At 40.3% G+C, this 144,179-nt stretch overlaps 3 protein-coding genes and 1 pseudogene across 5 annotated transcripts; 2 read left to right on the top strand and 2 right to left on the bottom strand.

The window, feature by feature from the left end:
- Positions 1-41,768: 41,768 nt before the first annotated feature.
- On the bottom strand, positions 41,769-109,570 carry TAF1 (TATA-box binding protein associated factor 1). Of its 3 annotated transcripts, none has more exons than XM_054574297.1 (38): positions 109,386-109,570; positions 108,260-108,374; positions 108,002-108,115; positions 104,049-104,171; positions 102,713-102,891; positions 101,905-102,123; positions 101,289-101,507; positions 100,727-100,934; positions 99,262-99,438; positions 98,768-98,895; positions 98,563-98,670; positions 98,259-98,432; positions 97,617-97,790; positions 97,289-97,393; positions 95,569-95,769; positions 95,262-95,403; positions 94,736-94,866; positions 94,026-94,106; positions 90,887-91,036; positions 90,586-90,705; positions 90,112-90,287; positions 89,330-89,508; positions 88,551-88,764; positions 87,919-88,084; positions 85,947-86,158; positions 83,052-83,160; positions 82,731-82,829; positions 82,257-82,434; positions 78,374-78,441; positions 77,282-77,404; positions 76,210-76,302; positions 76,043-76,127; positions 51,731-51,798; positions 51,279-51,395; positions 48,257-48,382; positions 46,678-46,834; positions 45,685-45,862; positions 41,769-43,551 (listed from the first exon to the last, which is right to left on the bottom strand). In XM_054574297.1, the coding sequence occupies exons 1-38, from the start codon at positions 109,563-109,565 to the stop codon at positions 43,335-43,337; spliced, it is 5,613 nt and encodes a 1,870-aa protein (XP_054430272.1). In that variant the 5' UTR covers positions 109,566-109,570; the 3' UTR covers positions 41,769-43,334. The 3 variants fall into 3 exon arrangements, with proteins under 3 accessions (XP_054430272.1, XP_054430274.1, XP_054430273.1); XM_054574299.1 differs by having other exon boundaries at positions 102,713-102,954; positions 104,049-104,168; XM_054574298.1 differs by having other exon boundaries at positions 104,049-104,168.
- On the top strand, positions 62,817-63,858 carry LOC129071137 (heterogeneous nuclear ribonucleoprotein A1-like). The gene is given in 2 exon segments (XM_054574300.1): positions 62,817-63,123; positions 63,125-63,858. Coding segments are annotated over 2 exon segments (957 nt in total). The 5' UTR covers positions 62,817-62,866; the 3' UTR covers positions 63,825-63,858.
- On the top strand, positions 71,555-72,791 carry LOC129071084 (zinc-regulated GTPase metalloprotein activator 1A-like; annotated as a pseudogene).
- Positions 109,571-123,290: 13,720 nt separating the features above from the next.
- Positions 123,291-124,114, bottom strand: LOC129071138 (rho-related GTP-binding protein RhoG-like). The gene is made up of 2 exons (XM_054574301.1): positions 124,054-124,114; positions 123,291-123,881 (listed from the first exon to the last, which is right to left on the bottom strand). The coding sequence occupies exons 1-2, from the start codon at positions 124,054-124,056 to the stop codon at positions 123,291-123,293; spliced, it is 594 nt and encodes a 197-aa protein (XP_054430276.1). The 5' UTR covers positions 124,057-124,114.
- Positions 124,115-144,179: the final 20,065 nt, after the last annotated feature.

The raw sequence follows: 144,179 nt of genomic DNA, 5'->3' as shown, positions 1-144,179 counted from the left end.
TCCAAAGTCAGCGATGGGGAATCTCCCTCGGGGGTCAAACTCCTCTCATACTTTGAGTATCACCAGAAAGAGCCCAGCCCCGACCCCTCTTTTGTAAAAAATGTGATTAAACACATACACACACATAACATAAAATTCGCCACCATCCTAACTACGTTAAGTGTGCAATTCAGTGATTGTGCAACAGATCTCCAGAACTTTTCATCTTGCAAAACTGAAACTATTCATTACGCAACATCTCCCCATTTCCCCTTCCGCCAGCCCCTGGTTGCCACCATTCTACTTTCTGTTTCTATGAACGTGACTACTTTAGATACCTCCCATCAGTGGAATCATGCAGTATTTGTCCTTTTGTAGCCGAGGAAGCAAATCCCTTTTTAAAATTTTTTTTTAATTTACTTATTTTTAGAGAGAGGAAGGGAGGGAGAGAAACACCAGTCAGTTGCCTCTTGCATGTGCCTTAACCAGGGACCAGGCCCGCAACCCAGACACGTTTCCTGAAGCGAAAATACAAACTGGCGACCTTTCATTTTGCGGGACAATGTGCAACGAACCGAGCCACGCCCATCAGGGCGCCAAAGCTCCTTTCCGAGTTCACCTGATTTGGTCAGCTCACTTAGGACACTCTATTTCTTAAAAGGTCATTGATGTGGGGCCTTAATTACATGTGCACAATCTCTCACAGCAGCGCCTGGATTAGTTTTTTGACTAAGTGGGAGAAGGTGTGTCTTCATGGGGAGGGGGGCGGGCAGGTGTCTTGGGAACCATGGGAGCGTTGCCTATCACAAATGATGCAGTAACCCTAAAAAAGGAGGCAGAGCACCAGATGGGGCCTGTTGGTTTCACATGCTCAGTTCAACTTTCACATATTTTATTAGCTCTTGCAATCAAAACAGTTCTGGGATTCATCCTCTACCTCCATTCCCAGTGCCCCTCCCCTGGTACGGACCTGGGCAATCGCAACAGCCCTCTAACTGGTCTCTAGCCCCACACGTTCTAATTTTCCACACTTCACCTTAGAAAATCTAAAACGCAAATCAGAATTAAGTCAATACTCTAAAAGTCCTCAGTGCCTGTGCACCATGGGTCTGCTCCATCTGCTAATGCAGCCTCATCCCTGTACTCATGCTCGTACTGGTTTCAGTTCTCTGGAAAGATCAGGCTTTTTCACCCGTCCGAACACGGCTTTTCCCAATCTTGCCTCTCCGTCTAGAACGACCATCCCCTCCGTCCCAGTGTGCCTAGAAAATTCTTGCCTCCCATGCACTTTCGCCTCCTTAAGATCCTGGCACACAGCCCATGAGCTCCCTGTCAGCCTTCCTTCCTGGCGCTCATACTAGGGGATCTCATTGTTCATGGAGACGACACAACAAACCACCTCTCCATCCCTTGACTCTCTCTTACCTCCCCCATTCCACTTCGGCCACCCACACCCAAAATACCACACCTTGAACTTTAGTGTGGCCCAGGATTACTCACCTTGAACATCTACCCCTCCACTATTCCATTTTGAAAGCAATTTCCCCTCCTACCTGCTCCCTCAGGCCCCGCCCACTTGATTTCTTTTTATCTCATAGAAACCCCTTTGGTTCTCGGAGCCCTCGGTGCTCTCCCAGTCTGCCGGCCCCTCCTGGCCTCTTCCTTCCCTTCTCCACCTTTCCTACCCCCGCATCACCTGAACTTCTCTCTCACCAGCACCTCGATGCCCTTTTCCTCCCCACCTGCCACACCACCACACGAACCTCTCACGTTGGGTCGATCCTACAAACCACCCGTCTCCGCTCCTCCACCTGGGGGTTCGCACCTGCTAGAGAAAATCCACACAAACATACAAAGGAGCGCCACTGTAAATCCACGGTCTTCAGCCTGGGCAGAGTGTCTTCTACAACATCACATTCATGCCCATCCTCTGTCCATTCCATCTTCCTGTTCAACGTCCACCACCCGCCTGGGCCGTAAGTGCCACCGTTTCCGATTTCTTTCAGAACCCAGCACCATCGACTATCCCTTCTCTGATTTCAATCCGTGGTGCTTTTCCCTCAGCCTCACACATGCCTGGGTCTCTCCCATTAAAAAAACAAAACTCTCCCTTGATCCTGAGTCTCCATCTGGTGCCAATTTCTCCCCCTACCTTCTCCAAAGAGTATTAGTAGACATGTGCTGTCTCTACTTCCTCAAATTCATTCATGCCTCAACCTACTGAAAAAAAAATTTCCATGGGATTTTCTTTGGCAGAAGTCACCGTTGGCCTCCAAGCTGCCAAAGCCAATAGTTACTTTTCGGTCTTGGTGTTACTGACTTCTCCATGCATTTCACACCGCTGATAATCACCTCCTCCTTAAAATGTTCTTGTTCCTAGGTGCCAGCCCATTGAATGAATTTAGTTTCCTGGCTATTCTGTGCTTGTCTAGCCATTGGTGTTCGCTCATATTTTACTTTCTTCCCCCTTTCAGCATGTAAATGTTCATGTTCCCCAATGTTTTGTCAACAGCTGTGAAGGGCCTGAGATGTCACCCCACTTACCGTCATGTGCTTTATATGCATGAATACTAAAGAAACACAAAGCACTCAGATCAGAGACAAGTCTTTTTTTTTTATTAATACTCACAACCAGATCAACAATCACAATAACATTGCCACGTCAGCACCCCCATACCCAGACCCGCAGGTGATGGGATGAAAACTGATGGGAACTTTCTACGTGAGTGGCATGTTCCAGCCCATAAAAGAGGGATGGAGAATGATGGATTTTCTCCCCCTACATATGGGGGAGAGATAGCCAACCTGCTCCCTTCCGAAAGGCAAGGGGCAAGGCGAGAGAAATCCCTTTGCTCTTGGAGACAGAACGAAAAGGATCTTGCTTTTCATACTAATGTTTGTACCATTAACATGTCTTTCCAAAGGCCAGATAAGCTGTGTTTTTACCCGTTTTTATAGCCCATATGCGATATCTCCCAGGTCTGAGCTTCATCCCTTTGTGAGCATTAAGACCTACGAAGATAGCGAAGATAGCGCACTGCGGTCTTCCTGACTCTTCGCCTGGGGACACAGTCCTGGCTGTAACCATTTAGATCTCTTGGGGAGATAAGTTTTATTACCCATTTAGATCAGAGCAGTTAACCATACAAATGGCTGAAGAGAGCATCCTCATGGTAAGTGAAAAGTGAAATGCATCGAAGGGAAGTGAAAGCAAGCATTCTTCTGTCTTTACACTGCATACGTTTTTGTGTCTCAGATGGCTAGGGCTTTTAACGGGCCACTGAGAAATCCAGCCAAGTTTTATTTCCCATGCCAGGCTTCTCTCCTTTGTCTTCTCACCTCATTGTACATGTTCTCCCTGGACCACCCCACCAGCTCTTGTTGTTTTGAATGCTACGTGTATGCTAAGAATTCCAAACATTCCACTACCTGCTAGGTATCTATGTCTGAATGTTCTAGAGGCACCTCAGACTCCACGTGTTCAAAATGGATCTTTCCATCGTTGCCCCTAAACTCTTGTATTCTCTACACCTGTTGATAGCAGCACCATCTGGGTTATACTAATGGTTGTCCTCTTTATTTGAACAGCCTTTCTACATATGGAAGAAGTTCCACGTTATGAGCTCTGCCTCCCTCCTCTAAGAGTCAGAACTATATTTGCCAGCTGCCCTTATACCCAGGACACAGTCAGGGGACTTTGGCTCCTTTAATCAGAAACACCTGCTTGAAACTGAGATTCAGAACTGAGCAACAATGAAGAAACCAACTCTATGTGAAGCTTCCATTTCTTCACTATCAGGGAATTTCCAATGTTTTCAAGGTTGACTTCTTGCAGCAGCGGCGGCGGCGGCGGCGGCGGCGGCGGCGGCGGCGGCGGCGGCAGCAGTTTCCTGTTGTGCTCTGGGTGGGCGCACTTTGTATCTTCTGGTCACTGCTGCTACGGTTTGGGACATTGTTCCTGGAAGCTTAGCCTCCAACCTCGGTCTCCAGCCCTCCCAATAATTGTGGGAGCTCCTCGATATACTTTTTTTGTTCATGCCGTTTCAGCTCAGCCAACTAGACTCAGCCTCTGTTGCTATCAACTAATATCTCTGATAAATACACACCCCATCATTCAAAACAAGGACCTGCAGTGATCCTTGACTCTCCCTCACCACCAACACCCAATCGATCCTCCAGTCCTGTTATCTCCTAGGTATTTCCTGATTCTGACCCTTCTACTTTATCCCAGTTACCACCTCCCTGGTTCAGGTCCTGATAATTTTTCACCTGGACTCCTGCAACAGCCTCCTAATTAGTCTCCTTGCCTCCAGCCTTGTCCCCTTCCGATCCTAGCCTCCACACTGTTAATACAGGGAATTAGACCATATGCCTGACACTTGCTTTAAACCTCATTCCTTGCCACTTCCTATTTTGAAAATGTCTGCTTTCACAACGTGGAACCCCTGGTAATTACTCTCCATGTATGCGTGCGTGCACACGTGCACACATGCATTCTATCTCTTGGCCCAATGCCTTTGCTTGTGCTGTTCCCTCTGATGAACGTGACTCTCCTTCCCTCTCTTCACTTGGCCGCTTCCTGTACGCTTTTTTCCCAAACACCCACAGGTTGTGATGGGCGACTCTTCTCTTTATTTCCTTAGTTCCGTAATACCCTGCGCATACCTTTATCACTGCACTCACCACAAGGCACTGCAATTGCCTATCTAGATTGTGAGCCCTCCGAGGAGGCAAATGAAATTTGAGTTCATATATATATAAATATCCTCCATGCCTACCGTAGTGCATGGCATTTAGTATACACACAATAATTGTTTGATACTTGATTCACAAATTGATTGACTCAATTCAAACATAAGTGTTAGGAAAATTTCTTTAAACCTTCCCATCCTGCCGTCTTCTGGACCTCTCCGAAAGCGGTCAGTGGTTCCTTCCTCTACACACCTTGTACATTCTTCCTTTTCTCATTGAGATATAAACTCACATTAAATTAACAACTTTTAAATATACAAATCAGTGGCATATAATATATTCAAAATATTGTGTAACCATCACCTCTATCTAGTTCCAAAACATTTTCGTCATCCCAATGGGAAACCCCCACACACATTAAGCTCTCACTTCCCAATCCTCCCCTCCCCCAGCCCCTAGCAGCCAATAATCTGCTTTCTGTTCCATGGATTTATCTATTCTGGAGATTTAATAAAAAAGAAATCATACAAAATGTGACCTTGTGTGACTGTCTTTTTGACACATAGCATAATGTTTTTAAGATTCATCTATGTTATACCATGTATCAGTACTTAATTCGTTTTCATGGCTGACTAAAATTTCATTGTATGCATATGCCACACTTTATTTATTCACTCACTCATTGATGAACATTTGGATTGTTTCCACTTTTTGGCTGTTGTGAACAGTGCTGCCCTGAACATTTGTGTACAAGGTTTGGGTTCAATATTTGTTTTCAATTATTTTATTTATTTATTTATTTGTGTGTGTGTGTATAAAGTAAATCATTTTTTAAATTTTTTCAGTTACAATTTACAATATTATATTAGTTTCAGGTGTACACCCCAGTGATTAGACATTGCATAACTTACTAAGTGATCATCCCAATAAATCTAGTACCCATCTGGCACCATACACAGTTATTAGAATAGTATTGACTATATTCCCTATGCTGAACTTTACATCCCCGTGACTATTCTATAACAACTTCTTAATTTGTACTTCTTAATCCCTTCACCTTTTTTAACCAATCCCCCTAACTCCCCTCCCATCTGGCAGTAGTCAAAATGTTCTCTGTATCTATGACTGTTTCTGTTTTCCTTGTTCATTTATTTTGTTTTTTAGATTCAATTGTTGACAGATGTGTATTTCTTGCCATTTTATCCTTCATATTTTATTGTTCATATTTTCATTTAATCTTTTTCTTCTTCCTGAAGAAGACCCCTTAACAGTTTATGTAATACTTGTTTGATGGTGATAAACTCCTTTAGCTGTTTCTTGTCTGGGAAGCTCTTTATCTGTTCTTCAATAGCTTTGCTGGATAGGGTAATCTTGCTTGTATGTCCCTGGTTTTCATCAGTTTAAATATTTCTTCCCAATCCCTTCTGGACTGCAAAATTTCCACTGAGAAACCAGCTGACAGTCTTATAGGAGCTCCCTTGTAGGTAACTAAGTGCTTTTTTCTTGCTGCTTCTAAAATTTTCTCTTTCTCTTTAACCTTTTGCATTTTAATTATGATGTGTCTTGGTGTGGGCCTCTTTGGGTTCATCTTATTTGGGACTCTCCATGCTTCCTTAACTTTATGTCCATTTCCTTCACCAGGTTATGGAAATTCCCTGTCATTTTTTCAAATATGTTTTCAGTTTCTTGCTCATTCTCTTCTTCTGGCACCACCATGATGCAAATGTTGGTATGCTTGAAGTTGTCCCATAGGTTCCTTACACTATCCTCATTTGGGGGGATTTTTTTTTCTTTTTACTGCTCTGATTGGGTGTTTTTTGCTTCCTTGTTTTCCAAATTGCTAATTTGTTTCTTGGTTTCATCTACTCTACTGTTGATTCCCTATAAATTATTCATTTCAGTTACTGTATCCTTTTCTGACTAGTCCCTTTTTTATGCTCTTGAGGTCCTCGCTAGGTTCCTTGAACATCCCTATAACCAGGATTTTGAACTCTGTATCTAGTACATTGCTTGTCTCCATTTTGTTTAGTTCTCTTTCTGGAGTTTTGTTCTTTCACTTGGGCAATATTTCTTTGTCTCCTCATTTTGGCAACCTCCCTGTGTATGTTTCTATGTATTATGTAGAACTGCTATGTCTCCCAGGCCTGGCAGAGTGGCCTAATGTAGTAGGTGTTCTGTAGGGTCCAGTGGCACAACATCCCTGATTAACCAAGCTGGGTACTCAAGATGCAACCCCCCAAATTTGTGGGCTGTGTACGCCCTCTTCTTGTAGTTAAGCCTTGATTCCTGTTGGCACATCAATGGGAGGGATTTATCCCTGGGGCCACTCAGCTGCAAGGACTGGCTGCAACCACAGACTACTATGGGGGATTAGCTGTGCAGCAGCCCACACCACAGAGCAGGACTTACTTCAGCTGGGCTCTGGTGCCTGCTGAGTCTGCTCATTGAGTGTCGCTTGTGGAGATGGTTGGGTGTTGGTGCTTTGATATGGTCTGAGTTGTCCAGTACGTGTGCTGGCTCTGAGGCCTCCCAGGAGGTGCAGACCAAGGTGAGCAGCTGCCTGTGTTCTGCCTGAGGCCACATGGCATGCACTACAAAGAGATTGGCAGACAGCTGCTACTTGTCTAGGGCTTGGCGGTATCTGGAAGAGGCCAAGCTGCAAATCAAGGCTGGCTGCTGCTAGTGCTGGGCCTGAAGCCACTTGGTGAGAGGTATGGGGCACACTGAGGGCAGGTGCTGTTTAAGAGATTTTAGGAAAATCTGAAACATGAGTCAAGACAGGCCATTCCTATGGAAAAGCCACTGCATACAGTTTGGGTGGGCCCAAATTAGGTGGGGCAGAGCCTCAGGGAATCGTCGGGGTGGAGCAAATAGTGTTAAGCCAGGTTGATGGAGTCTCAGATATGGTGCTCACCTGCAGGTTCTGTGAGGGGAGGGCTCATCAAAGGAACAATGGCCTCTGGCAGCATTTCTATCTGGGAGAAAGCTGCCCCCCAGCTCTCACCCTGATGCAGGATAATTCCGTTCCTCCCTGTATGTCCCTGGTGCCTTTTGAGCTCCTGACCCAGTGTTGGAGCTCAGAACAAGTAAGTCTGAATAAGCCCAAGCGTGGGCCCTTTAAGAGGAACTGCCTGGGATTCCAGGAGCCCTCTGTCTCCCTCAGCTCCATTCCCTGCTGGTTACAGCCAAAACTTACGGGGAGTTCTCTTCCTGGCACTGGAATCCTGAGCTGAGAGGCTGACATAGGCCTGGGACCCCTTGCTCCTCAGAGAGGACCTCAGCTGAGATATCCCTCCCAATTTTTACCTGCCGCATGTGAGTGTGGGACCAGCCTGTTCCGTGTCTCTGCCCCTCCTACCAGTCTCGATGTGGTTTCTTCTTTAATTCCCTAGTTGTAGGACTTCCATTCAGCCAAACTTCAGGTGGTTCTGAATGATAGTTGTTCTGTAGTTTAGTTATAGTTTTGACATGGTTGTGGGAGGAGGATTGTAAGTTCAAACTGACCCCTCAGTTATTTTTATTTTAATTTTTATTTATTGATTTTGAAAGAGAGAGAGAAAAGATAGAGAGAAATATCGATTTGTTGTTCATATGCATCTATTGATAGTTTCTTGTATGTGCCCTGACCAGGGATCGATCCACAACCTTGGGGTATCAGGATGATGCTCCTACCAACTAAGCTACCCAGCCAGGGCCTCTGTTTTCAATTCCTTTGGATATATACCTAGGAGTGGAACCGCTAAATCATATAGTGATTCTATTTTAAAAAAATTGTAGAACCATCAAACTGTTCCATAGTGACCGCTCCATTTTACATTCCCACCAGCAATGCAGGAAGGTTCCAATTTCCCCACATCTCACCAAAACATGTCCCTTTTTAAAAAATATATATAGTCATCATATTGGGTGTAAAGTTTTATCCCATTGTGGGTTTAATTTGCATTTCCCTAATGACTAATAATGTTGAATGTCTTTTCAGGTGTTTGTTGGCTGTTTGTGTATCATCTCTGGAGAAATGTCGACTCAATTCTTTTGCTCATTTATTTTAGTAATTTCACTTTTTTTTGTACAGTTTGAGATTTACAGAATAATCAAACAGATATTACACGAAGTTCTATATACCCAACCTGTCCCCTCCACCTCCATTCACTTTCATCACCACATGCAGTTTTCCCAATTATGAACATCTTGCAATAGTGTGCTACATAGGTTACAATTAATGAATCAATATTAACTCACTGTTAGAGTGTAATAGTATACAGTTTAAATTAGGGTTCACTCTTTGTGCTGCACATTCTATGGGCCTTGACAACGACACATATCCACCTTTACAGTATCATACAGTATAGTTTCACTGCCATGAAAACCACCCTGTGCCCCACCTGTCAACCTTCCTCCTGCCTTTCCTTTGAACTTCTGGCAACTACTGCTCTTTTTATTGTCTCCATAGATAAAATTTCCTTGTAGAGCACTTTGATATTTACAGAAAAACTAAGAAGATAGTACAAAGAGTTCCCATATACCCAACACTCACTTTTCCTATTATTACATTTTACACTGTATGGTACATTTGTTATAATTAGTGAACCAATTCTGACACATCATTATTAACCAAAATCCAGACTTTAGTCAGACTTCCTTAGTTTGTAGCTGTCTTTTTTCTGTTCTAGAATCCCATCCAGGACGTAATATTACAGTTAGTTATCACGTCTCCGTAGGCACCTCTTGGTTGTGATGGCTTCTCAGACTTCCCTTGTTTTTGATGACCTTGATAGTTTTGAGGAGTTGTTTTGTAGAATGTCCCTCAACTGAGATTTATCTGCTGTTTCTCTCATGATTAGACTGGAGTTATAAGTTTTAGGGTGGAGGACCAGAGAAGTAAAATACCATTTTCATTGCATCCTAACTACCACATATATTATCAACATGACTTTTCACTGTTGATGTTGGTCTTGATCATCTGACTGAGGTAGTGTTTGTCAGAATTCTCCACTATAAATTTACTCTTTTTTTCCCCTCTTTGCAGACTGCAGTCTCTGGAAGTCACTGTGCATACCCAGCTCGGGGATGGCTGAGGGGGCATGGACTCACTCTTGTACATTCCTAAGTTGTCTCAGCCTTCTGTCCAGTAACAAATCATTCTAGACTCACCACCTGTTCTGAACCCCAGGGCTGTTCTTGGGCAGTCTGGGCCTCCTCCAGAGCTTACCTTACCACGGGCTGACCTTTTCCCTGAGGACCCATTACTAGGCTACATTGGTTCCTAAAAAACATTAAATAAGCTCCCTTCCTTCTTGCTTAAAAAAAGAAAAAGAATAAAGAAGTAGGGAGTAATGCTCTACCTCCCCAAAGGCAGACTCAGGGGGTGTCAGTGACTGAGTGGCATGGCTTTGGGGTAGGGTCTGTCCCGCCCCCATTTTCCTGTGAACCTAACTGGCATCACCCCCTCAAGAAAGACACATAAGCCTCATTCTCTGGCTCCTGGTGGCCACATCCTCTCAACTCTCAGTGGCTCCACCCTGCCGAGGTCTGGGCAGAATCTGGGACAGACTGAGTTGTATGGCTCTGGGAGGGGCACCACCCACCCAACTTTCTCCAAGCCTGACTGGCACTGCCATGTCAGGGGAGATCCACTAGCCCCACCCTCCCAGCTCCCACTGGCCTTACCCTGCTGAGATCTGCTCCCGGCAGAATCTGGAACAAACTGAGTTGTGTGGCTCTAGGACAGGAGAAATTTTTCCCTCACACACCCAGCCAGTGCAGAGTCGTCCCTTCACATGGCCAAATCTTGGTCTGTTTGGGCCTGATAAACTCCGCTAGCCTCACCCTGGCTACTCCTTGAGACCCTGCCCCACCACAAAGGTGTGCAAGCATCTAGTGGGTGGTAGCTAGACTTGATATACCTTGGGACATTTTCTGACTGGCCTCAGACCCAGTACTGCTTCCAAGTTTCAGCCTGCATAGATCCAGTGAACACCTCTTGTCCCTGCCTTGTGACTCACTGAGAACCTGTTGCATGCAACTCTAGTATTGCCAGAAGATCTTTCAGTGACTGAGCCTAACAGGCTGCTGGCAGATGGAGGCATGCAGAGGTTGACCTCCAGGTTCCTAAGGAATTTTGCTGACATTTCCCCAGGCCTGGTGCTGGTAGAAGCTGGCCTTGGTGCACAGTTTGATCATTCCTGTGCATACCCAGCCCCAGCAGGGGCAGTCACAAGCTGCAGATCACCATGTAGCTCCAAACAGGTTTCGCAGGGCCAGTCACAGACAGTGTCTGAGATTGGGCTGTACCAGAGTCCCTCCCAAGAGGCCCCAGAACCAGCATACCCAGTGGCCATTTTCAGGCCATATCAGAGCAGGATACAATTAGCTTCCCAAGTGGCACATGCAAAGGGAGATCTCAGCAGCCACCAGATCCTGCTGAGGCAAAGTGCACTTTGTGTGGTCAGCACCAGCAGAGCAGCTCATATAATGAGGTACGGATCGGTCAGTCAGCCAGCCTAAGGGTTGACCCTACACATTAATGAACCAATAGCAATCAAGACCCAATTACAACTGGAGGACGCACATAACCCATACAAAGGACATTTCTGGAGCACTCAGTACAGGTGATCAAGGAGACTGTGCCACAGGGTCCCACAGGACACCTATTACATAAGGGCACCCTTCCAAGACTGGGAGTCATAGCAGCTCTACCTGATCCATAGAAACAGACACAGGGAGGCTACCAAAATGAGGAGATAAAGAAACATGCCCCAGATGGGAGAACAGGAGAAATCTCCAGAAAAGGAGCTAAATGATATGGAGGAAAGAAATTTACTAGATATACAGTTCAAACCAAACGTTATGAGGATGCTCAGAAAACTTAGGGAAAGAATAAATGAAATCATTGAAAATTTAAAGAGAGTAAGCACAGAAAAGGACATAGAAATCATACAAAAGAACCAGTCAGAAACAAAGAATATATCTGAAATGAAAAATATACTGGAAGGAATCAGCAGTATGTTGGATGAAGCAGAGAATCAAATCAACAATTGGAAGGACAAAGTTGAAGAAAACACCAATGAGAGCAGCAAAAAGAAAAAAAAATTAAATGATGACTGTTTAAGGGACCTTTGGGACATGAGGCATAACAACATCTGCACCATAAATGTATCAAAAGGAGAAGGAAGAAAACAAGGGATCAAGAACCCATTTGAAGAAATATTTACTGGCCCTGGCCACTGTGACTCAGTTGGTAGGAGTCACTCCATAAACTGGAAAGTCGCAGATTCAACTTCCGGTCAGAGCAAATGCCTGGGTTGTGGTTTAGTCCCTGATCAGGAAGCATACAAGAGGCAACTGATTGATGTTTCTTCCTTGCATTGATGTTTCTCTCCCTCTCTCTTCCTCTCCCTCCCTTCCCCTCTCTCTAAAATCAATAAGCATATCCTCTGGTGAGGACTTAAAAAAAAGAACTTTCCTAACCTGGTGAAGGAAGACACACAAGTCCAGGAAGCACAGAGACCCAAACAAGATGAACCCAAAGAGGCCCACACCAAGACACAGCATAATTAAAATGGCAAAGGTAAAAGACAAAGAGAGAATCTTAAAAGTAGCTAGAGAAAGACAGTTACGTAAAAGGGAGCTACCATAAGACTATCAGCTGATTTTGCAACAGAAACATTTCAGGCCAGAAGGGACTGGCATTAAATATTCAAAGTGATGAAAAGCAAGGGCCTGAAACCAAGGTTATGTTACCCAGCACATCTATCATTTAAAAACTGAAGGAGAAATAAAGAATTTTCCAGACAAGAAAAAGCTGAAGGAGTTCACTACTACCAAACAACTATTACAAGAAATGTTAAAGGGTTTTCTTAAAGAAGGAGAAAGGAGGAGAAAGGAGGAGGAGGAGAAAGGAGGAGGAACATAGTTAAAAGAATAAAATAATCACCTTAAATAAAAATGGCTTAAATGCTCCAATCAAAAGACATAGGGTAGCTGAATGGATAAGAAAACAAGACACACACACAGACACACACACAGACACACACACACACACTGTCTACAAGAGATCCACCTCAAAAAGAAAGATACACACAGACCAAAAGTAAATAGATGGAAAAAGAAATAGGTCATGCAAATGGAAATAAAAAAGGCTGAGTGGCAATACTTACTATATTTGACATAATAGACTTCAAACAAAGGCTATACCAAGAAACAAAAAAGGACACTACATAATGATCAAGTAGTCAATCCAATGAGAAGATATAACTCTTGTAAACATTTATTCATCCAACATAGGAGCACCTAAATATATAAAGCAAACCTTGATGGACATAAATGGAGAGATTGACAGCAGTACAGTCATAGCAGGGGATTTGAGTACCCCATTGACATCAATGGATAGATCTTCCAGACAAAAATTAACCAGGAAACAGCAACCTTAAGTGAAACACTAGATCAGATGGATTTAATTAATATCTTCAGAGCATCTCATCCCAAAAGAAGCAAAATATACATTCTTTTCAAGTGTACATGGAACATTTCTAGGATAGACAACATGTTAGGACACAAAACAAGTCTTAATAAATTCAAGAAGACTGAAATCATATCAAGTACCTGCTCTGACCATAATGATATGAAACTAGAAATCAATCACAAGAAAAAAAGTGAAAAACACACAAAGACATGGAGGCTAAATAACATGTTATGAAACAATGAATGGGTTAACAATGAGATCAAGGAAAAAATCAAAAGATACCTTGAAAAAAAAGAAAAAAAACGATACCTTGAAACAAGTGAAAATGAGAACAGAACAACCCAAAATCTATGGGACACAGGGAAAGTAGTTCTAAAAGGGAAATTCATAGCATTATAGGCCTAAATCAAGAAACAGGAAAAATCTTAAATAAACAATCTAATTTTAAAGGAACTAGGAAAAAAAAAACAACTAACAAAGTCCAAGGTGAGTAGAAGAAAGGAAATAATAAAGATCAGAGCAGAAATAAACAAAAATAAGTTTTTTTAATTTTTAAAAGATTTTATTTATTTATTTATTTATTTATTTATTTATTTATTTATTTATTTATAGAGGGGAAGAAGGAGGGAGAAAGTGAGAGGGCATATACTGTAATTATGGATAGGAAGAATTAACATCATTAAAATGTCCATACTACCCAAAGCAATCTATAGATTCAACGTAATTCCTACCAAGATTCCAATGGTGTATTTCACAGAACTAGAACAAATACTCCAAAAATTTATATGGAATGCCAAAAATCCCCAAATAGCCACAGCAACCTTGAGAAAGAAGAACAAAGTAGGAGGAATCATGCTACCTGATATCAAACTGTACTACAAGGCCAGAGTAACCAAAGCAGCATGGTACTGGCATAGAAACAGACATATAGTTCAATGGAACAGAATAGGGAGCCCAGAAAGAAAACCCATGCCTTTATGGTCAATTAATATTTGACAAAGGAGGCAAGAACTTACAGTTGGGTACAGATAGTCTAGCCAATAAATGGTGGTGGAAAAATTGGACAGATATGTGCAAAAAAAATAAAACTAGACCACCTTCTTACTCCATACACAAGAACAAACTCAAAATGAATTAAAGACTTAAATGTTAGACTTGAAAACAAAGTCCTAGAAGAAAGCATAGGCAGTAAAATCTCAGACATTGCTTGTAGCAATACTTTTTTCTGATGTATTGCCTCAGGGAAGGGAAACAAAAGAGAAAATAAACAAATGGGACTACATGAAACTAAAAGGTTATTGCACAGCAAAGGAAACCATCATCAAAATGAAAAGACACCCCACTACATGGGAGAACATATTTGTCAATGATACATTGGGGTTAATATCCAACATTTATAAAGAACTTATAAAACTCTACACCAAAAACCGACAGTCCAATTAAAAAATGGGAAAAGGACCTGAATGGACACTTCTCCCAAGAGAATATAAAGATGGCAGATAAACATATGAAAAGATGCTCAACATCAGTAATGATCAGAGAAATGCAAATTAAAACAGCAATGAGGTAGCACCTCACGCCTATAAGAATGGCTATTACCCATAAATCAACAAACAAAAAGTGCTGGCAAGGATGTAGAGAAAGGGGAACCCTCGTGCACTACTGGTGGGAATGCAGACTGGTGCAGCCACTGTAGAAAACAGTATGAAGGGTCCTCAAAAAACTAAAAATGGAACTGCCTTATGACCCAGTGATTCCACTTCTGGATAGTAATGTGAACACAAAACACTAATTTGAAAGAATATATGCACCCCTATGTTCTTGTAGTGTCATTTACAATACCCAAGATCTGGAAACAATCCAAGGCCCCACCAACAGTGGCCATAAAAATGAATGAAATCTTCCCCTTTGCAACAGCATGGATGGACCTGGAGAACATTATGTTAAGTGAAATATTGCAGTCAGAGAAAGACAAATACCATGTGACTTCACTTATATATAGATTCTAAAGAAGAAAATAAATGACAAAGTTGAAACAGACTCATAGATACAGAGTGAACAGATGGTCGCCATAGGAAAGGGTGTTTGGGGGACAGGGTGCAAAAGGTGAAGGGGTTAAGAAGTACAAACTGGGAGTTGCAAAACAGTCACAGGGATGTCAGGTACAGCATAGGGAATACAGTCAATAATAGTGTAATAACTGAGTATGGTGCCAGGTCGGGACTGGAAATATCAGGGGGAGCACTTTGTAAAGTATATGATTGTCTAACCAGTATGCTGTACAGCTGAAACAATACAAAATAATATTGAATATCAACTGTAATTGTAAAATGAAATTTAAAGTTCTTTTTTATTTATTTTATTTTTTAAAGACTTTATTTATTTATTTTTATGGAGGGGAAGGAAGGGAGAAAGAGAGGAAGAGAAACATCGATGTGTGGTTGCATCTCACGCACCCCCGACTGGGAACCAGGCCTGCAACCCAGGCATGTGCCCTGTACTGGGAATAGAACCAGTGACCCTTTGGTTTGCAGACCAGCGCTCAATCCACTGAGCCAGACCAGCCAGGGCATAAAGTTCTTTTTTGAAAAGAGAGAAGTATTATAAGAAATAGGCTTACATGGTTGTGGGGGACTGGCTAGTCAAGTTCAAAATTCACAGGGCAGCCTATGAAGAAGGGCAGGCCAGAGCGTTCAGACACAGGCCAAAGCTACTGTTCACAGGAGAAATTTATTCTTCATTAGGGAAGCCTCAGCTCTGTTTGGAAGGCCTTTCCACTGATTGGGCCCAGCCCACCCAGATTATCTAGAATAATTTCTCTTAAAGTCAACTGGTTATGGATTTTAATTTCATTTACAAAATACCTGCATAGCAACACCAAAATTAGTTTGATTCAATAACTGGAGTGTGAGGTGTCTAAAGACTTTTATTGGAAATAAATATCCAACAATACAATAGTATAACTGGGCACTGTAGCCTAGCCACAGTGACACATCAAACGACCATCATAAAGGAGAAGGAAGAGGAGGGGAGAGGAGACGAAACAATGAGAAGGGAAAGGAAAATAAGAAGGAGGAAGAGAAGGACAATGAAGAGGAGGAGAAAGAGGTGTAGGAAAAAGGGGTGTCAGACAAAGGAGAGGGAAGATGACAGGCGATCAGAAAGGGTTTCCATGACCGAGGTTATGATGCTAAGTAGAAGAATGTCCAAAGAATAACAAGTTGAATCAGACACATGACACCACAGATAGGAGTCACTGTCTGAGGGAGACCCACTAGACAAGATGTTTTATCACGTACTCCACAGAAGAGGAAGAGGGAGGATTCTGTAAGTGAAACAAAAAGAAGTAGAAACAGTTGCCCTTGCCAGCAGTAGCAGAAGTGGATGTGGAAGTGGATGAGTTGCTGCCAAAGTGTTCAAGTGATCACCAGATACAGCCTCCTCATGGCCAGTCAAAGGCCATAGCGCCACTCTGCTGCACTCCGGAAACTAATACACTACTGAATGCAAACTGGAACTGAATGTTTTTTTTTTTAATTTTTAGAAGTCCTAGTGTCCTAGTCTTTGATCTAGAAACTCCACTTCAAGGGATGTATTGTACACTTATTTATTCTCTTTGTAGCATATACAGTATTGTATATATTGTCTGTAAATATGTTTGAATAATGACACATGTACAAAAATATTCACTGAAACAATTGTTTGCAAGAGCTCAGAATTGGAAATAACCTAGAATTCCACTGGTAGAAAACTGAATTAAATAAAGGGTGGTACAGCTGGCAGTGTAATACTATGCAGTCCCAAAACTAATGAGCAACTCTCTATGGACTAACTTGGGAAGACCTCCAGCACAAGCTGTTAAGTGAAAAAAGCAAGGTGTGAAACAGTGGGCATACAATGCAACAATTTGGGTTTTTTTCCAAGGACTATACAGATATATGGTGATAAATGAATCAAATATTTCTGGAAGAATATACAAGAAAGTGATAATTGTGGTTGTTTCCAAGGAAGGGAAGTTAATTGGGGGATAGAGAGGGAAGGAAAACATACTCTTTACCATATATCTGTATTTTGTCATGTATAATGTGCACCCGTTGTTTTTGGTGCACATTATACACGGGGTTATTTTATTCATTATTATACCCATGATATGTAATCATTATACCCATGTATAATGCCCATCTTTCTTTTTCCCTCAAAAATTTGGGCAAAAAGGTGAGCATTATACACGGTAAAGTACGGTACCTTTTTGTAGATTTTAATTTTGGTACTATACAATATGTAAACAAAAATTTAAATACTGTATTTTAAGTAATGGTGAAAGGTGATGGGTATTGTCTTCCAAAACTGTGAATCTGGAGGATGTCACAGAATCGATCAAACTTTCTGACCTCTGTCTGGTCCTGGCGCCTTAGACACAGTTGAATAACACTTGTATAGGGTTGCAAAGCACTTCCACGAAACGATGCTTGGACAAAAGCTGCAAACCTTGGGAGCATAAGGGGGCATTTGCATTTTTTCCTCCAACCAAAAGCAGGGGTTTGGGAGGAGCAGGCAGGCTATGAGCAGGGGTGAATGCATAGCTATTTCATAGTGTCAGAGAAAACAATGTGGCCGTTTGGACCATGACTTAAGATATTAGAATAAGAGGGGGTTCTTTGCTACAGAGAGAGCACATTTCCTAAGGGTTAGAGAGAGTATTTACTTAGAGACATTCTAATCTGATTATATGGATTTTAAACAGAAAACAAGCAGTTAGAAATATGTTCAAGCGAAAATAAAATTGAGTGTAATGGAGCACATTAAGAATGGCATTAGCCCTGGCCGGTTGGCTCATTTGGTTGGAGCATCATCCTATCTATACACCAAAAGGTTGCAGGTTTGATTCCCAGCCAGGACACATAACTAGGTTGCAGGTTCAATCCCAGTTGTGGCACGTACAGGAGGCAACCAACTGATGTTTCTCTCTCTCCTTCTTTCTCTCCACCCCCCTTTATTCTCTCTCTCAAATCAATAAACACATACTCAGGTGAGGATTTTAAAAAAAGAGTGGCATTAAAGAAAAAATGACAATACACTAGTCCCCACTTATCTGAGGGGGTAAGTTCCAAGACCCCCAGAGGATGCACGAAACCACAGATAGTACTGAACTCTATATATAGGGTGAGGCAAAGTAGGTTTACAGTTGTGAGTACATGAAACAAGGTTTATCCTTGTATTATTATTTATTGATTATTGTATTATCAATATTTTCCAAACAACTGTAAACCTACTTTTGCCTCAACCTGAATACTGTGTTTTTTTTCCTCTACATACATGCCTACAATAAACTTTAATTTCTAAATTAGGCACAGAGAGAGAGTAACAACAATAAGAGAACAGTTTGTAACAATATACTGTAATAAAAGTCAGACATACGTGGCCTCTCTCTCTCTCTCTGATGATTGATCTTATAACTGAGACGGCTACTAAGTGACTAATGGGCAGGGAGCACATAGAGTGTGGAGAAGCTGGACAAAGGAACGATTCCTGTCTCGGGTGGGACAGAGTGGGACAGCTCGAGATTTCATCACACTACTCAGAATGGCACACAATTTAAAATGTATGTATTGTTTATTTCTGGAATTTTCCATTTAATATTTTCAAACTGGTTGATTGCCGGTAACTGAAACCACACTAAGCAAAGCTATGGATACGGGGAGACTACTACACAGGAGGTGTTGCCACCTTCACAACGTTGGAAAAGAGGTAGGAGCTAATATTAGAACGCCAGATGCTCTTTTTCCTCTGCAAACACCCTCAACTTGTTTGCTTTTCTCAGAGACCTTTCCATGATGCTCTCCTGGAGCTCCTGTTCCATGAAAAGCACACTATCCTCCATCCTGGTTTTCTTCACTGAACATCCCCTTCCATCCCCTGCCTTAACTAAACTGAGGTTCTCTCCAGAGGCTCCTGTCTTCCTGCAGCTCCCTCCATAAGGAGATTGCTTCTTCTCTCACACTCTTCCTGCCATGGAGATGGTGGGGGTGGAGGGTTGGACAGAGGAGGGAAGCTTCTCCTTGCTCCCTATTGTCAAGTCTACCGCTGATGGGTAAACGATGTCTCTTCCTGTGAGGCTCATGGTTCCTGGGTTTATAACTGTCTACACAAACTTAAAACTGTCATCCCTTCCTCCTGATTCAGTAAGAATTTTTATTTTTTTAAAGATTTTATTTAATTATTTTTAGAGAGAGGAAGGGAGGGATAAAGAGAGGGAGAGAAACATTAATGTGTGGTTGCTTCTCATGCACCCCCACTGGGGACCTGGTCCACAACCCAGGCACGTGCCCTGACTGGGAATCGAACTGGTGACTCTTTGGTTTGCAGGCCAGGGCTCAATCCACTGAGCCACACCAGCCAGGGCTCAGTAAGAAATAGTAAATCCAGCTTTCAGTTTTCCTTTCTACCTCATGTCCTGTCATCACCTAGAATTAACCTAGATGACCATCTGACTCCTGGATTCCCAAATTCTTGACATTCTCAATTGCCATCAATAAAATATGGAACAGATTGATAGCTGTGGAGAAAAAGAGGGAGAGGGAATGGTGGAAGGAAGGGGAAGGGTCTAGTCAAAGAACATGTACAAATGACGTATGGGCATGGACAATGGAGAGGTGATTGACTGTGGGCGAGAAGAGGGGACTGTGTGGAGGGGGGCAAAAGGGGAAAAACTGGAACAACTGTAATAGAATAAACAATTAAAAAAAGAAAATATCCAAATTTCTTAGTATGACAGATAGCATCTTTCAAATATAGTCACTAGTCTACTCTATTTCTTGACATGGCTTCTAAGGTACTTTATATTCCAGCTACTGGAAATACTTTACAGTTCTCCAAAACCACTGCTAATTTATTTCTTCAGGCCCTTTACCATTCTCATCCCTCTGTAATGCCTGTTTCCACCCCCACCTAATTTGCCTTTTTGAGCAGCCATATGAATGAAGCATTTAACAATCTACCTTTCCATTTCCTATTCTACCTTTACTCCAAGAACTTTTAAACTTTTAATTTTTATTTTATTTTTGATTTTAGAGAGAGGGGATGCGAGGGAGACAGAGAGGGAGAGAAACATTGATGTGAGAGAGAAACACCGCCCCAACTGGGGACCGAACCCACAACCCAAGCATGTGCCCTGACTGAGAATCGAACCAGTAACCTTTTAGTTTGAGGGATGACGCCCAACCCACTAAGCCACAGTGTCCGGGGTTTCCTCCAGGAACTTCGTTCTCCGTTCCATTTCAGCCTTCACTCTCAGAGGCCATCCTGGGCTTCTTTACTGCCCAGAAAAATGTGTTTTCTAAAATCTTAAACTTCAGTCTCACAAAAAGCCAGAGAGGACTTTTGCTTGTGGCCGAGATTGACTAATTTATCCTCCTGCCTGAAATAACAACAAATGGACAATCTATATGAAGCAAGAGTTTTCAGTCAGCATCAGGAAGCACATGATAACAATCTCAGAAAGATGAGAAACAAACAAAATGAGTCTTATGATAGCTAGTCTGAGATAGATTTTAAGCCAAAGGGCAAAGAGGTGAAACCCAGGCAGAGCCCGGGAATCTCTCTGAGTCGAGAAGAGAGTTGGAAGTCCAGGGAAGCCAAGGTTTCTGAAGTTCACAAGACAGAGTACTGGAGAACAGAGAGCTGCATGGAGAGAAAGTCCTGGAGATCTGCAGAGGAAGCCCCTTGCATGTTCAACTGAGTGTGGGTTAGTTACTGCATGTAAAGAAACTACCTAAAGTTGGAGAAAGAACCACCTGAGCAGATTAGAGAGAAAAATACTCAGAGCTCACACAGGGACCAGATAGTTTGTGTTCCCACCAGCCCAAGTGAGAAAACTTTATCATTCGCAAGACTCTGGGTGGAATGCTGAGAGGGGTTTTTGCCTCAGTAGTGAAGCAAAATTAGCCTGAGATTAAAAGGCTGCTTTGATTCTGGATTTTAAAAGAAAGCTTAAGAGTGCCCTGGTCTGGTGGCTCACTTGGTTAGAACATCATCCCGTACCATAAGTTGTGGGTTCAATCCCCAGTCAGGGAGCGTATAGGAGGCAACCAATCAATGTCTCTCTTTCACACTCTCACATCTCTCTCTCTCTCCCCCCTCCCTCTCTCCTCCTCTCTCTCTAAGGTCAACAAACTTATCCTTTGATGAGGATTTTTTAAAAAAAGCTTAAAAAGTATCCTCAAAAAGATCAAATAGTTGCTAAGTAACTTAACTTTCCAGAACAAAGCTTAAGCACATTTATAGTGTATATAGGACAAAAATATCCAGCAACCGAAAAAGTAAAATTCACAATGTCTGGCATCCAATAAAAAATTAACAGGTATGCAAAGAAGCAGGAAAATATAACCCATGATGAGAAAAATCAATCAATATAAATAGACCCAGAAATGGCACAGGTGATAAAGTTAGACGAGGAAAATAAAACTGTTATTACAAAACTGTATTTCATGTGTTTAAGGTGGTAGATAAGAAACTGACTATATTAAGTAGATATATGGAAAATATAAAAAAGGACAAATCAAACTTTTAGAGATGAAACAATTATGTCTAAGATGAAAAATACACTAAATGAGATTAACAGCAGATCAGATACTGCAGAAGAAAAACATTACTGAGCTTGAAGGCATAATAATACAAAATAAGTTAAATACAGAGAAAAAAAAAGGACTGTAAATGATGAACAGAGCAGAGCATCAGAGCTGCGGGGCAATGCCAAGTGGCCTTCCATACATGTTATCAAAGTCCCTAAAGGAAGGAGGACAGAAACAAGTATTTTATGAAATAATGGATGAAATTTTTCCAAAAATGATGAAAACTATCCCAATGAACTCTATTTCAATCACTAGAAACATCAGGAAATCTACACCATGAAGAAGAGCAAAGTTAAACCCAAAGCTAGCAGAAGGAAATAAAGATTAGAGAGAATAGAAAAACAATAAAGAGATTCCATGAAACCAATAGTTGCTTTTTGAAAAGATCAACAAAACCTTTAGTTAGACTAAGAAAAAAAGAGAAGACTCAAATTACTAAGTCTTTAGCTAGACTAAGAAAAAAAGAGAGAGAAGACTCAAATTACTAATATCAAAAAGAAGGGACTTTGCTACAGACTTTAAAGAAGTAAAAAGGATTATAAGATACTACTATGAAAAACTGCATGCCAACAAATTGGACAACTTAGATAAAACAAATTTGTAGAAACACACACTACCAAACTTGAGTCAAGAAAATTTTAAAAATCTAAAAAGGAGACTGAATCAGTAATCAAAACTTCCCACCAAAGAAAAGCCCAGGGCCATATGGCTTCACTGGTGAGTTCTACCAAATATTTAAAGAATTAACATAAACCCTTCTTAAACTGTTGGGAAAAAATTGAAGACTAGGGAATACTTTCTAACTCATTCCACAAAGCCAGCACTCCTCAGATACCAAAGCCAGACAAAGATACTACAAGAAAACTACAGATCAATATTCCTTATTAATATAAATTCAGAAACTGCAACAAAATAATAGAAAACCAAATTCAGCAGCATATTAAAAGGATTAAACACCATGTCCAAGTGAGATTTATCCAAGGAATGCAAGGGTGGTTTAACACATGAAAATCAATTAATGTAAAACACCACATTAAGAGAATGAAGAAAAAAACTTCCAGCCAAGATGGAGGTGTAGGTAGATACACTTTGCCTCTTCGCACAACCAGAAGGACAACAACAAGCTTAAAAAAAAAGAACAACTATCTGCCAGAAAAACCAAACTGTATGGAAGTCCAACAATCAAGGAGTTAAAGATGAAACACTCATCCAGCCTGGTAGGAGGGACGGAGACAGGCAGCCGGGGTGGACAGGATGCATGGCAAGGTGGCGGCTGGAGGACCAGGCGGTTCCACATTTGTGTGCAGATAAACCAGGAGGAACAACTGGGGAGCGAGATAGACCCTGCAACCCAGGGTTCCAGTGGGGGAAATAAAGCCTCAAAACCTCTGGCTATAAAAACATGTGGGGGTTGCAGCAGCAGGAGAAACTCCCAGCCTCAGAGGAGAGTTCGTTGGAGAGACCTGCTGGGTCCTAGAACATACACAAACCCACCCACCGACCCATGCATCAGCACTGGAAGGGCCCAATTTGCTTGTGGGTAGTGGGGGAAGTGACTGAAAGTGGGCAGAGAGCTCAGCAAGCAGCACTGTTCCCTCTCTGACCCCTCCCCCACATACAGCATCATCACTACGCAGCTGCATGAGTTGCCCAGCCCTGGTGAATACCTAAGGCTCCACCCCTTACAATGTAACAGGTGTGCTAAGACAAAAAAAAAATATGGCCCAAATATAAGAACAGATCAAAGCTCCAAAAATAGAACTAAGCAATGAACAGATAGCTAACCTATCAGATACACAGTTCAAAACACTGGTGATCTGGATGCTCACTGAATTGGTTGAGTATGGTTGCAAAATGGAGGGAAAAGCGAAGGCTATGCAAAGTGAAATAAAGAAAAATACACAGGGAACCAACAGTAAAGGGAAGGAAACAAGGACTCAAATCAACAATTTGGAACAGAAGGAAGAGATAAACATTCAACCAGAACAGAAGGAAGAAACAAGAATTCAAAAAAAAAAAAATGAGGAGATGCTTAGGAACCTCTGGGACAGCTTTAAACGTTCCAACATCCAAATCATAGGGGTGCCAGAAGGAGAAGAGTAAGAGCAAGAAACTGGAAACTTACTTGAAAAAAACAATGAAGGAGAACTTCCCCAATCTGGCCAAGGAAATTGACTTCCAGGAGATTCAGGAAGCTCAGAGAGTCCCAAAGAAGCTGGACCTCAGGAAGCACACACCAAGGCACATCATAATTACATCACCCAAGATTAAAGATAAGGAGAGAATCTTAAAAGCAGCAAGAGAAAAGGAGACAGGTACCTACAAAGGAGTTCCCATAAGACTGTCAGCTGATTTCTTCAAAGAAAACTTGCAGGCAAGAAGGGCCTCACAAGAAGTATTCAACATAATGAAAGGCAAGGACCTACATCCAAGATTACTCTCTCCAGCAAAGCTGTCATTTAGAATGGAAGGGCAGATAAAGTGCTCCCCAGATAAGGTAAAGCTAAAGGAGTTCATCATCACCAAGCCCTTATTATATGAAATAATAAAGGGACTTATCTAAGAAAAAGAAGACTAAAAACTAAGAACAGTAAAATGACAACAAACTCACAACTATCAACAACTGAAACTTAAAAAACAAACAAAGCAAACAAACAGGAACAGAATCACAGAAATGGAGATCACATGGAGGGTTATAAGCAGGGAGGGGTGGGGGGACAATGGGGGAAAAGGTACAGGGAATAAGAATCATAAATTGTAGGTACAAAACAGACAGGGAAGGTATAGGAAATGGAGAAGCTAAAGAACTTGTATGTACAACCCATGGACATGAACTAAGGCGGCGTGAGGGAAGGAATGCTGATGGGAGGGGGTTGCAGGGTGGAGAGGAATAAAGGGGAGAAAAAAATGGGAAAACTGTAATAGCATAATCAATAAAATATATATTTAAAAAAGGGACAATGAAAAAAAGACACATCATCATGATCTCAGTTGATGCAGAAAGAGAATTTGGCAGAATCTAATACCTTTTCATGATAAAAACATTCAATAAACTAGGATTAGAAGAGAACTTCCTCAACATGATAAAGGCAGTATTTGAAACACCCACCACTAACATCATATTTAATGGTGACAGAGTAAAAGCTTTTTCCCTAAGATCCAGAACAAGGCAAGGATGTCCACTCTCACCACTTCTATTTAACATACTACTGGAAATTCTAGCCAGAGCAATGAGGTGAAGAAGAAGAAAGGAGAAGGAGGGGGAGGGGAAGGGGACGGGGGAGGGGGAGGAGTAGTACAAGGCATTCAAAGTAGAAAGGAAGAAACAAAACTATCTCTATTTAAAGATGACATGATTCTGTATAGAGAAAAAAACCCTTAAGAATCCACAACAAAACTTAGGACATTATGCTAAGTGAAACGAGCCAGTCACAAATGGACAAATACTGCAAAAATCCCACTCATATGAGGTAATTAGAGTAGGCAAATTCATAAAGACAGAAGGTAGAATTGTTGTTACTAGGATCTGGGGTCAGAGGAAAACGAAATTATTGCTTAATGGGTACAGAGTTTCTGTTTCAAATGATAAAGGGTATTGGAAACAGATAGTGGTGATGGTTGCACAACATTGTGAAACTAATTAATGCTAGTGAATTGTACACTAAAAATGGCAAACTATGTATGTGTGTGTATATATAATATTTACCCCAATTTTTAGAAGTCCACACAACACAGCACATCATAATTACAAAACTTACAACCAGTGATCAAATCTTAAAGGCGCCAGAGGAAAAAAAAGATGTTATGTACACAGGAATGAAGACAAGAATGACAAGAGATTTCTTGTCAGAAAAAAAAATGCAAACCAAAAGTTAGTGAAGAAACATCTCTGAAGTACTGAAGGAAAAAAAAGAAGAAGAAGAAAACCCTTCCAACCTAGATTCCATACTAGGTAGCTATAAAAGCGTAGCCAAGCCATCTGGGGATAAAACTGCTCTGTATTTTGACTGTGGTGGTGGTTGTACCGATCTACACATATCATAAAACTGCATAGAACTAAACACACACACACACACAAATGAGTATATGTGAAGTAGCAAAATCTGAATAAGGCCTGTGAATTGCATCCATGTCAATTTTCTGGTTGTATAGTGTTGTTTAGTCATTAGGCATTGGAAGACCCAGGTGAAGGATATTTAGATTTCTGTATTTTTTTATAACTGTCTGTGAATCTACAGTTATCTCAAAATAAAAAGTTAAAGTAAAACTACACATTTATTATCTCATTGTTTCTATGGGTCAGGAGACTGGGCACTGTTTACTTAAGCTCTACAGCTCAGTCTCACAAGGCCGCAGGGTATCAGCCAAGACTGCAGTCAGTTCAAGGTCCAATTAGAGCAGAATCTGCTTTCACACTCACTCTGTGGTTGACAGCAAGATTCAGTTCCCTGTGGGCTGTTGGACTGAGGGTCTCAGGTACTTGCCATTTTGGGCTCTCCACAGGGAAGCACGTGACAGCAGTTTGGTTCCTCTGAGTGAGCAAGCAAGAGAGTGCTAGCAAGATGGAAGTCATGGTCTTTTGTAATTTAGTCTTGGAAGCAACATCCCATCACCTTTTTTTTTTTAAAAAAGATTTTATTTATTTTCAGAGACAGGGGAAGGGAGAAAGAGAGGGATAGAAACATCAATGCACACGAGAAACATCAGCTGGTTGCCTCTCTCACACCCCTAGCCAGGGGCCTGGCCCACAACCCAGGCATGTGTCCTGACCTGGAATCAAACTGGCAACCTTTTGGTTCACAAGCTGGCGCTCAAGCCACTGAGCCACACCAGCCAGAGCAACACCCCCTCACCCTTGCTATATCATATTCATTAGGTCACTAGGTCCAGCCCACTCTAAAGAGGAGGGAATTATACAAAGGCAAGAATATCAGGAGGTGGGGATCACTGGAGGCCCTCTGCCTACCACAGTAGCCAAAGAAAATACTTTAAAGAATGAATAATAAGGTAATTTGACCCACCAGATAGAATTAAATGCATAGTAATTAAAACAGTTTTATAGTGGTCCAGAAATAGACGAAAAAATTAAACACAATTCAGGAAAGTTCAGGAAATGTAAGCATTGTTAAGAGCAAAAAACTGGAAAAAAAATTGGAAAATTAAGTGGCCATCAATAGGATGTTAAAAAATGAGGCAAATGGGAAATGTGAATAAACACTGCTGGATCATATCAATGTCAGTATCCTGGTTGTGATATTATACTACAGTTTTGCAAAATGTTGCCACTGGTAGAAACTGGACAAAGTGTACAAGGGATCTCTATTATTTCTTACAATTATCTCAGTAAAAGTTTCAATTAAAAAACAATGAGGTATGTGTTCATAGAGACATTTACAATATATTAAGTGTAAAAAGAAAGCTGTAGAATATGTATAGTATAAACTCCTTTCTGATAAAATATGCATAATCTATTACAAAAACTTTATAATAAAATGTATTAAAACTCAGTAAAACAAACACTTATTTCATAAAGTAGAAGAAAATGTCTTATTATATCCCTCTACCATACCCACCAAATCTACTTTGCTTTTGGAGTTCCTTCTCTTGGTTAATGGCATAATCACCTCCTATAAACATCGGAGTCCTTCTCTACCTTCTTCTCCTTCCCACTATTCATTTGGTTACCAATATTCCTGAAGATCTAGTAAATATGTTCCCTTTGTCATTTATCCTCATTCATTGTTTCTCTTCTGAATTACTACAATTTTCAAATTGGTTTCCCTGACTTATTTGCTAAGATAACTCAGATGTGTGCAGGGAAGAAATATGCCCAACCCCATTCTATGAAAACCCTTATTGGAATTTTTATGGAAATATATTGGAATCCACAGATCAACTTAGAACATCTTTACAAGTTCCCAGTATTGAATCTTTCTTTTCATGAATCTGGAATGTGTCTTCATTTATTTTGATCTTCAATATCTTCCAGTAAAATATCATTATTTTCTGCATAAAGGCCTTAAAAATATATTCTCTAAATTTATTCCTAGACTTCCAGTCAAGATGGAGGTGTATGTAGATACACTTTGCCTCCTCATGCAACCACAAGAATCACAACTAACTTCAAAACCAAACAAAAAAAAAACACCCAGAACTGCCAGAAAGTCAAACTGTATGGAAGTCCTACAACCAAGGATTTAAAGAAGCCATATCCATCCAGATGGGTAGGAGGGGAAGAGACAGGGAGTCTGGGCAGAGAGGATGCAGTGTGATGCAGAGAGGCAGCGGCAGTGGTGGTGGAGCAAGGGTGGTCCCACATTCACGTGTGATGGGTAAAAATCAGGAGGGATACCTTGGGAGTGAGTGATCCCAGCCCCAGGCCAGAATGCACAGCCCCGGGTTCCAGCACTGGGAAGAGAAAGCTTCATAACTTCTGGCTATGAAAATCGGTGCAGGTTGCAGCAGCAGAAGAAACTGCCTGTTTCTCATTTAAAGGTCCATTTAAAGGACCTGCTTGGACTTACAACATACACAAACCCACCTGCTCCAGGAATCACTACCAGGGCAACAGCTTTCAGAAAGGCACCAGTCACATACATAAATGGGTAAAGTGACTAGAAACAGGGCAAGTGCTGGACTAACCTCCAGAAGCCAGGCAGAGGCACTGTCCCCTCTCAAACCCCTCCCTCACACACAAAGCCACAAAGTGGTGAAGTGGGTTGCCCCACCCTGGCAAACACCTAAGGTTCTGCCCCATACAACTTAACAGATGTGCTAAGACTGGGAGTCAAAGCAGCTCTACCTAATATGTAGAAACAAACACAGGGAGGCTGCCAAAATGAGGAGACGAAGAAATATGGCCCAAATGAAAGAACAGAACAAAACCCCCCAAAAAGAACTAAATGAAATGGAAGTAGCCAACCTATCAGATGCAGAGTTCAAAACACTGGTGCTAAGGATGCTCAGGGAACTCACTTAGTACAGCAAAAACATAAGGGAAGAAAAAAAGGCTACACTAAGTAAAATAAAGAAAAACCCACAGGGAACCAACAGTGAAGGGAAGGAAGCTGGGGTTCAAATCAACAATTAGGAACATAAGGAAGAAGTAAACAAGTAACCAGAACAGAATGAGAAACAAGAAATAAAAAAAAAACCAAGGAGAATATAGGATGACTCTGGAACATCTCAACAGTGTCTACCTTCCCCATTGAATAGTATAGTGAAGTCGTCATTGTTCACACATGCGCATTCCAGTCCACTCTCCTTGGCTGCCAGGTTACATTGAAGTTGTGCAAACCATTCTCATTATATTAACAATGGCTGGATTTTTTCCAAACAGATGTCGTATGTATGTGTGTGTACAATATATGCGTATATATGCACACACACATATACTGGGATATTACTCAGCCTTGAAAAAGAATAAAATCTTGCCATTTTCAACACTATGGATAGACCTAGAGGGTATTATGCTGAGTGGAATAAGTCAGAAAAGACAAATACTGTATCATTTCACTTATGTGTGGAATCTAAAAAACTAAACAAATGAACAAACAAAACAGACTCATAATACAGATCAACTGATAGTTGCCAGAGGGTTGGGCAGTGGGGGTATGGGCAAAAAGGTGATGGGGATTAAGAGGTCCAAATTTACAACAGGGATGTAAAGTACAGCATAGGGAATACAGTCAATAATATCATAATAACTTTGTATGGTGACAGACGGATAGTAGGCTTTTTGTGGTGATCACTTTGTAAGGTGTATAAATGTGAAATCGCACTACGTTATACACCTAAAACTAATATAATATTGTACGCCAACTATACTTTAATGAAAAAGAGCTTACTCTCCAGAATGAAAATTAGGTATGAGGCCAATGTTTTACGTACTCTCTTTAAAAAATGCCATAAGATACTCAAGGTCTTTTATACTTAACTTCAGAGAGAAGTACCCCATGCTATAAAAATTTACAATCTGTATTTGAAACAAAGTGACTGGGAACTGGGATTGGGATATTACTCAAGTCTTGTCCACAAGCTTGTTCATTTCCTTGTATGAAAAGATAGAGAAAACCCATTATACAGAAGCTGTGTTCCTTCTGGACAGGGATTGCTGTGGTCTGACTATGCTTGGTGAAAATAAAGCCTCTTATCATTAAAAAAAAATTCTATCCATGTTTGTCACTGCTATGTCCCAGTGCCTGGCACGTGGTAGGCACACTGTAAATATTTATTGACTGGATGAGTGAATCCTATATGCCTCCTTATTTCTTGCCTCCTATAACAATCAGTCACCAAGCACGGGTGAGTCTACCTACTACATATCTCCCAAATCTATCTCATTTTCTTCAACTGAAGTAGCATCACTTTACTTAAAAGTCCTCAACACTTCTCACCTCAACTAATGCAAAAGCCTGGTAGCAAGGTAATAGTGATTTTCTCTGGTGATGGGACTACAAGCTTATATCTCCTTTTTGCTTATCTATAATTTTCTACATTAAGCAGTAACACTTGCACAATCATTTTTATCATTTCAATAGTTTATTTTTATTGTATTTTTCCCCAGGACCATTTATCTTCTTCCACCCTCTCCACCTCCACCCACCCCCTTCTGCCCCGCAATCACCACACTGTTGTCCAGCAAATAGAGACAGACTCAGAGAGAGCTGGCTGACAGCTCTGGGGCGGGGGCGGGGGTAGGAGGGGTGAAGGGACTGAGCCCAAAAATAAAAGAACTCATGGCAATAATAAATTTTTAAAAGTTTAAAAAACCCATATACTTTGCACACCACAACTGCTATCAGGTGAAATTACGCAATTGTGAGAAAAAAGACTGGGAAGTCATATGCAAAAATAGAAACAGTTACTGGGTTACAGTAGTGGGATTATAGCTGACTTTTTTCTTTTACCCAAACTTATTTTCAATATTTTTTTAAAGATTTTATTTATTTCTTTTCAGATAGATGGGAAGGGAGGAAGAAAGAGAGGGAGAGAAATATCAATGTGTGGTTGCCTCTCTGGGGACTTGGCCTGCAACCAAGTCAGGCATGTGCCCTGACTTGGAATCATACTGGTGACCTTTTGGTTCACAGGCTGGCACTCTATCCACTGAGCCACACCAGTCAGGGATATTTTCAAATATTTTTATGATGAAAGTATATGTTTGTTATAGAAGATTCTCTGCAGAAAATTTTTAAAAATAAAATGAAAACCACTCTTCATCCCACTGTGCAGACATAAACCACTGATATAACTTTCCTGTATTTCCTCCTAGGCTTTTTCTATATTCATTTAAAAAAAAATGTGGTCATCCTCAATTTTGTATACAGCCTGTCTCACTTAACATTTTATCATGACCATTTTCCTATGTCCATCTTGTGGCTGTACCTTAATTCAATTCCTTATTTTTGAACACTCATTGTTTCCAATTTTTAGTATTAAAATATAATACTTTGATGGGCATATTTTACATAAACCTTCAGGTTCATCTCTGATTAGTATATTTTTTTTTAAATGGAGTTACTTAAGATCAAAATTCTTAAGGCTCTTGATGCACAGTGTCAAATAGCTTGCAAGCAAAGTCCTACTAAGTTACACTCCCACACACAGTGTGGCAGTGCCTGGGTTATCACATCCTCACAAGCACATTTTTTAAAAGCAGTACTGTTAACACACAGGGGTTTTAGAAACAGCCCTGTGTCCCAGTCTTGCCTCTACCATTTATAAATATGTGACTTTAGGAAAGTCACTTAATTATTCTGATCCTCAGTTTTCTCATCTTTAAAAATGGACATACTACCACCTTACCCAAGGGTTTATTGTGAGGATTAAAGAAGATGAGGTATTAAGTTGAACCATATGAAATTGCCAATATTCACTCTCATTTTGACATACAAAAATGTTTTCCATATGGTTCAACCTAATACATAGATCATGGTATCTGTCATATTACATCGTTATTAAATAGTAGTTACTGAAATTATGATGAAAGCAGAATTACAGAAATTAATGGCATCCTTACTGAAATCCCCAAAACTTGGAAGCAGAATGAATCTCCTGAAGAAAAATTCAGGCATTTTTAGAAAAGCAGTAGAGGCTTCAATTATATAAAGGTAGAGGAGTTATTTATATTTTATGTTTTTATGCATGAGATATGTACACACTGAGCCTTCACTGGTGTGGCTCAGTGGACTGAGCGCTGGCCTGTGAACTGAAAGGTCACTGGTTCACTGCCCAGTCAGGGCATGTGCCTGGGTTGCAGGCCAGGTCCCCAGTTGGGGGCCTAGGAGAGGCAATCCATTGATATTTCTCTCCCTCCCTCTCTCTAAAAATAAATAAAAATCTTTTTAAAAAATTTTTTTATAAAAGAGATTCACACTGAAGTATTTAATGACAAAATATGATGTTTAGGATTTGTTTTAAAATACTACAGCTCCCCTGCAAGAAGGGGGACAGGACAGATGAAAGAAGACTGGCAACTGCTGATCATTGTTAAAGCTAGATGAGCGGTTTATTATATTCTTCTACTTTTAAGCATGTTTGAAATTTCCCATAGTAAAAAGCTAAAAGCTAAAAGTAAAAATCCAAGTTACTGTCCTGGTTCTGATTTCTTCCTCCTGAGCAACATTCTGACTACAATGACTTCTCATGTAGGTTTGTCAACTAGCAGAGAATGTGCTAATGAGCAGACAGTGCACTTGCTTATCTGTTAAATTTCTAATTGTTGATTAATAAATTAGTTAATGTTCATTTCAGTTCAAGGTTTGGACGCAGCTGACTGCTGAGACTGAGACCATGGGCTGAGATAAGGCTACCTATGGTCAATGAATTGGGTGGTCAACTGGTCTTTCCAGAGTGGACGTACTTGCTTCCAACGGTTTTGCATTCACTGGTTTAGCAGCATGCCTTGCTTTTCAACTTGAACTATAACACTGGGAGATTGTGATTTACGAACTGATGAGCTGTGCAATAAGAACAAGGGACAGTCTGCCCTGGCTGGTGTGGTCAGTGGACTGAGTGCCAGCCTGCGAAGCAAAAGGTCACCAGTCCGATTCCTGGTCAGGGCACATGCCTGGGTTGGGGGCTGGGTCCCCGGTTGGGGCATGCGAGAGGCAACAGATCCATGTCTCTCTCACACATTGCTGTTTCTCCCCCTCTCTTTCTCCCTCCCTTCCCCTATCTCTAAAAGTAAGTAAAACCTTTAATTAAAAAAAAAAAGAGGAAGGTCCACCTCCCTTTTCTTACTCATTATTATTTGTAATAATAAAACAACAGTTAACACATACTGAGTGCTTACTGTGTAGCAGACATTATTCTAAGCACTTCACAATATATGACTTCATTTCATTTTTAGGATGTTCCTACTATTCTATGTTTACAGATATGGAAACTAAGGCCCTGGAGACTTGCTTAAAGAGTCAGAATGAGCATAGGAGTTTGACTTCAAAGACATATTTCTTAGGCACTATGACATATTACCTTAATTTAAAAACAATGTCAGAAGTCTAATTATTTTGTAAATCACACATGTAAGCATCTCTTGACTGTCTCCAGGCTCCGAAGCAGCGTATTACAGACGGGGGAAGTAAACATGTCCCTGGCAGGATGCACAAAGGAAGTATATGTAGGAGAACAGAGGAGTTAATGGAAATTCAGTTATTATTTTGTAATGAGTCCTGCGGGGCAGGGGCAGGGGACAGAGCAGCAGAGCCTCTTTGAGCTATACATTGAGAAATTATCTTCTAAGTCTTAGGCCCTATCTGTGGTGAGACTTGACACCTAGGGAAAGCTCCAGGCAGTCCTCTTCACACAGTTCTGACATCAAAAGCAGTTTAAGTGCTTAAAATTTTACTAATTAGAAGTCTGCATGGAAAAACAGAATTTATGTTATAAAATGAGGAGCCCTTGAAACCAGAAGTCAAGGGACTAAACTGGGATATAAAATGGGTATTAATTGATATAATTAATATAACTTTTTAAAAGCTTTTATTTATTTATTTATTTTTAGAGAGAGGGAAAGGGAGAGAGATAGAGAGGGAGAGAAACGCTGATATGAGAAACACTGATCAGTTGCCTCTCTTACGCACCCTGACCAGGGCCCGAACTTGCAACCCAGGCACATGCCCTGACCCAGAATCGAACAGGCAGCCTTTTGCTTTGCAGAAAGACATCCAACCAACTGAGCCACACCACTCAGGGAACTATGTAATAGCTTCTAAATAATTATTTTAAAAGTCATCATGCTAGGATGGAATTAAGAGAACTTCTGGTTTTATTGTAAGAAATTACTTTGCTTTACCTTTTTAAGAATTTATATTATATTTTCTGGTAAACAAATTCTGCCCAGTCTGATACTTAGTGCTTGGTTAGAAGAAGCCATACTTACCTGGTGATCTGAGAGTTAAATTTGAGAACTTATAATTTTAAAGTAAAAAAAAATGAAATCATACGAAGAAAAAAATAAAATGAGAAGCAAATCTTTTAAAACCCAAAATTGGTACTCTAAACTTGAATTTTGGAAACATATCAAGACACTTGGAAGACAAGACAAAACATTTAAATTTTTTATTTACTTATTTTAGAGGGAAAGAAAGAAAAAAACACCAATTTGTTGTTCCATTTATTTATACATTCACTGGTTGATTCTTGTATCTTGTACTGGGGATCTAACCTGCAACCTTGGTGTATCAGGACAATGCTCTAACCAACTGAGCTACCGCCCAGGGCCAAAAAGCTAAAATACTTAGATTACAAAAGTCAGAGCTAAACAAATTCTTATGCCTTTTTCCGATCTGCAACACAGTTTGTATTATAGTACTTGGAGCTGTAAATCATGCATGGAGCTGTCTATGTATTTGGCTTCAAGTATTTGTTCAACTTTTATTGGTGTCATAAAATTTGTTTTAAATAAAGGAACATCAAGTAAACTGAAAGGTTCTGTTTTCTGGCCCTGCCAGAATGGGAGGTGAAGTCAATATGTGGCTCTGAAGCTTCCCCCCAGCTTTCCACATTTTCGCTTGTACCAGTACCCTCCTCACCCCCGGCAATGGCTTTCAGCCACTCTGAGTGGCAGTGGGAGCAAATCTGAACGTGGGGAAGATTAAAGGAGGCAATGGCAGTTTGAAATGTCTCTCAGGTACTTCTGACAAACTCTCCTCTCTTGAGGATTTCTACCTGGTTGAGAATGCAAGAAGACTAACTGGTGTATGGAATGTAATATTAAGGTTTCACTTTCAGGAGTTAGAATAACTTATATTGGTCTAAACTATGAGCTATTGTTTATTCAGAATAGCTACCATTTACTGGGTGTGTACTGTGTATCTGGCACCGTGCTAAGTACTTCACATGCTAAATCGCCTTTAATTCTCACTACAACCCTGTCAAGTAGCTGAGGAACCAGACCCTTGGTTAACTGTTCCAGGTCACATAGCTGTGAGTTGTGGAAGCCACGGTATGACATGCACTCCTGTATTTGAAACCATCACACTATACTTTTCTAAGACACTTGGATCTGAAATGTAGGCGTTTTTGAAATGTCTTTTCCTCCACAAAGAGATTCTACTGGAATATGGAGTTACCGCTGTCATTTAGAAGGTGGGAGGAAGTGGAATGACTCATAAATTTACCTCAAGAAAATGAACGTGTAATGCCCTAACTTTTCTAATGTAAATTGACAATCCTGCCTGCACTTGCTTATGATTTTTTTCTTAAGATTTAGGAGTATTTAAATTATTGTTTATTGTTTGAGACTTATAGACACCTTTGGAGAGAAAATTACATTCAATCTCACTCAGACTATACCTCTTTTTAAACTTGTTTCTTAATCAAAAGTCCAAGAAACCCTCAATATCATATACAAAACCTTGCATGTATTTATATTTTTCTTGGAGGGAGATTTCACAGCTTTCACATTTTCAAAACTGTCCATACCCCATAAACAGGTTAAGAGCCATTATTTTAACCACTGTTTGGTAGATTGAAAGCTGTTTGAAGAGCAAAACAAAGGTAAAAGGTTGAAAATTCCTTACTGATAAGGAATCAATTGGTTTTTAATTTAAGTATTGAGACATAAGAACTTTTTGCAATATTAGAAAGCTTCTAAATCAGGGATCAGGCAAGAGGGGGGCAGGCCTACCTACCACTTGAGAGGCTTTAAAAAAAATCCTCCTCCCAGATTCTGATGAGCTTCTTGGCCACGTCTACAAGGTACCCCCCTGCCTTGAGACTCTAGAACCTTTGTTTGGGAGAAAGAAACAAAAAAAAACAAAGTCTGGTTTAAACTCTTGCCTTCATGGTCATAGTATGTGCACTATGCTGACATTATTTTAAAGACAGGCAGGATGTCAAAATTTAGAATAAAGACATTTAGGAAGTGAATTATCTAAAATAAACAGCCTCTAATACACTTCCTACTGATATACTTTCTTCTGGTATATTTACAGTTGGTAAAAGTGAAGCAAAATATATTGGGTACCCTAACAATCTTCATTTCTCATTAATGAATTCATTTTCTTTCTAAATATTTAACCATCTCTCTAGTTTGGAGCATTTATTTGCTCCCAGTTTTCCAACATAGCTTTTTCCTCCCCTTAAAATATTTCTCATTTCATAAAAAGAAAAGAACAAGGAAGGAGTGAATAGTTTTGTGATCACTGATAGGCCATACCCTCCACCTACTAAAATGTAAATTAACTTTGCTTACTCTATTATTTGACTACTCTTTACATATACAGAGTGAGGCAAAGGTAGGTTTACAGTTGTTAGTATGCAAAAGTATACTTTTGCATTATTTATTAATTACTGTATTATTTTCCATATGAACTGTAAACCTACGTTTGCCCCACCCTGTACTATAGGTAGCTGAGTCAAATTTTTGGTTGATCGAAAGTCTTACTTGGACCATATAATTGAGAAAGAAACACAGATAGAAGAACACATTTTTACTTTATCGTAAATCAGAATGGATATTTTAATAAATTGAAGAGCTGTAATATGGAGTTGATTGAAAATACTGGATTCCAAGTCCCCCAAATATGGAAAATCCAAACCTACATAAGCAAAATTTAAGAGAAATTATTTTGGAAGTCATATCTATTTAAACCAATTTGCAGAATTTATAATTTGTATGTAATTTAAACTGTCACAGTTTATGCATATTTATAAATAAGTGAGATACATAATATTAAAGGTAATATTTTTAAAATCATTCACTAGTAAGTTATTATGAACCAAAAAGCCAAGGATAAATTTGCATTATATACCTGATGATAAAATACTGTAATTCTGCATTTCTTCTAGATAACTTATGGTTACCAAAGGATTATTACTATTGTTGCTATCATTACTTTAATGACTATCTGCACCAGAATTACAGGTGTGCATATTAAAAAATGCACATTCCAAGCCCAGGAATTAAATTTTTAGTAGGCAACCCCTACTCCCATTTTGATGTACACTATTTCATGAATAGCTGAGGATAACATTAATTTGGAAATATTGATCAGCTTCCCAAACTTCTCAGATAAGCATCACTTGGGCCATCTGTAAAATAGACCACCAGTCTTCTTCCCTAGAACTGGGGCCTAGGAAGCAGTATTTTTTAACAAGTACACCAGCTGTTTGTCCTCAAAGTCAGAGAAAACAAGTTAGATTATTATATTTAGGCAAATATTGTACTGTAATACCTAGGACCCTGGAAATGCAAAAGAAGCTTAAACTACCAATAGGAAAAAATTGACTTTTTTTACACTCATGTGGAAAAAAGCCAACATTTTGGAAACACAAACCTGAGTTTACCCTCTTAAGCTCCACCCTACTCCCAGTGAAAAGTTTCCCACTACTTTTAGGATAAAGACAAAACTCCTTATTAGGGTCTACAGTGCCCAGAGGCAGGGTTTGCCCACTTCCTACTTCTCACACATCTTTCTGGTCTTAATTGAAAGGTGGTCTCTAGTCCAAGGCTAATCCCTCTATCCTTTGGCTCCTAAACCAGTTTTCTCACCTGTAAAATGGGAATAATAATACCTTTCTCAGATGGCTCAGGATTAAATGAAGGCAGAGGCTGGCACAGTGAATTATAGCTATTATTTAATCACATCAAGTGGTTTCTACTCTCTCACATTCAATTCTTCAACCTATTCGCCATCTGATTTCTGCACCCATCGTTCCAAAGAAACTGTTTTTTTCAGGTTCAGCAACTGCCAAGTCTAAATGACAAATTTCAGTACTTATCTGACTGACCTTTCTGCAAGTACTGGCCCTTGCTGACCACCCTTTCCTTTAGAATTCCCTTCGCCTAAACGCAGGCTAACCTGGTTTCCTCACACTTCTCTGGCTGGTCTTTTAAAAGTATCTTTTGTGGTTCTTTCATGGCTTACCTTTTCAAATTTCTAAAAAATGTTATAATTTTATCAAAGTTATACATGTATATTTCTATGTCAGTGACAGCCACTCAACAAGGTCTTCCTGGACCATTACATTAGCATCCTCACCCTGTACCCTTTCACATCACTGTTTTTTCTTCACAGTCCTTGTCAATCGTATTTACTGTCTACCTCTCCCATTAAAATTCTAAGCTCTTTGCAGGGAGGGGTTATGTTTTCTTCACTGCTGTATTCAGAGCACCTAAAATAATGCCTGGTACCCTCTAGACTCAATCAATATTTATTGACTAATTGACTGAAATATCTCCCACATTTAATGCATCACTTGTACAGTCTACCTCCTAAATTCTCTCAAATCTCTGCCTACAGTTCTTGCCTTGCAACTGACTCACAATGTTGCCTAAATGACTGCCACACCATCTCCAGTCCTATTTTCCCATACTTCACATTCCAAACTGCTGCTCAAGTCACCCAAGTCCCTCAACAGATCCCTATAACCTTTAGGATTAAGTTCACATTTTTTTTGCCAAGCCAGGCTCTCTGTGATCTGGACCCTGGCTAATTCCAGTTTCAGTTCTCACCAGCACCTTCCATGAGCACCATCCCTAACTATTTAGTCACGTTCTTTTCTCTGCCTGGAAAGATGCTTATTCCCTACCTGCAATGCCTTTTTATCCTGGCTAACTCATATTAGTCATCTCTGGGAAGGTCTGTCTCCTATAGTTCCAGGCTTGGCGCTACTTGCCCTTGTCTGCACCTTTACAGGATACTGCACCTATCATTTCACTTATCACACTCCTGTGCGGACTTGCTCATCTCCAATACTGTATTCAAGCACCCAGCACAGTGCTTGGTACAGAGTAGTCTAGAAATGGTTATTGAAAGGATATTCACCCTTCTGTCTCTTTTATCCAGGTCTTCACCCCAAACTGCTTTACTTTTTCCTGCTTCTACATGCTGCCAACTGTGCTAAGTACCTTCGGAGAAAAATCACACAATAAAGTAGACTGGTACCATTTGAAATTAATGCTCTCTAACTTCATTGGTGCATTCAATACCCAGCAATCCTTTTATGGATCCTTAGAGCTCCAGCTCCCATTTCCCTCAATGACCATGAAAAAAAAACCCCACTTAAACATTAACAGAAGGGTTTACAGTGAAAAGAACAAGCCTTCCCCCTACTCTACCTCACAGGCGTTAGCAGTGTGAACCGCATCTTGCAAATCTTTTCTGTGAATATGCAAACATGGATTTATATCTTCTTTGTCCCCCTAACAAATGAAATTAAATGCTGCCTACATTCTATCACTTATTTTTTTCAAAAATATCTTTGAGGGTACCATGCTAAGTGACATCAGTCAGAAAGAAAAAGAGACCTACTGTATGATTTCGCTTATATGAGGAATCTAAAAGAAAAATGAACAAAACAAACTCATATATCCAGAGAACAGATCAGTGGTTACCAGAGGGGCAGGGGGTTAGGGGGTGTAGTTGAAAGGGCTGAAGGGTGGGTCAATTGCATGAAGATGGATAGAACTACTTTTGGGGGTGATCACATAGTGTATATGGATGTTGAATTAGGTTGCACACTTCAAACTGTAATAAAAAGAGTATCTTTCCATATTAGCATATATAGATCTTCCTCATTGTTTTTAAAGTTACTTTTTTTTTACTGAATGGATGTACTATAATTCAACATCTTCACTGATGGACATTTAGCTGGTTTTCAAGCTCCCAACCCACTTTTACTTTTCTCACAAGAACTGAATCTATGAAGTATGAACTCCTTCGACCTTCTCTCCCTTATCTACACACTGACCTGTAACTACCTCTATTCCTTTCTCTATCTCAGGGGAACGATCTCCTCTCCTACAAGAGGGAATGCTAACTATGGCAACTCACACTCCCTCTGTTTTCACAGAGGTCTTGCCCACAATTGTCCTCTCTTGTTTTTTCCTAAACTCTCCTTTGTTGCTTTCTACCCTAAGCCTATGTAAGCAAATATATCTTCCATCTTAAGACTCCATTTTTTATTCCTCACAGCCTAGCTCCTTGAAAGAGTAGTCTATGATCTCTACTGTCACTTCCTCATCTTCCATCTGCTCCTCACCCTGCTGCTGGCTGATTCCAAGTTCACCACTCTGACCCTGCTTTTGCCAGCTAATGTCACCAGGGACCTCCTCCTTGCCAAAACCCAAAGGCTGTCTCTCATGATTCATTTTACTTCACCTTTCTGTGATGTGTGTGTGTGTGTGTGTGTGTGTGTGTGTGTATTTTTTTTTTTTTTTGCCTTAAGACCCCTTCCTTGGTATGAAAAAATTGTTGCTCTTCAGTTTTTCCTTCCATTTCTCACCTTCCCCCGGCAAATAATGACCTTCACTGGGATTCTGTCCTCCATGCTCTTCTGAGCCTACACATGTGTTCTGGGTGATCTCACCTACTCCCAAGATTGCACAAATCCGAAGCTTTATACCTATCATGCTTGAAACGTACATGCCTCTGACTGAGCTTAGCTGTTTTTCCTACCTTCCACCCTAGACCTGTGCAGAGAATGCCACCTCCATTTACCCCATAACCCAAGTCAGAAATGTAGCTTCCATTTACTTTCCATTACCCAGTCACCAAGATGCACTTCTCTTTCCCCTACTGCCAAGGCCTCTGCCAGTTTGTCTCCCTTATTTCTCCTCTGACATCCCTCCTCCCCAGGCCATCCATTTTTACACTGCAGCCAGAGTGATCTCTCTAAAACTAGCATTTAATCCTGAGCCTTGTTATCCCTATACTACATATGTTCTCTCTATTGCGCCTATCCAAAACTACTTGTTCCATGAACAGATCATGTACCTTCATACCCCTAAGCATTGTTCCCTCTGCCCAGAAGGCCTCCCTCCCCTCTTCTCCTCTATGACTGTCTGGCAAACTCCTTCTTACTTTTCATGCTCTCTCTCAAGGGTCTCCTCTTGAAACCTTTGCATTCTTACTCAGAAAGCAGAGTTGGTAACTCCTTCCTCTCACCACAGAACCTTGTAAATATATATTGCAATGATCACTTTCTATTAAACTTAAGTTATTCACATATCTATCTCTCATTCTAGACCTAAGTTCTCCGCAATTGGAAACTGTATCATACTTCTGTATCAGCATCTAGCAGGCTGCTTGCTAAAAATAGGTGGCTTGATAAATGTTGAATGAATGCATGAATGCCCTATACCCACTCACTTTCCCAAACCAAAATCCTAAAAGCCATCTTCCATTTCTCATCCTCTTCCACACACAAATGCCCATCGGTCATCAAGCCCTATTGAGTCTACCTCCTAAAGACCTCTCAGATTCATCCCGTTCTTCCCATCTTAATACCACAGCCCTAGTTTGGGATCCATTACCCCCTACAGTGGAACATCAGTTCTCAAACTTAATTGGCTTCAGAAGGCTGTTCGAGAACCCTACTGCTCGAGATGGGAGATGTTCGAGAACTGAGGTTTGACTGTACTTGAACTAGATTTGTTCCCCTCCAAACCACTCTCCACACTGCTGCTTGATTTTTTTAAAAACATTTTTATTACAAAAATAATACATACTTGTAAAAAATTCAAACAATACAGAAATAAAGCACAATATCCCACCCAGTATACATAAAACCATATAGCCCCCCACCTCCAATCCCATTCCTCAGAGGTTATCACTGTGAATAGTTTGGCATATATCCTTTTAGGCCCTTTCCTTTGCATACATAAGTACATACAATATAAACAAGTAAGTACACACACATGATTTTGTCTTTTATAAAAATGGCATCATACTCATCACATGATTCAATTTCTTTCTTGATTCGATATACAGAAAATTTCTAAAACACAAACCTGACATATCACTCCCCTAGAGCTCCTCATTTCCTAAAATATAAAATTCACACTCATTAGCATCGAAGTCAAAGCTCCTGATACACTTCCTGCCCATCTTTCAGCCTCATCTCTAGCCATTCCAGCATTCAAGGACTGGAACTAAACCACCTTAAATCCTTTCTGGAACAAGGCAGGTACAAACAAACAAACAAACAAACTAGGAACACACTCTGCCATTTCTAGACTTCAGCCTTTTCACTTCATGTTCCATCCTGCCTGGACTTTCCCATCTGGCAAGCTCCTACTAATTCAACAATCAGCTTAAGAATTACCTCCACGAAGACTTCCCTGACTTTTTCAGACATGATCACTCCTCTATTTTCCCCTATAACTAGCTCTTTAATTGCACTTACCTCACAGAACTGTAATGCTTTAATATGTTTTGAATTTTACTCCCCCTCCCCCAACTTGATGGTGAGCTCTTTGGATAAAAGGAGTGTGTCTTATTTAGCTTTGCATCCCAAGGATCTGATAGAGTGCTTATGATGAAGCAGATGTTCAACAACAAATCTGTTGAGGATTTTGTAATTCTAGGAACGTATACTGAGTACCTACTATGCACAGAACCATATCCTAAGCATGAAAAGAAACAGAAGACACAGCCTTTGCCCTAAGGAACTTACCATTTTCCTACCATTTCCCCTGGGGGTGGGGGGGACAGAACACATTTACATGGCAACATATCAGTTCTGACATATAGGCTGTTTCAAAGATTTATAATCATTTGCCTCAAGCCCATTTAGGAACAAGCATTGCAAAATCAAATAAATAATAAAATAATGGGCAGTTTGTCCAATACGTCTATGTGCTCAGTGTGGCACAGAGTCCAGCAGAAAGAACCCAATTCCCTGTCCCAGCAGGGGGGCTGTCACCTGCTCCAGCCTGCTAGAAAACTGAGATGATACCATGCTTGGAAAATTTCTAATACACCAAGAGGACATAAAGTTATTAGTCCGTTCATAATTTCTCCACCTTCCCCAGGGAAAAATGATACCAAGAGCAGTAAGTGAAGTTAAACGTGGGCACTGGAGAAGGAGAAGATTGCACTATTTTTATCAGTGGTAGGGGGGAAGGGATTGCTTGAGTTTAATTCAAAGGGTGACGTTGCCCCAGGAAGATCAGGACAGGCGATTCATTCATTATCATTTACTTACTATTTTTTAAAGGCTAAGGTGTTAGTTAATCTGGTGATTTCAGGATCAGACACTGTACAAATATTAATATAAACAAATTGAATCACCTAGGCTGGAGAACAGGGAAGGCTGACCAAGGAGGCCCAAAGGAAGCCTCATTCATCAGAGTCCAAGTCACTGTCCCCAGCAATGGAGTGGAAATCCTCACTGTCCTCCTCGTCCTCTGACAGGTGGACCTGGCTTAGTACACTCGGCCCAGAGCGCTGCTCTTCCTCCTCTTCTTCCTCCTCTGATACCTCATACCCACCGATGCTGCTGAAGCTTGTGTCTTGGGTGTTCGACTTGGGATCAGGCTCCTCATAGCTCCCATAACTGAGAAGAGAAACATGTCATCTCTCAAGCTCGGGCACCATCCTCTAGCTGACCAGTCCCATTCTTGACGCCACCAAGGGATCAGCCCATCTCACCTCCCCTGGACACTAAAATGACTGATTCTAGACTGTTCTACAGGTCCCTGAGAGATAAATGATCCTGTTCAAAAACATCAACTTGCCAACTGGATATACACAAGAATCTGAAAGAAAGAAACTTCCCTGTATCTGAACAACACACTGCCAGCTTATGTGACCATAAACACTCTGATAACCTCATAGTTTCATCTACCACTTACGGCTTCACTCATCTACATACCCAATTAGTCAACAGTCCTAGAGAGTCTACCTCTTCAATATACCTTGTCTTTATCCCTTCTTTTCCATCCCTACTCTTCACGCCTTGACTTAGTGCTTTGCTATCTCTGGCCTGCACCATTGAAATCAGTCTTCATGCCTCTAGTCTTGCTCTCCAATGAATTCTTCACACTTCTGCCAGAGTGTGCTTTATTTTTTGTTTGTTTGTTTATTCTTATTTTTACTTAAAAAACACACAAATAATGCATGTTCGCTGGTTTAAAAAATTAGAATATACAACCAGAAAAAAAAAATCACCAATAACTCTACTACCCAGAGATAATCTTTTAGTATATGACCTTCCATTATTTTTTCTATGCACTTCACTTAGATGCTTAAACATTTTTTATTTACAAAATTAGAATACTCTACATAACTCTTTAGGAACCTGCTTTTTTCACTAATGATTATAATGAACATCTTTATAAACATACACCTATAGCGTCATTTTAATAGCTGCACAGTATTCCACTGTATGGCTGTAACATAATTTATTTAACAGTCTCACTAAGACATTTAAGCTGTCTCCAATTTTCCCACTATTAGAAACAATGCTGTGATAAACATCTTGTACAAACATCCTGATAAAAGTATTACTATTCCCACAGAATTTCCTAGACATGAAATTTGGGAGCCAAAGGAGATGCACATTTTCAAAATCTTTTATTTCTGATTTAGCTTGGTTACCTTCCCTAACCAGCTCCCCTACCCCACTCCTAACCCAAGTCTGAGGAAAATCCTGTGGTTGCCTATTACAGCACTTTTCATGTTACACTGTGACCAATCATCTGTTGACTTGTTTTAGGTTTCCCATTAGAATGAACTTCTTGGAGGAAGGGACCACATCATAGTCTCTTTTGTACTTGTGATACATATCTGCTGAATAAATAGACTGTAACTGCTTCCTGGCTACCTCTGGCTGGATGTATATGTACCTTAAATCCAACATGTCCAAACACAAATTCATTTTTTCATCCTTTCCCACTCCATCTAATGCCTGTTCTTCCTCTTTCCTATCTCAGTGACATTCCCTTTCATTATATACCAGATCTCCTTACCTCCTAAATCCAATCAATCTACCTGATAAATAGGTCTTGAATATGTCCCTTCCTCCCCCTCTCTAACAGATCCTGGCCGAAATCCTTATTGTTGTCCTAGAGTTAGTTAACACACAAATTTGAGGTTAACTTCCTTTTTCTTAGATAATGATTCCAGTTACCCCAAAACTGAATGCCTTAGCATGACATTTAAGGTCTTCTGCAAATATAAAACGTTGCTACTTTTGGAGCCACAACTCCCAACAATCTCCCTTCCCTTTGGAACATACTTTGTTACATTTCTGTGCCTTTGAACATATTGTTTCATCTCTAAGGATCTCCTGGCCTGCTGCCACTTATCTACTTAGTAGACTCCTATTCATCTTGAAAGGCCCAGTTCAAATGTTCCCTTGTCTGTGAAACTTCTCGATTACTGCCAAGCAGGGTGAGACACTCTCTCCTCAGTGATGACTTGGCACTTTGTACTTAACTTATGCTATGGCACTTATCACATTGTATTTATAATGATTTTGTTTGTATCAGTCTCTTCCACTAGACTGTGAACTCCTCAGGGGCAGGATGTCTTGCTCCTCTGTGTGTCCCCAAGGGCCTAGCACAGTGACTGGCCCTTGTAGGCACTCAGGAAATGTTTGATGGATGAAAGTAATCTGACGCTGGGCCCCTTGACATCATAGCTCGGCACTGATGCCACAGCCCTGTAGCATGTTGCTGTCGATTACCTGATGTTGCTATCCTCCAAACCATGAGAAGCCTCCCCACCGTCTCCCTCATAGGACATCATGCTTTCTTCATTTTCCATGCCCATCCTTGTGTTCTCCTGAAGCATGCGGGGCTGTTTGGGTCTTATCCCACCAGGTTCCACATCAGAGTCACTTCCACTTTCACTCAGCTGGATCGCTGTGAAGAGACAGATTCTGAGATAAGCTTGACAGAAATCAGCACATTTGGCTTGGTCTACAAAACTAGTCATGCTACACACCTGTACAGGCACCTTGCCTGGACTCCTCACCTCAGAGGAGTACCTAGGGTAAAAACTGGCAAGATCTGTAGTTTAGAAACTAAATCCAAATAACCATTTCCCTTTTCCACCTCAGTCCAATCCATCTGTTTTCTTCTATCATCTCCTCCTATACTTTTCTACTGCCATTGCCATTGCCCCACAAAACATCTCAAAGCAGGATCTTTTTCTCTTCATTTTCCTTCCCTATTGCCACAGGTAACACTTCTTTTCTGCTTTTATGAAGTACTCAAATCAAAGGCGCTACTTAGGCACTGCCTTTTCCACTGTCATCTTTTGTATCCCTTGTGTTGGTATTTCTTCACTTCCTCTCAAGCTAATGAATTTGATCAGTTCTATGAGTAAGCCCTCAGTACTCTCAGGTCTGCTGGTAGATCTTCATTTAAGGAGCATACATAGCCCTGGCCGGTGTGGCTCAGTTGGTTGGAGCATCGTCCTATAAACTGAAAGGTAGATTCCCAGTCAGGGCACATGCCTGGGTTGTGGGGTTGGTCCGCAGTTGGGGCGCATGTGAGAGATAACCTGTCAATGTTTCTCACATCAATGTCTGTCTGTCTTTCTCTTCTTTCTGAGGTCAATGAGCATGTCCTCAGGTGAGGGGGGAAAAAAAGAATACGTGGCCAAGAGCTTCCTATCCAGTCCTGAGGGTGCTATGGTGAGCCACACAGGAACAGAAGCAAAGAGCAATACTTACCAGAGAAAGGGTTATCTCCTTCTTCATCACTCCCAGCATCTTCCTCATCATCTTCTCCCTCAGACATAAGTAAATCTTCATAGAGGACACTGGCTTGAGGCTGTTGTACAGTTCCTTCCTCTTCATCTGCAAGATCACCATCTGCATCTTCACCTTCCTGGATAAGACCAGTTAGGGGTCAAGGTCCCATAAATCACCCAAGTAAGAGACCAGAAGCCACCACCAGCCTCCCTTGCTGTCTCACAAGAAGTCAAGTAATTTTAGTGGATAGACTTATTTAGCTGGTTCCAAGGATTAAAGTCAGATTGGGACTCATTATAGAGACTCTCTGATATCACCTTGGGATTTGGCCTGCCCTGTACTGATTGGGCTCCTAGCATATAAAAGTGTGATGTAACCATAAGCTTTCTGCAAGCATACTCACTGGGGCTGGAGTCTTAGGTTTCCCATCTTCTCCTCCTCCTCATCATAACCTTTAATATCTATATCAGAGCCTTCCTCGCCCAGCCTACCTCGGGCCTGGCTCATCTGAGTAAGGAACACAAATAGCACATCATTGAGGGATGTGCCTACAGGAGGAGTTAACAAGGGCTCTCACCCAGGACAGATGTTACTCCCTGATATTCCAGCCAACCCCACAGCTAGTGGGGGTTGTTTACACAGCTCAAGCCATGTGTATTTTTCCCCATTCATTCTTTGGAAATCACTGATAGGGTTAAAAAAATCCAAAGAACAGGAAGGTCCTTGGTCTACTCCTACTACATTATCACAAGGAGACTCTTCCTTTCTAATCCAAGCTTTTCTTAGCTTGGGTTAGACTCTTTGGGACAGAAAAACCCTTTTGGGTTTTGCTCTTTCCAGTGGAACCCTGACTAAGATCAGCTGATAGGATTTCTGACTTCAGAATTATCTTCTGATACTGCTAGAAAAGGCCAATTTAAAATTTTTAATCTAGTTTTATAAATAACTTGAATTTAGATTATAGCATACATACAGTAGAGTAGCAGGACAATTATTCTGAACTCTGCCTCTGAATACAGTTGGTCTTTTAAGTCACTTGTCAAGTTGCTCTGATGCCTCATATACTTTCACATTTGTGCCTTTCCCAAAGTTCTGCTGTGCCTGACTTTGCCCATGGGGACAGAGAGCAGACAGCAATTTTGGCAGACAGACTTCTTTAACTGGTTATAAGTCATACTGGGACTTGCTAGAGAGACCCTCTGATGTTGCCCTGGGATTTGGCCTGCCCTGTATTGGTGGGGCTCCTATATCATAAAGGTGTAATGTAACCATAAGCTTCCTGTAAGCATATGCACTGGGGCTGAAGTCTTATGTTTCCCTTCTTCTTTCTCCTCCTCATCATACCCTTCAATACCTACACATCAGAGTCTTCCTCGCCCAGCCTACCATGGCCCTGGCACATCATGTGACATGTTAACCATCTCACCTAGAAATTATATTCTTAAGCTGCATTCCCAGGGCCAAGGATCTCAGTTATCCTTGACACATATCATATACCACCCCGCTCCCTGCTCCAAACCATACTACCAATCTCACAAAGAGAAAAAGAATACCCTACCTGTGTCTCCTGCTTGTCTGAACTGGTAGTGGGAATATCCAGGACAGACATGTTGCTCTCATCTTGAAATACAGAGGCATCTCGCGACATACTGAGGGATGTGTTGGTATCATACAAATCAGGAGGCTGTGACACAAATCATACAACTTAGCTACTATTTAGGAAAAAGAGTAAGAACTACAGAGAATTCCCCTTTAGAACACTCACTGCAGAAAAAGATCATGCAGGCCAGTCCATTTACAGAGAAAACATAACTCGAAATAACTTTAGGGACAGGTTTTGGGAAAACTTACAGATGTTGCTCATTCTAGCAGATTAATGATCATAATGTATATGATTATTAGATGCCTGAAGCAGAAAAGCTTCAAAGTTATAGGACAATTCTATGTATTAACAGATTTTCTGGTCAAAAACCTAGTTTCTTCTAAGCCTTGCATTATTGTTTTTAGGCCCAGTGCTATTTTGATTAGTTTAGAGACTTCTAATAGGAAATGGGATCAAGAAATTTTAATACCAATGAGAGAGCATCAGAAGATGCTATGAGGCAAAATGGTGCAGTGAAAAACCATGGGCTTTTGAGTAAACTGTACTGGGTTTGAGTCCTGGCTCCACCACTTGCTGGCTGAGTAACTTTAAGAAATTACTTAATCTCTCTAAGTCTTGGTTTCATCAACTGTAAAACATGGTTGATAATGTCTATCTCACAAGGTTGTTTGAACATTTAAGAGATATGTTTAAGTTTCTTACCCAATTGCCTAGTATTCAAAAAATTATAGATACCTTCTTCCCTCTTTCTTCTGCTGAAGAGAACAAGAATTTAACAAATAGACTTACTGACAGTAGGGAAGGAGGGACTGATAAAGAACAAGCTGGAGAAAGAGGAAAGAATTCTCTGAGGGCAGAAATATTATGCAGCTATTTATTAAAAAAAGCATGTTTTCAAAGACTAGTTAATGAAATAAAGGGCTCCTAATATAATGTGAAGTGAAAACAAGATCCAAAACCATCTTGACCAATTTCACTTGTCTATAAAGACACACAAGTGCACACACATGCAAACACACACATCACAGATTTGAAAGAAACACTCTAAAATGTTTACAGTGGTTGGTTCTGAGTAGTGAATTTTATTTTAGGTACTTATTTCTTCTTTATGAAATGCAAAGTAAGTAGTTTTAAATAAAATGTTAAACTGAATATATGATGCAATACAAGCTAGGTGGAAAATGGCTGAATGAAAATTACTGACTACCATCATTTACAGCTGGAAGTAAAGTATGATTAGTGCTATGTTTCTATACAACTGGAATTGTATTAGGTTAAACTTATGCAACCCTCTTTAGTAACAATTGGGTTGAAACTAGTAATGAGTAAGGACAGTCACTCATGTCCATCTTCCTCAGGTTAAGAGGTAATGGACTGGGCTTACTATTTTAAAATTTGTATAGATGAGTGAAGGCAATGATGAGAGGGTGAATTGGAATAATGAAGAGGCACCATCTACATCCTGTTCTTCATAGCAGACCCTCTAATTGCACAAAACTACAGCTACTACTCAGCAGGGAGAACAGTTGCCAGGTTTTCTTCAGCCATTTGAGATAGCGTGGGAGAGGTAGAAAAGAATGGAAGAAGACTTTTGGGTCTAAGGCTCTGACTCACCAAAGAACGATACCTATGCTGTCATAGACTAGAGCAAATCATGTGCCACTTTGTGGCTAGGATCTCCTGGAGAATGATGGCTAAAACCCAGGCTTTAACTTACCAGAAGCACCTGGTGGAAGCTGTAGGCCTATTAGTAAATAAAGCCTTCCTGTGCAACATCACTCCTCTAAGCCCCCTTGACCCAATCTGCCCTGGAAGAAGTATCTTAGGGTTCTTTACATACAGCCTCTCAAAAACCTATGTTTTGGGATAAAAGAGAGAGTAAAAGGTAGATAGGGCGAGTACATGAATGAGAGATAGCAATAATCCAACAGAAATCATATAGGTTGCATTATCAGTTCAGAGTAAAACCTGAGTAAAATAAAGAAAAGTTTGCTACTGGGAATTGGGAGAATTTTACATTAAAATATTTGATTAAATTTGAAAGGGTCTTCGAAATCTTTGTAGACAATTTTTATACAGGTAAGAAAACATGTACTGAATGTCTGCTATGTGCCAAGCAAATTAATTCATTTCATGTTTCTAACAATCTTGAAAAGTACACTTTAGAGAAAAGGAAACTGAGTTAGAGAGTTTAACTTCCCAAGTTCACAAGGCTAGATAGTAGTAGAGCTAAGATTCAAACCCAGGTCTATTTTATGCCAAACTTCATGTACTTTCCACTTTACCGTAACGCCTCCAATATAGAAACCAAGCACCAGGTATATTCTGGTAAGTCCTATTCTTCAAATATGCCATCCCTCTAAAAGTATAATATAGATGAAATATACTCATTATATTCAAGGCTCAGAACAAAAGCACTAAAAATGTCTTCTTAATCCTACTCTCTAGTGTTTGGGCATGTAAATTTGAGATTATATATATTACCTGTCATCCTTTACGATGAGAGGGAGTCAATCCAAGAAAATGGGCAACATCTGAGCTACACTAGGTACCTCTGAGGGAATGAGTAATCAGGCATTTATAAGGCACAGGAACAGTGTGGCCCATGTCTATTACTGAGAAGCCTATACTCTAGGGATGTGCTGGAGCCCTAATTCATAGGCAAGGGAGCTCCAGAGAGTCAAGAGGAAGGCCTCTGTCATAGTAGCCAAGAATCTGGTATTTCTAAATACTGCTTAAACAATTAAGATCCCACCCCACTCACTCATCCCGCACCTGCCTCTTCTGATTCAACAAGGCCACCAAGACCCATGGCCCTCACTCACCTTAGCCTTTGAGAAGACAAGAAAGCACACGAAAGGCATATGAAGAGGAAGGACAGAGAAGAAGGGTATCTCAGTAAATACATCTGTTAATATGCTCCAAATTTCCCAAACCAATAAGAAAACTGTAGGAGGTTCCTAGCCCTCAGACTCACCTGAGGTGTGTAAGGTCCTGGGGTCATTGGGTCCAAGCTTTCTAATTCTGCTTCCTCCAAAGCTGCTTCTTTAGCTGTACAAATATCCTTCTCAAGTTGAGTCAAATGCTCATCATACTGAGAAAGAAAATTAGTGAATTCATTCCACATGCATTTTAGGCACTGGGAATACAAATGTAAACAAAGCAGACAAAAATTCCTGCCCCTCATGGAGCTTCTATTCTAGAGGCAGGACACATGGTAATTAAAGTAAATAATTATATAGTTTGTTAAAAACACTTAGTTCTATGCAGGAAAATGAAGCAGGGAAGGAAATAAGGGGTGTAGGGTGAGGGTAGGGGGGTAGGATGTTACACTTTAAAATAGGATAGGCAAGGAAAGCCTCCTCACCGAAAGAAACAAAGGGGTTCCATAAAGCTAGATCCCAAAGGGACCTCCTCTTTACCACCTACCTCAGTCAGTGTCTGGTAACATATGTTCACAATTTCCTGAGCAGTCTTAGTATACTGACTTTCAGGCCCTATTAATGAAAAAAGAAAATGCTATTACCTTTGCAGACTTCAGTTCCAGAAATTTATATTGTCACCAGCATTGGCATTCCATTATCCTAGACCCCCAAAATCATGCTTCAGCGCTAACTTGGATTCTTGCTTTACTTTTAGAAGTAGAAAATTTCAAATGTATTAAAAAACAGAGGCACTAATATAATGAGCTTCCACGTACCCACTACTCAGCTTCAATGATTATCAACCCTTAAACCTGAACTTACACAAGCTTCTCAAATTGCTGTGAAGCAAATTCTAGTATTATTTCATTTCACCCACAAATTATTCAGCCTGAATCTGTAAGGATTCTTTTAAAAAATAACTATGTATGATACTACAACACTGTCAAAACCCATAGAATGTACAAGAAGAGCGAACCCTAATGTAAACATGGGCTTTGTGTGGTAATGATGTGTTAGTGTAGGTTCATCGACTGTAACAAATGTACCACTCTAGTGCAGGATTTTGATAATGGGGGAGGCTGTGCATATGCAGGGGCACATGTATATTGGAAATCTCTATACCTTTAGCTCAATTTTATTCTAAACTGCTGAAAAAAATTAAGTCTATAAAAATACCCAACTATATTACATCTAAAATAATTAACAATTCTTTAATGTTATTAAACAGCCAGTCAACACTCAAATTTCCAATAATTTCATAAATGTTCTTTTACATTTGATTTCTTTGAATCATAATCCAAATAAGGTCCACACATTGCATTTGGCTTCTGTGTCTCTTTAAGACACTCTTACCTATTAGGTAATTCTTAATGAAATTATACAGTTCCCCATATGGCCTTTGTCACAAGTTGCAAACTGGTGGCTTGCAGGTCAATCCAGTTTTGTTTGCCCACAAAAACACAAAATCAGCTCTGGCCAGTGTGGCTCAGCTGGTTGGAGCATCATCCTGAACACTGGAAGGTCACAGGTTCGATGCCCAGTCAGGACACACCAGTCAGGTTGCAGGTTTGGTCCCCGGTCAGGGTGCATGCAAGAGGCAACTGATAGATGTTTCTCTCTCACATCAATGTTTCTCTCCCTCTCTTTCTCCCTCCATCCCCCTCTCTCTAAAATCAATAAGCATGTCTTTGGGTGAAGATTAAAAAAAAATGTCAGTCCAGTTTGTGAAAATGGATTGAGCTATATATCCATAATATATACACTTTTTGTATGTTAATTATGCCTCAATTAAGTTTTTAAAAATCTTAATTGACAACATATTAATCAAGAGATTTCATATAAAAACCCAAATGTCTAATCTCTCTTAAAAAACTAAAAGATCTGGGCACTGGCCAGGTAGTTCAATTGGTTAGAGCGTTGTTACAATGCACCAAGGTAGTGGATTCACTCTCAGGTCAGGGAGCATACAAGAAGCAACCAGTGAATGCATAAACAGGTGGAACAACAAAGTTATGTTTCTCTCTCTCAAATCAATAAATTTAAAAAGAATCGAGTAATGAATGCATAAATAAGTGGAACAACAAATCGATGTTTCTCTCTCTCAAACCAATAAAAAAAAATTAAAGATCTGGCAACACAGGGTCAGCATTCCCACAAGGCACCAACTGGCTGGAGATGAGCAACAGCTGCCCCTTTTAGATAAGGCATGTTACCATAGTCCCTAATCAGGTCTGCTTAACTCATTGATGCCTGGACCCTGAAGACATGTGAGTTTTTAATCCCTGCCTTAAGTGCTTTATAATACTCTTTATATTGTTTATTCACCCATTCACTCACAAAACATATTTTAGTACCTTCTATGTGCCAGGCATTATACACAGAAATGAATGAGAGAGACGATAACCTCAAGAAGCTTATAGTCTAGCAGTGAGATAGACTATAAACTAATAGGGAAGACTGTGAAAAAATACATAAAGGGTTCAGTAGAAGCACAGGGGAGGAAGTGGCCGATTCTGGGAGGTAAAAGGCAATTAGGAAAGGCTTCACAAAGGAGGTGATCCCTGAGTTCAACGTGCTGTTTATCAAGATGTAAAGAATAAAAAAATACACCACATGTGCATGTAAAGCTTTCACGCCATACCTACTCTATTACCAGCTATTATATGAACAAGTAAGTCTTTCAGTTAAAAACTCTCACAAATATATGCCTCCTATTCTTTAAAAGATGTAAAATAAAGCTGAGTCCTTTCACAAACTGGGCCAAATACAAATAAACCAGAAAGAAAACTAAGTCAACCATGAGGATGTTTAGGATACATAAATACAGCCAGAGCTGGCCCATAATCAAAAATAGTTTGAGTGATAAGAAGACTGCAGCTCAAGTTTCTAGAGCTCTAATCTCCTAGGGCCACCAGTAGGTTGGTTCTCAAAATACTAATGGAGACAAACTGCAAAAATCATCAGACAAGCTTTCATGTTGACAGTAATGCATGATTCTAGAGAAAAAGGCTGTAAACAGGTTATAGGCCTCCTTCACCAAGCCAGTACAACATCAGCTTCTTACAGCCTACTGGCTCTCCTATCTACAAGGACCTGGCTCACGGCTAAAATTCCAGACTACAGATGAAGAATTCAGCACTTACTCTACCTCGGGGTTTTTTTTTTTTTAAAGATTTTATTTACTTATTTTCAGAGAGGGGAAGGGAGGCAGAAAAAGGTGGAGAGAAACAGGGATGTGTGAAAGAAACATCCATTGGCTGCCTCTCACACGCCTCCAACTGGGAACCTGGCCAGCAACCCAGGCATGTGCCCTGACTGGGAATCAAACCAGAGGCCTTTTGGTTCACAGGCCAGAGCTCAATCTACTGAGTCACACACCAGCCAGGGCTCTACTTAAGTTTTGAAACATAAACATAAACCAACCCTTCAACATCTCAATCCTCTCATTTATAACAAGGGAAAATTTAGTTTTTCACAAATGCAGTTTCCCTCTTATTTTTTGAAGGTGGGACCTCTTCCCTCCCCATTTTCTTTTTTAATTTTATTGATTTTTTTAGAGAGGGGATTGGGGGAGAGAGGAGGAAAAGAGGCAGACGAGAGGGAGAGAGGTGGGGAAAGGGGAGAGGGGGGAGGGAGGGAGGGACAAACAGCAACAGACATCAATTTGTTGTTCTACTTATTTATGCAATCATTGGTTGTTTCTTGGCTGTGCCCTGACTGGGGATCGGACCCATAACCTTGGAATATCAGGACAACGCTCTAACTAACTGAGCTCCCTGGCCAGGGCTTCCCTCCCCACTTTCTTTGCAACACAGAACTCTAAAGAAATACTAATACCCTCAGAATATGAAAAAATATACCTACTTACATAGTTGTTATACTTGTCTATGTGTTTTGATTACTAGCTGTGTCTGTTCTTAGTTTGACAGTCCATGCTCTCAAAAGTTACAAGAGTTTCAGCTATTTAACTTTATTACTTGACTATATGCAAAGTAGCTTTGAAATATTTTTGGTGAAAGATAGTGATGGAGTTGGCAAACCACTGTTATCATCAAAAAGGAACAAAACATCCAGATGTTTTATCTCCACCTCTGCCAGGAATTTTTGAACACGGTGGTAATGAGAGAGAGATTCATGAACTTCCTGAAACTATAGACAAAATTTTGTATGTAATACAAACTTTTGTGGGTACAAAATCTGTTTCTTCATCAGACTCTCAAAAGGGTCCGTAACTACCTCCATGAAGCTAAAAACCTTGCTCTATATCCTGAAGCAACTAGGAGCATACTACTAAAAGTAAGATAATCAGCTCTAGGTTTCACATTTTAGGAAGAAAGAAGAGTCCAGTGTGGAGACGTAGAAAGATAACAGGGTCACTGTGGGAATAAAAATAGTGCTGAGGTTATTGGGGGGAAGAAAGAATAGAAACTGAATTCCAATCTCCTAGTCCCTAATGGTTATTATACAGAAAATCAGAATTAATTTGTAAAGCATAAATTTCAGAATGACATGAAAATGAGTATGAGTCACTTCTGGCCAAGATGGAGGCATAGGTAGATATATTTAGCCTCCTCGCACAACCAAAAGAAGGAAAACAACAAATTTAAAAACAAAAAATAACCTGAACTGCCAGAAAATCGAACTGTATGGAAGTCCAACAACCAAGGAGCTAAAGAAGAAACATTCACCCAGACCAGTAGGAGAGGTGAGAGGTCACATGGCAAGGTGGAGGCTGGATGACTGGATGGTCCCACATTTGCATGTGGATAAACCAGAGGAACAGCTGGGGAGCAAGACAGACTGCGCAACCCAGGGTTCCAGTGCGGGAAAAGAAAGCCCCAAAACCTCAGGCTATAAAAACCTGTGGGGGTTGCAGCAGGAAAAAACTCCCAGCCTCACAGGAGAGTCTGTTGGAGAGACCCACAGGGTCCTAGAACATACACAAACCCACCCTACCTGGGAATCAGCACCAGAAGGACCCAATTTGCTTGTGAGTAGCGGGGGAAGTGACTGAAAGCTGGCCGAGAGACGAGCAAGCGGCATTGTTTCCTCTCAGACCCTTCCCCCACATACAGTGTCACAACTCAGCGACCTGAGTTGCCCTGCCCTGGCGAATACCTAAGGCTCCGCCCCTTCCAATGATTTCCAAGACACACCAAGACAAAGAAATATGGCCCAAATGAAAGAACAGATCAAAGCTCCAAAAATAGAACTAAGCGATGAACAGATAGCTAACCTATCAGATGCAGAGTTCAAAACACTGGTGATCTGGATGCTCACTGAATTGGTTGAGTATGGTCGCAAAATGGAGGGAAAAGTGAAGGCTATGCAAAGTGAAATAAAGAAAAATACACAGGGAACCAACAGTAAAGGGAAGGAAACCAGGGTTCGAATCAACAATTTGGAACAGAAGGAAGAGATAAACATTCAACCAGAACAGAAGAAACAAGAATTCAAAAAAAAAAAAATGAGAAGCTTAGGAATCTCTGGGACAACTTTAAACATTCCAACATTCGAATCATAGGAGTGCCAGAAGGAGAAGAGGAAGAGCAAGAAACTGAAAACTTACTTGAAAAAACAATGGAGAACTTCCCCGATCTGGCCAAGGAAATTGACTTCCAGGAGATCCAGGAAGCTCAGAGAGTCCCAAAGAGGCTGGACCCCAAGCAGCACACACCAAGGCACATCATAATCACATCACCCAAAATTAAAGATAAGGAGAGAATCTTAAAAGCAGCAAGAGAAAAGAAGACAGATACCTACAAAGGAGTTCCCATGAAACTATCAGCTGATTTCTCCAAAGAAACCTTACGGGCAAGAAGGGGCTGAAAAGAAGTGTTCAAAGTCATGAAATGCAAGGACCTCCGTCCAAGATGACTCTATCCTGCAAAGCTATCATTTAGAATGGAAGGGCAGGTAAAGTGCTTCCCAGATATTGTAAAGTTAAAAGAGTTCATCATCACCAAGCCCTTATTATATGAAAAGATAAAGGGACTTACATAAGAAAAAGAAGATCAATAACTATGAACAGTAAAACAGAGGGGTGGGGGAGGGGAAGAATGGGGGGAAAGTACAGGGAATAAGCAGCAGAAATAGTAGGTACAAAATAGGCAGGGGGAGGTTAAGAATAGTATAGGAAATGGAGAAGCCAAAGAACTTATACACACAACCCATGAACACGAACTAAGGTGTGGGGGATGCTGGGTGAGGTGGTGGGGTGATGTAGGGTGGAGGGGAATAAAGGGGAGGGAAAAATGGGACAGCTGTAATAGTATAATCAATAAAATATATTTTAAAAATGAGTATGAAAGATAAGGTAATCTGTGAATGATCACTGTGCCCCCTACAGGAGAATAAGCTACCCATCTACAAAAAGAAATGCTTTTCTGAAAATATTTTGCGTGCGCGCTCTCTCTGTCTGTCTCCATTAAATCATGGCAAAGCAACCCTGGCCAGGTGGCTCAGTTGATTGGAGCATTATCTCATACACCAAAAAGGTTGCTGGTTCAATCCCTGGTCAGGGCGTGCATGGGAGGCAACCAATCAATGTTTCTCACATCAATGTTTCTCTCTCTCTCCCCCTTCCTTTCTTTCTAAAATCAGTAAACATATCCTCAGGTGAAGATTAAAATAAAATCAGTCATGGCAAAGCAACCACAAATGTCCTGAAAAAAATATTCACTTATATTCTGCCTTTTTCCAAATAAGGATTGGCAGTAACCTACAGTCTCATATATAATTCATATCCGAATGTCCTTAAATAGTGGTAATTCCAATGATAGCTTTGGAAAGTTGATATTCTAAAATCAAGAAGATTCCTTTTTTTGTCATTTCTAAGTTAATTCACCTCTTTAGTGATGCAAGGAGAAAGTTACAAGCTTTGTGTTTCTAGTTAGGGAGGGAAAGCAAGTATCATTGCTATTTGAAAGATTTCAGAGAAAAATACCAGTCAAGTTGGTGAGGCAGTCATGCACAACTAAGGAGAGAAGGAGGTTTGTAATCCCTTCTAAGCTCACATTTCCTTTGAGAACCTTTCCACAAATACTAAAAATAACCTTCCCCCTAAGAAAATGAGTACTCTGCCAAAACAAGCATAAGTTATTATCTTGACAGTGAACAGTAGGTGATATACATGTATTCCAATGTGAATCATTAAAATTAAAAAATAAAACCTGAGTAGCAAGACAGCTTAAATCAGTGCCAGATTTTAAAAGAAGAAAAGACAAAAAATATGCACAGCTACTTCCTAAAGAAACTATAATTACTAAATTCAACTATGCATAGTGCAGAGATCCCAAAGAGATAAGCTTGGGCTCTCCCAATTGTTAGCTCAAACTAGGTTCAGGAAAAGTGAAAAGAGAAGTGAATATCATCTTTTAGACTGTAGCTAGGCTCTTTACATTATATAGAATGTGGATCAAATGCAAATTAGGATGTTTAGTTTCCAAGATAAGAGGTTTGATCTCTCAAATCACAGTAACAGAATGCCACTCAGAATCTGGACTACAAACTCAAGAAGCTCGAAACTATCCAGAAGGGAATTGGGATAATGAATCTCACTGGGCCAAGGGTAGGATTTATATTCAGGACCTGTTTGATGAAAAGCTCCCCCAAACCTAAAACTACTTCTTCTTTAATTCCAAATGAACCACCAGTCCATTTAGCAACATATTTTATATATATATAATCTCCTTGGCTAAATGTATTCATGTCTTATCTCTACAACAATTAGAAAAGTAACAATAGAGATACTTTAAAATGCTTTTTCCTGTAGAGTAAAATTTATAATAGGGCTCAACTCTTCATTTTTAAGCACTTAATATAAGCCATGTATAGTGCCAGGTTCTGGTGATACAAAACAGAAAACAGAACGAGCAAGTAAAAAAACAAAAACAAATACAAGAGAGAGGTCCTTGTCCTCGATGCCCTTCCTGGTCTCATGGAAGATGCATATACACAAACTCATTTCATTAATGTACAAAGTACTAAGGGACTGTAGAGAAAGTAGCAATTGTGTCACAGAACAAAGCAGTGTTAAAGAACACTTCATCAAAATTGTTCTTATCAAGTCCACAGTGATATGCTAACTGCCAAATCCAGTTAACATTTTTCAGACTTGACTCTAGGAGCGTCAAGCTCCTAGAGTTGTATTTACAACTGCCACTCACTTCTTCCTTGAAACTCTGATCCCGTGGCTTCTACAGACCACTTTCCACTCTTTCCTGGTATTGCACCTCTTTATCTTTGGTCATTAGTTCATTCAACAGATACTTACTGAATGTCTACTGTGTGCAAAGTATTATCCTAAGCACTAGGGACATGAGACAAACACAGTTCCTGCCTTATGGGGCTTACAGAAATCACTTACTAGATTTAGGCCATTTTTCTTTCTACACTCTTTGCCCAACTTTACATGATACCAACTACAATAGCTTACATAGAATAAACGAGGGTAAAATTAACATTGACTTATATCCCTCATGGTAAGGTTTTGTTTTGTTTTTCCTGACACCACAGAGTTACCTTGAAAGTACATTAGAAGACTACAGGGATAAAAGAAAACCTTTTTTTTTTTCTGTGTTTCCTTTTGTGTTTAATAAATAATGATCTTTTTTTCCCCAAATGATATTTTTAAAAATGTGAACTTTGTTGTATTTAGCCTTATTATTTTCTGATGTATGCCTGTTTACTGGCTTACTATACTATCTCACTCACCACAAGTATGGACTTTCAGTGACCCGCTGGACTTTCAGTCTTATACCAGATTGCTATATCACTATCTACTAGCTCAATACAGTTTGTGAGAGAAGAGGGCTACTTAAGTTATGGACATAAGATGTCTATTCCTCAACAAAGTTAAGGAAATGCTGAATTCTCAAACAAAAAAGCAGTATTCTCAAGAAATGAAATGTCAAGTGACAATAACCACTGGGCAATCTACCTCTACTTCAGCCACAGTATTTTTTAAAAGCAAAGTGGAAATCCAATTTAGACACTTTTACAGAAACATTCATAATGACATTCATTTAACTCCTTTGCCTTTTTAAGTCACCTATGAACAGATTTTACTTAAACAAGATCACATACTTACATGAATGAAAAAATGTCCGTAACATACATATTGTCAAATGAAAAAAGAAAACTGTAGAGCAGAATGTAAATACATTTCTTTTGTCAAAAAGGAAAAAGTACATGATATGTATAGAAAAACATCCAGAATGCTTCATACAAAACCTGACCTTGGCTACTCTGGAGAATAGGATGGAAGGAGGAAAAGGAGAAAGAGAGTTTTCTTTTTTCACTTTATATAATTCTATATGGTTTGATGTTTTCAAATGAGCATGTAATTTTTTATGATGGAAAATTCTGGTTTAAGTTACACACTTGAACTTTACAGAAATAATTTGACTGGCAAAGATTTTTAAACATTGGTAATTCCCAGTGTTTGGAGAGACTGTAGGAAAAAAGGCCTTTTCCATTACTGTTATTTTTACTATAAAACAGGTCCAACTTTTTTGGAAACCTTTCAGAACATTTATCAAAATTTCCTACAGAAATATTCCTACAAGTGTGCAATGATATCCATGAAAATATAAAACTAGTAAAAAGCTGCTTGCAAACCAACATTATAGAAATACTTTATAAATGCCCAACAGAGGAATGATTACATAAATTATGATACATATATGTGGAATACATTAAACAGAATGATAGATATCTCTTTGTACTAACGTAAGACAGAATCAGTAAAGTTATCAATTCTCCCCAAACTTATCTATAGGCCTAACTCAATTCCTTTCAAAATGCCGGCAAAACTTTTTTTATAGGTACAGACAAGATTCTTCTAAAATTTATGCAGAAAGGCAAATGAATAAGAAAACAATTCAGAAAAAGAATAAAGTAAATCAACTGTAATTGAAAACGGATTAAAAATTAATAAAGTGAGGGAAAATCATTCTACCCGGTAAGACTTACTCTATGGTAGTGTGTAAAGGGATAGATATAGAAGATCAATGGAACAAAATAAACTCAGAAATAGATCCACACACTCAATTGATTTTTGACAAAGGTGCCAGAAGCAATTCAAAGGAGTAAAGATAGTCTTCTCAACAAATAATAATAGACCAACTGGACATTTCACAGGTAAAAAAAAAAAGAACCTCAACCTAAATCTTATACTGTATACAAAAATTATTTCAAAGTGGAACATGGATTTAAATGTAGAACATTACAACTCTAAACTTTTCAAAGATAATATGTGAGAATCTTTGTGACCTTGGGTTAAGTAAAGAATTCCTAGAGATATACCAGAAGCACTATACAGACAGAAAAAAATTGGTTCATCAAAATTAAACATTTCTGTTCTTCCAAAGATACTGTCAAAAGACTGAAAAGATGAGACACAAACTGGGAGAAAATCTTTGTACATCATTTATCTAATAAGTAACATGCACCTAAATTATATAAAGAACCCTTAAAACTCATTATTAAGAAAACAAAATAGTTAAAGCTGGGACCAAGAAATCAACAGATACTTCACCAAAGAAAATACAGATGGCAAATAAACACATGAAAAAATGTTTAACATCATTAGCCATTTGGGAAATGCAAAGTAAAACAATGAGATGAAGACCAGGTAAATTTTTTTTAAATGGTAATAACACTAAATACTGTAGAGAAACCAGATCCTTCATACATTGCTGATGGGAATGTAAAATGGTACAGGCACACTGGAAAAAGAGTATGGCAATTTCTTATAAAATTAAACATACATTTTTCCATCATACTGTTGGGCATTTATCCCAGAGAAATGAAAATTTATATTCACACCAAACCCTGTATATGAATGTTCACAGCAGCCTTATTCATAATAGGAAAAATACTGGAAATCTAAATGTCCTTCAATGAGTTAAACAAATTCTGATACAATGGAACACTATTCAGTATTTTTTTAAAAAATGAACTATTGTTACATACAACAATTTGGGTGGATCTCAAGAGATGCTTATTTAAAAAAGTCAACCTCAAAAATGTTGTATTATTCTTTATCTAACACGCTCAAGTGTGAAAACTATGCAGAGATCAGATAAGTGGTTGCCAGGGGACAAAGACAGTGGTAGGTACACACGGGGGGCTGCAGATACAGAGGAACATCAGGGAATTCTTTTGTGGTGAAAAAACAATTCTAAATCTTGACTGTGGTAGTAGCTACATGATGGCATAAAACTATACACAAACATGCACAAATATAGTTTTTTTTAAAAGGTACAAAGTGAATAAAGTCTGTAATCTAGTTCATGGTAATGTACTAGTATCAATTTCCTGGTTTTGATTTTGACCTACAGCTATGTAAGACGTCACCACTGGAGGTAGCTAGGTAAAGGGTACATAGGAATCTCTGTATTATTTTTATAATTTCTTGAATATATTTTAAAAAGATCAGGATATATTCATGAGCAAAGAGCCAATTACAGAATAATTATAAAAATGGCATTTTTATTAAAAAGACAAAAATAAATTTAAAAACATTGTAATTATTAAACATGTTTTATGTAAGTAAGAGAAGAGTATGGAATGAAAATATGGGGCCGGTGGACGCCTCTGAGTAAGCATCGGTGAAATCTCCTCTCCTGTGGTCGTCATGTCTAAGTCAGAGTCCCCCAAAGAGCCGGAGCAGCTACGGAAGCTCTTTATCGGAGGTCTGAGCTTTGAAACAACAGATGAGAGCCTGAGGAGCCATTTTGAGCAATGGGGAGCGCTCACAGACTGTGTGGCGATGAGAGATCCAAACACCAAGTGCGCCAGAGACTTCGAGTTTGTCACACATGCCACTGTGGAGGAGGTGGATGCAGCCAGGAATGCAAGGCCACACACGGTGGATGGAAGAGTTGTGGAACCAGAGGGCTGCGTCAAGAGAAGATTCTCAAAGACCGGGTGCCCACTTAACCGTGAAAAAGATTTTTGTTGGTGGAATTAAAGACACTGAAGAACATCACCTAAGAGATTATTTTGAACGGTATGGGAAAATTGAAGTGACTGAAATCATGACTGATCGAGGCAGTGGCAAAAAGAGAGGCTTCGCTTTTGTAACCTTTGATGACCAGGATTCTGTAGACAAGATTGTCATTCAGAAATACCACACTGTAAATGGCCACAACTGTGAAGTAAGGAAAGCCCTATCTAAGCAAGAGATGGCTAGTGCTTCATCCAGCCAAAGAGGTCGAAGCGGTTATGGAAACTTTGGAGGTGGTCGTGGAGGTGGTTTTGGTGGGAATGACAACTTTGGCTGTGGAGGAAACCTCAGCGGTCGAGGTGGCTTTGGTGGTAGCCGTGGTGGTGGTGGTTCTGGTGGCAGTGGGGATGGCTATAATGGATTTGGGAATGATGGAAGCAATTTTGGAGGTGGCAGAAGCTACAATGATTTTGGCAATTACAACAATCAATCTTCAAATTTTGGACCCATGAAAGGAGGAAACTTTGGAGGCAGAAGCTCTGGCCCCTATGGTGGTGGAGGCCAATACTTTGCCAAACCACGAAATCAAGGTGGCTATGGCGGTTCCAGCAGCAGCAGTAGCTACGGCAGTGGCAGAAGGTTTTAGTTGCTGCCAGGAAACAAAGCTTTAGAAGGAGAGGAGAGCCAGAGAAGTGACGGGAAGCTACAGGTTACAACAGATTTGTGAACTCAGCCAGGCACAGTGCTGGCAGGGCCCAGCTGCCACAAAGAAGACATGTTTTAGACAATACTCATGTGAATGGGCAAAAAACTCGAGGACTGTATTTGTGACTAATTGTATAACAGGTTATTTTAGTTTCTGTTCTGTGGAAAGTGTAAAGCATTCCAACAAAGGGTTTTTAATGTAGTTTTTCTTTATTCTTTTTTTTTTTTTGCACCCATGCTGTTGATTGCTAAATGTAATAGTCTGATCATGACGCTGAATAAATGTGTCTTTAAAAATATATATATATATGGGAAATAGGAATGGGAGGGTAGGCAAAAGCTTTAATTTTTAATTTTATATATTTATTGTTTGATCCTTTTATAAGAAATATAAACTTTTAAAATTATTTAAAAATAGGTCTACCTGACAGGAATGTGAATGATAGGTTAGAAAGAGTTAAGTCTACAGGTTGAGACATTAGTGAGGTGACTATTAATTATAATAATCTAGGCAAAATATAATGAGGGCTTTAGTGACAATTTTAAGTTGAGGATTTATTCAAGGGAAAGAATAAAGAATGAGTAAGTTTTCTAGATGTAGGCTACTGGGTGATGCTAGTGCCCCAATAAACCCGATTGGAAACAATAAGGGAGTAGGTCAAGTAAAGGATAGTGAAAGTTGGAATAGAGAAGGAAAGAAAAACATTCAGTTTAAGGTATGTCTGAAGTTCCACTGGAACATCCAAGAGGAAATGTTCAGCAGGTGGTTGGAGATAATAGGCCTTTGCCCAGAACTGAGTTGAGTCCTCAGGGAAGAGGTGGTGGTTGAAGTTAAATATATAGGCAGAACATCATTCAGTAAAGGAAACTGAAAAGGAATGGGCTAAGAAGTAGGAGAAAAATAAGAATTGAAAATCAAGGAAGGATGGTCAATGATGTCAAATACTGGGGTGAGGTCAAAGTAAGGACTGAAAAAGCACCCACTAAATCTGACAATTATGTGATCCTGTTAACTTGGTATGTTGGGCAGGATAGAAGCCAGATTAAAGCTAAGTGAGGCATGAATGGCAGGTTAAAAAAACAGGAGAGAGATATAACACACTCATAAAAAAACTCTGATCTACACTATACTACAACATAGATCTATACTACAACAAAAATATTAAGTGGAATAAGCCAGACACGAAAGGAAAAATATTCTATGTATTGTATGATGCCACTTATATGATGTACCTAGAAGAGGCAAATTCATAGAAAGTAAAATAGAGGTTTACCAAGGGCTGGGGGAATGGGAGAATGGGGCTATTGTTTAATGGATACAGAGTTTCTGTTTGAGATATGAAAAAGTTCTGGAAATGGATAGTGGAGGTGACTGCACATCACTGTGAATGCACTTAGTACCACTGAATTGTACACTTAAAATGGCTTAAAAGGCAAATATTTTTGTGTATACTTTACCACAATAAAAACAAAAAAAGTCCAGCTGTGAAGAGAAAGAGAAAGGATGACAGCAAGAGGCTTGAAGAAGAATTGAGGGAGATTTTACTCTCTTCAATGGTTTGACAGACTTAACCTTTATATAGGAATATTTTTATCTTGGCCCCAATCTCAGAAGAATCATTGACAGAAAAAATTATTTATTAATGGCTAAACTTACAGAGTAGTCTCATAGGATAGACAGAGAGTGGTACAGTCATGTGCTGCAATACAATAATTTGGTCGATGATGGACCAAATATATGACGATGGTCCCATAAGATCATAATTGAGCCGAAAAATTCCTATCACCTAGTAACATTGTAGCACAACACATTACTCATGTGTTTTTTGGTGATGCTGGTGTAAACAAATCTACTGTGCTGCCAGTCCTATAAAAGTAGAGCAAATTGACAGTAGTAGCCTATATCATCTAGGTTTGTCTAAGTTCACTCTATGATGTTTGCACAATGATGAAATGGCCTAATGATGCATTTCTCAGAATATATCCCCACTGTTAAACAGTACGTGATGGCATACAAGTATGAAAACACTTTAAGCATTATATTATCCTATGATCAATACTGAATCATCTATTCATATTCTTCAAACTGATTGAAACCTTTAGATTTAATAACCACATGGGGGAAAAAAGGACACATGTACAATAGCAGCAAGACTTTTAAATTACCTCGGAAAAAGCTCAACAACAAAAAACAGATTCTCATATAAACATATGAGAACATATAAACCATACAGGAATAAATTAAACAAAAGATACCTAGAAAGTATATAAAGACAACCAGAAGCCTTTATTGAGCCCTGGCTGGTATGGCTCAATGGACTGAGTGCCAACCTGCAAGCCAAAAGGTTACTGGTTTGATTCTCGATCAGGGCAGATGCCTGGGTTGTGAGCCAGGTCCCCAGTTGGGGGTCTGCGAGGGGCAACCGATCAATGTCTCTCTCCCTCTCTCTCTCTCTTCCCTTCTTTCTAAAAATAAATAAATAAAATCTTTAAAAAAAAAGAGAAGACTTTATTGAGGGATGTAAAGGAAAATGTGAATAAATGAAGAAACATAAGCTCCTGGATGGAGAAATTCAGTATTATAAAGATATACACTCTCTCTAAATTAATTCATAAATTAAGTAAGATTTCAGTAATATTTATTTATTTGGGGACAAGTTAGAATCTAACAAAAATGATCCTAGAATTTATTTAGAATACCTAGGTGAAGATAGCCAAGAAACCTAAATTATAAAGTCTGACTGATGATCACAGTAATACTCTCTAATGGTAAGAGTACAAATTAAACAAACATAAATAAAAAATACAAAGTCCCAAAATAGACTAAATAATATATAAGAATTTAGTATATGATAAAGGTAATATTTCAATTAATAGAACAGACTATTCCATAATTAGAACTTGGACACTATGGCTAATCACTTAGAAGAAAAAATATTTACCTTATTACTTTATTTTCTATTGTTAAAAATTGATAAGCATGCTAATATTTAAAATATTATATGTACTGAAAAAAATACAGTTGGATTATCTTGGGAGTAGGAAGGTCTTTTAAACAATTATACCAAAAAGAGAAACCATAAAGGAAATGACTGATATTTTAAAAGGGTGTGGGCAAAAGCAGGTTTATAGTTTTGAGTACACAAAACAGAGTTCATTTGTATATTATTTATTATTGTTATTATTTTCCATTGAAACTGTAAACCTACTTTTGCCCTGCCCTGTATATAAAAATGAAGTTTCTCTGTGTCAGAAAACACTATAAACAAAAGTAAAAGACCTTCTGGGCATTATGAAGTAACTGCTATTGGACTAGTCTTCCCACTGTAACCAGAAAACTGGAAGAAAACATGAAACTTTTCAAACACTGACCAATGGAAATTAAAAAGTGAGCCCTACAACTCTCCATGGCTTTCCACTAAACCCAAGCAAGGCACAGCAGTTTTATTAAGCTACAGAGACAGTGTCTTGAAGTCTGAGAAGGCTAAGACAGCTGGAAATTGCAGCACAGAACTGGAGAGGAGGGAGCTCCATGGACACATAAGATCTGCAGAGAGGCCTCCTTGAGCCTTTCGCTTAATATTAATCCATACATGTATAGGACAAGACTCCACAAAGCGTCCTATAAACAGAACAGCTATCAGAGCTAACACAGGGTTGGGAGTTAAACAAAAGTAGAAAAAAATGTTCTTCCTAAACTTTTTTGTAAATTTATTTTATAACTGATTTAGATTGAAGAGTCCCACTGAGCATTGTAAAACTTCAAGCTCTGTTTTTGACACATGTTCTACCTATCCTAAATCCACCCTGAAGATGGCTTCTTACTAGAACTGATTTATGGGTTTGAAGAGCACGGGAGGAGAAACTTCCTAGGCAATTCTCTGGGAAAAGAGATCTCATCATGAATGGCTTGGCACCACTTACCGGTACAGACCATGCAGTTCATTCCAAATTTAATCAAACATTTAAGTAGTAAGGTCTCTCTCTGCCTGTGTATGACCTTATGGCTTTGTTAAGACTGGCAGAAGTTTGGGTTGTGTTTCTTCAGAAGGGATTATTTACCTATATGATTCTCCTTTCACTAACATGGAATGTTGTACGCCTTCTGAGACTATTGCAAATAGATCCAATCCCAAGTTTTGGGTTTCCCTGATTATTAATGTTCGTTTAGAATGCTATCTGAACATAAACAGAGGCTCTGAGATTGACTCAGTACCTAAGTTGTAATCGGAAGGCATAAGGGCTTGAACTCTATTATAGTGTGCAGTCCCATCGCCACCACTTAAGTATAACACCACGTCTCTCTGACATGTACTGCAGATTTCCAGGTGCAGTTTTATATGCAGTGTTATCTTCCACTTGTAGCCTAATGCCTATAATTCTGGTGCTAGGTATTCTGCCTATATACAATATACCTCATGGACTACATATGTGATAATAAAGGATAAGTCAATGAAGGTATAGACAATTTTATGGAAATATACTTATATGCAGTGCAATATTATATATGAAGGATTTGAAAGGAAAGAGTCAAAGTAATATTAACTAGAGATACCATTCTACTAATTTTTGGTCAGTAAAACAATTTTTAAATTTTAAAGTAGGAAATAGACTCAACATGAACTTTGTTACTATTAATTAAAAACAGAGGCAGGTTTGTATCTGGCCAAATCAATCAAGTTTGAAGGAAAAGCATTATTTTGTGTATAGTACCCGATAGTAGGAAACATCTCAACTCCACGATAGATATCCTTTCAGTACAAAAGATGTCCCATTTCGTATCATATGACACCACCTTTAACACTTATAGCCCTAATCGGAGGCTTCTTATACCGCCATCTACCGGTTAAGGAAGGGTGATGTCAGTCATATAGGCTCTCCACTGCTGCTCCCAAATCATTATTTTCTCTTGGGGAAATAAAATCCCTACTTTGAGGTTTGTTTTCTACTATGCCAGAAATTGATAACCAGTTAGCTGTCTTGGAGCCAGATTTGGCCTGCAGATAACTGTTTTTATTTGGCCTCCAGAATTTAAAAAAATGAAACTATTTGCAAATATGTAAAAATTGAAATGTAAAAAACGTCACACCAAAAAAATCCAAAAAATAAAAGTAAATCCAGGTTTTCAGCTTTACTTCAAAAATTAAGATACCTAGCAACACTGGATAGTCATTTCCTTAGGACAACAATTAGATGAAGTACATGTCTTTTTAGATGGAATATGCACTCTGCAGGTTACTATAATCCACACCTGGCCCACTTCACTCATTTATATTACTTGCTTAGCCCCTCCCTACAGGTCACTTGAGTTTGAGACCTCTACTCTTCACCTTTACTCACCACCACTAATCCACTCACATTCACCAAGGGCTTCTGCACCGGGTACAACCTTCCTTTTGGCTTCAAATCTCTCCGGCCATGGTGGGATACTATAATGTTCATACATAATACTCATCCAAAATCCTTGCAAATCTTCATGTTAATAGTTTGCACCTTTATTCCATGGTGTATACTGAGAATATACAGGCAAATATATCCATGGCTATATTGAGAATGTTGTCTTTATTGTACACTGCTTCACCTATAAAAAGTTTCAATTCCAACATCATTCTTTCCCCTCACAGCCTGGTATCTGTACAGTTTTTCCATTCTCTCTCTCTGACCTCAAGGACACTTACAGGCTCATTAATTTCAGTCTCCCAGTCTATCAAGCCCTTCCTGGTTTTAGTTTCTTCCCTAATTAGCATCTATGCTTTGAAAACTAAGATAATGTACAGCAGTATGCCAAAGTAAGGTGTTAAGATCACCGTAATATTAGCTTCCTTTTTCAGCAATTTTACTTGAAGATGAAGGTTTGGGGGATATAGAATAATTTAGTAAGGAATTTTAAACATGTTTAAGTACAAACAGATAAACCTAATACAAAATTTGCATACATTTTAAAGATAAAACATGAACTGCCAAAGAAATTTCAAGCTTCTGTATCTCAAAGGGAGCTGCTTTGGAGTACTTTCCACAACTAGAGACTATGTAAGTCACAATCCTCTGCTAAAAAAAAAAGCTCTTTGGTGACAAAATTTGAGAAGTTCAAACTTCAACCTTTTTTTCTTCTTGCTAACACCTTCAATTCCTGATCTTTCTAACACATCCAGGAAACAAAATCCCAATCCTGAATAAATTCTGTCATCTGCCTTCTCAGTTCCCTTTGTTTGATGAACACTGACAAAGAAAATTACACACTTAAAAAGAAAATTACACAAATGTGCAACTGTGATGTTGCTAATAAAATTAATGGTCTCCAACTTCAGCTGGACCTTCAAAGGCTGCTCAACAGTTCTGAAATGTCCCCAAGTCAACTCCTTTCAAATTTCCTACAACAGATAATTCAAACCCTTATCTACATTTCCCTTCGAATTCTCTCTCTCACCATTTCACCCACTCTCAGCCTAAGACCCTGTTTCCTACTTCACAGAGAAAATGAGGCAACTAGGCAGAAACTTTCTATCTCTATTTTCCACAAGGACCTTATCACATATCCTTTTTTCTTCTCTTCCACCTATACAAAGGTCCCCTTTGTCCAATTGCCTTCATCCCCTTCAACGTACTGATTACAGTCTTCCTTCTTCCTATCACAGGCAAACTTCGGTCTCCATTTTCTTACCTCCCATTCATTCATATCCTCTGTAGTCTGCCTTCTGATTCCATCACTTCATTGAAACAGTTCTTCTAATGACCATTCTCTTTGGTCTCCTTTGTAGCATTTGACCTCTTCTGGTAGCCATCTTCCTCTTCTCTTGGTTTCCAGGACATTGTTCTCTTCTTGTTTTCCTTCTTTCATCCTGGTCATTCCTCTGTATTCTCCATCTGATCCCTTAAACGTCGGAATTTGTTGATTCTACTCTCTTCTACATTCTCTCATACCTAAACAGTGATTCTTAACTTCTCTGGGTCACATACAACTTTGATAATCTGATAAAGCTATGGTCTTTCTACCCCCAAAAAACATATAGCCATATTTTAATACAGCATCAGAGGATTCAAGGAATGTACCCTATTCTCTATTTGAACTCATCTACTTATATTTCTATATGCTGATAATTTGAAAAAATATCCATATTTACAGGATAAACTTCTCTTCTGACCTTCGAACCTGTATGTATAGTTAACTATCTACTGAAAGTTTTCACTCAGATGTCCTGCCTCAATATAAAACACGTCTCCAAAACCATTCCTCCAGTGGTACCACCAGTTGGTCCAAGTCAGAATTCTGGATGTCATCTGATTTATCCATTCTGCCAAAAATGAAATTTGGGTTTTCTTTTCAAGATTTTTATGTATTTTTAATGGGGGGGAAGGAGGGAGAAATAGAGGGAGGGAAACATCAATCAGTTGCCTCTTGCACGCCCCAACCAGGGACCTGATCTGCAACCTAGGCATGTGCCCTGACCGGGAATAAAACAGGCGATCTTACGTTTGCGGCACAACACCCACTGGCCAGAGCCAAGCCCTCAGTGTTTTTAACTTGGATTGCTGTCAATAGTTTCTTTATTGGTCTTTGCATCTCATTCCCCCTTCATCTAGTCTTCAAATAGCTTCCAGAATGATCTTATTAAAATACACGATATGGCCCTCTTTCCTTTTGAAGGCTCAGTGTGACACACTACACCTTTCATGACTTGGCCCTATCTACCTTTAACAACTCATCTCTTGATTGGTGCCGTGGACAAGGAAGAGGAGCAGGCAGAGGAGGATTGTCCTGAATTGGTCCCCAATAAAAGAAGCAAAGAGAGGAGGAAGAGGAAAAGTCTGGCCTCGGTGCTAAGATCCCAGTCACAATTATCACCGGGTATTTAGAGAGAGAGAAAGAAACATCAATGTGAGAGAGAGAGAGAGAGGGAGAGACAGACAGACAGACAGACATTGATCAGTTGGCTCCTGGACACTCCCCCTGAGAATTGAACCTGCAACCTAAGTGCTGGGAAGACAACACTCCTGAACTATATTTTGACAGAGCAACATAGTAAAAGAGCAACTGTTATTTTAAATGAATTTGGAGAAGGAGTGCAGTAGAAAAATCCTGAGCCATCAGGCAAGGTGGAGAGCTCTATGAAGAATGGTTGGAACTTAGAAATGGTTGCCTCTGCTGTTCACTAAAGGGTAATGGCCTTAGAGCTATTGAGAATTTGATACAGAAGAAGGGGAAATTTGATTACATATTGTTAGAGACCACAGGGTTAGCAGATCCTGGTTTGACTGATGACACAGCATTAGTGTTAAATATTAAATTAACTTGAATCTTGTGCTGTAGCTTCTATGTTTTGGATTGATGCTGAATTAGGGAGTGATATTTATCTTGATGGTATCATAACTATCGTGGATTCAAAATATGGATTAAAACATTTAACAGAAGAAAAACCTGATGGCCTTATCAATGAAGCATCTAGACAAGTTGCTTTGGCAGGTATCATCATCATCAATAAAATAGACTTGGTTTCAGAAGAGGATTTAAACAAATTAAGAACAACTATTAGATCAATAAATGGACTGGGGAAAATTTTAGAAACACACAGATCAAGAGTCGATCTCTCTAATGTGTTAGATCTTCACACCTTTGACAGTCTCTCTGGAATAAGTTTGCAGAAAAAACATCAGCATTTGCCAACAATACAACCTCATCTTGATCAGAGTATTATTACAGTCACATTTGAAGTACAAGGAAATGCAAAGGAAGAAAATCTAAATGTATTTATTCAGAATCTTCCATGGGAAAGGAATGTGAGGAACAAGGATGGTGACTGCATGGAGGTCATACAACTAAAGGGGCTGGTGTCGATCAAAGACAAACCTCAATAAATGACTGTCCAAGGTGTCTATGAGCTGTATGATCTGGAAGAGACCCCAGTGAGCTGGAAAGATGACACTGAGAGAACAAATCGATTGGTTCCTATTGGCAGAAACTTGGATAAGGATATCCTTAAGCAACTATTTATAGCTACTGTGACAGAAACAGAAAAGCGGTGGACAACATGTCTTAAAGAAGATCAAGTTTGTCCATAATATTAGATGCATTTCTTATCAAAAGGATTGGATAATAATATTAGAACTACAGTTCCTCCTGGGTATATTTCAAATTATCTGTTCTTTGCATTACTTCTGCTGTGAATTCCAGTGTATGTTAAAATTATATTTTATAAACTACATAAGATATGATATCATAAATCAACACTGTAAAACATTTGCTATTTACACAATAAAATATAGTATCCTGTGTTTTTAATTTAAAAAAAAACCCTCATATCTTACCACGAAAACTAGCTCCCACTCTGCATCCTAGCCAAACTCAACTACTTGCCCTTCCCTGTCCAAGGTACTCTCATCTACTCTTGCATTTATTCTCTCTGCCTGGAACTTCTTCCCTACCCTCCTCTACTTGACTATTTGCTCAGCACAGCAGGTGATCAATAAAGAACTGCCAGTCACTATAACCATCATCCTTCAAAATTCAGCTCAAAAGTTACTTCCTCTAGGAAGAGTATCCTGCTTTCCATACCAGTAGAAAACTCAAAAAACATACAAAAGACGAAAATGAAGATTATCCTCTTTATCTCAGAAATAACCACAATTATCACATTGATGTGTTTCCTTCCCAATTTTATAAATACATGTTTAATCCTCACCTGAGGATATGTTTATTGATTTTAGAGAGGAAGGGAAAGAGAAACATCAATCAGTTACCTCCTATTCACACCATGACCAGGGACTGAACCCACAACCTAGGTATGTGTCCTGCAACATTTTGATATACAGGATGACATTCCAACCAACTGAGCCACCTGGCCAGGAATATATGAAAAAAATAATATATATATAAATATATAATTTTTTAAAGTATAATTGAGATGAAATAAAGTTTTGTGTTCTACTTTTCTCACTGAACATTGCAAGCATTTTCGCCATTAGACTTTTTTAAGAAAAAGAACTTCCAATCTTTACAAAATAATCCATCACACAGATGACACAATAACTAAACATTCCCTTTACATTAACCATTGATGCTATTTCTCATTAACAAATAATATTATCATAAACATCTTTGCATCTCTAAATAGGATAGATTATTATCCTATTACCATACGCTAAGCACTCACACACATTATTTTATTTAATCCTCACAATATCCCTCTGAGGAGGGTCCTATTAATTATTACCATCTTACACATTGGAAAGCAAAGGCTAAATTACTTATCCAACATCACCTTGCTATTAAGTGGCATGGCAAATATTCAAATTCAAGCCTACCAGATTATAGTCTGTTTGCTTAACTATTTTTAAATCTCTTTCAATGCTGCCAAAGAGCTTTCTAGAAATATCTTACAATTTTGTACTGCCAAGAGCAAGATGCCTCACTACCATTGAATATGCCCATTAAAAAAAGAGTTCATCTAATAGATGGAAAAAAATGCACCTCTTTGTTTCAATTTGCATTTCTTTGATTACTAGGTGCAACTGAATATTCACTCACACTCATTAGCGATTTAGTTTTTGTCTTCTGTGATTTGTCCATCTGCCTTCTGCTCATTTTTCAATTAGCATCTTCTGGATTTTTCTTATTGCTTTACATATAAGCTCCTCATATCTTAAGCCAGCCATCGCTAGGCCAAGCAGCCTTTCTTAACACTCCTGCTTGTACATCACTTGTCATAATCATTACTGGATATCTGTGAGCCTACCAACACTTCTGTATTACCAGAATTCTGGCTGATTACCTTTAGGTGTTTTCAGGAGACAATAATGGCTAGATAACTGACCTGACAAAGGGCATTTCCATGCTCTAATTTCCAATTAGCAGTAAGAAAAGCCCAAGGGAGAAAGCACTTTCTTTTAACCCAACCCAGATGAACAAAAATGGAAGGCTCATCTCCCACCACTTCCCTTAGTGAAAGATACAGGTTCTAGTCCAGTACAGTTCCCCAAACTTGCCCTGTTCTTTCATTCCTCTGTGATACTGAATATTCTGTTCTCTCTGCTGAGAATGCCCATTTCCTCATATGTCTTTCTGGTTGCCCCCTCCTTAACCACCTCCTCCAATTCTCTGTCCCTTCTATCTGGCAAACTTACAGCCATATTACTTGGGCTGCGGAATACTGCTGAAGCAAAGCCCTACAATCATGTGCATTTTCAACAGAGACCCCAGTATGCTAGTCTATTCTCTCAAAATGCCCTTAGCTCCCTCTTCTATTTTGCTTAGTGAATTATACGGGATCGTCATATCGCTGCTTAATTCCATCAATGTCTTCGCACTTACGATAAAGTAAAATCTCTTAAGTATGGTATATGGCACACAGGCCCTCTATGGTTTGACTCCAATGTATCTCTCTACATATAACCAGTCATTCACCAACAAGTACACTTAACTGCAACCCCAACAATTTATTTCATAAGCCTACAATGTAATTTCAGTCCTCTGTGCCTTTACATATTACTGTTCTTTCTACATAGCAAAATCCATTGATCAGCTTTAGAAAACACTATTCTAGAAAGCTTCTTCTAATCCCATTCAGATTTAGATAACCTGTTTCTGTGTTTCTTTGGCACTCTGCGTGCATCTAGCAATATTTAAGTTCCATAATTTTTCTTTTCTGTTTCCCTAACTATAACAAGTGGGGACAGAAACCATACCTAATTTGGTTTTGTATTTGTAGCATCAGTGCCAGCACATATTAGGTGTTCAATCAGTTCATATACTGAGCAAAAACTCCATGCTCTGGGGAATCTCACCATGGTCTATAAGTCACATACTTCCCTAAGATCCATCTGAGGGCCTGGGACATGGGTGAGTTTTCATATCTCATGGAAAGCAGTGAACTCAAAGTCCAAAGTAATATCCACTTGATTTTTACTCTTCTCATTTTTCTGTGCTTTCCAAAGTTTAAAAAATAAATGTACATTGCTTTTTCATCATTAAAAGTTATTAATAAACTTTATAGAACACATATACTAAAATATGTGTCTGCTTTTAAAAAGGCAGAGTAAGACAGCTGGCTGATTCTGCTGACTACCACTGCTCAAGGCTTCTTTATGCACTTAAATTTTAATAATGCTAACTAATGTTAGATGGCAAGATTAATGGAAAGAGAAAAAACAAGAACATATACCCACCATTGTACTTAACACTGTTGGCCAGGATAAGGTTGACATCATCTAGAAAGCTCTCTCGACTCTGATACTTGTGCTTGGAGATATTCTGTGATTAAAAGAATTAGGAACTCAGATACACATACAAAGTTACCTCATTCCAAAAAGACATCTTAGATCAAATCACTCACCTTACGTATAGTTTCTAAATCCATTGGACTGACAATCACTTTGTAATAATCTGGAACAAACTTCTTATTAACTGGGTGATGAAATGGCCAAGACTAATAAAAAGAAGGCATGAGAAATTAAATAAAAAACATTCTTTATACTGGAGATTCTCAACCTTCATTGGGTCACAGATACTCCTAAGACTCCAGTGGAATTACAGACCCTTTTCCCACAGAGACACATAATCACACAAAACTCTGTATGTAATTTAAAGGGTTCATGTATTCCTTTAAAGGTTCCTATGCCCTGACAGAGTAAGAACCCCTGCTCCATACTCACAATTAAAATCTCTTATTCCTGCCCTGGCTTATGTGGCTCAGTGGATAGAGCACCGGACTGTGAACCAAAGGGTCATGGTTCCATTCGCAGTCAGGGCACATGCCAGAGTTGCAGGCCAGGCCCCCAGTAGAGAGCACTCGAGAGGCAACCATACATTGATGTTTCTCTCCTTTTCTCCCTCCCATCCCCTCTCTAAAAATAAAGAAAATTTAAAAAATAAATAAAATCTCTTATTCCCTAGTCCCATCCAGAAGTTTTATAGCATTGCACATACACAACTTATGCCTACAACACAAAAGGAAACTTAATTTTGAATTCCTAGGCAGGATCCTAGCAACAAAACGGCACACAGAATCAACATGGTAGCCCTATCACAAAGTTGCAAAAAATAAATGAAACAAAAGACAACAAACACTGGGTAATTATCAAACTGTCATTTTTCAAGAAACAGTTCTAAATCCAAATCTTCCCATTAGCTGGCATACTAATTTCTCTCCAGGGTTATTCAGGAGCATTCAAAGACTGAATGTAAACAATAGAAGAAAGAACCTCTCTATATCCAGATTCCTGGCCTCTTTGATTTCAATGATAATGCACACATAGAGCAAAAAAGTCAGTTTTTAAATTTGTATGCCAGTTTGAATTGATAACCACCACCCTCCAGACTCCCTGACATACATTTACATGCATACCCTACTGTCCTTTCCTTTCCTCTCTACTATCTTCACAATATTTAGCACAGACACCACTTACATCTGGAACTGCCATCATTTTCTGTGTGACAATATTGTCCAGGATAAAAGAAAATGCCACTTGGTCATCATCATCCAACAAGGGATTGATAGCTTTCTCTAAACGAGCCAATTTGTCTTCTTTCTGACATGAAACAAAAGACAGGCAGTGATTTACCTGAGGTGTGATCATCACCCAAAATTAAGGATGATTTTAAGGTTGTCTACTGCCCTTGCCTCAAAAAGTCTAACTATGAACTGTCGATTATTCAGTTTCAGGCAAAAAGGCCAGATAAATGATATTCCAGTAAAAGGACCCAAAATGATGTACCAACCACTCCTTTAGATATTTTGTGTTCTCTTCTTACAGATCACCAAAATTATACTCTCCTGGTACCAAAACCTTAGCTTTCACAACAAAAATGCCTTAACCAATTTAGGTTTTAATACCATGCCATTTTTGCTGTAAAACTATTCCTGAAAACATTACTTTTGATTAGTGACTTTTGCATAAGGGAATCTAACCCAATAATTCATTTCAGACTGGTGTCTAATCATGGTTTAAATTTGCATTTCCCCAGTGACCAATCAAGTTAAGAATTTTTTCATGTTTATTGGTTATTTGATTACCCTCTTTTATGAAGTGTCTACTTCAATATTAACATCATTATCATTATCCTCATTGCATTTTTGTAAGCTTGTAAGGTACCATATTTGTTTTTTGGTAAGAAGATAGAATATAGATAATCTTTTAAAAATTAAAATCCCTCCCTGCCAAATCACAGTTTCTTAGCTCCAGACAACTTCCTGGAAAGTCACTTTCCTTGGCCCTTTCTAAAGAAATATGTGAGTTCTAGATTTTAATCCTAGCTCTACTATTTAATAGTCATGATGCCCAGAACAAGTCATTTTCTTCTATGGACCTCAGTTTTTCCATCTGCAAAAGAAAGGATTGGACGATATAATTTCTAGGGTTCTTTCCAGACTCTAATATACTAAAAATCTGCTACTCCCACATTTCTGTACTCTTCCTTCTGTTACATCCCCCACTTCCTCAACCCTGCTACTCACCACCTTTTAATTCCACTGCCTTCCTCTCATTTTAAAGTCTTACCTCTTTGAGTTTTTCATCACAGAGATCCAGCATAGATTGAGAGATCTGGGTCAATGAGTGCTTCGGCCCTAAATCATAGAGCAACAAGAAGAGATAGAACTGTTAAAAACAGGAGGCAAGAGCTGCCAGCACTTCTCCAGACTTTTACCACATTTTCTTAAGAACCGAGTATGTGCCAGGCACCAGCCTAGCTGCTGGGTTATATACCAGTCTTATCCCCATTTTTAGTGCCTAACAAATAGTAAATATACAATGCATTAATCAACTAATCTTAACTCTTCCTTATTTGTGTATATCCACACTAAGTAGTACTAAAGGCAGTTGATACTGCTGCCTTTAATACCTTGAAAATAATACCAAGGATGGGGAATGACAACTTGTTTAAAGATGGCTAAGGATATCAATACATGATTTAAAATCTTTCCATATTTAGCATATAGAATTTGTGACTGAAATTTTTGTTTGCAGAACCCATGGTTTGTAATATCCTCCAGACATAGGGCTAATCCAAAGCCTTTCTCACAAAAGAATCTCCATGCCACCTCAGACTTTAATTTCCCTGAAATCCATAACAAGAGCTTCAGAAAATCCTTGAACCGATTTCCTACACACTCCCTGCTTATGGCTGACCTAATTTAAGCTCACCAGGATACTTAAAACATTTTCATCTAGATGGTAATTCTATTTCCTTACAGTACTTCTTTGCTTATCTTCCTCTGTCTATTCTTTCAGGGAAGTGTTCCCCAGGGCCTAAACCTTAGCTCTTTTCTCAACCACTAATTAACTTAGCATTCATTTGTTTACTCATTCAACAAATGTTTAATGACACATTCAATGATGAGAATAATGAGAAAATAAGACATGGTTCCTACCTTAGTTCTTGATTTAGTCAAAGAAAATGACATGAAAATAATCACTGTAGGACAGATTTTAAGTGCTTAAAGTATCTATCGATGAAATAATAGAACGTCTGTAAGTGCAGACTAAACAATAAACAAGATCAGCCCTATGCTAGTAATTGTTGAACTGGGTGAACAGGTACAATGAGATTTATTTACTGTCCTCTCCACTTCTGAATATGCCTAACAATTTCCATAAGAAAGTATTTAAAAAATTAAGTGTGGATGGAGTGACATACTGGTTGCTATAAAATATGGAGGGGTTGCATATGAAATATGTTGTGAGCTGTTTTACAATTCAATCTGTGTACTGAGAAGGAGTAGGGAAGGCTTGTGACTGACATTTGAGCAGTGTCATTAATGAAGAGAAGCCGATCAGATAGACAATAAGGTAGAAAAATATTGCAGAGGAAGGAAAAAGTATGCAAAGACACAGAAGTAAGCAAAATTCTTACAAACATAAAGTGGCACATATCACAACAGAAACCAGAAGTAGTTTGATATAACTGGAATGGAGGTATGTGTGGAGGAAAATTGGCAAATGTAACTTGGAAAGGCAGGGCGGGCCATATTGCAAAGGTCTCAAAGCCAATAGAAAGCCACTGGAGATTTAAGCTGGAGGATATGCTTTCAAATTTGTGTTTTAGGAAAAAATATCCTGTCAGCAGTGTGAAGAATTAAGGTAAGCTGCATAGGAAAAATTTAGAAGCTATTGCAAGAGGTCAAACAAGAGATGAGAAGGGCTTACAACTAAGATAGTAGCAATGAAGCCTGAAAGGAAGGGATGTGTTCCAGCAAAATTTAGAAGGTACAATTTATGGGACTTAGTGATCTATGAGTGTGGAATAGAGAGGATGGGATCAAAGATGACTTAACGTTTCTAGGTTGTACAATTAGATGAACAGTAATTATTATCAACCTAAATAAGGCGACCAGATAGCTTCCGGTAGGGCACTGAAAAATGGATATGTTTGGCAGGCAGTTGGAAACACGAGTATGGAGTTCAGAAGAGAGGTATGGGTTGGAGATAGTGGTATCAGTGGATATACGGAAGCTTCTTAAATCATGAGAATGAAGAAGGTAGGAAGGGACTGGATAAAGTACTCTTGGTAAAGGGGGAAAAAAAGAGTATCAAAGAAGGAAAAAGTACTCAGTAGTGCCAAATTAAAGCAAAGCTCAAGAAAGAAATTTCTAGGCACATGCAAAGACATGCAACAACAAAGACAAATACTATATGATCTTGCTTATAAACAACCCAACTAAACGACCCAATAATAAACAATCCAAACTCATGAAAAATGAAATAGATTTGTGGTTACCAGAGGTGGAGGGAGGAGGGGAGGGATAATTGGAGGAAGGTGGTCAAAAGGTACAAACTTCCATTTCTAAGACAAATAACCACTGGGGATGTAACATACAACATGATAGCTATAGCTAACACTGCTGTGTGATATGCATGTAAGGCTGTGAAAAAGTCATTAACTCCTAAACTTCTAATTTTCTACTAATAGCTCCACCTAAATGAACCACAGATATCTCTAACTCTGTATTTTCAAAATCAATTCTTTCCCTCCCATTTCCCTTCCAATCTGTTTTTTAAGTATTTATCCTTGCAACTTGAATGAGTTAGGCCTAACAAATTTATTCTTCACTTGTATGTATCTGGCACTCTGCTAGGCCATGGAAATACAAAGATGAGTAAGACAGTCTCTAGTAAGTCACAAAGTGGCGGGACAATCAGACATGTAAATACTTATATATAACAATAAAAACTGTATCAGTTGATTTAATTGTGCTAGAGGTGCACAGAAAATCAAAAATGGGTACTTTGGGCAATCTGAATTAAGTCTTCATGAAGGGATGATATGAACTGGTCTGGAAATACGAAAGGAAATTCACCACTGACAGGGAAGAAAGAGCATTCCAGATGGCAAAGACTATGCAAAGGTTTGAAAAAATAGCATAGGAAGTTTAGTGAAATGTACTGATGAGTATAACAGGAGTCTATAGTAGGAATTGGAGCCAGTCATTGGAGATGACACTAGAAAAATGGGTCAGGCCTGCCTATGAAAGGTCTTAAAATCTAGGTACTAATATTGCCCCATGTTTACAGATAAGAAAACTGAGGAGGCTATAAGCGGTTAAATAACTTGTCTAAAGTAACACAATTAGTAAGCAGCAGAGCCATGGCTCATACTCTATCTGTACTCTTAATCCCTACATTAATGTACGAATCTGTGCTCAAGGATACAATGGAAACCACAAAACTTTATCCTTTACACGCAGAAGCTGTATTGTCCCCCCCTCAACCTTTAAAAACTCATAAAGATTTCTTCCTCCTTGCCTTTCCAGCTTTTAAGAAAAGTGGGCATATAACATCCCCTATAATAGGTCTATAGACCAAATCAAAGATTTCACACACAACAAATATGGTCACAAGCACATACTCTGCACAGGTTCCATCCACACTAAATATTTCTCCTTTCTTTGTAGCTAGGTCCACTTCTTCCGCCCAGTACATGCCCATGCAACTGTTTCATTCCAACAGATAGATTCCAAATTCTCCAGAGGACACATTAAAAAGTGGTAATAAAAAGGAGCAATATACAGTTGACCCTTGAACAACATGGAGGTTAGGAGCGCTGACCGCCCACACAGTTGAAGATCCATGTATAACTTCAGCTGGCCCTCTACATATTCGGACTCCCACTGCCAGCTGACTCTTGAACAACATGGATTTGAACTGTAAGGGTCAACTGAAAAATTGCATGTAAGTGGAGCCATGCAATTCAAACCCATGTTGTTCAAGGGTCAATTGTATATTAAATAACTAAAATATATACTACCTGATTTTCATAACCCCAAAATTCACTAACACACTTTGACCTTTCAGTCACTTCAATCTAATCTGAATTTATGACTAGTAAAGGATAAACACGCATCTGAAAGGTGACCTCTTCTGTCAAAGAAGAGATGATTCTTACCATTGTAGGTTGCACTATTTTTCACAATGAGCTCTAAATGTTCTCTGAACTCTTCCCGAGATGGGTAGAGGCGTTTACGCACATTTTCACGGAGTGTCTGCAAGTCCATTGGTCGAGTAATGATTTTGTAGTAGTCCTTTACAACCTTTCCATTGACTGGAGTGTGGAAAGGGTATGTCTGTACAAACAAAAGCCAGTACCATCCATAAGCAAAGAATACTTGCCAGAGCCAATTCCTGAAGATTCTCTCTCATCTTACCTGTCTACCTGGGCACCAACTCTCAAAGGACTTTCTCATGGAGCAAGTTTATTTCCTCTACTAAACTGTTTAAAAAAAAACACCCAAAAACTACATCCTGAAGAATTAGGAGTCCCACATACCTAGGGCTATACTCTACTGTCCTCTATCTGAAGTCACAGACAGAACAAAGAGCCTTGCCATCCCTACTGTACATATGAATGCAATGAACTCACATTTGGAAGATCTCTCATGTCGTTGATGATAGACTCCAAGATTGATGACAATGTCACCATGGGGTCTGTCCGGCGCCGGTGGATGGACTTATGAGGTCTCTAAGGAGAAACAAGGAATCAGAATGCTTCCACAGACTGAAAAAACAATACTTTCTTCTAGCTAGACAAATATAGTTTGGAAGTCTTATAATGAACAGTCCACATAATTTTCAGGGAAAGGGCAAAGGGTGAATCTAATGCTGGGTCAGAACCATGGCTTAGAGGGCTAGAGGAATCAATGATAATCTCATCCGGTCAAAAGAAAGCAATGCAAATACTCACATTCAAATAGTCACAGTGAACAGTGGTTCCAACTCGCCGTTTCTTCTTGGGAGGAAGTTGTTGTTTAGGGAACTTGAGAACCAGAGATTTTCTGCGAACCTCATCTGCACTGTAATCAATAACACTTTCATAGCGTGCAGTCCTTATTTCTAGTCCCCAGAAGAAAAAGCAACTAGAGTGAAAAAGCCCAACCAAAGGCCAGACACCCACAATCTAAGGCTCAGATCAGGCAAGACCTCACAGGATCTTCAAATCAATAAAGAACCAGGCAAGCCACAACTTCACCTCAGTTTCCTATTTAGAAGATAAGGAAACTATGCTAAATGAATTTCAAGAATTCTTCTAGCTCCAATATTCTACCTTAGATTAAAGGGCTAGGAAACCAACTCAGAATGGAAACAAGGGAAAAATTTAAAACTGGTTTTGCAAATAAACAAACAAATCAGTTTGACTTCCCTTCGACCATTACAAGTCCATCCCCCTTCTTCCCTTCCACTGTATGGGATGAAGAGGACTGGGAAATTAGAAAAATTTCCTTTTCTAATGTGCTCCAAAACATGACTATTACAGTATTGATAAATTAAATCAACAAGGATACAAAAAAGCCCAAAACTTGAAAGAAACAAATGAATATACCTATCACATTTTAAAATACACACAAAAAAGAATCCAAATATATTTTGAATATAATATACTGACTGTAAAATTTCAGTGGCATATAGTCCAAGGACAACAAGCTACAGAAAACACCTGACTCTACTTTATAGGTTTGTTGCCGGTATTGTAATTCTCAAACTATTTTGTATGTACCATAGGACAAAGCAAATGAGTAAATATACTGAGGTTGGGAACCAGAGAAAATATAAAATGGAGGGAGCCGAGGAAGAATCTCTAGATTCAGTTTGAAATGGAGGTATTGCTATGAAGTTGTGATTTACAATACATGTGTGTTTCCTAGTTCTGTCCACTAAGAGCCTAGAAGCAATGACATCTAGATCTTGGTTTCTAAATAGCATTCCCTAATAAATGGAACTGGGGCTCCGTTAGAGAAATGGCTGATTCTAGGTCTGGGACAAGAAAATTTCAAGGAGAGCCTAGAACACCTTGTGCCAGAAAGCAAACAAGTCCTCAAAGTTTTGTAGGGTCATTTGAAAAGCAGACAGGATGTAGTTTCAAAGGGTTAAATTTGGGACAATATGGGCATCAAAATTAATGATGAGGTCAAGTTTACAAAGGAAAAATTTCACAATCCATAGTAGTACTCAAAAAGGAAAGGAAGGGAGGAGAGGGGTGGATGGAGGTAGAAGAGGGTATGGGGGGACAAATGATAATGGAAAAAAATAAAAAGGGAGGGGAAGCTCTTCATAGAATGCCATTTAATGTAGAAATAATTCTACAATTAGAAATAAACCATTGTTTTGCAACCCCCAATGTAATAACTGAGTTAGGCAATGATCATCAATGAATGCTAAAACTATTGAGAGAATGACTGTTAGGGAACAGGATATTCATCCACATATTAATTACAAAAGGAAAAACATACCTCTGTAATAGAGGAATCTGGGATCATCACTTTAACAAACAAGATGATTAAAACAGTAAAAAAAAACCAAAACAAAACACAGCCCTAGCTGGTGTGGCTCAGTGGATTGAGTACTGGCCTGGGAACCAAAGGGTTGCTGGTTCAATTCCCATTCAGAGCACATGCCTGGGTTGCAGGTCAGGTCCCCAGTTGCAAGAGACAACCACACATTGATGATTCTCTCCATCTCTTTCTCCCTCCCTTTCCCTCTCTCTAAAAGTAAATGCAATCTTTTAAAAAATAATAAGAAAACCTGACATTATGAGCTTCCTGATGCGGTATATTAAATATATAATACCACCTATATAGTAATCTGCCAAAGACATTTTCTCATTGATTATATTCAGAATAAACAGCCAGGCAAATCCATAATATGGGACATTTTATGAGACAAGTAGCCTGGACTCTTCAACGAGATTCAATGTCATAAAACCAAAAAAAGGTGGGAAGGATGGTTCTGGATTAGAAGAGACTCAAAATATTTAATGTTTGAACTGGAACTGGATCCTGAATTTGGGGACAGGTAATAAAAGGACACTGAGACAACTAAAGACATTTGCATAAGAATGGGATAGGAGTACTACTGAATGGATGTTAATTTTGTTAGATATAATAATAAGTATCAAGTTATAGTTATGTCCTTATGCTAAATAATTTATAACTGAAATGTCATGATGCCTGCTACTTATTTCTAAATAGTTCAGCAAAAACAGTTTAAATATATAAACAAATGTGAAAAATGCTAACAGCTGGTAAATTTAGAGGAACAGTATGCTACAATATTCTCTTCAGTTTTTCTGTAAGTTTGCAGTTTTAAAACTAAAAAGTTACAGGAAAATTTTAAATTTAAAAACTTCTACAGTTCTCTATTAAATTCTCTGAGGGTAAGAGGCAGGTACATATAAGCGTAGTTTACATCTCAATCTCTGGATAGTCCATAATTAAAACATTCTGAGATAAGGGACCTAACAAAATAATTAATTATAAGTGCCTGGAAGTAGAATAAAAAGAGCATCTGGCACTGTGCTTTACACAGTCACTCTCATCTTTATCCTCATAACTACCCTAGGAAGGGTGATTTTATTTTATAAATAGGAAGACTGAGGGTAAGTGGTAAATCTCAGTAAGTGCCTTACAACAAAAGATTGTAATTTTCATTTCTGACAGCAATTAAGGAGAAAAATCCATCAAAGTTCCTATGCCCTCAGTTCCAAATGAAAGAATACATCACATCCACCCCTGCCACCCATCAATCTCACTAACAGCCAACAGATCTCTTCCATGGCACTTCCTGCCTGCTTGCTATCCCTTACCTCTCAATTAGCTGTTTCCCCAAGACAATCTTGGTCCCTTCAACCTTGATGAGTTCTTCATTATCATTATGAATGACTGTCTTTTCCAACTCCTCCTCCTGCTCCTCTGTCATGGCAACAGGGTTGGAAGGTGGAGCATTTGTTTGATAATAAAGGGGGCAGAATTTGTTTGTCCTCATGTGCCCAATGGCACCACAAGCCCCACACTTCAACTGCAGGAGGAAAAGTATCAATGTCAGAAGAAATATATACAACTTAAGTAGTTCAGCTTATGATCTTTCCAGAAAAGAACTTTGAATAATTTTTTTTTTGCACAGAAAAATGAAGTTAGCCCTGGTTAGTGTGGCTCAGTGGATTGAGCACTAGCCTGCAAACCAAAAGGTCACAGATTCAATTCCCAGTCAGCGCACATGCCTGGGTTGCGGCCCAGGCTCCCCAGGTGGGGACATGCGAGAGGCAACCAATTTATGTATCTCTCGCACATTAATGTTTCTCTCCCACTCTTTATCCCTCCCTTCCCCTCTCTCTAAAAAAATAAATAAATAAAATCTATTTTCTAAAAAAGAAAAAGTAAAAGTCTGCTAAAAAAGAAACACCATATTTTGCCATGTAAAATGCATACTCACATTTCTGGTCCAAATCTTTAGGGAAAAAACCTTTTGTTGTAATTTTTTAATTCAATTTTTTATTAATTTATATTTAGATACTTGTTTTTTGTATTATAAAGGAATTTTGGCATTTTTAAACATATTATGGTACAAGAAATTTTACGTAACATTTACAAAACACAAAAACAAGGTATTTCACGTATTGTCATGTATAATGCACATACTTATTTTTTCCTTAAAAAATCTGGGCAAAAAGTGTATATTATACATGGCAAAATACAGTACATACATGGCAAGAGAGAAACAAAGGCAGGCTCAGAAATTTTGTTCAAAAAGAACTGTTAACACCTTTCAACCAGAAGGCACTCGACCAAAGTGCATGTATGGAAAGGACACATTAAAAAAATAGATAGAACAAGCATTTCTTTAAAAATCAAGTAAGAAAGAAAAGGGAGAGGATTTCCACTCCCAACTGAAGTTGTAAACAATGAAAATAGTAAATATACAGAAGAAAGGCCATTGGAGGCCCACGGCTGCATTCGACAGCACAGGCAGCTAGTATAGACATATTCCCAGCTCCAAGGAAAAGGCTAAGTAATAAATACCAAGTCCTCATCTCAGTTTTGCAATTGACTCCACTTTCATCTATAAAATGAGGTCAACATTTTATCTTATTTATGACACAAGAAAAGAACGTTAAAATACTTTAATGACCTCATGTTAACAGCAGTTTAAATTTGTTGAGAATTTTATAGTTTATAAAACGCCTCCCACGCGTTATATCACTTAAATAAAAAACCCCGTAAGGCACGTATCATTTTATAGAAGAGAAACAGGTTTGGAGAGGTTACAGACACAGAGCTATTAAATGGCAACCAGACCTGAATCCAGGTCTTGGGTTTGCAAGTCCATGGCTCTTTCCACCATACCACAGTTGTCTCATTTTATGGTGCACATTACAGTTACACCACATAGCAACATCTGGAATCCTACCTAAGTTACACAAAGCAACATTTATTTTATGTTTCTGCTGCTTCAATACACACAATTTAAATACAAGATGTGTGTATATGTACATATGTACATAAATGAACATGTAAAAAATGCACCAAACCTATCTAAACTCCTATAAAATATTTCCAATGTGTGAAATATAAAATGACACCCAACGGCACCATATTAGGTCTGGTGGTGTTGGTACCTGTCATACTAGTACTGAAAACACTCAAGTAGCTACATCATTTCAGACTAGCTTCCAACGATAGTGCCCTCATTCCCAGCAAGGTAGGATCCCAAAACCTAAAGAAAAAGGTATGCCTTCTTTCTTTGCTTTGTTAGTTAGGATCATACGACACTATGCTTACTTTTAGGTCAGGACGCTCCTTCAACTTTTTCGGCTTTTTCTCAGGAGGACCCTTAAGCTTCTCCTTTTCCTGGTTCCGCTTAAGCCGCCTCAGCTGCTCTTGAATCCTCCGCCGTTCTTTTCGCATCTCTTCTCGATGCTGTTCATCAAAAAGGGCAAATTTTCGACTGTAGAACAGTGGGGCAGGGGGGAAATCACAGGACCATAAGCAAAGGTAAACCAAGAAGACTGTACTAATAGCTAAACATCTCTGAACTAAAGTAATTCATCCATGCTGAAATAAAAGGAGCTGCCTGGCATTCCCATCTCCCCGACTCAGCCTTCCATCTGCACAGTGGCACCTCTCTCAGAATGAGAGTAATCCCTAAGATTTTTGCCAGCCAACCAACTAACCAAAATGCAAAGAACCCAAAAGAACTGAAAACATGCCTTTGTTTTGTGGAAATTTGGAATTTTCCCTGTGATTTGGCTCTATTCAAACCCAAAGATCTAAAAGGCAAGATGGTTCCCAATTAACAGACTTCCAGGGACAACTGTGTAGACTCCTGTCACTAAAACTAAAGCACCCACCCTTACTCCCACTCCTCACCATTATCATTCTTATCAGAGTAGAGAGTGGTGAGTCAAACTCACATGAACTCCTCATCTTTTGTGGTCCGTATGCGCACATAGGCATCTATGACAGCTGGCTTTCGCACAGTCTCACAGCGAACATACTCTTTCCCCTCTTCATCTCGAAATGTACGATAAATCTTGAGACAACGGCCAGTGGCAGAAGAGTTAAGGCTAGTCACAGAAGCTGTGTCATCATCTCTGTGATTGTTTCCTGCTCCTGCTGAACCTGCTGCTGCAAGGCAGAAAAAGATTTCCACACATTCCCCCTCCCACCCAAATTGCCATTTTCTTGGGGCTGAGCGAAAACCTTGAAGCTCAGCATGCCACAAAACTATGGTTCTAACAGAAAGTATAAAAGTCCCCACCACCTCCCAAATACACTGATTTGTCCTTTCCTGACTTCATTTTACTACTGCGGATGTTCCCATTTTTGTAAGTATAAAGTTCTGGAAAGATCACAAAGAACAACATGCTTGTTATAGGGGACAGAAGAGCAGTAGCTGTATTGACTCCTCTGAGCAACCGTGCGAAGAAAGTCCAAGCAGGAAGTAGTTGATGAGCATATTAAAGAAAAATACCCAAGCACCCAGGGGGGAAAATGGCACCACAGAAACAAATTGAGAGTCTTAAGGCCTGCAGGGGTGTCCAACCTGTGGCTCACAGGCCGCATGCTTCCCAAGATGGTTATGAATGCGGCCCAACACAAATAACTGAGTTTTTGCCTCAGTTATTAATATGGAGTTATTTATATTTTTTTAATCCTTCTCTTTTTTTATCTATGAAGCCACTAGCCTCACCCAATAGCATCCGCTGTAGTTCCTTCCGCTCCTGCTCCTCCCGTTCACGTGACAGCTGAGAGCTGGTTTTCTTATTCTGCAACATATTCTCGATGTTCTTTCCCATTTCTTCAAAGTCACTGTCTTCAGCTGAGCTGCTATCTGTGTCAGTTGATAAGACTTCAGTTGATGACAAAACCCTAAGAAGAGGGGGGAAAAAAAGTTAAACCAAGACAAGGGGAAATGTCAAAGAGCTGAACAAATACGGTTTGAGGCAAGAGTAGGAAACTAGAAAATCAACTTTAAAAAGGAATACTCAAAATCCTCTAGTACATGGGACCCTAACAGAAAAGCTTTTTAAAGGAAGACATTTACTTAACAAGGCAAGTTTGAAATATGTAGTAGTACAGTGTTTCACACTCAGAATTCCTGGGAAAAGCCTGAGAAACAAATGAGCACATTGCTCATTTTTAATAAGGCATTACCATTCTCTTACCACTAAGCCTTCAGAAAAAACACTGTCCCTTATCACCACTGTGGTGGTTTCCAGGCCCAAGAAGACCACGACAGTTGCCATGGAACTGAAGCTCAAACCTAGCACCTCTTGCCATTCAAAACCTTTGCCAAGTTGCTCTGAAGGGAGTAGGTACTCTAGCAGTATTATAAACAGATACCACCCTGAAATCTAGATTCCTGACTACCTAAGTCACATTATTAGGTGACCACCTATTCATTATGAAATAGTGTCTGGGACCCCACCCCCTCTTCCAGCTTGGACTTCCTGCAACACTAAAAAAACATACTTGTTCTGTAGGTCAAAGATGCGCTGACATTCCTCTTTGTAACGTTCTTGATGCTCAGCCACTGAAAACCTTGATCCACGGGCGAATTTACTCATGGGCCCTTCTCCGGAGCGGGCCTGTTCTGTTGACATTGTGCGTACCACATCGATCACTTCCCAGCGGGACAACTTTTTAATCTACAAAAGAGACAGACACACACATATACAGACATACACAAATCATTCAGGGATCTCAAAGAACCAACCAAGGCACACAGAGAGGTAGACCAAAAAAACGCAATTTACCCAAAAGCAAATTAAACAGAAAGCTTTGGGAAAGCTACCTCCTGAAAAAGTATCCAAAATCTAGTGTGCTACAACTTACACCATAAAATTCATTTTAGAAAGAAAGATAGTTTCTTACATCTGTCTCCTAGCTGTTCCCTCTTTATACAAAGCCCCTAGGAGCCTTTAAGTTTTCCTCTTCCACACCCACCTCTTCCTCAGGCACACCAAATTTACGTAGAAGTTGCTTGGCATTTTTCAGAGAGAGGCGACGGAGGTCTGCATCTGTTCCTGTCACTGTCTTCTTGACTGGCTGAGGCTCCTTATCATCCTACCCCCAAAACAAAACAAATAGATAAGAATCCCAGTAAATTTAACTTGTTACAATAGATGTCTGTTCTAAGTTCATCCTGTCACCCTGTTTTCCAGATCCTCTATCCCATTCATCTCCACTATTTAACTACCATTTCCTCCTCCCTTGATTTTTGCCTTCTAGAAATTCATAGTCTCACCTTCTGTTGTGTTGGTTTGTTTGGAATCTTCACATAGGAAAATCCTTCACCACATCCTGTGGGATCTGCCACCCCAGTCACCTCCAAGAGACACTTGCCCTTCATGGCCGCAATGAAGGCCCTTGTGGTGTTCCAAGGAGCAGTGCGAACCTAAGGTATAAAAAAAGATCCTAAAGGCTGTGGAAAACTTTGCTGTATGTCTAGCCATACTTAGATGGTTGGAATAATTATAATAATGTACAATTTGATGCTTTCTTAAACTGCCCACAAAGTTCAATAGTTACATAAAACTACCCAGTACTTAGCTCGCTATTCTTCTTTCCTATGGTACATAAATCATGTTATGTTAGTAGAGGTCTAAGTTCTCAGACAGTGTGAGGAAGAATATGTATGTGGAACAGTAATACCCCCTAGTCCCATATCCCTTGGGCTTAACTGAGAGTTTTCAGATAGTGTTGTCCCCATGCTCAGGATGTGCAAAGAGGTGAGTTAGATCGATGAATACATCTGATTGTCCAATTGCTCAAGTGGCTTTAGAATGATCTGTAGAGTCTCATAATTAGATGATAAGCATGCTTTACAAAGCACTGACCGCAACCCCAGCAGCACTAAACCAAACTCCGTTCTACGTCTGCCACTGATTTGGTAACACAGGCCTGTCCTGTCCTGGGACCCTAAATAGTGTTTACCAACCCCACAAAATAATCAGGGAATTTAGACAAGGTCAGTCAAGAGTACACATAATTACCCAGAAAGTGGCCAATTCTCTCGATTCAAGATTCAATCTTAAAGGCCATTGAGACTACCATTTCTGAAATTCTTAGATATCCAATCATTTTTCACTCCAACCTCAAAAGACAGGTACACCAATGGTTCTTTACTCACTCTGTCCGACCTTATTTACAATCATTCACTCACTTATTAAGTGATTGATTGACTATCTACCACATGCCAGCGTGACTTTTTCATAGACCTCATATTAATGAGGAAAAGAGACAACCAACCAAACAACCAAACTGAACATCGCATGATCAGTGTGCCATGATAGGAGAGAACAAAGTACTTAAAGACAGGAAGGATGATGATCCAATCCGAATGAAGAGTGTGAGGGCAGAGTCAGAGAAAGCTAAGGGAACCTAACTTGTAGAGGAAGGTCAGATGGTAGAAGAGTGAAGAGGAAATATTCTGGGCAGACAGAATAGCAGTTACAAAATCCTGAAAGGCAACAGAAAGAAATTTAGGCAACTGACTGAGTGTTAGTATGTTTGCAGCTTAGCATACTAGATGGGCAACAACAGGAGACGAGAGGAGGTTAGAGCGCTGTACAAGACCTAAATCATGTCGATCTTTGGAAATCATGTTAAGGACTTCTTCCTAAAAAAAACTAAGGACCCAAAGGATGTCTTCGGGCCAAGAGAGTCGTATGATCAAATTTTTCTCCTAAAAGATCATTCAACTTTTTAACAAATGGCTATAGAATAATTGGACATTCATATGCAAAAAAGAGCCTTAATCTATACCACACCCTATACAAAAATTAACTCAAAATGGATCTAAACATAGACCTAAAATAATAAAACTATCCATACATACGGCTTGCGTGAACCTCAACTTAATTACAGATTTAAAGAAGACAGACAAGAAAGAATATATACTTTCAACAAATGGTTCTGGGGAAGCAATATCCACATGCAAAATAATGAAGTTGAACTTTCACCTTATAACATACATAAAAATTAACTCAAAATGGACCAAAGATCTAAACATAAGATCTAAAAAATATAAAACTCTTAGAAGAAAACATAGGGGGAAAGCTTCATGACACTGGATTTGGCAATGATTTCTTGGATGTGAAACCAACAGCACAAGCAACAAAAGTAAAATTAGATAAACTGTACCACATCAAAATTAAAACTATCTCTGTATCAAAGGACATAAAGGTGAAAAGGCAACCTACAGAATGGAAGGAAATATCTGCGTAACATCTAATGAAAGGTTAGTATCCATAACATATAAAGAATTCCTACAACTCAACAACAAAAAACTTGATTCAAAAATTGGAAAAGGACTTGAATATATACTTCTTACAAGAAGATATACAAATGGCCAACAGGCACACGAAACGATGCTCAACATCACTAATCATTAAGGAAATGCAAATCAAAACCACAATGAGATACCACTGGACACTCATTAGGATGGCTACTATCAAAAAACAAAACAATAAATAACGAGCGTTGGTAAAAGTAAGAATTAACTGGAGTTCTTACATACCATTGATAGGAATGTAAATTGGTGCAGCTGCTTTGGAAAATAGTATTGATGTTCCTCAAAAAAAAAACCCTGAAAAATAGAACTACCACTTCTGGGTATATATGCAAAAGAACTGAAAGCAGATCTTATACAGGTATCTGCCCATGTTCACAGCAGCACTATTCACAATAGCCAAGAGATGGAAACACCCACCCATCAACGGATGAATAAATAAACAAACAATGGAGTATATTACTTAGCCTTAAAAGGAAGAAAATTCTGACACATTACGACATGGACAAATCTTGAGGATGCTATGCTACAGGAAATAAACCAGTCACATAAAAACAAATACTATATGATTCCACTTTGGTGAAGTACCTAGAGTAGTAACATTCACTGAGACAGAAAGTAGAATGGTGATTGCCAGGGGCTAGAGAAGGCAGGACTGGGGAGACATTGTTTAATGGATACTAGAGTGTCAGTTTTACAAGATAAGGAGTTCTGGAGATTGGATGTACAACAATGTGAGTTTTATATTATGTATATTTTACCACAATTAAAAAGAAGAAAGAGTGCATACTATATGATTCCATTTATCTAAAATTCTAGAAAATGAACACTAACCTATAGTGACAGAAAGCAGATTAGTAGTTGTCAGGGGACAGGGAAGACAGAATTTCAAAGGGACACTAAGAAACTTTTGGGAGTGAAAGACACTCTTATTATCTTGTCATGAGGATTTCACAGGTACAAACATACAGTAAAACATACAAAACAGTACCCTTTAAATATGTACTATTTATTCTATGTCAATCACATCACAATAAAAATGTTTTTAAAAGATAAATGGGGTGTACTAATAAAAATTAGTGTAAAGCCTTACCTCATCATCAATCTTCATCTGGAAATCTTCCTCATTTTCTTCCTCTGGAGCAAAAAAGGACTTCTCGCCATAGCCAGCATCCTGGCAGAGAACAAATCCATCCATAAATTAATAAATTAGAAAACACAAAGCACAAGTTTCACTGACTATCAAGCACAGAATATCAAAGCACATTTTGCATACAGAATGGATTTTGTAAAATCTTTGCTGTTACCTATCACCATTCTGCATCTTTAGGTTATTGGAAGATACAGGAAGCTGAATAGAAATGCTCGTTACCTCAGTGGGACAGAGTTGTACTATCTCACCCTAGCTAGATCTTTTATATTTTGGCCTTTTAAGGATACTGTGCTTCTTTAAACCACATGTGCATCATCACCATCATCTCTGCCCACCTGGAAAGCTGTGGCAAACAACTGAGAAATACTCCCCCGCATACCTGTCTTATAAAGATGAGAGTTTAAAGTCACCACCCAACGGATGAGCAACCATCTTCAAGTCAAAACAATCTGCCCTAAGTCCCTCATTAAGCCTTTCCACTGATATTTAGCTACACTGTAGTTTTCCCCAGAACCGATGTACCTCATACAGCTGGAATTTTCAAATAACTGGTAATAATCTAGTAACCATAATTTGTGAGAACAGGCTTCACCCTGTCTCTCTGAAAAAAACCTACAGGCACAGGCAGTGCCCAAGAGGAAGATGCTCACCTTCAGTCGCTGCTCTGCAGCTATCATGCTATAATAAGCACAGCACTGCTCTGGAGACACCATAGCTCTGATCTCCTCTTCAGTTGGTAAACGGAAATCAGACTTCAGCACCCACCAATTTGAATCCATTCCTGGAAAAGATGCAGAGAGAGAATGAGACTGTCCTGAATTCCAAAGGCCCTTTTATTGTTGACAGCAACAGGGATAGCAAGCCAAGGTTGGACCAGGCAATATCCCAGGAGGTACCAGGCCTAGCCACAGTTATCCTGGCTAGCCAAGAAAATCCCTGCTGCTAGGTTTCATGAATCTCATGTAAGACATCCACCAGTCACGGTGACTTTCCTTGCAGGCAAAATCAAAAAGCAATCAGAGCTTCCATAAGTGAAAGATTTGCTACCTCCTCCTTTTGATGACTACCGATTTCTATTTCTGTTTTATTACCTGTATGCTTATCCTTTAACCGAGAGCCCTAATTCCTTTCTTGGAAGGGGGCAGAGAGGACAAATAATTAGTCACAACTGATGACCTGTGCGTTTGAAGTCAGCGCAGAGCTTTAGCCTCTTCCGGATACTGCTTTCTGAATGGGAAGGAAAGGCTTTTTTAATATCTTCCATCCGGATCCGCCGTGGCCGATCTGCACTCTTCCAGAAGAGGCGGTAAATAAAAACCTGCCAAACAAACCAAATGTTTTTATGTTGCAAAGTAAAGGATAAAGTCACCAGGGCCCCCTCCTCTGCTAAGCTCCTATGTGTTCTGATCTTTTCTGATGTGTCCCCAAATACACACAGCCTTTTACATGCATCCTGATCCCCTTCCTATCCCCTCCCTCTTACCTGGAGAAAGTCTCGAATATGTGTATTGGCCCTTTTGGAGTTGGGCCCAGGAACTTCAAACAAGGGGCACTGTTGGCCAACCACAAAGATATCCACTAATTCCCGAATGTAGTAACCTTGCCTTGTCCGAATAATAAGGAAATCAGTTTCTGGCATCTTATGAAGATAAATTGGGGCACGAAAAAGATTGTTCTCAAATGCCTAAAGAAATTAAAAACGCAAAAGTTATATACAGAGAAACTCTAGGAAATTTAGTCAACTAATGATAAAGGTAAATCACGCTAATTTGCCCTCCATCCCCATTATGCCATCGATCCAGTGTTACAAACAAATTATAATACAGAATATCAAATGGGATTAGACAGGAAATTTCTCCCCACTGGCTATTTTTAAGTCAGTTGTAGGGAAACTACAGGATTTGGATTCCAGTGACTCTGACCGCTCTGTGGCTATTCACTGTATGACATCAGATAAGTTATAATCTCTGAGCTTAAATTTCCTCATATACAAAACTGAGATACTTAAAATGCCTAATACCTCACAGGATTGCCCTAAAAATTATATATGAAAATCACTTTAAAAACAAACAAGTACTATGCTAGCCACCCTAGACCCCAGAATAGACCCTTACATAATACAGGAGAGAGTAAAACACTTGTTAAATAAATTGATTTAAAAAAACTAATAAAGTAGAAAGTGTGCTAGAGAAGACATTAAACACACAGGACAAAAACATTCGAGCTTCAGTAGCAGCCAGACGGGGATCACTTGTCACAAGCAGCCTGTGATTCTAAGGAGAGACTTAACAGAAAATCAGAGAAGTAGACAGAAAAAAGAAAGATCTTCAATAAGTGGGCGTGAAAAGAAAATTCTAAGTGTGAAATGTAGACAGAAAAAAAATCACAGAAGACAAAGAAAGAAGGATCTTTAAGAGACTACAAAAGTAGCCACAAATGAAGGGGATGGATTGGTAGAAAACCTCAGAAGGAAGTTAAGGGCAAGAATGCCAGGAACAATATAAAAATAATACCCAAAAAAATATGGTGGGAAAATGGACTACAGATGTAAAGGATAAAGAAAAAAAGGCTTTGCAGATGCTTTAGGAGAATAAAAGTGATAGTAATAATAACTAAACAAACTCAGTACGGTACAAGAAGAGCAGGGAAGTGGTTAAGAAAAATGGAGTGGAGGAAAAAAGGTAGAAAATTGCTAAAGATTTCCTCACATCATTTGTGGACCTCTAAACTTCCCCTTAACAAAATATGTGAAAGCTAGGTTACCAGAGGGCCTCTCTACATCAGTGAGAACAAAAAGGGGGTTAAAAAAATAACTCTTTACTGTGGCTGGGGACTATAAGGTCCAGGTGTGGTTCAGTACTCAAAATGACAACTAATACAATCAAAACATACCAATTTTACACACAGAAATCAAAATTAACTACAGTAAATTATCATCCAAGGTTGACTTCTCTATGTCACCCAGATACTTCTGGACTTCTTACCCAGTGTGTATTTTCAAAAAACTATTTTAAATTAAGTTTATGAATAACATAATTAGGAGCCAGTTTTTTAAAAAGATCAAAAAATTGGATTATATTGATCTTCCCCATATTTCATATAGCACAGTATCTCAATCAACTAGAATTGGTCTTTTCTGAGCTAACTAGCTATTCAATGTCAATTTCCTTAAGAAAACATTATAACAGGGAAGAATTCCTCACCTGCAGCAACTGGCCAGGATGGAGAGAGCCCAGGAAAGGAGATGTATGGCAGTAAACAGTTTCTCCATATTTACAGTCTGGGGCTCCAGGATCTTTTCCAGGTTTCTGTGAGGAACACAGCAGATCCAGTTACTACCACAGAATATAATCAATATGCCTGCACAAAATATTCCACGAGCATAGTATTTTCCTTATATTACAAACTACAAAAAAGATTCCATTCCTTTCTCCCAAGAAATTTATAGTATAAAAAAGACAAAATATATGGTCACAGATTGTCACTGTATATCTAACTACAGCTATATTAATTTTTTCTGAACAGACTTACCCGCTTATAATAGTTTTTTATCTTGGTTGCCATGCCAACCTGCATCATTAATGGTCCATTTTCTTCACTGTATTCTGCTAGAATAAGGTCTCCATCTTTGCCTGTGAGGTCCTGAGGTGTGCGCATAAAAAACATCTCTCCACCACCTGAAGCTTGCCTCTCTTGTTCTCTCATCTGCCCAGAAGAAAGAGAATACAGTGTAGCTCCTGGTAAGACAGTAACTAACTATATATATAGATGTTGTTCATTCTGAGACAATGACACTGAAAACGATTTCACCTTGCCTTTTTTTCAATTTCATTGCAAAATTTTTCAAACATATGAACATTTGTTATCCCACATCCTAGATACAGATGTTTACATTTCATGTTTTACCTATAACTATGTCTCTATAGATGCTGCTGAACCATTTTTGAAAGCTGCAGTCATCATGACATTTCCATTTCACACTTAAGTATTTTCACATGCATCTCTCCTAAGGATAAGGACATTCTCCTAAATGTCCTTATTCTATCACAGCAACATTCTATCACATCTGCAAAAATAAACAATCACTCCCTAATATCCAGTGCATTTCCCCAATTTATACTTTAACATTAACTTTCATAGCTGTTTTTTTATCTAACCAGGATTGAATCATACCTTAGCCTTCTTTTTTATGTGCTTAAGCAAGGGTTGGACTGAGTGGGGACCTGGCTGAGATAGTGCCCCAAATGAGTACTTCTTCAGAGGTGGGCGATGGAACTGCCGGAGTTTGATGGGCCCCATATGGGTGGGAAAGAAGGGCTGCCGTAATTCCACAGCAGGAATTGAGTGCTAAGACAGAAAATATAAGGATTCAAATTAAATACAGTACTAACTCCAGCCTATGAATGATTTACCCATATCCTCCATTAGAACAAAGCAGTGGTTCCCATCCACCACAGAAAAAAAATAAAGCTTTTACCTGGATAATATTTCCTCCAAAGGTGCCTCGAAGACCCTGTTGCTTGGGGTAGTAATACTCATCATTGGAGAGATTCCATGGATCTTTCACTTCTGGCTGAGACATGTTCTAATGACAGGCCATCAAAGAAACCTTAGTCAGACCCCCCTTTCCCATTACCTTTCTTTGTTCTTCTAAACACTAAGACCCTTTTCCCTTCACAGACCTGCTGTGGTTCTTCCTTGATTACTCCCGTTTTCCCTAAGAGAATTCGACTCTTCTTCAGAGATGATTCCTTTTTACTCTCCTTAGAGGGAGAGTTAGAGGTGGCCTCTTCCTTCTCATCAGGAATTTCTGAGGAAGAAACAAAAGTCACTCTGGAGTTCACCTGAAGAGTCACCTTTCCTACTGATACCTTTGCAGTTCTGAACCAGATCTCTCATGCCACCCCAGACCAATTCTACTCCACGATTCACCCTACCCAAACAAACTATACTCCTGACCTCTCAAAGGTACTACTTTCCAACATTCCTTTATCGTGTGTTTTCCCTCAACAATACACAAATACTAGAAACTGACCACAGCTTGGCTCTCCCAAACTGCTACCTAGAAGCTTCCAGTCTTGACCTTCCCAACCCTTTTGATTTCTTCTTGCTCCTTGACATTAGCTGCAAGATGTCAATTATGGAGGAGTAACACCGGCCCCTGCCAGTTCCTTACCCAAAATGAGGTTCTCGTCATTGGGATCAAGTGTCAAAACAGGAGGCTCCAACAGCCGGGGCATGGCCTGAGCATCCCAGATGATATTGTCTTCCCAGCGTCCATACACCAGCTCCTCATTGTCAATGGGAAAAATGGAGTACCAAGGTTTATCGTCATCCAGGGTGGCTGTAAAACCTAGTCAAAACAGAAGGAAGAAACACTCAATAACAGACAAAACATTTATGCTCCTTCCAATCATGATTCTAGCAAAGAGAAAAGGATCAAATGTTAGTAGAGTTAATCATGTGACTGAAAAGTTACTCACTTACTGAAAAAGAACCTAATAAGCACACTGTATGTCTCATTTTAATAAAATGTTGCAGATAAAAATGTTCATTGCAGTATTTTTTGTAAGAGTCAAAATATGAATAACCAAATGCTTAATAAGGGACTGGTTAAATTATGGTAATAAATGCTATGGTAAACTATGCTAATGACGGTAGTAAATATATCAAAAATACAATAATCGGTAAACTATAAACACATCCATATAAGAATACTATACAACCAATAAAGCATTTAGATAAAATGGGAAGAAGGAAAAAACTATTTTTTAGATTTAAAAATAAGACATTTTTGTTTTTCCTCCAAATTATAAAAGTAATCCAGGTTAACTGAGAAAAACTTGGCAAATAGAGAAAATGGGGGGAAATTGGGACAACTGTAATAGTATGACAATAAAAAAAGAACAAAACTGAAGTTTGCGATCTTACAAACCAGAAATAACCACTTTAAAATCCATGGTATATTTTCTTTTAGTCAGCTTTCTATGTTTAGATAGTGTTTTATTCACTTAGGATATTAAATACGCTACTTCATATCTTCTTTTTCCATTTAAAATGAGCTTCCCATGTGATTAAACATTTTTTATGAAGAACTTTGAATGCCATAGAATATTTGTATTAAGAGAAGCACAGTATACAAACTGTACCTTAGAGATGAGCTCATCTACATACATACACAGAAAACAGAACATCAATAACAAAATACACCAAAAAGGTAAATTGTGATAATAATCTCTGGATAGGGTTACCAGTGACTTTTGATACTGTATTTCATTTTCAAAGTTTTTCACATAGCATCTTTTCTTGCCTATTTAAGGAGAGAAAACAAATTCTAGAATGATAAATACAAAGGGGATTTGGAAACAAAAAGACTATAAAAATAAAGTACTGTTAAAGTTCAGAAAGATGCTTAACCTCAAAATGGTTTTCACATTTTTCTAGAGACAAATCCAAGTCCAATCCTGGCTTGGTAATACTGTGGGGGGGGGGGGACAACAACAAAACTATTACAGACTAGAATCAGGGCTCAGATCCAAAACATTGCGGTGTCTCTCAGCAGCAGAAAAGATCACAGCTGAGCCCACTCAGGATTACTGAGATGAAGGACAGTGCTGGAAACAGCTGGCACAGAAGCATACCTTGCTGAACATTGTAAGCCATGGCATTCCTAGTCATGCTGGAAGGAAGCCAGCCTGCCAGGCTTGCACGTTGAGGTTTTGTCCCTTTGTGTTTGACATCCTCCCCATCCCAGATGATATCATCCTCCCAATGCAGTTGTGTCACCATCAGGAAGTTTTCATCAGCCAGAAGATCAGTGCCACTGTTCTCCTCAGGTTTCCTAGCATCCTGTAGAAGTGGGAGAGGAACAGCAAATCCCTGAATGGTCACTGGTCAAAGTTTCCACTCCAAATCCCACATCAGATACATCAAATGTGGTCCCTGACTCGAGAGATAAATCTGATAATGGAGGGATATCTGCCTCTTCCTACTCCTAGACTAGCACAGCACTCGTTTCACAAACAGAATCCTTGCAATGGGGCCTAATTGCCAGAGTAATACACCATTACCAAGCAAAAGGCTTAGACACCTAAATCTCCCACCAAAGAAACCCTGCCCAATATCTTCCCAATTGAAAATTAAAGTAAAACTGATAGGGCCCTAGGCACACTGATTCTTTTCCTACATACCAGTGTTGCTTACCTCCATCGTTCTACCTTTTATCACAGGTTCAGGTTCCATCTTTTTCAGTTTGAAGCCATAGTCAAACCCACTGCCATCTTCAGGGACACCCAACATATCATACCACAGTCGGGCAGGCCCATAACGCCACTCAGCTACTCTTGGTTTGGTATCTGTCACTTTATCTATATCTCCAGTTGACTGGGAAAACTTGGACTCCACAGGAGCCATCATTGTGATCTGCAACAGAACAAAGAAGTAGAAGCGGTGGAGGATTTCCTGATCCCAGATGTCCTATAGGTAACCAATAAGCAGAGGAGAACCTAGAGGAGCTAGGATAACCCTTGAACTGCACTAGTTAGAATACAAATAATGAAGGTGTATCATGGCACACTGCCTATCATTTAAACGTTCTTATTCACTACTGTGTATACTACCATCTGCCTGCCCCTGACACTTTCCTATTATTGTACAATAGAGAACGGACAGCCACTAGGATTGAACTCATGATTGCTCATTGATAATCAGCACAGGACTCTGCCTGCTAAGGTGTTATTTCCAATTTAGACATAAGCTAGGAAGAACTCATCTGTTCCCCTGCCCACAGATCTTAATCCCAGGTCTCTATTTTGCCTACTTCATCATCAGAGAGACACTGCTCTGGAGGTGGTGGTGGAGCATAGTCGTAGTTCCACAATGACTTGTGGTTAACTTCTGATTCTACTGAACACTCCACCTCCTGGATCTGCTCTTCCTGTATCAGCTCACGGTGCTTCTTTTTCCTCTTTCTCCGAGCACTCCGCCAAACAGATGGGACATTCTTCCCTGGTCCAAAAAGACGTAGGAAGCGTAACACCTAGAACACAGAACATGTTACTATTAAGAGACTCAGTGTCAGAAAAACAGCAGCACCTGGGTCTGGAAATTCCCTTGAAGGATCTACTCAGCTGGCAGGGAGGGATCAAAAGGTGCTGGTTTCAGATTTATAAACATCTATTCAAAAAGCAAAAAGAATGTCTCAATAATTTGGAGTAGTTCTTTTAAGGTAACAAAGTTTATAATGAAGACTTATATAAATCATGTGTACTAACTACAATGTATACAACTTTAAAAAAAAGACCTGCTACAGCCCTGGATGATACAGCTCAGTGGATTAAGTGCTTGGCCAGCAGTCAGTTAGATTCCCAGTCAGGGCACATGCCTGGGTTGCAGGCCAGGCCCCCAGCTGGAGGGGAGCAGATGTATCCCTCCCACATGGATGTTTCTTTCCCTCTCTTTCTCCACCCCCACTTTCTCACTCTAGAAATAAAATCTTTCTAAAAGATCTGATACAATGTAACTGAATAAGGAAACCTTTAGATCTTACATCGGCATTCTAGCAACAGAACTCAGTACTGAGAAGAGGTCAGTGGTTTTCAATAGAGGAATTCTCCATAGAACATTACCTTCCCAGGCCGAAATTCTGGGAAAAGTTCTGTGACACTCGGCAACAGCTTGGTGGCATCATGCTGCATAATCCCAGCCAATGGTAGGGTCAGCTTTCCATCCTCAGTTTCTGCCTGTGTTGCTTCCTGAGGTCCCATCTCAGATTCTGAGTCAGAGGAACTACTGAAGTCCACTTTGTCTGAGGCCAAAGAGGAAGGGGCAATGATGGAGGGCAAGATGATGCCTTCTCCATCTTCAGACACTGCAACAAGGAAGAAAAACCCCCTTGGCATGTAACTGTGAGCATATTTCCTCAAATTCAGCCAACACCCACTCCAGGCAATATGCATGGCTCAATGGCAGGGGATATAGTTCCAAGCACCCAGATTACTAGTATTATGCAACCCAGAAAATTCATTCCAACTCATTATCTCCCATCATCCCCAACTCACCTTGTACCTGGTACCCTAGGGTAGTGATGAGAGAAAACAAACACTATTACTACATTTACTACTTTCTGCAAGTATGTCAGGTTAAAAGAATATGACCAATAGCAAAATTATATAACACTTGTATACCAGTCAGGCCTTACCATGTCTGGTTTTGGGACCCACAGGCTTGAGAATCTTTAAGCCCACAAAATAACGAAATTATTTAGCATAAAATAAGATCTATGACATAAAGTTAACTGATACTATTTAGCCTGCAAACTAAAGAAGGAAATGACTTAAAGCTCTGATAGGAGGAATTTAGGTTAACACAAGCCTCAAAATACAGAAGATCAAACCACAGCTCTTCCCAATCTACTGCTGCAGACATAGAAATAGGTAAGATGATCCCTGAAGACGCTGCCTTTGTAATCTCTGAATCTGGCAGTTGGCTCTATATGACTTACACACATTCTAGGGTGGCTTCCCTATTTAACCATTTCTTTTCAAGACAGTCATCTAAACAGGTAACTTCCAAATACCAGGATGCAGATGAGTTGCTTCAGAAATTACTTGGGGAATGCTTTGAAATTCCTGGGGTCTACTCCGTATCTTCTGAATCACACTTTCCAGGGCTGAGAGTCAGAAATCTGTATCTTTTTAATGACTTGAGGTGATTCTGATGGGCAGTCAGATTTGAGAACCACTGGCCCACACGTTTTCTTGAGTGCACGCTAAAATACCGCTATGAAACGTTTTAAAAGTAAAACTTCCATTTAATACAGAAATTTGAAAATTGTATGAATCACTTCTGCAAGTTACAGACTTTTTCAACAGCTTGATTTTAATACCTCTTATGTGCATGCCAAAAGCCTGGACTTAGGAATGGAACTTCCTCCTTAGACAAAAGTAGACAATCTCTGCTTACCACCAGTAATAGCATCCTGGTCCTTATCCTTCTTTAATGGTCCTGGGGGTGGGGGTGGAGGAGGCATCAACTTGCAATCAATGTCTTCACAATCAGCATCATAGTCATCATCATCATAATCTACTAAAACCAAGAAGATAATCTCCTCAATATCCAGAATGTCAAACAGCCTTCAACTGCCTTGTCACTCAAGAATTTAAAGTACCACATGAAGCACTATGCAAATCCCTTAAGGACACACAAGAGATGCAACTTCTGCCTTCAGAAAGAGATGACTTCATGGTATTGCCAAATGCTGCAACACTATGTATACCTCATACAGGAACTGAGGGAGCTAGCTAGAACTGCTTAAAACCTATGCTCCTGCTCCTGATCAAATCCTATTTTTTATTTTCACCTTGCTCAATCTCAGAGCTGAATTTAACATTCTTTCTCTGTCTTTTCCCTCAAAACAGGACTTTTTCTCTTCTCATCTCCCAAATCTTTGACACATTTTCCTGTCTATCCTGTGCAACTTGTTTTTTCCCCCAATGACATCACCCAATACTTGTTCCTGAACATTCTGCTTTTATTCCTCTACACACTCTCCATTCCCTTTTCTCAAGAATCACCTTTTCCAGATTTAACCCAAATTTATGTCTTGCTCTGACTTACCCCCTCTACAAGAGCAATGCATGTTCCGCTGTCTAAAAAACCTTCCCACTCAGATATTCAACAACTGCATCTTGTATCACACTGAAATATCTTTCACCTCTTTTAAAATCCCTTTTGTTACTATCAATAACACCTCCAACCTCATTTTTCCCAGCTTATAACTTTAGTCTCTTGTCTCCGCCAATCTCTTACCCCCAACACACCTTTTCCAATCAATCACTAATAGTCATTATAGCAACTTCCATTTATTAAGCTCCCATTATGTGCCAGGTATTTGCAGCTACTTTATCTATAATCCTTCCAATAATGCAGCAATGTAGAATTATTCTGAGATACAGAAGTTAAGCAACTTGGGGTCATATGGTTTTAAGTGACAGTCAGAATTCAAGCCTAGTTTAACAAGGACTGTACTCTTTCCAAGACACTTCATCACTCACCAAGTCCTACTGATCCTTTATCAGCAACTTTCAAGTTTGAAACTGCCTATTATTTTTCACTACTGTCATTCTATTCTAGACCTTGATAACTCTACATCAAGCATGCAAGAACAATCTCCAAGTAACTCTGCCCCTTTACCCTTTTTATAATCAAAACCCCAAAGCATCAACTATCACTTTTCATTTTCATTTAGGAAGGCAACTAACATTACCAGAGATCTATCATGACATTGTATTATGTAGGTGCTTTCACACCATGTGATAAATTCTCACAAAAGCCCAATTAATGATGTAGGTATTATCACCTTTACTGTAGACAAGAAAACTGAGAGATTATTACAAATGAGAAGTCCAAACCTCGGAGAAATGAGCAACTTTCCCAGGGCCAAACTGAATAAGGAGTTAGGATTTGAACCTATGACATGTTGACTCCAAAATCCATTTTCTTTTTTTTATTGTATTTTTCCATTACCATTTATCCCCCTTAAACCCTCCTCTACCTCCACTCACCCCCCACCACAGTCCATTTTCTTTTCGTTACACCCCTGTGCCTCTTACTTAATAATCTATGTTGGTTCACAATCCTTTATGGCATCAAATCCTAAGTAATACATACAAAAAGGTTCTATCAAATTGCTCTATCCTTGGTTCTTTGCCATTTGACAGTATGTTTTCTACTCGTTTCAAGAAAGCCTGCTGGTCAATTCCACACCACCCACAAACACACACTACTTGCTGATTTCTACTTTCAAACATTTACTTTTCTATTTATTTATTTTTAGAGAGAGGGGAAGGGAGGGAGGGAGGGAGAGAAACATCAAGGTGTGGTTGCCTCCTGCGCGGCCCCTGCTGGGGACCTGGCCTGAAACCCAGGAACGTGCCCTGACTGGGAATCGAACAGGCAACCCTTTGATTCGCAGGCCAGCACTCAATCCATTGAGCCACCCCATCCAGAGCTCTATTTTCAAACATTTAGACAAGCTATGTTTCCAAACCAAAATGCCCTGGTGCTTCCTCTCCATTAAACCATGTTTTTTGAAAGTTTACTTAAAATCCACCTTTATGAAGCCTTTTCTATTAACGTCCATCCGCCTCGAATTATTCCAAAGAAACGGCTTTGTAAATAAAGCTGTGTGAAGGGGTCAATGACAGGGAAGGAGCAAGCTAAGGGCACAGATGAAGGCATCCTCAGAAGACAAGGGAACTTAGAAAAGAACAGCCCAGCCCTAGCTGATTTCGCTCAGTAGATTGAGTGCAAAAGTCTGTGAACTGAGGGATCACTGGTTCAATTCCCAGTGGGTTGTAGGCCAGGTCCCCAGTTGGGGGCATGTGAGAAGCAACCAATTGATGTATGTCTCATACACTGATGTTTCCCTCCTTCTCTTCCCCTCTCTCTAATAGTAAATAAATCAAATCTTTAAAAATATATATATAAATAAAAATAAAATCTTTTAAAAAAAGAACATCCCAGAGTGCTGAGACTCTACCTAATGCAGCATCATCCCTTTCAAGTATGCTCATAAAATCCAACTAGGAAACCCCCACCCACCCTCTTCCTTATCATCCCTAGCCAAGACAATACACCCAAACCTGAAAAATCCCAACATCCTCTGAAAATCAGAGCTGCTACCATCTCTCCCTTAGCCTCAGTCAGGGTGCTCAAAAATAACAATTATGCTATTTGACTTAGCTATTTAATTCTGGCAGCTCCTCAAAAACTAAGTATAATACTCTATAAAACATCAGCTCATAGCTGGTTTGTCTTCTTATGATGAATAATTTTGCTTTGCATTCATTTATCCCACCTTCCCCAAATGGTAACAGTATTCCTGAAGGTAAAGCCTGTGCTTCTATTTTTCTGAGTTACTTTTTGTGTATGTGATGCAGTTAATTTTCTTTATACAAGCAGCACTCAAATCCATTAACTGGTCCTGAAGAAACTAAGTTCAAGAACTTACCAAGGTTTTATCTGAATTTCTCAGCAGCCTGAATACTAATTCAAAGAGGCAGACAATAAACAATGAACAAACTCATATAAAAGTTTCAAGCAGCAAGAGCTAGTGTGGGGCTTTGGGTAGAATAAACTATGACCACTAGCTCTAGATTCTTGAAGACAGGACTAAGCTCCTCCAGGTCAGAAAATGGATTTTACTATCTTTGTACCATACTGTCCATCACAGCTTATAGCACACAACAGGTGCTCAATCAATGTCTACTAAACTGAATTGCTTAATTAGTTTAGGTCTGCCACTAGCTAACTACAGAACTTTTGATTAAGTTTCACATTTTATTAAAAGTTCTCTAAATTTCAAGTTTTCCTACTCTATGATGAGGTTAAGAATAATCACTAAAACGCTTTCCAACTCTAACATTCTGATTCTATAATGCAGCACCTTAAATGTGTCGTAAGCATTAAGTACATTGTGTCAGCATACAGGTAGTTGAGTGATTAACAGAAGTTAAGCCAATAAAGACATGCACTCATTTATATGACATTATAGACTTAATCCTTCTTGAACTACAAATTCCTTGAAAACACAGGGTGAGTTTAAACAGCATCTATAACAGTGCCATGAACGCTGTCGCTACTAAAATACCAGATGATGAGAAGAAAGCATTATTGTCTTTACTTGGCATTCATCAAAAATTTCGAACTAACCAGCATAAGAAATAAAAGCCTGAGTATGGTGACATACTCTGTCCCAGAACACAAAAGAAGAGAGCAGCTCTTAGAACTGAGCTCAAAAAAGGGAGAGAAGCACAGAGAGCAGTAACAATGGCAGAAAGTATGCTTAGAAACAAACTGGACTACACAGCAAGAAAATGCACTGGAATGCTCTCTTGATGACACCGAAAAATCACCTGAGTGGCAAAGCTGCAAGCTCCCCATAGACTGCTGGTATCTTCGACTTTCATCTTCCGCTACCTCACTGATGTCTGAATAGTCCACAGCATCTTCTGTACTCCTGATCCACCCTATAAATAAAAAAGGTGGGGGTTAGCTCTCAACACAGAGCAAGTAACTGTCACTCCCTTAGGTAATTCCCATCAAAAAGTACATATACAGTGGGTGGCTTGCCTCCCCCCCACCTCCACCTTGTTCTCCCTGACCCACTTCACCTTCATCATTTACCAGAGCACCATCATTGTCAGTCAATTCTTCATTTGCTGTGAGTTCAGTGATCAGGCTGCCAAGACCCAAAGCCCCCAAGCCTGCCAAGTGCTTCTTACACTCCTGAAAAAGGGACAGCACCACAGTGGAAGATAACAACTAAACTCAAGCTTCCCAAACTCAAGCTTCCCACACCACACGGCTTATTTCCCCGATCCACAAAGCTACAAATACATATGAAAAATGACTATGCCACCTGCTAAAAGGAACACCCATCATAATTCAAGGCTGGAAATCTTTCACTAAACTCCACGTTGATCAGACCTTTATTAACACACATGCAATTTCATCGCCATACTTTACTGTAATATAAGATCATTCGAAGAACCACCATCAAGACTAATGGAATAGGACAGTAGTTCTATGAATGAAGGCTAAGGCAACTGACGTCACGTTGGATTAAGGAAGGCAAGAAGTTTTCTTATGTGTGTGCTGCAGTGAATGAGAAGTATTGCTCAATGTTTTCCCCAGGAGAAAATTAACCTAAATGAAAAGTGAGTTTCAGTTGCGCACAAGTGAAACATTTTCAGGAACGTCAGGAAACACTGGGAAGACTACCTAAAAAGTGAATTGGGACCAGAAAAGGTCTGCCCCAGGTTTGAACATTCACTGTTCTAAGAACTGGGGCCCGGACCACATGATTTGTTGCAGGTTGTGTTCAATCCTCTGGCTCTACAGCCGCCTCAGGGCAGCGATGTCAGGAATACAGACAGTTTCAAAAATCCCCAAGAACGTTCTCAGAGCGACGGTGTCAGGTACCTGTACTCTCACTAAGGATAAGCTGCTATTCTATCCCACTGCCAGATCAGGTTATTTCCAAAGCCATTGACAAGCGCTCTTGACCTTAAGGCGGCTTGCTTACCATTCTCTCCGCTCCCCACCCTTATCCGGAACTGAGACCCTCTATGTTACCTCACGATCTTCTAGGAATGTATCCTTGTCTCACGCTAACAGTGGCCTCTCAAAAAGAGCGGGCCACAGCGCCCTCTTCCCCCCGATTCTCCACTTTCCTCACTCCACTACTCTCCTATAGTCGCACCACTATCAGCTCTATTCCCAAGCCAACTCCCTCACATCGTCCAAGACGCTTTCCCCCTCCAGTTGCCCGGCTCCATTGATGTTGCCGAAAAGGAAACCGGTTAAAGAAAACGGGCCGCCTCCGGAGGAATCTTCATCGCTGTCCGTGTCTGACATTATGGCGGATACGGTACCCGCCACCGCCGCGGGAACCAGGAAATCCTTGCCTGGACCCATACCGGATCTACGAACATTTGTCGCCCAGAAGTGACGTAAGCATCCCTTGACCTCACGCGCCCTTGCCGGAAACGGAACCAGAAAAAAAAAACCGGAAGAACCGGTCTTCCTACGAGAAAGTAGAACTGGTGTTACTACTTTACTAACGGCTTTTGATTCGACCACACGCGATCAGGAGGCTGTATATCTGGAAAACAATTGGCCAAAGAAAAAGCTCGTTCCTGCCCACTTACACTTATTACGCAAGAGCGTTCTTATTGCACTTCCACCAATCGGAAGGAGCGACCTGGGTCACGTGGCATACGTCCGGGTAAACTACAGGTCACCACGCCTTAGTAAACAGAGTAAAGGATGAGAACCGGTTCTTTTAATCCGTACTGCCACTCCACCGCTTAGCCGCGAAAACAAACCGGCCGTAAATTGCACTGTGCCAGTTACCTTTCTAAATTAATTATCTTTAAATGACATTTCCCTACACAAATGGTTTTTCCCCTCCGTGTTAAATATTAAAGTAAAACATAAATAAAATGAGCAGCGGACCCTTCACCTTAAGATTCGGAATTGTTAATGTTTTGCCAGCTTTTTTTCTGAACCATGTGAAAATGGGTTATAAACATTGTGATTCTTCACGCCTTAAAATAAGACGTTTTTCTTCATAAGCACGTCACCATCATCAGAGCTTTAAAAATTAACATTAATCCAGTATCATTTGACGTGCAATTTATGTTTAAATTTTCCCAATTGCCCCATAATTGGAGCATTTTGCATTTCTCTTTTAAAAGATTTTATTTATTTTTAGACAGGGGAAGGGAGGGAGAAGAAGAGGGAAACACTGTGTGGGTGTCTCTCCCGCGCCCCCTGCTGGGGACCTGGCTCACAACGCAGGCATGTTCCCTGACTTGAAACTGAACCTGCTACCCTTTGCTTTGCAAGCCCGTGCTCAAGCCACGGAGCCACACCAGCCAGGGCCACGTTTTGCATTTTAATCCATGAGCCCAACTCAGTCAAGGTTTATGCACTGCATTTGGTGGTCTCCCTTTAGTCTCTTATGCAGCCGTTTTGATTGTGTTGCATGCCACTACTTTTTTGGAAAATCCAGGCAAGTAGGCAAGTTGTGTTGAAAATGTTCCATATTCTCCCCCTGGCTGGTGTGGCTCAGTGGCTTCAGCACCGTCCTGCAGACAGAAAAGTTGCTGGTTCAATTCCCGGTCAGGGCATGTGCCTGGGTTGCAGGCCAGGTTCCCAGCAGGGGGCGTGCAAAATGTAACCACACATTGCTGTTTCTCTCCCTCTCTTTCTCCCTCCCTTCCCTTCTCTAAAAACAAATAAAAAATCTTTTTAAAAAAATTCCATATTCTGAATTCATCTGTTTCTTCAAATTCACTCAGGTTACATATTTTACCAGCTACCCAGAGGCACCAGGCTGTCCCAATATTGGTGATGCTAAATTTGATCACATTAAAAAAAAAAAAAAGATCAGATCGCTCCATCACAAATGCTCATTTTTCCTTTTGTAATCAGTAAATAATCTATGAGGTGATACTCTGAGATTGTGTGAATAGCCTGTTTCCTACAGAGCCCTTGTACCCAATGATTTTAACATCTATTGATGATCTTTGCCTCAATCAATTATATTGGGAGAGTGCAAAATGTTGATTTTTCTAATTCTTAGATTCCTTCTACATTTACTAACTGGACTTTATCAGTAAAGAAAAATTAAGCCCTTTTCTTACCTCTTTTCTTCCATTTTTAAAGTGTTACAATCTAACATGATCATATCCTTTTTGATGCTCAAAATATCCCAGATTTGTCCAATGGGAACCACTTCACTCTGGCTCCTGGATCCTTTTAATATAACCCACAAATCTTTGATCACTTGTTTTTTGGCACAAGATGTTGTAGCCTACTTTGTACATCATCTGGCCAGGACCCGATATTGAGATAGGGTAGTAAGAAGCTAGAAAAATTCCTTGGCAGGTGGAATAGGGAAACGGAAACAGCTGAGCAATTTACAGCCAGATACAGAAGGTCACCTTCTTAGAAATAGCATCTACGCCTCAGTTGTGTTTCAGCTTCAGGCCCAGAAAAGCAGCAAAACTAGGTGGGTGATGCCAGAACTAGCTGCAATGACTAGGACCTCCTGTGCTGTCACTGACCCATCAGTGACAACCACAACCCTGAAAGGGAACAGCTGGAAAACTGATGTTCTGCTAAAATCCTCCCCTGAAGACCTCCCCTAAGATTCCCTGTAAGTAACCGTTTAATTTCTGGTTTATCCTGCCTGCGTTTGTTTCAATGAGGTGTAACTGACATATAGCTTCAGGTGTACAACATAATGATTCAATATTTGTACTTCCTGTGTTTAGTCTTGCAAAATAAGCAAGTGAGTGTATTGGGGTGTCCCACCTATTGGTGTCTCTGGGCCACACTGGAAAAAGAGTCATCTTGGGCCACACATTAAATACACAAACACTAAGAAAACTGAGGAGCAATAAGAAATATCTTTTAAGTAAACTTACGATTTTGTGTTGGGCTGCATTCATAGCCATCCTGGGCCACATGCGGCCCGTGGGCTGTGGGTTGGCCACCCCTGGATATTTTTTAGATTTATTTATTTATTTTTATGTTTAAAAAAAGATTTTATTTTTAAAGAGACAGGAATGGAGGGAGAAAGAAACATCAATGTGTGGCTGCCTCTCACGCGCCCCTGCACAGGGGACCTGGCCTGCAAGCCAGGCATGTGCCCTGCCTGGGAATTGAACCAGTGACCCTTTGGTTCACAGGTTGGCACTCAATCCACTGACCCACACCAGCCAGAGCTATTTCCCTTTTATTACACAAAAGATAGCATACTATATATACTCTTTCCACCTTGCTTGCTTTATTACACAAAAGATAGCATACTATATATACTCTTTCCACCTTGCTTGCTTTATTACACAAAAGATAGCATACTATATATACTCTTTCCACCTTGCTTTCAGCATAGCCTGAAAATCACACTGTACCACTTCATAGTGCTCTTCCCTCTTTTTTGTGTTTTTTTTTATGGCTTAGTAGCTCATTGCATGGATGTCCCATGAACTGTTTAACAGTAGTTACGTTTCTAGGCCAGAGAATACAGATCTGCCAAAACTTGCATAGTAACTATTATGCACTTAGGTAATGAAAAATTTGTAGAATACTGTAACAGGGCACAGCCAGGGACCCCCGAAAAGGTATTTTGTAACAGAGTCCAGAGACTGGGGTGTCCAAGAAAAATATATTCTCCCCACACCAGGGCGGGCCGCCAGGGGGGGGATGGGAGTCTTGAGCAGGGCCATTGAGAAGTCAGTTTGCATGTCAATAACAGGATAGCTTCATTCCTCATTTGCAAAGAGGATTATTTGGCATATCACCAAAGCTAATCAGGAAGGTGGTTTAAAAGACATAATACAGAATGTAACTGGGAAAGAAAGAGGAGAGACGGGGCCCTGCAGGAGAGACAAAGGGACACAGACTCTGGGGAACAGTGTGAAGACTACGCGAGAAGAAAGAGGGGAGAAAGGACTCGCTAGTGGACCAGGAGAAGGTGCCACATGGTTATGGATTAAGAGCGGGAGATCGCGGCGACGCAGCGGACGGTGCTGAGACCCGCGAGAGGCCTGCCTAGCCGAGCCCCGGACTTCTGTTCTTCTGAAAGACGGTACCCTGACTGGCCTGACCGGCCTGACTGGGCAAAGGGGGGAAGGCAGGACAGTGTGTGTGCTGGTGGTTGTTTCGAAGGGATTTTGAGGTTTAAGGGTGACCTTTGGCCATTAATCAAACCTGTATAACTTTTGAATAAATACTTCCTTTCCTTGTCACCAAACTCTGCCCTTCAGAGCCCTAATTCCAAGGGCGGCGGGCAAAGGACCCACAACCGAGGGGTCCCGGGGAAGGACGGTGTCGATGTTTCGGTAATAGCATCTGGGTACTACCTACCACGGGTCCTTTTGTTCGGTAACAGTTTTGGCGCCCAACGCGTAGCTGAGAATTGCCCGTGGCAGACCGACTCCCTCAGGTGCGGGGAAGTGAGATTGCGGGATTTCCCAGTCTCTGGGAATTACTCTGCACCCCTCGTGAGGGCATCGGTCGCCTAATCACGCCCGGAAAGGTGAAAAGGAAGCGGGACAGGGAGGGGATCAGAGAGGTAGAACAGGTTGAAAATTTGTTTCTGCGCACGGTTTCGGAATGATGGAAATGGAGTTGTGGGCAATAACTTGGGTTACACATGGTTTATACGTGATCTGTATTCTCCTCCTTACGGGTCTTTGCATGTTCTGTTGGTTCAGTTAGGAGTGGTTCCGAGCTGGCCCCTAATGGGAGCCCACTGGGTAGAATTCTAGAGGATTGGGAGGCTTACTGCTGTAACTCGACGACTAAGGATCCCCTGTCTAAGCAGACATTGATTTATTACTGTAACACCGTTTGGCCCACGTATGTTCTGAGCGGAGAGAAAAGGTGGCCTGTGAACGGTACCTTGACTTACTGCATCATTAAGCAATTGAAACAGTACTGCAGACAGTGGGAAAACTGGGAGGAACTCCACTATCTTAATGTGTTTATATCACTGCATAAGAACGTTTTACCGGAGAAAGAGAATCAGGTGATGGTGCAGGAAAAAAGGGTGGTTTCAAACCCTTCCCTGATTGTAGAACACAGGAAGAGAGGGATGATGAGCAGATTAACCTCATTAATGCTCTCAACCCAGAGGATAGAGCCTCCCAGGCGGGAAGAGTTTCTATGGCTCCACCACTTCCACAGCGGGGCGGGGGGGAGGGGGTCGTCTCTGCTCACCATCCCCTCAGGTGGTTGAGACCGCCCTGGCACCACTCCCTCCTCAGGTGGTGGGGGCTGCCGCTGGAGTGGAGGCTGTAAAGCCAGCCGCTCCAGCTCCACCTCCACCTGTGGAGGAATGTGTCTCACCCCTCCCGAACTCGCCGGGGCACTGCCTATAGCCAGGGGTCCTCCAAAGTTGTAGCAAGCCAATGCCCTTTGAGACAATATCCTATAGGCGGAATAAATGAGAAAGGCCAGCCCGCTGGCTACTATTGGGCCCATACTCCATTCTCCACTTCGGACTTACTGAATTGGAGCAGTTGCAACCTCTCCTATAGGGATGATCCTCAGAAAATGGCAGATCTCATCGCCTCCATTTTGGCCACTCACCACCCAAACTGGGCAGATGTACAGGCTCTCCTAGGTATTTTGCTAACTGCAGATGAGAGACGGCTGGTTCTAAGTAGGGCTGAACAAGAGGCCCAGCGCCTCCACGAGGAGGATCGCCAGGGCACCCTTGACCCTGCCAGGGCGATTCCTAGGGTGGAGCCTAACTGGGACCCAAATAATAGCGGGGGTCTAGCTTCTTTGAAACATTCCAGAAGGCACATATTGGAAGGGCTTAGAAAAGGAGTACCCAAGCAGAGGAGCCTGAATTTGATACAGACTCTTCAGCAGAAGCCAGATGAAGATCCTTCTAAATTTTTAGAGAGAATCTATCAGGCTTATAGGAAATACACTGATGCTCACCCATAGGCACCAGAAAATGCGAGAATGATAAACATCACTTTTATTAGGCAGAGCGCCCCAGATATCAGAAACAAACTCCAGCGTGTAGATGGCGTACTGGGAATGAGTCCCTCCCAGCTGGTGGACACAGCATTTAAAGTTTACAATGCCCGAGAAACTGGGAAGACAAAAAGGGCCACAGTGTTTTTAGAAACAGCCCAGGGAGACAAAAGGAAGAGGCAGGACTCTTAAAGCAGATGAAGGAGATTCATCAGGTGCCTGCTACCGTGCCTGTCGTATGTGCCTATTGCAAGGAGTAGGGTCATTGGAGGAATGAGTGCCCCAATCGCAAAAGGGAAAATCGGAGTGAGAATCCAGGCCGAGCAATGTTAAAAGAGAGAATGGAGGCTGATGATGAATGAGGAGGCCCAGGGGCTCCATTGGATATTTCCCGACCTATTACCATTTCCCCACAGGAGCCCCGGGTACAAGGGTACAGGTGACGGTGGGGAACAAGCCAATTGATTTCCTCATAGATACGGGAGCTACATACTCAGTGTTGAACACAAAATTAACTGGGAAAAGTTCAAATGAAGTAACAGTTACTGGAGTGACTGGCCAGCTTCAGAAACAGACATTTCTGCAACCTCTGGAATGCCGGCTTGGGGATCAAAAGCTTACGCATAGTTTTCTCTATATGCCAGATTGTCCCATTCCATTGTTGGGCAGAGACTTGCTTTGTGAACTGCACGCACAAATAACCTTGTCCTCCAAGACACAGCAGTTATGTGTGGAAGTCCCTCTGGAAAATGCCCTCCAGCTGCAGGCGGTCCTGACCTGTCCAGAAGGCCCCAGAGGTGAACCCTTCCCACCTGAGATCTGTGAACAGGTTGATTGGACTGTTTGGGCTGATGGAACTCCAGTTTGCTCATTGCAGGTCTGTCTACCTGTCTGACGGGCCTCTGCACCCGTTCCAGCCAGGGGACCGAGTCTCACTGAAAACCTAGAAGACAAGGCCCTGAACAGCAGCTGTCTGAACAATGGACTGGTCCCTATGACATCCTACTGACCACGCATTCTCCCTTGAATCTGATGGGAATTAAGCCCTGGATTCACCACACACGGGTAAAACAGGGTGTAGACCCCACTGCTGTGGGTAATGCTGAAAGAGAAAGCTGGACCCGCACCCCGGAAGAGGGTTTGAAATTTCTCTAACGGAGAAAGACAGTGAACCCCGATACTGGATGATTGAGTTTAAGTACTGGGTGACAATGTTTCTATTACTTTATGTATGTGTTTGTAAAGCTAGGGACTTTCAGCTGCCAGATACTGAGCTTAAGTACTGAGTTTAACTATAGCCCTTCTTATTGTGGAAAGGAACAGGTGTTAAAAGTGAATTATGGTCAAATCTGAATGGGTGAAAATATGTATAAAGGTGGCAAAAGTTTTAAACCTAAAGGAAAGGAAACCTCAACTAATTTTCTGGGTTTTATGGGAATATGGTCTGAATTTTTGCTGTTTCTGATCAGAAATGCTCTGTATCTGAAGACCTGGGAAAGGTCGCCTGTAACCGGTTGGGGAGAATGCCTTTGCAACCCAGGACCCAGGAAGGGTCATTCAGGGCTGCGTATTTCAGCCTGAGGCAAAGGAGCATGTCTCTGCCAGGAGATCAGTGGACGCACTGGTGCAAGAGAATGCCTCTACCTGTATGTTGTTCTTCTGGAACTCTGTCTGTGTTTTGAATTTTGCTCTGTATCTGCTCTGAAAAGGAAATTGAGGTTTTCCAGAGAAGGTTGAAACTTCATACTACCTAAGACATTAAGCAAGGGAAAAAAATAAAGCATGCAAATGAAATCTTAGTGAATATCCAAAGGACAAGGATTTTCCTTCACACTTTGTTTTTCTCCCTATCTGATCCCTCCAGAATTTGGCATGCTGAAGGAGAGAGCAATGACATAAGGTTTCTTTGCATAAAACCAATAAGACCAGTCATTAATGGTGGCTTTATTAAGCAAGACTTTGACTGGAATGTCATGCCTGAAAGAGGCATGTCTGCGTTCTGGATGTCACCAGAAAGCCCTGAGGAACTGGGATTGACTTGTGAAGCTAACAAAAGCCCACAAGAAAAGGCCTGGTACCTTGGTCGGTTGTGTGGTTTGTGGCAGTCTTTCCAGGGAAGGAACGAAGGTTGCTTTCCTGAAAGATGGCTAAAAGGAACCTGCAGGCACAATGGAGGCCTCGAGGACTTGAGTGAAACAAGAGATACAGGTGAAGCCAGATGGCAGGTGTATGGCTCAGCTTATGTGACCTGAAGGGCAGACTAAAAGGTCAATCTAAAGGTTCCCTGTGTGAGTTCCAGCAAAGCGGACTTAAGGATCATGGAGGATCCCTGGCTGCTCTTGGTGTGTTTATGCAAATGAACTGGCAAAATTTAAAAACTGGACTCAGTGTAGTCCCTTTAATGACAATGAGGGTGATCTTAGGGAGGAAAAATCATGGTTCAAGGAAAATTGCAATACTCAGTATTGGACATCGGAATGGCGTAGCTAACTATCTTGAAAGTATGTTTTCACTTGGAAGTTAAAACTGGGTTTGTAATGTAACCAAAGATGCTTAATTTACAGGCACGAAAGGCCTCTCAACTGGACGTCTCCCCAAGAGACAGTCTCACAGACACAGAGGCTGGCTTGTGGGTTTCTGTGTGAATTAACATGTATGTTCTTCCTCTTGTTTTCATAGGGTATATGCCTATGATCTCAATACCTGAGTGAGTGTTTGCAATGTAGATGTGTTGCAAGGAGCCCATCTTCCTCATCACCCCCTGAGACTCAACGGTTCGGCTGAACTAAGTCGTTGAGTTGGTGAAGGGTTGGGACGGTCTGTGGGCTTCTCTTTAAAACTGATTTCCCTTTTCTGCCCTAATGGGTCAGACGTAGAGGGCCCAGAAATCTGAAAGGGGGGAAATCCTAAAGTATTCCCCTCAGTCCGAGTTTAGTGGAAAAAAGGGGTTTTAGACAGGGGGAGCATGCCTTCCTCCGGATGAGCTCTTCTTTTTCCCTGATGTGGGACACTGAAGAATTGGTCCCTACCTTTGTCATTTAGTTGTTATGGTTTAATTGTGCCTTTTAACCATCTTGCCAAATCTGTCACCTCCAGAATACGACAAGGACGCCAACTGTCCAGTAATGCCAGCCTTTGGGCATCCAGCCTGCCACTCCTCAGCTACGGCCAACTGACCTGGACTCTGCAAGGTCCTTCCCCACACGGGAAGGCCACCCTCTATGCCACCCCTACTATTTCAGAGACCCTCAGACCCAGCAGTAGGTAGGACGGCGGCCATGTCTAGCAGGAAGTAGCTACAAGAAGATAATGAGAGCTTCGCCCATTGTCCTTTATAAGATTATAAAGGGGGTTGTCTGAAAGGGGGGATTTGTAACAGGGCACAGCCAGGGCCCCCCAAAAACGTATTTTTGTAACGGAGTCCAGAGATTGGGGTGTCCAAGAAAATATATTCTCCCCACCCCAGGGCAGGCCGCCCTGAGGGATGAGAGCCTTGAGCAAGACCATTGAGAAGTCAGTTTGCATGTCAATAACAGGATAGCTTCATTCCTCATTTGCAAAGAGGATTATTTGGCATATCACCAAAGCTAATCAGGAAGGTAGTTTAAAAGACATAATACAGAATGTAACTGGGAAAGGACGAGGAGAGACGGGGCCTGCAGGAGAGACAAAGGGACACAGACTCTGGGGAACAGTGTGAAGACTACGCGAGAAGAAAGAGGAGAAAAGGACTCTTGCTAGTGGGCCAGGAGAAGGTGCCACATGGTTATGGATTAAGAGCGGGAGATCGCGGCGACGCAGCGGACGGTGCTGAGACCCGCGAGAGGCCTGCCTAGCCGAGCCCCGGACTTCTGTTCTTTTCTTCTTCTGAAGGACGGTACCCTGACTGGGCAAAAGGGGGAAGGCGGACGGTGTGTGTGCTGGTGGTTGTTTCGAAGGCATTTTGAAGTTTAAGGGTGACATTTAGCCATAATCAAACCTATATAACTTTTGAATAAATAGTTCCTTTCCTTGTCACCAAACTGCCATTCAGAGCCATAATTCCAAGGGCGGCAGGCAAAGGACCCACCCCCAAGGGGTTCTGGAGAAGGAGGGTGTCGTTTTGGTAATAGCCTCTGGGCACCCCCTCCCCCACGGGTCCTTTTGTTTGGTAACAATACTATTGCTATACTACTATTTAAGACAAAAAAACCAAGATGGAATGTTTTTAGTGTACATTATAATGCCTCTTGGAGGCTTATAGAATGGGAAAGGGACTTAGGATACTGTATTAAAGATGCCATTCTTGAAATGTAGTTTTACGTAGATTTACCATATGACCCAGCAACTCAATTCATAGGTGTAATTAATGCCCAATAAAATTAAAAACATGTCCACACAAAACATTGTACACAAAGGTTCCCAGCAGCATAGCCAAAAAGTAGAAAAAATCCTATGTCCCTCAACTATGAGTAGATAAAATATGGTACATCTATATAATGGAATATTATTCAACAATAAAAAGAAATAAAGTGCTCATATGTGCTACAAAATGAGCCTTGAAATCATGCTAAATGGAGTCAAGTTCCAAATGGCCACATTGATTCTATCTATACGAAATGTTCAGAAAAAACATAGTTGAATGGTTGGCTAGGGCTAGAGATTAACTGCCTAAGGGATCTCTCTGGGGTGATCACCCCAAAGAGTGGATGTTACTGATGGTTGCATGACTCTAAATTTACTACAAAATCATTAAATTGTATTTTTGAACTGGGTGAATTTTATGGTATGTAGATTACCTCAATAAAGCTATTTACAAAACAATTGTTTTGCTCTTCCTTACTAGTGCATTTAATAGTGCACCAACACTATATAGAATTACCAGCCAGGGTTAGTTAATTTTTATAACAAATGGGGAATCTTTTCCTGAGATAACTGGGAGAGTCTCCTAGTACAGTAATGCCTATAACAGTAGGAGCTTGATCGTTTACTGAATACAGTGTGATAAAGGAGGAAAATCCGCTACAGGAAACTGATCTGTTATTAGTGAAAATCAGAAAATGCCGAGAGAGGAATGGGTGGGACAGGGAGGTTGGGCGGGGAGGGGGGAACTAGGCATATGTTAGCAGGGTAGACAATTCCTTACACTGATTGCCCGATGTAGGCAAGTACAGTTACACACAGGTACAATGTTCACTACTATCATAGTTATTCTCTTTACAAGTAGGAAAGAATTTCAATACCACTCAAAGCGGGGGGGCAGGGAGAGGAATTGCTTTGACTTTCAGACCAAGTCAGAAAAGTTTAATGCCATCTATTATGAATAATTTAAAAGTGATACTAGCATGTTAGTCTTCATTCAAATTCCTTTTAAGTATAAAAATCAAGATGTCAGTGTATGCCTAGGATCATGAAATCAGTCCAATAACAAAAGCACTCTCTCAGACTTGTGCATCACACCTCCGTTTATTAGAGGACACAGGTTTGCCCAAACCAGACCTAGGCTTACATTTGGAAATTTTCCAGGCAAGAAGAGCAGGAGAGGTTCTATTAAATTAAAAGACAATTTTTTAAAAAAGATTTTATTTATTCGTTTCTGGAGAAAGAGGAAGGGAGGAAGAGAAACATCGATAGGTTGCCTCTCGCACGCCCCCACCGGAGACCTGGCCCCCACCCCAGGCCTGTGCCCTGACTGGGAATCCAACTGGAGACCCTTTGATTCACAGGCCGGCGCTCTAACCAGCCAGGGCTAAAGGCCAATTTAAAAGATTTCAGTAGCTAAACAGAAAGCTCCCAGAAACAGAGGTGACAGTCATGTTTCTAGCCCCTTTGAACCATGAGGTCCTGTGAGCACCCCAGCAGCATCAGTCAGAACACCCTGAGACTGGAATATACTTGAGCAACAAGTACTTTCATTTGACTGCCTCTGGGGAAACTCGGGGACTCTACGAAAGGCCAAAGGACACACATGCACACAGGCCAGTTGACCCTATGGTCGCCAGCCTACTACAATAGCAACCTCACTTTTGAAAGTGCTCCTGGGCCTTCATTGAGGAGAGTCATCCTCACTCTCTTCCCATTGACACACTGCTCATAAAGAATCCCTGCCACCGCACCACCAGCACCACAGGAAGCCGTGGGGCACACAGTGGGAAATACAGTACATTGAAATCGAGATACAAGGCACATGCCAGACAATACTATCCACCCTCAATCCCCCACAGTTTTAATCAATCAACTGGTGTAGAAATAAATGCCAACAAAGTAGTGTAAGAAGTGGAGGATACAGTGACGAAGGGAAAACAAAACTAAACACTAGTCCCAGGTGAGGAAAAGGGGAACCTAGAAGAAAAGCAGGAAGAAGAGAGTTGTCATAACCTTTTATCTTCTATCAATACTTGATTTCTCCTTGACATCCAGATTCCAGAATCTCCAAAGAGTAGGGCTGCCAAATTTAGTAAAATAAAAACACAGGATGCTTGCGTTCAATTTGAATTTCAGATAAACAGCAAATCATGTTTCAGTGTATGTCTCAAACATTGCATGGTACCTTACCGATACTAAAAAGTTATTTGTAAAAAGAATATTTTGTCCTTTTAATTAAATTTATTGGAGTATTATTGTTTAATAATATTTTGGAAGTTTCAGGTGCACAACATCAGCATACTCCATTGCGTGCTCACTGCCCAGTCTGGTCTTCTGTCACGTAAAATATTACTGTGTTTTTTCTGGCAACCCTGTTCAGGAGGTTCATTTAGCCTGAGGCTACTCTGATCATATCTTATCCAAGAGCCACAGCAAGGCTCTCTCTCACAGAGCAAAGCCCAGACACTTCACCCACCACAGGGGGAGGTAGGGCGGTATGCGATCCTTTTAGCTGCCAAACGCTCAAAAATCCAATGTTATTTTGGCAGGATGACAGAGTATGGACGTGCTAGAGTTGTCAACCGCATTCCGCCAGGTGGAGAAGTTTGTCTTCCATATCAAATAAGGGTCAGAAATATTACAACTATGGAGAAGCAGGCCTACTGGGATGAGCGATCTGACTCATACTGCCCCAGGGCAGGCTGAGCAACTCCAGCCCCCGGTCTGGAAATCCAACATACTCCTACTCTCTTGGAGCAACTAAAAGACCTCAAAAGGCACACGGGGCTGCACACACACACACACACACACACACACACACACACCCGCCCCAAGATGTACAGAGGAACAGGAAGAGAGCACAGTAGCCTTTATAGTATCTCAAGAGGAATGACAATAAAAGTCCGTGACTGACGTTGCTTTCAAAGGCATGAGGAGGGCCACATTATATTTTTTCATAGCCTCCTCCATGGGAAATCCTAGGTCCTATTAACCCAGCGTCTCTGAAACTGTGTTTCCAGAGATGTTAATAGGTGTTGCATAGGACCAAAAAAAAGTTCAGGATATGCTGCATACTTATTAAAAATTATAAATGCCTATAGTAGAGGAACCTCTTGAGCTTTTATTTACATAGTTGGTCCTTGGCTTATGTGGCCACAGAAACCTTTTAAGGAACAACTATTCCCATCTCACAGAGCTTTGGAAAATACTACTTAACAAGTTTTGCAAAAATGTCTCATCTCAAGAATGGGAAGGACATGTCAACATTGGGAACACCCAGGAATCACGCATAAACTCATCTCTACAAATTAGTGTGTTAAAAAATTAGTGTATTAGAAAGTTTAAGGCAATGATTTGAAAACCCGAGAGCCTTGTCCTTCCATGAGGCACTTTGTTCAACGGTAACTACAGCCAGAAAAGCTGAAATTTGACTTAAAAGCAGACAGGCAAAAGTCTACAAAGAACTATACCAGGCTGCTCTGCTTAGTTGTGGCCTGGCCAGGACAGGAAAGCAGAGCATTTTGTGGTATCTCCTCTTACCCTTTTGATGGGACACACACACGCACGCACTCACGCACTCACGCACGCACGCACTTCCTCCAAAAGGCTCAGACGAAACTACAAAACAGCTATGTACGGACTAGTCTGTCTTTGTCCCTCCAAAAGCCCAATAACCTAGAGCCTAGGGTTTCCAGAAGAGACAAATGGCTCTGTTGGCATTGTTAAACCCTGTCAAAGGAATCCCCCCCACCCATTCTCCATGGATGCAGTCCCTAAGTACCACCCTGAAAACTATAAGAGGACACACTTCTTGGTGTTCTTCTTTGTGGCAGGGTAAAGCACAGCCCGGACAGCTTCCAAAAACACCTCCTGTACCCCATCCTGCGTCAGGGCAGAACATTCCAGATACTTCACAGCCCCCACCTGCTTGGCCAGGGAAGTGCCTTGCTGAGGAGTTGTGGGCACTAGGCTCTGTTCTTTCAGCTTCTTCACTGTCTCAAGGTCACTCCGCAAGTCCCTCTTGGTGCCTACCAGCAGAACAGGAACATTGGGGCAATGACGGGAGACCTCCGGGTGCCACTTATGCCTCACATTGTAATAAGAGGATGGGCTGCTGATGGAAAAACAAATGACGAAGATATTGGTCAGGGGGTAGGAGAGCGTTCTCAGTCGGTCGTATTCTTCTTGACCAGCCGTGTCCCATAGGTTCAGGCTGACGATCTGGCCATCCACAGATGTCTGGGTGCTATAGTTGTCAAAGACAGTGGGGATATACTCTTCAGGAAAGGATTTTGTTGTGTAACTGATGAGGAGGCAGGTCTTACCCACAGCCCCATCTCCTACAACCACACATTTGATGGTCTGCATTCTTCCCTTGGAGTCCTACGTATAAGAGAGAAACGAAGAGTGTCCCAGATGCTTGGTTAATGAAGGGAGCCTAAGCTTCAGAAAATTTCCGAGAAGAGAGGAGGTGAACGCCCCCACCCCCCGCTGCCCGTCCCCTTCATGTCATAGAAGAACCAGCTGGGAAAGGTGGTACAGGGCGAGTTCTTACCATGGACTGCTAGAGGGCAGGCTTCAGTGGGTCCTAAAAGCCGCCTCTGAAGTTGTGTGCAATCCTATATGTATGCACGTAAGTGAATTTTTCTGGAAAGAAGATCCAAAGCTGTTGTCAGTCTTGAAGAAGGCCGTGAGCCCCCAAAAGATTAAAAATCATTCATATACTTAGGTATTTATGCTACATTGTTGTCATAAGGACTGAAAATATGGTATCAAAGGTGATAAATATACTAGGTGCTCAGTAAGTGGTAACTTAAATATATATATATATATAGGAAGAAGGTTCCCAAAGTTGAAACTAAAGAAACAAGGCTCTCATTTTGGGTCTGTGGCTATAGACCCAGCAAAGCAACCTCTCTGTTCCCCCAAAACAGTGACACTTACTACTGAAGTGAAAGGTAGGCCAATCAAAAACAGCCATGTAGCGCCTTGGCGGGTGTGGCTCAGTGGATTGAGCACTGGCCTACAAACCAAAGGGGCGCCAGTTCAATTCCCAGTCGGGCACATGCCTGGGTTGCAGGCCAGACCTCCAGTAGGGGGTGCGCAAGAGGCAACCACACATTGATGTTTCTCTCCCTCTCTTTCACCCTCCCTTCCAAAATAAAATCTTTAATCAGCCGTGATTAAGAGCGCAACCTCTGATGCCCTGGCTGGTGTAGCTCAGTGGATTGAGTACGGCCTACAGGTCATCGGTTCCATTTCCAGTCAGGGTACATGTTTGGGTTGTGGGCCAGGTCCCCAGTTGGGGGATGTGTGAAAAGCAACCCATCACTCACACATGGATGTTTCTCTCCCTTCCTTCCCCTCTCTCTAAAAAGAAATAAATAAAATTAAAAAAAAAAAGAGTCCACGCTCTGAGATCAGACCCCATGGAGTCAAAAACCAGTCCTCTCTTTTCCTGAGCCTTGGGAACTTGGGCAAATCACTAAGCCCTGGGAAACAGAAAGCAGAGTGAATGGTGGTGGCCAGGGACTGCGGAAGGGAGAATCAGGGAGTTGTTTAATGAGGCTTAAATGAAAGAATGCAGGTGCTTGTGGTCCCCAAACGGGGACTGGTTTTTTGGAAGACAATTTTTCCAAGGGGGGCAGGCCTGGGAGGACTGGAGGTGGAGCTCAGGCAGTACTGCGAGCAAAATTCTCCTGCCCACTGCTCACCTCCTGTTGTGTGGCCCAATTCTTAATGGACCAAGGACCGGACCAATACCAGTCCGCGGCCCAGGGATTGGGGACCCCAGCACAGATATCTCCCAGAAACATGTTTACTATGAGCTCCCATGTTCAAACACCCATGTCAATACTCTGGAAATGCCCTACTTTCTCAGTGCCCCAGAGCACTCCAATTTCTTTAGCTTTCTTACTACTGCCTTCATTTCAGACCCAATTCTTATAGCATTAACTTCTTCAAGTGTCAGAACGTGGAGGAAAGGGGATACGTTGTCATACGTATTTGTTTATAGAAAAAAATTGAGAATTAGTTTCTCACCTCAGGACTTGGGGGGAATAGACACATCCGCTATCATGTTGTCTTGTTAGCAAAGGTCCCTATTAGGCCCATATCATAGGCAAAACCAAAACAAAACAACTCATTTTGGGTCTCCGTAAAGAAAAGTTGGCCTCCTGAGTAGGCTTCACACAGGCCCACTAGGGGTAGCTATCTTCCCACACAGCCAATTCAGAACAGGGAAGCATTCCACCCAGAAGCCTTTGGTAGCACAGGTCCCACAGCTAAAAGTCCAGAGGGTAACTCAGAACTAGCAGGTAACCGTCCCAGTGTATTCACTAACCACCAGCTCTTGTTTTTTTTTTTTTTTTCTACCTAGAAACAGGCCTAAAGATCAAACACACAAGGTCATTGGAAACAGGGCAAAATTACTACCACATTCCTTAACTTGCAAGTCTGGATTCATTTCTTTCTCCTCTGAATTCTACAGCAATCACTGCTTGTCTATCTCATCTTCCCAGCCCACTCTAGGTATCATCCAGTGTCAAATATCTCTGCTCCAAGTGACTGCTTTCAGGACAGTATTGCATCTGGGGGGTTGCTGAACCAGACCAAAACTCTTGGGCACAAAACCCACTTTTGAATGCCTAACTCAGCTCCTCATCTCTGTGAGGAAGAAAATGCATCTACACTCACTCCTACTTGTTTATTATCTCCAAATACTCCTAGTATATATGGTGGGCAGCTGGGCACTCCGGTCGCACTGATGGCTGAGGGCCTAGATGATGAAGTACAGCTAGAACACCTGACGTCTGAAACAAAAGTCCAAATATGCTCCCCCATAACAATCTGTCTATGAAAGGGGTGAGGGTGTTCAGCAAAAGTCCCAGGTACTTTGGAAGGCTGTTTTGTACAACTGACCCATTTATTCAGCCCACATATTCATTATACTATTTTATCCACTTGTGCATACATTTAAAATTCTCCACAGTTAAAGAATTTTATAGCACCAGCTAGTGTGGCTCAGTGGATTGAGTGCTGGCCTGCGAACCAGAGGGTCGCCTGTTCGATTCCCAGTCAGGGCGCATGCCTGGGTTGCATGCCAGGTCCCCAGTCGGGGGGGTGCATGAGACAACCACATATTGATGTTTCTCTTCCTCTTTCTCTCTCCATTCCCCTCTCTCTAAAAAATAAAATCTTTTTCTAAAGTTTTATAGTAATACTAAAAATACATCCAGCCCTGACCAGTGTGACTCAGTGGGTTGGGCATCATTTCACAAAGTGAAGGGCCACCGGTTCAATTCCTGGTCAGGGCACATGCCTGGGTTGTGGATTTGATCCCGGGTTGGGGGTGCGCGAGAGGTTACCAATCAATGTTTCTCTCTCACATTGGTGTTTCTCTCCATCTCTTTTTCCCTCCCTTCCCCTCTCTAAAAACAAATAAGTAAAACAAAAGATTAAAAAATATATCCAAAATAATTGAAAACAGAATCTTGAAGAGCTATTTGCACACCCATGCTCATTGCTTCATTATTCACAAGAACCAAGAAGTGGAAAAGTGGAAGCATTCTGAATGTCTATTGGTAGATGAACGGATAAAAAAAATGTGGCGCATAAAGGTATATATTTTTAAAAAGAGGCGTCTTGGCTGGTGTAGCTCAGTGGATTGAGCGCCCCGCCTGCGAACCAAAAGGTCGCAGCTTCAATTATGAGTCAGAGCACGTGCCTGGGTTGCGGGCCAGGTTCCCCAGTTGGGGGCGTGCGAGAGGCAATTTATTGATGTTTCTCTCACACATCGATGTTTCTCTCCCTTTCTCCCTCCCCCTAATAAGTAAATAAATAAAATCTTTAAAAAGTAAAAGATGGAAATCTTTTCATATGATACGCCATGCATTAACCTTGAGGACTCAATGTTAAGTGAAATAAACCAGTCGTAAAAATCCAAATACCACATGGTTCCAATTATAACAGGTATCCAGAAGAGTGAAACTTACTGAAATAGAAAGCAGAGTGAATGGTGGCGGCCAGGGAATGGGGAAGGGAGAATCGGGGAGTTGTTTAATAGGTAGAGAGCTTCAGCTTTTTAAAAGATTTTATTTACTTATTTTCACACAGAGGGGAAGGGAGGAAGAGGAGAAACACCGTTCAGCGAGGGAAACATTGATCTGTTGCCTCTCGCATGCCCTGCAAACCCCCCCCCGCCCTCCTCCCGCCCCGTGTGCCTCGATCTGGAACGGAATCGTGACCCTTAGTTTGGTAGACCGGCCCTCAATCCACTGAGCCACACCAGCCAGGGCTAGGGTTTCAGTTTTGCAAGATGAAACAATTCTAGAGATTTGTCGCACAGCAATGTGAATATAGTTAACAATACTGTATTGTACACATAAAATGGTTAAAATTCAAAGGTGATACTCTTTTTTTTAAAGTAAAAGGTGTGGGAGCTCTAAGAGAAAAGGCTAGGAATTAGAAGAGAAAGGCCAATATTGTGTTTTTCACCTATTTGAGAAAAGCTTGTTTACTTCAGATCCAGCACAATGCTGCCCCCTCCCCATCACCACCACTATCCACACTGCCCCAAATACTACCATGGGCAATGAACTGCTGAGGGACTCAAAAAAGGTACAAAGTAAAAAGAGTGGTAGAAGCTTAACGTGCTGTGGTAAAGGCAGGACTTACAAAAAGGCAATAGTGCACGGCAATGCATGGCTCAGAGGGAAAAAAGTTGCTATAGGGAAGCAAAGGGAAACTAAAAACTGAGGGCCTTCTATAGGCATTGTGTAGAACAGGGGTCCGCAACCGAGGGGCCGCAGACCGCCTCAGCCAGTTTGGAAGTGGCCGCAAGCAAAGCTCTCCCGAGCTCCGCCTCCTGTTCCCCCCTTCCCCCATCCACAGTGGAGGTGATCACCTGAACTCCGCCCTCCGCACCCCGACTCCCCAGCGGAGAGCAAAGCTCACCTGAGCCCCGCCTCGTGTTCCCCCCCCTTCCCCGCATCCACAGCGGGGGAGTGAGGCTCACCTGAGCTCCGCCTCCTACCGTCATCCGCCTCCCGCCCCCGCCACCGTCCTCCACGAAACCGGTCCGCTGTGCCAAGGTTGGGGACTGCTGGTGTAAAGTACTTGTACGCATCTTTTCTTATTTTTAACCTCACAGTAGCATTAAGTAACCGTTAGAACAGCTTAGAGATCTTCAGGGCGCCTCTAGGATTGGAAACTGGGAGAGGCCTGGAGCTGCCAACACCAGCACCCCAGAAGTATCCCTTCCTTGTTAGCCATTTACTGTTAACCTTGGAATTATAGTTTCTTCTCAATCCTCCTACCTCATCTGACAAAGTATCGTTCATGTGTACAGTCTGTACTGCAGTCACTTTTCTCCTAGGTTGAATACACAATATAAAAGACCCAATAACAGTGAAAACAAGAATGCAGCTCAAAGCACTACTGTTTGTACCTCATTCTCCTCCAAGTCTCACCCTTCGGCGAGTCTCAGTCTAATCCACTTGGAAATCACTGAGACCAAAACGATTCAGCAGAAGACCCCCGTTTTTATTTACTACTTTCTGCAACCGAGTTATCCACTAAGTTGGCGGGGCGCGGGGGAAGGTTGCTCACAGTGAACACTGATTTCTTTGGTTCAGGTGCAGTCAAGGAAGATTTCATGCGGCTGGAGTCGAAGGAAGCGGGGGGACTATCCCGCGCCTGGCACCTTCCCCACGGAGGCAATCCCAGTGACCCATCAATAGCCAGAACAAGCCCGCTGGGCTCGTCTCTCACATTCTCCTCCACCAAGGGTGGCGGGTTCGGGGACTCCATCTGGATTGTTGAGCCTGAGGCAGAGAGGTGCCCCACGGTGCCCCACATTGGATTCACAAACAGAGGTGGCTCACCATCCCCCGCTACACGTACAGCCCAGGCAGATCCCTTCCATTCATCAGACTGAGGTCCCAGGGATGGGGAGACTCGACAAAAGAGCGGATGTGGGTACCGCCTGGGATAGGGGGTTCTCAGTAGATTACCCGGCAAAGTGACCGTGGTCCCGCGCTGTTCAACAGCCTCCGGCAGAGCCTCCCGGCGTCTCTCACTGGGTTCTGCAGGAGCGGCGGGCTCAGCACCACATCCGGGCAGCGACCTGAGTCCCACCCCGTCGTCGGACGCAGTCTGCACTCCGCGCCCGGAGACCTCCTGGGAAGTGCAGTCCTGGGACCAGCCTCTTTCGCGCGTCACAGGGTCCTAAACCACGCCTCCTGGTAATCGAAAATTGCTTAGATCCTGACCCCGGGACCAGTTCCCGGGTTCGAGGGTCCCCCAGCCTCACCTTTCCCTTGGCAAAGTGAGGCCACCCCTTCATCCCCAGCGCCCCGTTTTTCCTTAGGACCAATAGTAACATAAAGAGCCGGTTAGGGAACTGAGAAAGTGTGAGGAAGGATGGAAGCGATCAAAGAAAATAATGTAAATGAGCAAATTAGGGTTGCTCTCTGTCATATATTAGTTTGCATTTTCTAGAGTTTTACATAAACGGAATCATGCAGCATGTACTTTTAAGAACAGCTTTATTGAGATATAAATTCACTTACCAAACAATTCCCCATTTATATTGTACAATTCAATGGGTTTTGTATGTTATATGATTATTTTTTTAAACTTGGTAAATATATATAACAAAATTTGCCATTTTAACCTTCTTTTAACTGTATAATTCAGTGGCATTAATACAGCCACAATATTGTGGAACCATCACTGTTGTCTATTTCTAAAACTTTCTCATCACCTCAAACAGAAATTCTATACCCATTAAGAATAACTCCACATTCCGTCCTTCCCATTGACCCTGGAAACCAATCTTTAGTCTACTTTCTGCCTCCATGAATTTGACTTTTGTAGCTGCCATTCATCTATTGATGGACATTTCTCTCATTTCTAGTTTTTTACTATTATGAATAATGCTGCAATGAACATTACTTGTACAAGAATCTGGTTTTGTTCATTTTCCTCTATTTTTTCTATTTCAATGATTTTCACTTTGATCTTCATTATTTTTCTTCTTAAACTTCGTTTTTATTTGCTCTTCTTCATTCTGCTGAAGTGAAAGCCTAAGTCATTGTTCTGAGAGCTTTCTGCTGATCTAGTAGAGCTGTTTAGTGCTTAAAAAGTTATCCCCAAACTAGTGCTTTAGTCAACTTCAACAGACTATTTTTTAGAGCAGTTCTAGGTTCACAGCAAAGTTGAGCAGAAACAACAGAGAATTCCCACATCCTCCCTGCCCCTGCCACACACATATTCACAGCCTCCCCCTCTGTCTCAACATCCCGTATCACCAGAGTAGCATATTTATTACCATTGATGAACCTAAATTGACACATTGTTATAATCCAAAGCCTACATTAGGGTTTAGTCTTGGTGTTGTACACGCTGAGTTTTAACAAATGCATTCACCATTATAATAGCACACAGAATAGTTTCGCTGCTTTAAACATTTTCCGTGGTCTGACAATTCATCCCTCCCTCCCCCCAGACCCCTGGCAACTACTGATCTTTTTACTGTCTCCATAGTTTTGCCTTTTCAGAATTTTATGTAGTTAAAATCATACAATACGCATAGTCTTTTCAGATTGACTGCTTTCATTTAGTAATATGCTTTTGAGGTTCATTCATGTCTTCTCATCACTTGATATTTCATTTCTTTTTAATTAATTTTTTAAAAGATCGTTTGTTTCTTTTATGAGAGAGGGGCAGGGAGAGAGAAAGATGGAAACATCAATATGTGGCTGCCTCTCGTGTGCCCCCCACCAGGCACCCGACCCACAACCGAGCCATGTGCCCTGACAGGGAATTGAACTGGCAACCCTTTGGTTCACGGACCGGCACTCAAGCCACTGAGGCACACCAGCCAGGGCTCATTTCTCCTTCTTCTTCTTTTTTAAATAGAGTTTATTTTTAGAGCAGTTTTGGGTTTACAGCAAAATTAAATTGAAAATACAGAGAATTCCCATATATTCCCTAACCTCCCCCCACACACAACCACCCCCATGATCAACATTCACCGGAGTGGCACATTCGTTAGAGCTGTTGAACCTACACTGACACATCGTCATCACCCAAAGTTCAGTTTATATTAGGGCTCACTCTTGGTGTTGCACATTCTATGAATTTTGCCAAATATATGATAACATGTATCCACTATTATAATAGCATACAGAATAGTTTAACTGCCTGAAAAATCCTCTGTGCTCTGTCTATTCATCTCCCCTCTAATCCCTGGTAACTACTGACCTTTTTACTATCTCCAAAGTTTTTTAACTTTTTAAGAAGGTCATATAGTTGGAATCATATGATGTGTAGCCTTTTCAGATTTACTTCTTTCACTTAGTAATATGCATTTGAGGTTTCTCCCTGTCTTTTCTGGCTTCCTATCTCACTTCTTTTTAGTGCTAATATTCCATTGTATGGGTGTACTACAGTTTATCTGCTCACCTACCGAAGAAGGTCTTGGTTGCTTACAAGTTGGGCTACTTGTGAATAAAGCACTATAAACATTCAAATGCAGGCTTTTGTGTGAACCTAAAGTTTTCAGCTCCTTTGGGTAAATACCAAAGAGCAGGATTGTTAGACCATATGGTCAATGATCTTTTTAAAACAAGCTTTATTGAGGTATAATTTACATAACAAACTCACTCATTTTAAGCGTTCAATGAAATGATTTTTAGTAACTTTACAATGTTGTACTACTAATATCACAATCCAAACTGAGGACATTTGCATCACCTAAGAAAGGCCCCTTAGGCCCAGCTGCAGTTGGTCCCTGTTCCTAACCCTCAGGCAACCACTAATCTACTTATTGTCTCTATGAAGGTGTTTTTCCTGACTATTTCACATAAATGGGGTCACACAATCTATCTATTGTCTTCTTTGCATATGGCTGTTTTTATCACTTAGCATAATGTTTTTGAATGCCCTCCTTGTAGCAGACTGTATCAGTACTTCACCCCTTTTTATGGCAGAATTGGAATTTTTCTTTTTAAATCAAATTTATAGACGCAGGACATTTAAAAAGCTCATTTTCAGTTTATAGTTTGATGACTTTTGACAAATGTATGCACCCATGTAATTACTGCCCCAATCAAGAAATGTATTTCCATCAGCCCTAAAAGTTCCCTTTGTGCCTCTTTGCAGTCAATCCCCACCACCAGCTCTAGAGGATCACTGTTCTGCTTTCTGTCACTAAAGATTAATTATGCCTTTCTAGAAGTTCATATAAATAGAATCATACAGCGTGTACTCTTGCATCCACTTCTTTTGCTCAGCATAACATTTCCGAGATTTATTTATTTTTAATGAATTTTTACGTATTCATTTATCAATTAGAGAGAGGGGAAGGAAAGGAGTAAGAGAGGGAGAGAAAGAAACATCAATGTGAGAGGGAAACATTGATCGGTTGCCTCTCACATGTGCCCCCAACTGGGAACTGACCCCGCAACCCAGGCATGTGCCCTGACCAGGAATCGAACCCGTGACCTTTGGCTTTGCTGAATGACTCCCAACCAACTGAGCCACATCAGTCAGAGCATTTCTGAGATGTATTCATGATGTTAGCCATAACAGTAGTTCCTTCCTCTTTATTGCTTAGTAGTATTCAATTACATGGATATATAGCAACTTGTTTCCAGTTTGGGGCCATAAAGTGTAAATCTGCTATGAATATTGTATATAAGACTTTTGTGGGCATATGTTTTCATTTCTCTTGAAGAATACCCAGGAGTGGAATTTTTGGGTCTTTGAGTATGTGTTTAACTTTATATATTTCTTTTCCTTTTCTTTTCATTTTTTCTATTTTATTTTAAATTTTGTATATTTAACATTATAGGAAATGACTAAATAGTACAGCAAACTGGTTGTTCCATTTTATACTCTAATGCAGGAGAGTCCCAGTGGCTCCACATCTTCACCATCACTTAGTGTGTCAGTCTTCTTAATTTTAGCAATTCTAGTGGGTGTACACTGGCATTTCATTGTGGTTTTTATTTGCATGCTTAATGATTTGAGCAGCTTTTAGTTTACTTAATGGCCATTCATATATCTTTGTTTGTGAAGTGCTTTCTTTGTGAAGTTCAAATCTTTAGCCCATTTTGTTATTGTTTTCTTATATTGAGTTCTAAAAGTTCTTTATAGGTTCTAGACACAAGTCCTTTGTTAGACACATGTATTGTGAACACTTTCTCCCACTCTGTGGCTTGCCTTCCATTTTCTTAAATGAAGAAGCAGAAGTTTTTCATTTTGATGATGTCCAATCAGGTTTTCCTTTTATGCTCAGTGCTTTTTTTGGTTCTCTCCTATGTAAGAGATTATTGCCTATATTCTTATACGTTTTGTTACTATTGTGAATGGAATTTCTTTTTATAACAGTTTCTACTTAGTTACTCCTTATATTTAGGAAAGTTATTGATTTGGGTATTGTAAGGGGCCATCTTGCAAGATAAACATTTGTTTTTTGAAGTTTTTATTTATTTTTAGAGAAAGATGAAGGAAGGGAGAAAGGGAGGGAGAAAAACATTGATGTGTGAGAGATACGTTGGTCACACACCCCCAACCAGGGACTTGCCTGCAACTCGGGCAAGTTCCGTGACTGGGAATGGAACAGGTGACCTACTGGTGCGCAGGCCGGCACTCAGTCCACTGACCCACACCAGCCAGGGCTAAATGTTTGTGTTTTTTGTTTAATAACTTGTAAGTTGATTTTTGGGATTTTCATATCAACTAGAAATAATGACAGTTTTGTCTTTACGTTGCCAACATTTATACCTCTTATTTTGATTCCTCATTTCACAGTATTGGTTAAGACTTCCAGCATAATTCTAAATGGTAGCTAAGTTACCTATGAAGGTCTGCTATTAGGTTTCAGGGAATAACAGTGAGACTGGAGAGAAAAGCTAGAGGCACACAAAGGAAGAATCAATAGACCCTGGTAACTGAATAAGGGGAAGAAAAGAGAATTGCAGTTTAGAAATAACTAGGACGACAAGCTCAAGAACGGGGGTGGGGGAGGGGGGAATGAAGCTGCCATTATCAGGTGATGAAATGAAGAGAGTTATGTGGTAGGGGGAAATCATTTCAATTTTAGATAGTTTAGTTTGAGTATATGACGGGTCTTTCATGCAGAAGTGTCCTGTAGGCATTTGGAAATAGAGAACTGGAGTTTGGGTGAGAGGCCTGGGCTGGAGACGAAGATTTTAGAATCATCAGCAAAGGTGATAGTTGAAACAATAATGTGAATTAGTTACTTGAAAGAAATAAAGTTAGAGAAAAAGAGTTCAACGCTGGGCCTCAAGGATGCACGTAGGAGGAAGTAGAAGAGCCAAGAAAAAATAGAAAAGAAGTATTTAGTACAGAAAAACATCTATAATAACTTTAAAAGTTTTAAAATACCCAACAATGTGGAATAGGAAAAAGTGATTAAGGGAAACCAGGAGTGAAAGAGGCAGATCTTCTGAAACTGTCAATTAAAATATCCCCAGGTTGACAATTGCAAACTAAAGCACTTTTGAGATACTAAGAGAAAATGAAACACTGACTAGGTATTAGGTGATACTGAGAAATTCTACATTTTATTGTGTGTGATAATGGTATTGTGGTTGTATTTTTTTAGTGTTTATCTTTTAAAGACAGGAGCCAAAATATTTAAAAGTGAAATTATATGATACCTAGGATATGCTTTGAAATACTCCAGCAAAATCTTAATAATCGAGGACTAGATAAAACAGTAACAACATGGTGTTGTTATTGAACTGGGTGATTGCTACAGGGGGTTTCATTATACTATTCTTTCTCCTTTGCCTTAAGTTTGAAAATTTCCACAATAAAAGGGTTTAAAATACTGTCTACAAGAAACTCATTTTAAATACAAAGACACAAAGAGGTTGAAGGTAAAGGAGTTGAAAAAGATATCTCATGCAAATAGTAACCAAAACAAGGAACGTTTGAGACTAGCTCCCAGGCATATGTATCAGTTTGGCTCAAATACACTCATAAAAACTCTCCAAAAAAAAAAAAAGTAACCAAAATAGAGCTGAGTTGACTGTGTTATCAGGAAAATAGGCTTTAAATCAAAAAAGGTTATAAGAAACCAAAAGAGGACATTACATAATGATAAATATTTGATCTAGCAAGAACATATATTAACCTAACATCAGAGTCCTAAAATATATGAAGCAAAAAATAACAGCATTGAAGAGATAAATGGACAGTTTTATAAATTGGAGCCTTCAGTAATCCACTTTCAAGAATGGATAGCACAATCAGACAGATCAATGCAGAAACAGAAGACTTGAACAAGAAATAAACCAAGATGACTTGTGACTAAGGCCTTCTGAATAGCCTCGGGAATGGGGGCTGGGGAAGCCAGGGGAACCAACCCTGTGATTAAAGGATTAGAACTTTTAGCCCCATTCCTTCACCCCAGGGGAGGAGAGGGGCTGGAGAGTGACTTAATCACCAATGGCTTTGTTGACTGGACCTAGTCTCCTGCACCGAAAGATCACAGGTTCAATTCTCAATCAAGATACACACCTAGGTTGGCATATGGGATTGCTGTTTCTCACACTGATGTTTCTCTCTCTCCGTCTCCTTCTCCCCACCCTCTCCATCCGTCGCTCTCTCCCTCCTTCCAGCCCTCTCTCTCCCTTTCCTTTCCCCCTCTCTAAAATCAATGACTGTATCCTCTGGTGAGGACTAAAAAAAAATATATATATATATTTTTATATGTTACGATATATATTAAAAAGTGGTATCTTATATATGTGTGTGAAAAAATATATATTTATATATATGTTACCATATATAGAGAGTCAGAGAGCAAGAGAGCGAGTGGTATCATATATATGATACCACTTTTATATATATATATTTATATATATGATACCACTCTTTTACTATAAAAATGACAATATCAGAAAGTCTGATAAGGTATTGTTTCCACAAGTGTGTGGAGAGAAAGATACTCTCATGTTTTGTTGTTGGATTGTAAATTAGTATAACTTTTGGAAAGCAACTTGTCAAAAAAAATTACAGGTAAATATATCTTTTTTATTGGTAAGTAACAGAAAACCCAATTCCAATAGTCTTAAACAATAAAGGATTTATTGGTTCATACAACTGCAAGTTCCAGGGAATGAGCAGGCTTTGCAATTGGTTTGATTCTGTGGATCAATAATATCACCAAAGACCTAATTTCCTTCCATCTGTCAGTTCAGCCTTCCATAGTGGAGCTTCAAGGTATATTTGACTCCCTTTCGGGTAGTAAAAGGACTGCAGCATTTGAAGGCTTCACATCAGATACCACACTGTTCAAAGGGACAAAGCTGCCTTCTGTTATCTCTCGCAGAAGAGCAAAGAACAAAAACAAAAAACTTCTCCCAAATACTTCCACAAACTTCCTATAACATTTCATTAATTTGAATTGGATCAATGGCCCATTCCTAAACAAATTCATTGACAGGACAATGGTACGCACTGATTGGCTAAGGCCTGGCTTGCCTAAACCAGCAGTCCCCAGCCCCAGGGGCCTCGGACAGGAATCTGTCCTGGCCTGTTAGGAACCCGGCCACACAGCAGGAGGTGAGCTTGAATGTAAAGCACTGGAATCATCCCAAGACTATCCCCACCCCACCTCACCCCACCATTCGGTGGAAAAATTGTGTTCCTCGAAACCAGTCCCTGGTGCAGAAAAGGTTGGGGACTGCTGGCCTAAACCTATCACTGAGGCATGGGGGGTTGAACCATCGACTTACCCTTATTGGATTACACACTGTAATACTGCCTGCCAAAAGCTGGTCAATTCCACCCCTTCAAAGTTTGTGACTGCTAAACAATAGGGAAGCCATGAAATGGTTGTTGGGGCAGGGAATCACATCAGACACAATATGCTTTAATACAGCAACCATACTTTTAGGAATTTATGCTACAAATATACTGGCACATGTATACAAATAAGTATGTTCAAAGAGACTGTAATAACAAGATATTGGAAACAACTGAAATGCCTGGATCAGGTTACATAAATTATGATGTAGTCATAAGGGGAGAGTAAGGCAGCTGTACATGTATTGATAGGACACAACTGCAAAGATATATTAAGTGGAAAAAGCAAAGTGAATAGCCTGCTACCATTTGTGGGGAAAAAAAAGAAGAGATGGATATATAGACACATTTATAAGTGAAAAAGGGAAACTTCTGTTTTCATCAATAAACCAGACCAGATAGACAGAGATATCCAAACACATGAGCACCCACATATTTATACACCCATTTATAATTGCGTGAGCATGGTTTGTATAGAATATATCTAGAAGATACACAAGAAACTGACAATAGTGATGGCCTCAGGAAAGGGAACTAGGGAATAGGAGCAGTGGTAGTATATAGCTTTCATTGTTTATCTTTTTATATTGCTTGACTTTCTGAACATGTGTATATATTTTTAGTTAAAAATAAAAATATTTAATTACAGGTTTCTACTTTTTTACCTGTCAGATTGCCCAAGATATAATAATACGTTTGTTAATAGTCAGCAAGGATGTTGGGAACAAGTCCTCACATAAATTGATGGTGGGTGTATAAATTTATACACCCCCCTTGGGACGCAATCTGGCAATACCTATTTAAACTAATAATGCACCTAATCTTTTATCTAGCACTTAAACATCTAGGATTTTATCCTACTGATATACATATTAGCAAATCTGCATGAATAAACATGTACTACAGTGGTACTTATAACAAAAGACTGAAAACCATTTAGATATCCATCAATAGAGGATTAACTAAATTATAGTATATACGTAAAACAGAAGTTAAATTTAAGAAGGTAAAATTCTACACAGCAATGAAAAAAAAAACAACTACGAATATATTCAACACCATAGATGAAGCTCACAATGTTGAATGAAAGAAGTCAGAGGCAAAACAGTACATACTTCGTATGATTCCACTTATATGAAATTCAAAAACAGGCAAAATTAATCTATGATTAACAGAAGTCAGAATGGCGTTAACCTTGGGAGTAGGTGATGACTGAGAGGGCACAAGGGGTCAGGTTTTATTTTTCAAAGATTTTATTTATTTACCTTTAGAGAGAGGGGAAGGGAGGGAGAAAGAGGGGGAGAGAAACATTGATCAGTTGCCTCTCACATGTCCCCCCAACTGGGGACCTGGCCTGCAACCCAGGCATGTGCCCTGACTGGGAATCAAACTGATGACCTTTTGGTTCTCAGGCTGGTGCTCAATCCACTGAGCCACACCAGGCAGGGCAGTGCATTTTATTATATGTAAGTTATAGCTCAGAAAATGAAAAAGGAAAGGAATAAGATAGATTCTATAATGATATGGGGTGAATTTGTCCATGAGTCCTTGCTATATGTTCCTTGACTTTTCTCTTCCTTGAATTTAAAAATATATTTTAGAGAGTGTTTAAGATCTTGGCTCCTAGAATGTCATCAGTTTGACTAAAATAAAGTCTTTTTTTAAATTAATTAATTTTTTTTGAGAGAGAGAGACATTGATTTGTTGTTCCACCCATTCATTCATTCACTGGTTGATTCTTGTATGTGCCCTGACTAGCAATTGAACCCACAACCTTGGTATATTGGGACACCACGCTAACCAGTTGAGCTACCTGGCCAGGGCCTCAAGTAAATTCTTATAAATATTAACAAAATATATGCATATATTTTAACTGTGTGTGGAGATCTATATATCTCCATCTATACACACATATATGGCGCACGGGCAGAAAAGTAGAGGAAACAATGAACAACCAACTCAACTGGGTAAGTCGTGGAGCAGACTTTTGCTCTGAAGTCATCTGATCCCTGGTAGCCTACAGCTTGTTTTTAAAGCATCACTTGCTGGTGATGTCTAATTCGAGTTCAGAGGGAGAAAAGAGAAAACAGTGGAGCAGCAGTATTTGCAGAGAAAATAGCTGAGAATTGATGACAGATGCCAATCTTCAAGATTCAGGCATTCCGAACAGGAAAAAAAAAAAGAAATCACCACCCAGACACATTTAGTAAAACTTCAGAACATTAAAGAGATCTTAAAAGGTGCAAGAACCCTGACCAGTGTGGCTGAGTTGGTTGGGCATTGTCCAGCAAAGCAATGGGTCACTGGTTTGATTCCCAACCAGGGTACACACCTGGTCTGTGGGTTAATTCCCAGTTGGTCGGGGAGAGAGGCAACCCTTTAAAGATTATATGTATGTATGTATGTATGTATGTGTGTGTGTATGTATAGAGAAAGGGGGAGAACTGGCAGCCTACGTATGTGCCCTGACTGAAAACTGAACCAGGCTATGCCCAACCCACTGAGCCACACTGGTCAGGGCAAGAGGCCACCTTTAAAAAATAAATAAATAAAAGGAGCAAGAGACTCTATTTATTGAAGTATATAACACTACCAATGCCATATTCTTGTCCCCCAAAAGAGGAAAAAAATAGAACCTGAATGTAAATCTAATTAAGCTTCCAGATCTAATCAATATTCAGGAAATACAAGGATCAGGAACAACACCACAGGGGTGCAATCACTAAAAGCCATTCTATGAGAAGTGCTATAGGACAAACAACCCAATTTCTTCAACAATAAATCCAAGGAAGGGGAGGAAAAAAACTGCGGGGGAGGAGAAGGAAAGGGCACCTATAGATTAAGAGATTTAAAAAAACATGTCAACCAATTGCAGTATATAAGCCTTATTTGGATCCTGATTTTAAAAAAACTATGAATAAGCACACAAACATTTATGAGACAATCAGGAAAATTTAAACAGTGACAGTACATTTGATGATATTAAAGAGTTGTTAGCTTTTTATTTTTTAAAAGGTTTTATTTATTTATTTTTACAGAGAGGGGAAGAAAGGGGGAAAGAGGGAGAGAAACATCAATGTGCGGCTGCCTCCCGTGCATCCCCTGCCTGGCGACCTGGCCCAAAACCCAGGCTTGTGCTCTGACTGGGAATCGAATCGGCGACCCTTTGGTTCACAGGCGGGCACTCAATCCACTGAGCCACACCAGCCAGGGTGAGTTGTTAACTTTTTAGAGGTGGTGGTTTTACTGTAATGCTTAAGAAAATCTCTTATATTTTAGAGATACATACCAAAATATTTATGAATGAAATGAAATGCTATGATACTTGCTTCAGACTAACCTTGGTGTGCACGTGGAGGAGCAGAGGCTAGGGAAATATGGCAGATCAAACAAGATTGGTCACGAGTTAATAATCACTGAAGCTGGGTGACAGATACATGGAGATCCAGTATACTATTCTCCACTTCTGTTTGAAATTTTTCAGAATGAAAGTAGGAAAAAAAGAGCCAAAAAGAAAAGGCAGATTACCTACAAAGAAATGACTGACAGCTGATATATCAGCCAAAAAAATCAAGGTTTACAATACTGTTTATGGCATTGCATATCCCATATCCCTTCCAAATCCCTATTGCATAAAGTGTATAAAACAACGTGGAGCCCTGGCTGATGTGACTCAGTGGATTGAATGCCAGCCGGCCTGCAAACCAGAAGGTCGCTGGTTTGATTCCCAGTTGGGGCATATGCCTGGGTTGCGGGCCAGGTCCCCAGGTCGGGGCACACAAGAGGCAACCACACATTGATGTTTCTCTCTCTCTCTCTCTCCCTCCTTTCCCCTCTCTCTAATAATAAATAAATACAATCTTAAAAAATAAAAAAATCAAACAAAGTAGTCACTTATGTAAACCAAAATAGCTGTCAGTCAGCTACGATACTTTGGTTTAAGAGGGAAACTACTTAAGTCAGAGCAGACACATCCGGCAAGGAGACATGCCTAAGATATCTGCACATGTGATCAGAAGAGCCATGTCTGCGGAGCAGGACCACCCGTAGGTAGGCTCCTGGGGAAATTCCCCACTTGCCAGCAGGGGTGTCAAGCAGAACAGCCATGTACCACTCATAGACACCTGGGCCAATTCCACACTTGGCATCAGGGGTGCCAAGACATTTATCAGAAAGACCCTGGAGGGTGTAGCACACCACTTTCAGGGTATGACTGAGGCGGGCCCCAGACCACTGCTGAGACAGCCGAGCTCCACACGCCAGAGCGCCGCTCCACGCCACACTGATCTTCCTTGACATCGGCCACCGGAGGCTCTGCCCTGCTGGACTGGGGACTGCAAATGCCCACTGCCCGCCTGGCTCCGGAGATCCTTCCTTGCACGATGCTGACAACTCCCTTGCTCACCGTGCTGTCTCCTGGACCTGCAGGCTGAGGCTCTGGGACTTGGGTTCATTATTCCCCCATTGATTGTGCTCTGTGTGTGTGTGTGTGTGTGTGTGTGTGTGTGTGTGTGTGTGTTATATTTCTCTTAGATTGTTATAGTGAGAGTAGGATGTTAATGTATGTTGATGTTCTACTTTGACTGAACCTGCATGCAATAAAAGCTGAGTGCACAGCATAGTTACTGTGTGTGACTCGTGTCTGTTCCTTTGTGCCGCGCTGCTCAGCGGGCAGCTAGCCGAGCAGTTGCCTGGCTGACTTATAGGAAAGACTGTATTACAAACATATGCTTGTGACAGTCATAAAATGTCCTTGTTTATTTATATATGATATATAGATAATTTAAGAGAATCAACTGAGATACTATTAAACAGAAGAGTTTAGGTTTTTTAAAAATATTTTATTGGTTACGCTATTACAGTTGTCCCAATTTTTCCACCTTTGCCCCTCCTCCACCAGCATCCCCGGCTCCCTCAGGCAATCTTTATACCAGTTGTTCACGGCCTCGGGTCATGCGTATTTCTTTGGCTACTCCACTCCCTATATTGTACTTTACATCCCCATGGCTATTGTGTAGCTACCTATTTGTGCTTCTCAGTCCTCTCACCTAGAAGAGTTTAGGTTTTAAATCAGTAACTTCTCTATAGAAAAATATTATCTGACCCTGGCCGGGTAGCTCAGTTGGTTAGAGTGTCGTCCCCGATATGGCAAGGTTGTGGGTTTGATGCCAGATTCAGAGCACATACAAGAATCAACCAATGAGTGCATAAATAAGTGAAACAAACAAACAAAAAATCAATGTTTCTTCCTCTCTCAAAACCAAAAAACAAACAAACAAAAAAAAACCCCAATAATCCAAATGGAGGAAAAAAGATCCCATTTACAGTAGTTAAAAAAAATGATGGGAATAAACCTAACAAAAAATGTACAAAGTGTTTACATGAATAAAACTATAAAACATTGCCCTAGCCAGCATGGCTCAGTGGATTGAGCGCTGACCTGTGAACTGAGAGGTTGCCGGCTGGATTCCCAGTCAGGGCACATGCTTGGGTTGTGGGCCAGGTCCTTGGTTGGGGGCGTGGGAGAGGCAACTGATCAGTGTTATCTGTTGCGCATTGATGTTTCTATCCCTTTCTTTCTCCCTCCCTTCCCCTCTCTCGAAAAGAGAATAAATGAAATCTTAAAAAATATTACTGAAGGCTACAACTATGAAGATATGACAAATGGATAGATGTACAATATTCCTGAAGGAAAAGTTTCATGAATTTTAAAATTTCAAATAACTAAATTTATATAACAATCCCATCAGGATTTGGGGGGATAGGGTGTAAATACTCAAAACAGCAAGGTGGTTCTGAATTTCATCTGGAAGAATGTGCAAAAAGAGCCAAGAAACTTTTAAAAAGGAGAATTGAGGGAAGACTTACCTACCAGATATCAAATTATTATATAAAGCTGTGATATGGTTCAAGAAGAGACAAACATATCAATAGAATTGAATAGAGAGGCATTTACATATAGCAGTTATGTATATGACAAATATAACATTTCAAATCCCTTCTGAGACACCTCTAAAAGTACACTAAAATAATACATAAAATATATACAAACCCCAAAGGACAAAAAGTTCCAAGGGTTCTCCAGAGACAGGAAAGCCATTTGAAAAATGGTAGCTGAAATAGTATCTGAGAAGAAATTTTGGTCTAGTGTAGAGAAGGACACAGATGAGAAGGGGCCATTTCACCAGTAAAACTATGGGAAGCTCCAGGATCCAAGACATCAGGTACAGCATGACCCATGGGAACTGAAAAGAGAGTTTAATTAAAAGTCTGTACATGAATATTTGGTTAAAAATTCTCACCTCTCCTATAATCAGAGAAAATATAAAATAAAAATGAGATACTATTATTTAAACACCTGGTTGGTAAAAAGAAATAATCGATAACGTATTGATGAGGGTCATGGAGAAACTGGTTCCTCATACACTGTTGAGTTCTCATGTAAATTGCAACAGCCTTTATGGAGGAAAATGGAGCAGCATCTATTAACATTTGAGATACATAAGAATGCATATGTTACCCTAGCTGGTGTGGCTCAGTGGGTTGAGCGCTGGCCTGCGAACCACAGGGTCACCAGTTCAATTCCCAGTCTAGGGCACATGCCTGGGTTGCAGGCCAGGTCCCCAGTAGGGGGCACATGAGATGCAACCACACATTGATGTTTCTCTCTCTCTATTTCTTCCCCCTTCTCTAAAAATAAATAAAATATTTTTTTAAAAGAATGTGTATGCCTTCTTGCAGCAATCCTCTGCTTATGAATCTATCCTCAAGAAATATGAGCACAAATATTCAAAGATATATGTACAATGGTTTTCATTGCTGCATAATTTGAAA

This window comes from Pteronotus mesoamericanus, unplaced genomic scaffold, assembly GCF_021234165.1.
Source record: "Pteronotus mesoamericanus isolate MK-2021 breed Mesoamerican mustached bat unplaced genomic scaffold, CSHL_Meso_final contig_256, whole genome shotgun sequence".
NCBI lineage: Eukaryota > Metazoa > Chordata > Mammalia > Chiroptera > Mormoopidae > Pteronotus > Pteronotus mesoamericanus.
The sequence above is the reverse complement of the archived record's forward strand: the minus strand, read 5'-3'. Positions and strand labels throughout refer to the sequence as shown.

Bases quoted from the DNA above. Each gene is read 5' to 3' on its own strand.
- TAF1 (XM_054574299.1), bottom strand. From the start codon at position 109,565: ATGGGTCCAGGCAAGGATTTCCTGGTTCCCGCGGCGGTGGCGGGTACC. The intron at 97,791-98,258 runs GTATGATTCAAT...TCTTCTGGGCAG, and splicing joins ACATAAAAAAGAAGGCTAAG to ATGAGAGAACAAGAGAGGCA. The intron at 88,085-88,550 runs GTGAGTTTGACT...ACTGTTCTACAG, and splicing joins ACAAAAGATGAGGAGTTCAT to TCGAAAATTTGCCCTTTTTG.